Here is a 144,179-nt window from a genome sequence, read left to right on the forward strand (position 1 = left end):
TCTCATTAACATAGTAAACTGGTACCCTGTGATCAGGGTAAGAGAGTGGTAGAAATGTAGAAATGCTAGAAAGGATTGCAGACTTCAGGGAGAGTAATTGTTACCCTGCTTTCCTGTATAAAACATGTGTTAAGTTTATCAGAGATTTTAAAATTTCAAAATTTCAAAAAATCCAATGAACTACTGGAGATTTACCACAGTCCAGACCATATATCAGAAATTATGAATGCAGAATGTGCAGTAACCTGAAAGTAAGAGCTGAATCAGATGAAACCTTGAATCTTTTTATATTAGTTATGTTCAAATCACTTTTTTAATTGTGGGCTCAGATGCCTTTTGAGAGTTGCTAAAAACTCAATGGAATTTTGTTGAGAGACAAGAACAGAAAAATACTCTGGGGAAAGGTTAGTGTGAAAGCCTCTGCAGAATGAAGAGAACAGAAGAGGTATTATCTCCTAGGGGTGAATAACAGGTAATAACCTCTCTCTTATACCACACATGATATACTATCCTATTTCCAAAAGCTCTTCAATCATACTCTCCTGCCCAGGAACTCTTGCCTATTAAGACCTACATTTTCTTTCTGTTCACTTACACCACCACTGGGAGACTAAGACCTTTGTTTAGCTTTCATGTACAGGGAGCAGGAAAAAGCCTGTATTATTCCTGGTGTAGAGATATCTCTCTGTAATAGCTGGTGTATATATCCTTCACCCTGCTTTCTTCCTGCTGCCTGTGAACCAAGGACCACAGGCTCAGCTCTGACACTGCACAGACCCAGGACCTCAAACTACAGAGGAAGATCTCTGAGCAAGTTCATAGAAGGATAGGAAATCAAGAAATTATGCTGATGATAGATTTCAAGATGAAATCATTAGATATGTCAAGATGTCTATGTCATAGATATGTCAAGATGAAATCATTGTCAAATCAGGGAGCTAAGAAGGAGATTCCTCCATGGGAATGTAGAATATCTATGGGGAAAAAACTCTCTGAATCTGTCTGGGGTTGGGTTTTTGGGTCATCACATCAAAGCATCAACCTGTGCTGATGAGCTGGTTAAAAATTACATCTCAGCAACAGGGAAGAGCTAACTTACAGCCACTACACAGGTCATCAGTTTCCCATTTGGCTGGGGTTCTCTGGGCAGCAAAGACTCTTCAGGTGTTGTGTCAGAGGAAGCGAGTACATGAGGGATTAGCCTGACAGATTGCTAAATCCTAGACATCTTTTATACATTAATCAATAATATTTGCTTAATATTTGTAAGTTCTGTATATTCTGCTTTCAGATATTCTTTACACACAGCTAAGTCTGAACAAAGTGACCAGAAGAGAAGATCTATCACTAGAAAGCTTTCTTGTGACCTGTCACTTCTACTGCACTTGTGAAAAAAACCCAGTCATAATTCAGCTTTATGACTACCCCTGAAACACTGATGTATATTTGGAATTGAATGGAAGACAACAAATGCTTCATACCACCTATGACTTGTATCTGTGAGCACGTTTGGAGAGAAAGTGAGGATCATTATAGCCAGTGGAAGCTTCAAGGAGAACTGGAATTAAGCATAAAGTATCATCAGAATTTGATCAAGAGGATAGGTAGTTAATCACACTTCTATTCTTTTGAAGAGTGCAAAATTTTTCCCTTCTTTCCCTTTCTTTCACTACTTCATGAGACATTTTCACTTTTCAAATTCAAGACTGAATAGAGGATGGTCAGAAGTATTGAGACAAAGTGGAAAGCTATCATACTGGTTCAGCAAACAAAAAAAATGCTCTGTCTCTTATCAAAAGGCTTTAAATTTTTAGCAGCATTCCTTTTTTTTTTTTTTTGGTGGTATTTTGGGCTTATTTCAAGAAAAGTAGGCATTTGAAACAGTGCCTGCATTAACTTTTTTATCTATAGCATATTGAACAGCTCAAAAGAAAAGCAGCTTAAATATTTGAAAAAGCTAATTATTAGAAATGTAAACCAGCTCAGGAAAAATTCCATTGTGATTAATGATACATAAATATTTACACATGCCATCACTCCAATAGTAACATTCTACCTATTGAAATTGTCCTGCAGCTGGTGATGAGTGCTGGTTTCTACACAACACAGAATATCTAAGGTCTCACTGAGGAAAAGCAATATAGTATTTGAGCACCTTTTACAGAGAAGAGGCTCATATATTCTCTATAACTGCATAACTAATTTCTAAATAAATAATAAAAAAAATTATTTAGAGTTCTAGATTCAATACCTGACCTTTTCTTAAAAAAATTATGATTGTCACTTTTTCCTTTTGAGGAACTTAGCATGGTATGCTCTTTTTCCTTTAAACATTTTTGAAGTTGTTCAATTTCAAATATATCCTCCTAGAAAAGTCTGCTATTGTACTGTATATGCTAAAGAACTAACAAAGCTGCTTGAAAAGCACTTTACATGTTCAAACTGCTATGTAAACATTCACTACTGAAATTATTTTTAGACATTAGACCTGGAGGGAGCACTCTAGATTTTTCTTTTTCAGTAACTCTATTCTTTAATTAGGTGCCATTTTAGCCTACTTAGAAAAGTTGTCTCTGTTTGAGAATGGTCTCCACAGTTTTTAGAATCGAACCAAATGAATATAAAAAATTATCTGTTTAAAGGCAGCCTTGCTTCATGGATATAACATTTTCCTTCAACAATCTCCTTCCTTTAAGAGGCATTTGCCAAGGATATTAAGGAATAGATTCGCAACTGGAAGGCAGGATGTGCTTGTTTAGATATTTTATTTTTCTCTGCCCTCAGTGGCACTTGACCTAAGAACAATGAAATGTTTAGTTTTATAAACAGATGAAATGCTATAATTTGTGCTGTATACCTTTCAAAGTTTTTTTATGTTTTTGTAAGTGTAATGATACATCTTTCACTTGATACAATAATTCCTTTGTTGACCTAAAGGCATCTTCTGATGGTAGATAGTAATTGAGAAAAAAAACAAAGGCATTTTGTAAATGCAGGCTGGGATACAACACAACAGCTGATGGCAGCTCACAGGTCCCTCAGTATTCACTGTGGACATTGCTTTGCAGTGTTGTGCCAGGATTTCATTCAGGAAGAAAAAACTAACCTGAGCTCTGCATACTCACACCTTCCCGTACTTCAGGAGTTACCAGAGGAATTATCACCAAGGGAGGCCTCTCTTGTGGGCACCTTTGTATACTGAGAAGTCAGGAACAAAAATATTCATCTGAGGTAAATGAAATTTATGCTTTTGGCTCATCCAAGTCACGATTAGAAACAAAACCATCAGAAAAATATTAATTCCAGAACTAGAGTTTGAACCATCCTTCTGAACTTTGAAAGGCTTTTCTGGCAGTTATTAACAGGCACAGTTTTGAGATGATTGCAGTTTATGACCACTGTCAGCAGTCTGTGGTTACTACAGAACAAAAGATCCTGCTTCTTTTGTGGAAGTACAGAAATGCCAATTCAGTGTCTGGTTCCAGCTAATCACAGGAAACTTTCATCCAGAGTATTCCATTTTTCTTGAAATTGGAACAGTGATGATCTTAAGCTCAGATCCTTTAAAGGAAAATTGATGTATTCCTTAGAATGTAGTTACAACCATAAAACCCAAACATAATGTCAGTAGAACAACTGGCATCCTTCTCTGCCAATATATAGTGTCTGAAAATTACTACAACCAGACACCCTTGTACAACCAAGCAGTCATCAAACAGCTTCTTAAATCAAACAAAAATAAATTAATGAAAACTTTCTTCTAAATCTCCCCTGACAAAGAAAATATAGCGTTTAATAAGAACTTTACAGTCCTGTTATTACTCTGGCTCATTTTAGCAGGCTCTTTCACTTATATAAAAAATTGCCATCTAGTGATGAGGATCCCATTAATTAAATCTTCTCTGGGTTCTTTTTGCTATTTTCTTTTTACCCCATAAATATCATCCAACCACCTCTGAGAATTTGTCCCCAACACTTTGGCTGACAAATCAGGAAAATTCTTTCAGCAATATCCTCTTTTCCCCCAACAGATCTAATATTTAATTGATTTTGACTTTTCCATGCATTGAATTTCTTGTTCACAATTTACAGACCATCTACCACAGTTCAGGTATAATTTAAACACACACTGAGTAATGTGGAATCATGCCCAAGTATATGAATTAAGCATGTGTGCTGGGGCCTTTGATTGCTTCTGTAGTCTGCTCACACAGTCTCCAGATTGGCACAAACTCATCCTGGCTGCTATCTTTAGACTGACTTTACAAGCTTTCTGCTTCTGTTCCAGTGTGAATGGCTACAAGAGCAATAACATCTTCCCTCTTAAGAAAGGATAACTCCCTGTAATCACATTGCCATTCTTACTGCTTTCTCATAAAAGTGCCAAAAATGGTGGTGGTGGGTTTTATGTTTGTTTTCATTTGGTTTGGTTTCCTTTTTTATGAACTCAAGATGATTGAAAATTACAGGACTTTAAAATGAAAATATATCTTCTAACCTGCATAAGCTAGAGCTGCAGTTACCAGCACCAATTTTTGTGACAAATGCTCTGAGGTGAAGAGCATTATTTTTAGAAACCAGGTCAGTGGATAATTATGGTATAGGAAAAGTCAGTCTCATCCTTGTTAACCTCTGTTCCGGTTTAGGTTGCAGTAGGATTAATTGTCTTCATAGTAGCTAATATGAGGCCATGTTTTGGATTTACAGTGAAAACAGGTCTGATAATATGGAGAAGGTTTTATTCTTGCTGAGCAGGGCTCACAGAGAGCCAAAGCCTTTTCTGCTTTCTACTGCCCCACTAGTGAGGTGTTGGGGGGTTCATGACCACATGCACATGACCCACTGACCACGGGGATATTCCAAATGGTAGGACATAAGTAAATACAGCTGGAAGAAGAGGCAATATCCAGAGTGATGGCATTTGCCTTCCCAATTCACCACAACACATAATGGAGCCCTGCTGTCCTGGAGATGGATAAAGCTCTGCCTGCCAATGAACTCAATGGGCTTTTAGAGGGATGGTCCATAGACTGTACATATCTGTGTGAATATCTACTAAGGTCAGGAAAGGTCATACAAGACCCAGATGGGATGGAATAAGGATTAGAAACCATCTCCTGGTTTTGGCTGAGACAGAGTACATTTACTTCTTAGTAACAGGTACAGTGATGTGGTTTGCATTAAGTATGAGAACAGTGTTATTAGCACACTGATGTTTTGGCTGTTGCTGTTTAAGTCAAGGGCTTTCAAATGTCTCATGCTCTGACAGTGAAGAGCTGCACAAAACACTTGGGAGAGAGCATATGAAAAACAGCTTACCTGAACTGACCAAAGGGGTGTACCAAAATATAGAATGTCATGCTCATTACATAAACAGGGGGAGTTGCACAAAAAGGGGCTGATCAATTCTTGGGAACAGTCTGGGTGGGCAGTGAGCAATCGTATTGAGCATCTCTTGTTTCTCTTGTGTTCTGTTACACTCTTCCTCTCCTTATCATTACTATTATTATTATTATTACAATTGTTTTATTAGTAGTATAATTGTATTATTAGTAAGTATTAATATTTTTTGTATTAGTAATGAAATTATTCTTATCTCAACCCAAGAGGTTTACCTTTTCTTTCTGATTTGCCTCCACACAAACAGTGGGGAGTGTGTGTGTTGTGAGGGAGACAAATGAGTATCTGTGTGGTACTTATTTACCAGCTGGGGTCAAACCACAACAGCTTACCTCAGATGTTCTCCTATAGCTGATTGCAAAACCTTTAAAACACTAACAGAAGTTCAACACTTCAATAAGGAAAAAAAAAAAGAAAAAATGCAATGTCATAAGGAAAGAAGAGTGAGTTTTTTGGCTTGAAGTAATTTTATAATTTAGTGTTTTACTTTGTGATAAGTAATTCTCTGACCTCTTACAGCAGCACCATTTCTTACAGCCCTATAGATTTTAATTCTACTGGGAAACTAAGATAATGAGCAGCATTTAGGAGGAGCCTTACAGACCTGAGAATTAGGAGGAGCCTTACAGACCTGAGAAATGGGGGTTATTCAGGAAGGTGTCCCCTACTCTGTTTCAAGCAAAGCACAGCTCAGGACAGGCAGCTACTGTGTGCCAAAATAAGGTGTGTGTGTCTTCTTAAATATTCACCAGAGAGGTCATAAATACAAAAGCTCTCCATAAGCATTATGCAACACCCTCTCAACACACCTGATGACATCTATTTGCATTCAAAAGAGAGGTTAAAGGTGAGAATCACACCATCAGCTTCCATCTGCATAAGCAGTCAAAGGAAGGGACAGAGACTTCTGCTTAAAGATATCAAACCCACAGGTACTTTTACTGTAGGTCCAAATTATCTTTTTAAGCTTAAACTGTACTCTCCTGTTGGTATTTTGACAGATATGGATGTAATTAAATCAAGAATATCTGTTAATTCTGAAGCTAGGTAAGACAGGCTCTTATGGAAAAAAAAAAAAAAAGAGATTATGGTTGCCAGTCTCACTCACCTCCTTTCCCCATTTGCTCTACTACACAGACTTCTTCAAAGCAAGCAGAACATATCTGGTGTCCCTGTTGAATGAAAGGGTCTCTGTGTACAAGTGGAGAAAGCAGATGGTTTATTTCATTTGTGAAAACCCCTTTTCACTCTCAGCTGGAAATGCTGAAAAGTGGGAAAAAAATGTCAGTTTTGCTTTTGGTACAAAAAAATCTCATTGCTCTTGGCAGTGACCTCAGCTTGGAAGAGAAGGTGTTAGCCTTGCATCACTTCACAGCAATGGCTGATGAGGAGTGGCATTAACCTAACTTTAATAGAAGCTCGTTTTAGCTCTCTCAGCCAGAAAAGAGTCAAAGTGACATGACACATATGAATGGTACAACAATGCAGAGATTGCATTAAAGGAAAAAAAAAAAAAAAAAGGAAGAAAAAGAAAAACGTTAGACCTTTGTGAGGGCTCAGGTCAGAATATATATAGATGGAATACTAACTGCAATACTGGAAGTTGTTTGCCAGCAGTTCTATTGAAACTGATGTATCTTGAGACCTTGCCATTGTAGTTTAGAGACACCACCTTAGATAGATAAGTAATTAAAAATCACAGCTTACTGCAATACAATAAAATAATAAGCAACATCATGTCTTGGCTAGGAATTATTTTAACAGAACATTACCAGAATATCTGTCTAGGCAAAAGAAAAGGGAGGTGCTTGAGAGCATTAGCTTTTTTTTAAAAGTGTGAAGGAAAATTTTTTCTTACTGCAGTAGACAGAGTACACTGGAGATAGAGAGGCTCTTGTTTGATATTTAATAAGACAAAGTTTTTATTTCATTACATTAAAGATTGGTGATAGCACAGATGATATACTGACTCTGTTAATGCTCTTAACTCATAAATCACAGCTGTTTCAGCTTTTGCTAAGTCCTCTTTTAATCCTCTTTCTTCCTTTCACAACTTTGAAAAACATTGCATGTAGTCTTACCATTTATATTAGTATAGTCTTTACATGAGATTTCTTTCCTGGGCAAGAACTCGCTCTCCTTTATTTCTACAAATAATTACAGGCTCATTACTGCCATTGCCCTCTCCTCTGCTTCCATTGCCTTCCCTGAAACCAGCCATTTGTTGAATTTCATTAGCATTAATACATACAGGACAAAGCTTAAGAGTTTCTGTTACCTCGATTAGGACTAACACATTACACTTTGTACGAGGTCAGAGGGGGTGAGTTTCTTTAGCAGAATTTTTTTATTAATAAAATGAATTTGATAATTCACCAGAAGAAGCTGCTGCTGAAAAGCTATTCTCTGTGTGTTGCATAGGCAACAATCACCAGGAAAAGGAAGTGTGGAGGTGTAGTGTTTTTGCTTTTTTGGAGCAAAACACTGATTTGGAAGTGCTAAATATGTACTGCTTGTATTGGTTTTTAGTAGCAGATGTCAACACCAGCAGTGAAAGAATTAAGGCAGACCTGGTAAGCTCTTAGTGTTAAGACTGACCTGTAAATGGGCTTTTGCAAGCAGCACTGGGCAAATATGAGAGGACAGTAAATTACCTGGACGTGCTTTTAATTTTTTCTGGACTTATTCTTGGTATTGACCTGCCATTAATTCTCACTGCAAGAAACCTCTTGAAATATGAAGACTCACAACAGGTGACTTGAACACTCGGATTCAATTTTTTAAAATAATTCCTATATCTCCTTCAGCCGTGAATAGTATTTCAAAAAAGACATGCCTTAACTAAGAGATCACAAAAAGTTTTCCTTATCTCTTATTGTCATAGAGAAAGTCATAGATGGAAAAAAATTTCACTGATGCTAGAAACCCACTAGGTCATTGTATTCTGTCAGGCCAAATAAACAATCTCAGTGACCTTTTGAGTAATGAGCAATGGTAAAATAGTACAATTTCTGCAAAACTATTTTCAAAGAACTATCAGTATATAACATCTTCCAGAGATAGCATGTGTGTTCGTCATCCTTACACAATAGGAAGAATGGCCAACTTCAAATTATAATTTTGTTTGTTCAGTGTTACAGAATTTCCAGACCACAAAGAGCATGGTTAGCAGATATATATCCATTTAGTGATCTCTGCAAACAGAAATTTGCATATCTGAAATAGTAGGACTGTGTTTATCACAGACTCTGTCATTATAAAGACTTCATTGCCAAAGTCAGGTTTTGAGGCAGATTGTATAAACTCAGCAACAATGAAAAGGTCACATAAAATATCTTAGTCTGGGCTAATATTTTAGTCATGTCTAACTGAACTAAAATTAGTGCGAAGTCCAGTGAGTTCTAAGCCATAGTAAATAGAAAGAAGGTTGGCATGAAACTCATGGAAATTAATTGTCTTGCATGTGCAACTCTGTATTAAGCTAGCTCCTGAAAAGCTGAAGGACAGCTCCTGTTTGTACAATATTGGACAGTGGTCCATTAGGGGGGATAACAGTGGCTTTGTTGGAAACCAATTTTCCATATATTTACTTTCCTGTCACTGAGTTCAAAAGGGTTTGTTCTGGCATGGAAAGCTTCCAGAGCAGAAGCAAACTAAAACCACTGTTTGCCAGTTTAACTACTGCTTGCCTTAGCTTGTGAATATAATTCCCATAAAAGACATGTGATAATGACTATACAGCCTATAGTATCTTGTGAGAAAAAATTGAGAAGATAGAGGGATAACTCAGCTGTGTTCACAAGGGTTTATTGTACCTCAGAGTTTTCTTTTTCTTTTCACAATACTGGCCTTGCTATAAATGCTCTCTAACAAAACCTATTGCTTTTCCATTAAAAAACCTGGAAGCTAAAGAGCTTTCTCAGCTTTCTGGTGGCGCTTGATGAATCTGGAGAGTCATTTCCATCAGCACGTCCTGCTTTCTGACTAAAACCAAAACATAGTCCTTGGTTTAATTTGAGTCTCTCTTTCCAAGCTGAAGCCTTCTGTAAGCTAGTGGAGTTTCTATGTGTATTGGGAGCAAGCATTAAGGAGTGCTTGGCAAAATCCTGCAGCTTTTCCTTATCCTATACAACTTAATGGGGCATTAATGACTGCTTCTCATTTATGGCAATATGGCTGCTTGAACAACAACACTTTGAAATGAGATTCCCTGGAGAGTACAATAGGCAAAATTCTTAGTCAATTTTAGATGTTACTCCTGTCACTGTGGGGTGTTCTTCCTTTAGATGAGGACAAGAAATCAAGCTGCAGTTATCTACACTGTGGTTCAAAGCTTTAACTACAACAGGCATATCCGAGAGCCTTTTCATTTTCGGTCTTAATGTTCTTGAGAATCATCTCTTTAGTGATATTTGTGAACATATTGTAAAGTTTAACAATCCAGGCTCTGTTGAAAACTTGCCACTGTGCTGTTCCTCTCAGATAATAAGATTTATGCTAAAAGATTTATGATTTTATCTCATCTAAAATAAAAAGCATATTGTGCTTCACACTGCATATTCTATCTCTCTCTCTCTCCTTTGATATTCTTGGTAAGTTGTGACTGCTCCTACCTTAGAAAACTTTGGGATTTGTAAATGCAAACAAGTTCATTTTTCTGGTTCACCGCAATCAAATTCATACCACAGCTTCCAAACTGACATGTATTTTGGCAATCCAGGAAGGAGAAATTTGCAATTAATAGATTGTACATCTGTGCTTTAGCAATGTAATTTGATCTCCAGGGAACTTCAGAAAAAGTCAATAGTCACTGTTACTACAGATACCTAGGGGTCTGTGAGGCAGAAGTTAATCTCAAAAACAGAGTTTACGAGAATCCTGCCCCACCCTGGTGATGACTTGTTCTAGAAGTTTGTTTTGTTTTCCACTGGTAGCTGACTACTCTAAAACTGGTATACTTCCCGTCTAACTCACCTCATATTTGGAGACTATGAAGTATTCCAAAACCCAGAGACATGCATCATTCATTAAACCAATACAGGAAATACTTGAATCATGTTTATAGAGTCAATATATGAAAACAAAAAAATTTCAAAGACTATAAAATAAATAGAAGGTTTAACCAGCAGAGAGAAGCAGCAAAATCAAAATGTAATTCCACTTGCAGCGGAGTGCACCAAAATAAAACAGGGGAAAGAAATATTTTAAGTAATCTGAACTGTTATTCAGCTGAACATCATTCATAGTTTCCCATGAGTTGTGGAGTTCTCTTTAATTTATCATAGCCAGGGTGTATGACACAAAAATTTAGAGGAAATGTACTTAAAGAGATGTCATTTTATTACTGTTACAAATGGAACATAATTTGGAAGTTTTTGCATTTATAAATATTTCATGGACTTTGATGGTGTGTTAGAATGAGAACAGGACAAAGCCTTAGGGTCACAGATAATCCCAAGGTCATCACTTTGTATTCTTCAACCCAAGGAGATACTTCTTTCAGAAAGCCATAGAGAAAGTTGCTCTATAAGCCTGGCTTTCTGATGGGTACTGCTGTCAAAGAAACAGCAGAATTTTTATCTTCTGATTGCTTTCAATTGCAGTTGAAATCTGTGTTTCTTGCCCAGCCTCAGCTCATGTCACTCTTTTTCTTTTTTTTTTTTTTTTTTTTTTGAGACCAATCCACTCTTTCTCCTTTTATGAGCATGTGGCAGAGAGGAGAGTGCACAGGCATTCTGTATCCCTACTCTCACTCTATGGCCTGACCTGACCTTTAAAAAAAAAGGTCCATAAATTATGATATTTGCAAAATACACACCACCCTCACCCATGAATGAATATAACCCATATTTAACTGAAGGGTGCTGAGTGAGAAGCCCTTCTAGGGTGAATCCTAAACAAACCTTCTGTATGAACTGTGCAGCAGCCTTTCAAAGGTTCTTTTTCTAAAGGACTTTCCAACAAATTATGCACTTCAGACAGATGCTGTTGTGCTCTTAATATCTGCTATATTTTCCCTGTTTTTACTAGGGAAAACATTTTTACTAGATCCTAAAATATTTTAAACTTACAAAGCAGAAGATACAAGTTTTTCCTTTTTTTCTCCCCGACCTTTAAGAAAAGTAGTGAATTCTCATTCTGTTTAATTTCCTATCACATGGAAAAAGCCTAGTTTGTAATTACTGTGCAGAAATTACTAGCCTATTGCAGAGAACACTTCTGGACTTTTGATATTTATTATTTTTTATCAGCAATTAATAATTCTCAGTGTGGCAAGATTAATGTATGTAGAGAAAGAGAAATGCAAGCTTTCACCTCACTCAGACACAGAGACACCCCACCAGAACTTTACTAGTTGTCAGCTGTACCACCCCTAATTGGATTCAAGGGTTGAAGATATCACTTCATAAAAAAATTGAAGTGTGGAGAAAAGAGAGAGAGGTTACATGATTTCCTCTCTTACAAGACTTGGATTCTATACTGTCATCAAGCAGAAATTTCTTTCCATTTACACACTGATGATTATTATAGGTTTAGCTGTCTTTAAGTTATGGTTTTTTTTCAAAGGACTCAAATTATTGCCATCACAGAAGCTGAATCAGTTATAATGGCACAAACCAGCTTGATAATAATGTGTGTGTGCATGCACATAACATTTGTGTAAGCACACCAGCACCCATACTTGCACACAATGCAGGTATCACTGTATTTGATCCCTTAGGGAATAATAATTGATTGCAGTATTACAGTCTGCACACAAAGTCTGATCCTATTTTTCTCAGAACTTTTGTCACTCAAAGGAAATTTTAGTTTCCAGTACATCCAGTCCAAACCCAGCACTAAAGAACTTAATTTTAATTTTCTAAATCAGAATTTGTTTTGCTGATTAGACTACCTTTTTACTCAGAAGGTACCACCTGTGGTGCCCAGCAGTCTTCTCTAGGCTGCTAGGAATCAATTTTTTTCATAGACATTAGTTATTCATAGAATCCTAGCAATTTTCCATATCTTTAATATCTAAGAAATTGAATTAGCTAGTGATTTTAATGGAACTGTAGTTGATTGCAGCATCTGCCCTACTGTTATCACTCTTAAGACCAGAAGCTAAGCTTGTTTTTCACTCTGTCTTGATCAGTGCTAGAAATAATATTCTTGCACACTGGCACGCTTTCAGAAGGACTGAATAAAGTCTGGCAATTACTTCATTGCTGAAGTAGCAGGCTCTACATCACAGTTACTGGTGGTTTGTACAGAAGATGACCAAAACTTTCCACTGTATTCACACATCAGTAGCTTCCAGCCTTGCCTTATTTTACATTGTTTAGATTTTGAACCAGAGCTAACACCAAATAATATAAGTGGTGACCAGAAATGATGCATCATATCCTTATTTCTACAGCAATTTCAAGTGCAATCATATATTGTAACAATTTATGAGTAAAGATTAGGTTAAATGCTGAGAAGTGAAATGGTATCACTTTTGAAATTATTAAAAATGTTTATGTAACTGAAAGTGATCTCTTGATGTGCAATATTTTATTTACAAATTTATCCTGTCAAGCAAAGTAGCTTCAACAGGAAAAATCTCATTTCTCCATTTCTTAAGCCTGAACTTAATAAAGGCATTAGAGACTAGATTATCTATGTATTTAAAAAAATATAGGCAAAGTAAAATTGACTAACAAAATTTAGCAATGGTTAACCACTATTAAAACTGGTTAACAATTTCCATTATTCCATCATGTCTTATTGGCCTTGTGAGGAGTAAATACTGTGAGGAGTAAATACAGGGCCTGGTCTGAATCTTCACCCAAGTCATTATTCTTCCAGCTTCTTTCAACTACTAGTGTCTCTCTGGATGCTAACTGAGAATAAAAAAAAATAAGGAAATATTTTTTTAGTGCTCTTCTGCTGATTATAGTCAACCTTTCTAATTAAAACACAAGACAAAGTCAGATTATATTATGCCTCTCCAGGTGTTTTTCAGATTTGCTTGATTTTGTCATGTAAAGAAAATGACATGTGCTTCTTGCATCTCTTCATGATCTAAAAAATTTTAATATGGAACAGTTCAAAGTTGGCAAAAGTTCAAGAAGCCTTTCCGTGAGATGGTCTTGTAAAAGACGAGCAGTGGTAGCTCAAGAATAGACACTCAAAATGATGGAAATAGTGATGTAACCCATCCAGAAGAGCAGTTAGGGACTGCAACTATTTGGCTTAGGATTCAGCAACCTTTTCTGTGCATTCAAAGACACTTGAATCAATAAATTAAAAGAGACTTTTTGCATTAAAAAAAAAAAAAAAGAATTTATACTTATTTGTACATCAGCTTTCCAGTCTTTACGTCATCAGTAGCTGTATCAAATGCTGGAATGTATCTGTCCTAATAAACCTAATAACCTTTGCCTATTCACTCTGTATGCCTCTCCAGAGTCAGAGCATGTGACTATGGACAACTCACTGCATGATTTGGATTGCTCAGCCTTGCACATGGGAGTCCATGAGGACTATTGACTGACCTGAATCTTAACCATGCAGACATTTTATGTGTGCATGGTTAAGATTTATGTGTGAAATGATCTGTCATGGATACAGTGTGGCATAGTTACTGAAAGTTACCAAGTTGCACGTGAACCCATGGTTAAGGCAAGGCATGTGGACCAAAAAAACCCACAGATTCAGTTCTTAAAAATTGATGATAACTGCCACTAGATATTATAAAAGACTACAATTTAGAGAAAATATACTCTAGTGCTTATTACCAAGTAGAAAGAGCATCCATAGATAGGTGGACTATACTACCTACATTTCGTATCATAAAACATGCTGATACCATAATCTCCTGGTAGCTTTTCTTCTTTCAGCACTCAAATCCAGGCCACCCAACATTTCAGCATGAAATTGCCTGATTGTGACACAATAACAACCACTGGCAGCAGAAAAATAGTTGCTCTTAAAGGATTTACAGATTTCGCAGAGTGCTATCTGGGCTGCCACCCCTGTCCACAACACTGATTCATGAGTTCATCTCTGGTAAGACAGCAACAGAATTACTTTGACACAGAGAAGTGATAACGTCTTAGGGGAGAAGAGGGTCAGACTGTCACTTGGTGAATATCATAAAACATAAAACTCAAATGTTATAACACTGTAAAAACCCATTAGGTACCTCAGAAAAAAAAGGTCTTGCTGCTCAGATTCTGTCAGGCAGCAATTTTTACTTTGATTACCCAAAGTCACTTCATCTGTCTCTCAGCATTACATCATCTATAACTTCGCTCTCTTTCTCAAAAGGTTATTGAATGAAGTGTCAATCTTCCTCCAGTGTAACCTTAAAAAAATCGGAACTTTGTCCCCTTATTTTACATCCCAAATTCCACTAGATTTTTTTTCTAGGAAAAAAACTGTTACAAAAGCACTCAGACAAGTATCTTAGTCTGTTTTCAGAATAATGATACTGACCTTTGCATAGATCAGTGATATGTTCTTGTGCTAAGAAAAGTATTTTCCTGTCATGTTACTATCTCAAAGAAAGGCAGACAATGAAAAAAAATTCAAGGAGAATAATAGTAATAATAATAATAATAATAATAGTAAAAAAAAACCAAATCAGGTGGTTTCTTCCATAGCAGGGTTAAAGCTGGAAAAAGATCTTTCAAGTACATGTAAAAGTGATCATCTTTCCAAAAGTAGGCATAGACTTCATCTTGGCAACTTCACTTCTCAGTACTGATCTAATGACCACTAATAGTCTGGTATTTAATAACAACACCAAGTACTTTGAGGCTTTTTTTCCCTTCCATATTTAAATTCCTGTTCAGGCAGTAGCTGGTTATGAACAACAGTAGTTACAGCGTTCTTATTTCCATATCAGAGGCAGAGAAACAGATATGCAGAGAAAGTGGTGTGTCCAAGGCCAGAGATGGACTAAGTAGCAATACTGGTATTAGTGATTTTAATATATAAACCACTTCAAAAGATTGAAGAGTGAGAAGGCTTAAATGTGTGTCATTTAAGAAACAAAGACATTTTTATCTCCTTAAAGATGTTTGTGCATAAATTGCCTTGAGGATTAAAAGGTGCTTAAGTATAAAAGCCCATTTAAAACCTAAGCTCCTAAAATGTTTTATGAATATAGACATGATAGGTCACCCTGAGAATACAGAACTGGACTTTGATTTGATAACAGAGTTAGGTTCTAGAGAGAGAGAGATTGCTTTAAAAATGGAAAAACCAAAAACCACACCAACAAAACCACATATAGCCTCAGTGACTTTGTGACGCTTTATCTGGATGTGCTGCCAATAGTCTTGGGAAAGGGCCTAGGAAAAGTTCTTTTCTAACTGATGGTCTTGTGGAGATGCCAGTGGGAGTGATGGAGGAGTCATAAGTAGTGGAAGCAAAGAAAAAAGGAAAATTGTTCAGTTCAGAGATGGAAGTCACCACTGATGACATCAGGGAAGACCAGCTGCACAAGAATGCTGATGGTTGGGAGAAGGCTATTCCTTACTGGGATTGCTCCAGAAAGAAGGTTTTGGATTTCCACCAGACTGAAGTTGAGGTCATGATGCCTGAATTAATTTTATGTTTCTCTATATGGCAAAGTACTTAGGTTCACTTAGCATAACTGACATTGCTATTACCACCCCCGATCAATACCTGGGAGCTCAGGGATTCCTTAGCAGCCGGGAAAGTTTCAAATCATTGAGATCAGTTTCAAACAACTTCATATATAAAAGGAATTTGCTGAAACCAAGTTCAGAAATAGATGGACACTGTTTAAAATCATAGAAGGAGCTTGCATTCTACAATTTATTTGAAAGAGTTGATCAAAAGCATAAAGAGAAATGTTAATATTTTGTCCATTACAGGAAAGCCTACACCCACAGAATCTATACGTGTCCGGAAAGTTTATGTTTTGAACTTGCCTAGTTAGACTTTCCTCTTTCTAATGCTGCACTCAGACACACCTCTTTGTCTGTGGCTGCCTATTAACTCCCCTAGTCAGGGCAGTCTCATCCTTTTTTAAATAGCAGTGCTTGCAGATAAAACTCTCAGTAGAAGTTCCCTAGCTATAATAACTAACTAAAGAGTCCATTGCTTCTGCATTCTTGAATTAATAAAGGGAAGAGAGTACCAACTGAAAATTTACTCCTATTCTTTTTTTCTAAAAAAAATCATCTTTTTTTCATTATAATATTAAAACATGCTGAAACAAATCCAGGTTCTGAAGGATATGAACTGTATAATGGATATACTTGTTTCTAAGAGTTTGAAGAATGTCTTTCCTCAGTAAACAAATAAATTGCTTGTATGTACCCAAAGCACAGATAAACAGGAGAAATACCCACACTTCAGCAGCTTCTAGTAAGCTATTTAAATTGATTTTAGAGGAACATAACTACCCTTCAGGTGTTCTGAAGGGGCACATTTTGGATAGCTAAACTGATGAAATTTTAGAAGGATTTAAATTAATTCTTGTTGTTATTACCTCTTTGCACAGTCTGTTTCAAGGAGAAAAGAAGCCTTTCAAGTTGTTGAAAAATTACTTTCATTTTAAACTGTCATACATTTCTTCCAAAAGACAGTGTCAAATTCATCTACGTGTGAAGAATTAGGGAGGCTATGTCAGCTTCCAGCTGTCATTTTTTGATAGAAATGCTTTTTCCTAAGTGAGCCCATAAACTGTCCAGATATGTGCTTGTGTGTATGTGGTGTCAGGAAAACAATCAGCACTTCTGAAACCTTCTGAAAGAAAACTGGGTTTGATTTTTTTCAGATAACCTAGAAGTATTTAGTCATCCTTTGTCACTCCTCCTAGGGCTATTCATCATACAAAATGATTTTGTAGGTTGGTCTGCAGCTAGAACAGGCCTCACATATTTATTGGAATGAACTTATGGCAGGCAGATCCTCATCACCTCAGAGAGGTACTTAGCTGCTTGACTAACCATTAAGAAGTCAACATGGTCCAGTGGAGAGTGTAAATGACTGAATGTCAGGAAACCTTTTCACTGGCTTTGTTACCGATTCACAGAGAATTTTGGCATCAGTGTACAGAAATAAGTTTTTATTAGGTAAAATAAGAAATCAACTAAATATGTTCTATCTGCTTGGTGTGACTTGCTTATTTCTGAATGATACAATGGGAAATTGAGTCAGGATGTCCCATTTCAACCCATGGTTTTGCATAAAATTCTACTTTAAATTCCTTTCTAAAATAAATTTTATAGTAATTTTTCTTGCTTATGTGTCTGAGGTCTTTCTAGCTCTGCTCCATTTTTAGTGTATAAATATGTATATGCAGTAAAATCATCAGAGTTCTTCACTAGATTTTGAGATTCCAGTAAGGAATTAGAGATACACAGAGGTATGTTTTAATATTTTTCATGGTCTTAATTACTGAATCATAACATTCTTGGCTTTTTGTAAAATGAAGAAGAGTGAAACCCATGTCCTCAGCCTTAATATTTGCTGGGTTTTCTCTCTATTACACAGTCATTTATCATTTTAAATAGTCTGTATTTTTTTGGCTTTGAGATGTTTGTCTGATTATTCTCCTCTGTACCTGTTCTAGACTCACTCCAACTAAAGCAAACGGTAGCAAACTGAAAGTGTAAGTTGATAGATGGCCCAGGAATGACAAAATTATTGGAATTAGAGAATGACTTCCTAGTGAGCTTTCCCCCACACAGTGGATTTCCTTTTGACACGAGAACCAAGAGTATGAAAAGCATATGTATACCAGAAAAGAATGTATTTAAAATAAAGCTTCTGTTAAGGTGAGATACAGGAAAAACAGGTGAATCCTCTGAAAAATGTCTGCTTCAATTAGGGCAGGCAAAATAGTGAAACATTCTGGGCAGAAAAATGTGTCTGAACCACAGCAAATTTTTCAGTATATGTTCCGAATCAGTCAAGAATATTTGGTTTTTTTGGTTTTTATTCTGAAGCAAAGGAGGTCAGTCACCCTCATATTTTTACAATAGAATACTTTTTAGTCCTACAAGCAAAGCATTTATAGCCAGTACTATCTGCTTGGTAGTTTCCTTTAGCTAAAGCTGAAGCTAAAGCAAAACCCCAATTAAGTATGTTTTGCAGTGTCCATACTACTTCAAATTAGTTACTATTATTAACTATTATCAGGTAGTTTAAAAAGAAAAGAATTGCTACTAGCTATTGCTCTTTGAATAACCTTTAGCTGCATTCTGAGAGACAAAAGTGTATTTTTGGAGGTGTGTTAATGGAATTGACAAATGTGATCAAAAAAGGACTATTCATGTGACAAAAATATGAACAAAAAGCCTGTTCATTTGCAAAAGAAACTAAATATTAAGTAATCAATGTCAGGAATGATTCCCATGCTCTGCTGGTGAGGAGGTGTGCAAGAAGCTGTGAAGGAGCACAGCCAGGACACCTGATCTGAACTGGACAGAGAGAAGTTCCATGCCATAAAAAGCCACTCTCAGTACAGAAGCTTGTTCTCCAGGAGCAACTGTACTGTGTATCACTTGCTTTTCTTGGGTTTTATGACTCCTTCCTTTTTAGTATTATTTTTGTTATTACTATTATTATTGTTATTAAAGAGACTTTTAAGACAACCAAGACCATAATTTTGTTGCTGCTCTTAATTTCACTTTACAATAATTATTAAGCTGTTTGTATCTCGACCTATGAGGTTTCCTTTGCTTTCCAGTTCTTGTCCCATCCATCTGGCAGAAGGGGGAAGAAACTGAGCAGCTCTGTGGTATTTTGTTGCCAGCTGAGGTTAAACCACAACAAACCCAAACACCTTCTAGCAGTGACACACAGATACACAGAGAATGAATTCAAGCAAATCAGCAGGAAATATCATAACTGCTCTATTTGCAGTGACCCTTCATTTTATAAACTTCCAAAATGTTAGTTCAGTTTGTGTAGGAAGTTTTTATTATTCATAAGGGGTGTTCTGTTAGACACTAGCTACTGCCATAAGACTGGCAAAAAAGTTTGGTCATTAATTTCAATCTAGAGTCATCAATCCCTTAATGAAGTCAGTAAATGTCACTGGCATTTTTAATGATGGAATTTTTAATGACTGCTGCACATCACATCACAGATTTAAGCTGTTAACAAGTGGATATTTTTCCTATGCTGGACAACTTGTGTAAAATCAGAGTTTTCAGTCAGCCTGTTCTGTAGAAGGAAGGTTCATTTACATAAATTGAAAAATTTCAGATTTTGAAAAAAAAATTATGTAGACACTTGTGCACATTTAGCATGACATTGCAGTTTTCATTCTTTGTAACTCAAATATTTACTATTAAAATTTTAACTTAGATTTTTTTCCCAGGTTTCATTTTTGCATTCCTGAATTTCTGAAGAGTTTGTCAACATCCTTCCTTTGATATTCCCTTCTGCTAATCTTTTGTTGTTCTTTTTCACCCAAGGACACCTACAAAGCCCTTCTGGTTAAGCACAGAATGCTTTTTCCCAGAATTACTTTTTTAAATTAAATTTTATTTTGCATCATTGCATTCATCTAAAATTAATGACAGGACTATTAATGTCTCTTTATACTCCTCTGGCTGGAGACAATTCATGTATTACCAAGCATTCCTGGCAAGAGCTTCTGCAGCTGCAGCCCAGTACAAATTCACAGTGACTTTTTCTGCATTCCCAGAATGGAATAAAGCTCCTTTTGTTTTCCTGTGATGTAAAAATGCTCCACAAGTTTTAACATGAGAGAGAATTATGCAAAGACTTTAAGAATCTGAACTACATCACAGGTCTCACTACTGAGCTGCTGGAGGAATCTGATCATATCATAGCCCCATGCAAAAAAATTTTACTGATGTACCAAAAATTATTTGACTCTAGGAATGTTGATAAGCTTAATTAATGTGCTATGAATTTCTGACATTTTAAGTGCTATACAAGAATTATAAATTGTTTACAAAAGACTCAGAGCAAGACTGTAATTTAAAAAAAAATTCTGAAATTTGATTCTGCAGAATTTAGAATAAATTATGGTAAAGTGTGAATTTTAAAACTCAATTTTCCTAAAATATTTTCATCATAGATAATATTTAAAAAGTATGAGGTGGCCATGAAGATTCATGGAACCAATCAAGGAGATAATTTTAACTACTTTAACATAAAGTATCAAAAAAATATTATATGTTTTGTCATGAGCCCATGGAAATGTTTTGTAGTTAGACTTCTATCTCACTTCCTCTCTGATGGGATTCAAATGTATGAACCAAATTCCCTTCAACTCAATGAACCATTAGAGATGTAGATTACCTACAGATTGCTCAGAGCCAAATTTAATATTTTAAAATGATAATAATAATAATAATAATAATAATAATAATAATAATAATAATAATTGTGGTGGTGGTGGTGGTGGAGGTGGTGGTGGTGGTGGTGGTGGTGGTTGTGGTTGTAGTTGTTATTGTTGCTATTATTGAAATGTCTAATGTAATAGCTATAGTGAGGATCTGCTAGCATCAGAGAGGAATTTTTGTATGAGAAGTACCAGCATAAAAAACTGTTCCATATTTGTCATGCTTTTTACTTCCCTATTTTGGCTTTCTTTGCTTTGTGGTTTTGTCTGGGGTTTTTTTTTTGTTTGGTTTTCTCTTTTATTTCAAATGACAAGTAACATATTTCTTGCCTATAACTCAAAATACTTTTCTCTTATTTCCCACCATCCTGTGCCACCTGATACGGAAACCCCAAACCATGGGACCTTCTGTTGTGACCAGCAGAATGTCTCCCTCCCTTCCTTTCCATGTTGGGGTATATTATACATCAACATGTAAAGGAGGTGCATGGATTCAGAATGTTGTTTCCTTCCTCAGATTTTGGTTTAGGTTTTCCTGATAGAGGATCTCATGTTCCCTTTTCTACATACAGAGCTGGTATTGATAAATGTAGATACTTCAAAATTGAGGAAAATCCTCTACTACACCACTCCACAGTATTGAATATTTCAGATTATTTCCTCAGGGGGCTACAGTGATATGTTAAAATTTATATTTCTTTCCATCCTAAAAGGGTAAGTAGTCTGGTTAGCATAAAATATACATTGGCATGAACTGTTAGGGAGACAGACAAAAGATCAATTTGATCAATAAAAGGGTTAGAACACTTCAGGCGATGCATTTCCTTCTATTTGCCCTCTGTGAAACTGTGATATCTATAGAATCTCAGAGACTCACAACTTTAATTTTTATTTCTGATGCTGAAAACCTTTATCTATTTTCATAAAGGACATATTTCAGGAAGCGAATTGCAACAATCAGTTCAGATATATCCTGTATCTGCTACTGCTCAGTAGATTTTCTGAGGGTAGAATTCACATGTGCAAACCAATTTGGCTGCCATTCAGATAATTAGCAGATAAAGGTTAGTGAATAAATGTGAGAAGATGTCCTCAGACAAAAGAGTCTGCAATAACTAACTGACATAACAGACAAAGGAATCATTCTTCTGGGTAAAGAGAATTTTAGAATTCATTCATATCTACCTGGTCTTTCAGTTGTTAATTTTTAGCAGTTGAAGTCTGAGTTTAATAAACCTGTACGGAAGAAACATTGTGTGTCTTTCACTCACATATTTTAGTAGTTAAAAAAAGACCTCAGTCATCATCTTGTCATTATCTTATATAAACAGGAAATTATAACTAACTTTAAATTTATCCATGATTCTGATTTTTTTTCTGGCTCAATATGTCAGAGGCAGCTTAATCTACAGAACAGAAAAAAAAAAACCAACCTAAAAAACCCAGAAATTTCAAAGTTCTGATTCAGAATTTCTCCAAGGTGAATTTTCTTACCTCAACAGCTTTTGAAAAATTTGCTTGAAAATGTCATAAATATGGACTTTTAATGCATGATTTAAAGCTCTGGCCTTTATCTTTAAACTGTAATTTACAGGTACAGATGTAAGGCAACAGGGAAATTTGGTCAGCTGGTGCTGAGAAGACATCATAGAGGCGTTGTAGAAGAGGCCACAACCTTAGGGCTTTTGTTTGCATTTAATCATTAATTCAGTATCGACTTTTCATTAGAAAAATGAGAGTCTGTCAACAAATGGGTGAAAAACACCTTCAAGATAGTGCTTGCATTGTACAGTTTGAACCAAGTGTTACCTATAATTAGGCTTACAAGGGAGTGATTCGCAATAGAGATTCTTCTCCTCTGGTTTGGACAAGACCCATTTTTAAATGGTCAGAGTCCCCTTTCAAACTTCAAATCAGAAACAAACCTCTGTGCCCCAAAATGCTAACCCTGAGCCCTTGTCACAGTTTCCAGATTCAGAGAAGAATATGCGTACCTTGCATGAATATTACATGTTGAGCAGATGAATTAGAGCTTTTAACAATGACTTGGATATGCATTGTAAATATAACCTCTTATGGACAGAGTTATTCGGTCATCAGGATTCCAGAGAGGAGGTGATGATGATAAAAGAACAATTTAGAGTACTGATAGAGCAGTTCACTGCACAGTTCTCTGAAAGCCAACGCCGATCACGCAAAAGATTCGTTGTACACAGTTCACCACATCCACCAGGAAATAAATGCTGCTTCAATCTGACAATCATCCCTTACACTCACTAGACAAATCAGTCAGCTGGAAAGTGTGACATGAACAAGGGATAAAGTGAGTACTACATTACATGGAAAAGGATGAAGTTGTATTATTGTAGTATTGAACACTTTGAATACAAATGTAAGAAACAAGAACTTGTTAACACTTAGTGTATGTAACAGACATTTCCCTCTGCTAGTATTCAGTCCACTTACTCAAAATGCTGAAATGATGGTGGAGAAAATGCATGTGTGAGAAGAATCAGGGGCTCTGCATTCCAGAATGGCTTCTGGCAGAAAAGTTTCTTGCTAATATGAACTTTCTTGTATTGATAGAACTGAGATTTTCTACACTCATTCTTCATGCACAGACTAAAATTCTGGTTTGTCATAGAATCCCAGAAAGGCTTGGGTTGGAAGGGACCTTAAGATTATCAAGTTCCATGGGCAGAGATGCCACTTGCTGTATTAGGTTGCTCAGATCCCCACCCAACTTTTCTGAACAACCTGTGTTAGTGTTTTGCCACTCCCTGAAGTAAAGGACTTTTTTCCTGCCATCTAATCTAAACCTCTCCTCTTTTTAAAACTATTCTCCCTCGATCTATCAGTGTCTGGCCATATAAAAAGTTGCTCTCCTTTTTAATAAACTCCCTTCATGCTGAACTTCATGAGGCTCTTTTGGGCCGAAACCTCAAGTTTGTCCAGGCCCCTCTGTGTCAGATTTGAAGCTACTTGATTTGTTTAACTGTCAGAGAACAACTTTTTTAGTACTTGTTCACATTTGTGGTTACAAAAGATTATTTGCACATGCACATTCTATATTCTGGTTTACTTGTAGGCTCCATACAGAAATGAAATATAAAGTTGAAATATGGGTTCTTTAAAAACTAGCAGCACTATATGTGTGCTGAGAGACTAGAGATACTAGGGTATTGGAGGTTCTAGGTTATGTCGGAACTAGGGTACCTACAATAGATCAGGTATTTTTTAAGATTTTAACAGAATCTATCCCAGATGAGGGAGACAAAAGGGAATTTGTAATTGGCATCAATAATCTGTCTTTTTTCAGCATTTAGTCTTTAGTAAATTATGATGAATAGCTCAATTGGCTGCCTAAAATTATATTAGTAGAAGTAATGTGACAAGAGACCGCTAACAATGCTAATTAATTGTCCCTAAGATTAAGTGAATTGTTGCATAGATTAAAAGTGAAAAGACCACCACCTGAGGCAAGCATCACTCTGAACCAATGACTGTGGTTCATTTAAGTGATGAAAGCAGCCATAAAAAAGTCAAATTTGTGTGCAGTAATTTAAGTTAAAGACTTTAAGGCTTGATACCACGTATTCAATGGCTTTGGTGTTTGAACCTGTGCTGGAAGTTTTCAGGGACAAAGGATACCCATATTCCTGTTCATTTGGATACAGAATGGATTATTTTGATGCTGTTATCTATAGGAGACACAAACAGGTATTGATTTTCAGTAACCCTCCCCTAAGCTGGCCCCTTGCAGGGTAAGGATGCAAGAGGTCAATGTGCAGACACAAATGAGAACAGTCAACTTACACATCTGTCCACAGCACTCCTGCTTGCAGGCAAGTGCCTGCCAATGTTCTGTAGTCACAGAGGACCTTGAGAAAGGTTGAACCTCTTGCAGTCAGATTTTCCCCCACTCTGAAAATGAAGTGACAAATGTATACATGGCTAAGTCCATGTTCAGGAAGAACAATGGCAAACCATAATGACTACTCACAGCTAACACTATGTCCAAGCCTTCACAGCAGTGTGGAACACAGTAACATTCCAAAGCAGGAATATGGCCTGAGCAGAAGTGAGTGTGTTTTTCCAGTAAAAGGAAATTACATCAAAATCTGTTCCTTTAAGTACTGCTCCTAGCCTACTGACACAATCCATTTGTCTAGGTCTTTCTTTCTTTAGGTTTCAGATGTTACTCTTAATCCAATCACTGAGTCAGGAAAAGAAGCACCAGATTATTCTGATGATGAAGATAGTGAAAGAAAAGAAAAGATGAAAAATTAGGTAATTAAAATGTGGAATTGGTCAGCATATTAAAATGCTGTCCCCTACATAGAATTTTTATATCTTTTCAAGGGTAAACTGATATTCCTTTGAGAAATTAATGTTATTATACAAATTCTCAGATAAACTGAGAATATTGCTCAATCCATCTACAACAGCTGCCTTTTATTTTAATTTCACCTATGACATGGCAGCCTTATAAAATTAGAGGCCCTAAGAAACAGTCCCAGAGACAGAAGAAGACACTTAATCCCAATATGATGAAATTATTTCAGTAGTTTTTTTAAGGTCTGACTCATATTTGTGAAATCAGTACAAATTCATAGATTTAAAAAGTTTTAGGAAAGTAGTAATCGGTCCTCGTTAAACAAAACATCATTGCAGTACAGTACAACAGATATGAAAGAATAAGATTACTATACAGAAATGTAAAATTTACAGCAATTTTTGTAAGGATAAATAAAATGGTGCATGACTTATGCTATCCTAACATGTCACTTCCTAAGCACAGAAAGCAGAATTTCTAAAGAAAAAAACTACAAAACATCATGATTGATTTTATCTTCCCAGTGCTGAGAAATATAAAAAAATAAAAGTCTTCAGAAGCTATGCCATTTTTGAAAAAGGAACAAAAAATGTGCACTGATATGCCTTTCCACATATAACCCAATCAAACTCAATTTTGTGCAGTTAATGCTCTCTTCCTTTTCAATGTAAAGATAAGGAAGAACTGGGATGGCAACCGGAGACAGAAAGTAGTGGGAAGGTGCTAAAACAGAAAAAATATAGGAGAGAGAAGAAAGGCACACTTCACACAGAAATAGATCAATCAGAAGCAGTAAACACTTAAAAGTAAGGTAAAGATACTCTGGATGAAATTCTGATTTCAAAGAAAAAACAAAAACTTCTTGGATTTTCAGTTGAAAATGGGGTCAGTAATTTGTAGCTGGGAGCTTATTAAATTAATTAATTCAAAGTATTTAAAGTTTATTATCTCATCCAGAGAACTACAATCTGTAGTATGAGCCAAGTACCCTCAGTTATCTTAAAACAAATGCACTAAGTATTAGAGAGAAAAAGTATAAAATAAAAGAGAAATTTTTAGCTTCACAGTGGAATTAATAGAAGGCACTGAAGTCATCTGAGGCTGTGGGCAACATGGCTACAGAGAGAATAATGGCTTTTTGCATTTAAATTTTACTTCATTTGATTTCTGTGCTCTAAATGTAATCCTTAGCTGAGCTTATAGTAGAGGTCCAATATTTATCCAAGGATTTTGGCACTTATGAAAAGAAACTTTCACTTGTGTGGACTTATTTTATGGACTGAGCAGAAAGATTTATATTGGTGAGAAAGTGATTTCTGCTGGGATATGACACATAATGCATCATAAATGTATTCATTGCTATAGAATTGAAAGGATCTCCTGAATAAATTTCTGGGTCATCCTGTTACTTTTACAGGCTTTGAAATAGGCTTAATGTAACTAAACAACGCCTGAAAGATATTTGTCAAACCTGTCTTTTAAAATCTCTTCAAGGTGTAGGTTGCAGTATTTTGATATGTTACAACAATAGTATAACAGCATGTGTCAGAAATGCTTTCTCTCAATTCCCATCTAAATTGCACTTTTTATAAATTGAATCAACTTCCACTTGTTAAATCCCAGTGTGAAAACAATTGATTTCTGTTCTCTTTGTTACAAAGCCTTTAACATGCATTTGAGAATGCATGTTAGAATGCATATGATTTGAAGCATAGACCAGCTCCCATTGAAGAATAAAGTGAATAGGATACTTAAAAATGAATAACCAGGAAATGAAAAACGCCCTCAGAGTTGTGAATTACTTGGAGCAGGTGCTCTGACACTGGAAATGGAGACCAGAGGAAGACTTGGTCTCCTCCAGAGCAGCACAGCCTGATGCCTTTCACATTCTCATGGGCTAGAGGTAGCTGCTTTCTGGAAGTCAAGCCTGCTCTAAAATAAATTCGTTTTGTGGACTAAAAAAGAGTCCTAATCTTAATTTATTGTCCTAAATAGTCTGTTTTAATTTATAGTTGAGATATTTGCAGATGATCCTTCAAGAAAAAATAATGACTTGTATTGAGAAATAATAGCAAGCACACTTGACATTTTCAGTCATCAAAGTGGGAATCACGTAAAAGTTGTATCTGCACATATTCCTTCAGTTCCAAATGGTTTCCAAAGGATCAATTGAAACCTTATTCTTCTCAAATCAATAAAACTTATGTTGCAATTAGTTTTAACCTTCCTAGAATCAGAAATAAGCAAGATCTGTCCACAATGAGTAGACAGTCATGCACAAATTAAATAACCTTGAAATGCATGGAATGTGTAATCTGCAGAAGGGGTTCCAGGAGAATATTATATTACATTAAAAAGATAAATAGCTATTTAGGAAATTCTGAAATGGCCGCATTTTGTAAAGTTGCTCTGCAGAGGGATATAGGAGTTCTACTAAAAATCACAGCATCTTATATAATCACTCCTGTTGATATACATGCCTGAATTAGGAAAAAAAAAAAATTCTGGGTGTTTGAATGTTGGGCTTAAGTTGTCTCTGTATAAAGATAGAATTGCAATGCATATCATTTACCAATTATTTTAATTGCATATTTATCTGATTTGTTTAAACCCATCACTTACCCAGAAATCTTGCAGTAAAGATAATCTTTCTTCTATCTCTACAAAGCTAATTAGGACACAATCTCACTGCACTTTAAAAGTACCTTCATTATCTCAAGTCAATTAGTGGTTGATTTATCAATTACTTTTGTCACTGATGGTTCCAGAAACATTCTGCATTGCAATGTGGCTCAATTTAGTTACATCAGATTCTGTTAGTACATGTTTTAAGGCACTCAGTGTCTCTGGTGGTTAATAACAATAAATGTATATGCAGGTTAAAATTAAGAAGTATAAACTAACGCTTTCAGACCTTAAAATGGCAAGGCAGAGGAGTATAAAGAAGCAAATGTTCTGATACTAATATAGTTGTGTTTCAGCTCTCACTTTGCACTTTGATGTTTTTCACTCTTCTGTTACTCAACAGTGGTATTGATAGGTATAAAACACCTAAGGGAAGTCCATAACTAAAAACCAAGATTTTTGAAAAAAAAGTGCTGTATCATGGTGCTAAATTAGAACAAACACTAAAAGGAAAACACCTTTGTGGCATGTAAAATTTATTTACATTACATATTCCTCTAATTAAAGAAAAATTGTGCTTAGTAAATTTCAGGCAGTCTGACTATTCATGAGAACATTACTTTTTATTTCAATTTTGGGGGGCTTTTTCTTCTTTTGGTTTGGTTGTGTTTCTGTTTATTCTTTTTTTTTCTTTTTCTTCTCTGAAAAATGACCTCTGCAACATACAAAACTGAATTAGCTCACTTAATTTCAGAAGAAGCCAGTAAGGTCCCTTTAGAATGCTCGAACCTGGCATTGTTCTATCTGTCCTTTCTGCAGAGAATATTTTATCAGATTTTCAAAGCGAGCTACAGTGGAAGAGCAATGTTTTTGAGCCAGTATTTGTGTGTGTTGTTTTAGCCTTAGAGATTAATGCTATCAAGCTTCAGGTGACTCTTCTCAATGGTTTTACACCTGGAGTTTAAGAAGTTGCAGAAGCATTTCAGAGGCTCAGCTCAGAAGTGGCTCAGCCCACAGGTTTTAAATTATTTTCTTAATATTTTATGCATGGGCTCCAAGAAAAATTCACATTTGCAGCAATTCTTCATGAGGGAACTTTGCCTTAATTTCTTTTTGTTTGGATGGATGGTGTTTGTGCTGGAATACGCTATTTAGACTTCACAGCTAAAGCCCAGGTGTGAATGCTAATGACAATATTAATTCATCTTCTGTTATCAAGATGTCCTGACATAGGCCTGGTTGTTGAGATGTAAGAGGCAAATTTGACACCAACACTACTCTGATCTTATAGGAAGTCAGATGATTCCTCATCCCTTCATCCCCAGCTCAGCACTTCCATATGGTTCTTTTAGAAGCTAATCTGTTTTCTTGTGAAGAACTGAGTCCTCTATGTGGCTTTTAATCATAAAAAAAATTAAGTCAGTTAGGAGGGGAAAAAAAATGGGGAAAGCAGAGGCAAGAAATCCATCTTGCTGTCCACAGCCTTCTGTTGTTAATATGTTTCCATAAACTGATTAATCATAAATTATTAATGTCAGCCTCGCTGAGATAGAATGTATCTCCTTTATTGAAATCTGTCTCCCAGGCATTCTGCCAGTGGTTTTGACTGATAAGGCAACAGTGCCTCTATTTGCATAATCATGCTGGTACCTGGCTGCATAGCTAACTTACTGTACTGCTGACACAATGTCATATGATATATTTGTCCCTGGCATAATCTTGATGGACCACAAATAGTACTTCTAGATGAGAAAATTATAAATAAGTCAGAGTGTTAAGATATAATTTTGTTGTTGTTGATGTTTTTAATGCATAGTTTTCATGCTATGCCTCCTAGAAGAGATGGAGTTTATTTTAGTGTGCATGAAAGAGTTGCAGAAGGTGTCATGCTTAGAAAGTAGTCAGAGAAAATAGAAAACACAGAAAATCTGACTTATCCAGTTTTATCATATTAGGATATTACTGCTTTGAACTTATTTTTTAAAGTGTTGTCACAGATGCAAGCAGTATAGTAACTATATTTGAATTCTTACCAGTGCTGAATCATTATTACTTGACTTCTGTCTGAAGAGAGTTACTTCATTTGCCTATGTCTGCACACAAATGAAGATGTTCTGACAGTAGCCACTGAAGATAGATCCTTTCTATTGCTCATGTAGACAGGCTGTATTACAGCAGAAAGAAAGTCTTAAAAATGAAAAAGTACAGCCAGTCAGAACTAAGTAATATTTTTGGCCAGAAAGTGAGATTTTAATGAAAATCTTAAGAAATCTATTAGGTAGCAGAAATAGTGACAAAAAAACCTTGAAAATGTTAAGAATTATTGAGAATCGGTGTATTTTTTGGCATCAGCATTTTGAGTTTTTTATCTCTGGTAGTGCCTTTTCTCCAGAAGGATCATCACTAGCAGTGACATATGAAATACCGTGGATCAATAGCCCCTGTCCCCAAGTCTTTTGGAGAGTTTTAAAGATCACATTTAATTGAGTAGTCTAAATATTCTAGAAAAGTAGAGAGAAGGGGTACAAGATTTGAAATTCTTTTGCTACTGCTTCAAAACATTTTCAAAAGCAGTTCTCAGAAATTCTAACATGAAATGGAATCAAGAAAGAAACAGTCTGCACCATTTCTGTGTCTTTCCAGGCTATTATTTTTTACTGGGAAGACAGGATATTTGGGAATCATTTATAAATAAGTAAATTATGGCTTCAAAAAGACAGAGTTGCTAATGGGTATTAGCCTTTCCGTGGAAGATTAAAAGCAGTTTAATACACACACACAGAAAGAATTGTACATATGTTATTTACTCTTGTAAATTAATTTAATTTAGGAACATGCAACACATCTAAAGAAACATGCTGGGCTGCTATAAATTACATCAACATTTTAATGCTGCGACTGTTAAAGATTACATAGAGAAGCCATATTTTTCCCCTAGTAACTATTTAAATGCATATTAGTTCTTTCTGTCTTTTATGTTAGCAATAATGAGGCAGGAATGCAGCTACTGAAAGGCTGAAGGGGAAAACAAGTAAGGCTTACTACATACCTTAATTGATTTTTCTTCAGGCTTTGCACTTTAAATATGTATGCATAAATCTATTTATGCACTCCACTTTTTATATATCGTGCACATATCTATATGAAAAATTTGTTGTTTATAAAATTTTATTTACATATACCCTATTATTTTAATCTCAGGTGCTCAGAAAGTACAAGCTGCTAATGGAGGTGCTCATATTCTTGGGCCTCTAAGGCCACTCATATGTGAAATACTTTCAATGTGTAGCCATCAAGTTACATTCTTTTTCTTTCTGAGACTTTACTTTTAATATACAGGAAGGGTGACTGAAATTTGGAATGTGGCATCATTTGGGCTGAAGATTTTAGCAGATCAAATACAAATAGGTAGAGAATGAAATGTTTTTCTTATGCTCCATACAAAAGATATCTAGAAAGACTTTTTGTGTGTCAATTTGCCACTAAAAGGCTAAGTAGGCAAAATTGTACTTTGTGGGAGCTTGTTTGGTTTTCTACAGAGACCTCTACCAAAATCTCAGTTAAGAGTCATGATTCACATCTCTGTCTACTAGAAAGTGCTCTGACATTGGGTTATTTTCTGCAAGGGTTTTGAAAACTTAAAAAACCATTATCAATTTGTGACACTTAGTGTTCATTATGGTAAGGGAAAAGGGTAAAATAGAAAATAATTTGAAATAATTTAAGAGTGTAAGAACACCTTCAGTGAAATTGATAGGCTTAAATATTAGATTTTAATAAATTACATTTCTGTAAGAGATTATCATGATTTCCATTTTTGCAGCAATGCACAGGGAAATGTTGACTTCTCCTCTGCATTTCCAGAAGTGCTTTCAGTTATTCAGGCTGGATAACTTTTCACCTAATTCAGCCCTAATCCAGCTGAATCTAAAACCTACCTAAGAAACCAGGACCTGTCCAATACCTAACCCCAAAGAACCTGTATGAAAGATGCACAGTTTGAACATAGTCAATACATGCTGTCAGAACTAATAGACAGGAAACATTCCAGTTCTGCATGGTGGCCACAGCAGTACCTCCTTAACCAACTATAAAACACGCTCAGGAAATGGGGACCCTTTGGACTGAGTGTCTTTTTGGGCCTGAAGAAACACACTCCATAACTTCAGCACTTCAAAAATGTGTCTTCACCACTACCCTGGAACTATGTGCTCAGAGTATTGTTTGACCTTCTGTTTAAGCAGATCCTTGCACAGCTCTGATGGAGTGATACACAAGACCAGAAACAATGTGAATTTTAGTACACATTCATCTGGTTTTAAAGGTCACTGATTACTTATGTGTTGTTTCACATAGCTGTTCTACGATCATGTATGTCATGTAATAGAAAATAAAACTTCAAATCCACTTTTCTTTGACTGTGTTTTACTGCAAAGCACTGTTACTTTACGTTATGCTGAACAGCACCTTTTCAGAAATTTATGACATCAGTTCACATGAAGTAAATGACTATTTTACTTTTTGTTTAAAAATAGTTTTATTACCAACAGTTTCAATTTGTAAATGATGACACTTTAGGATATCACATAAGTGATAAAAAATATTAAAGAATATCTTTAATATAAATAATATAAAAATACTTTAGGATATCACATAAGTGATAAAATCTATTAAATAGACATTCCTGATACTCAATTCTCAGTTTACTGAAACATTGAGACAATGCCATATATTCTATGTGAACATGTTTTGAGTCAGAGTTAAAACTGAAGGTTAGGGCCCTTAAGGAATGCTTCCTAGAAAGAACTTTATCCCTCTAAAACATTTATTCTTATCAGAGCTTACAAAATAACAATAGAAATGGTATAGAGATTGAAAATTTTCCTCTAGGACATCTGGGTAAAAGTGATGGGAAATGAGATGTCATTTATTTCCCAGTTCAAATGCAGAGGTAAGATAGCAGGGTGATAGTGTCATCAGAGAATGGACCACAAAATTACTAGTTGAGAGATTACATGTTACAGAGTTTTTGTTTATTCTACTTGACAGTCTTGTTACAGATGCACTTCAAAAATAGATTCACATGTTGCTATTTTCTCTACTTGTAGCAATGTCTCATCAGCAGACTTAGCCAGCAGGTAGGAGGTAATAAGAACCATTTAAAGAAATAGAATAGGTCATTGTGCTTGACATCGCTGCTGTTTAAATGAAATTCTCAGAAAAGTGCACTAAGGCACTAATAGGTTGTATTTTCTATTGCAGTTGGCCAGAGAAGGCTAAAGCTAAAACCTAGAAATGAGAAAGCTTGAGTACTATCACAGCTCTTCAGTGGAGCATGACTCCAAGCAAATCATGATCATTTCTGGTGTGTACTTCAGCTTCAATAGCTGTTAAAAATAAGATTTCAAGTCTGTTTAAACATAATCTGAATAATGATCAGACCGTTAGAGAAACTAAAAATAAGAAAGGCTTGTTTGTTTATTAGTCCATCCCAAAAAACTTCAGAAAACAACTTGTCTTTAAACAACAAGATGAAGCAAACAAGAGATCTTAGAGTCAAAAGTGTTGACTTTCAGCAAACAAACTATTTAAGCGAGAGAAAAATGTTAATTGTAAAAAGAATCTTGATAAAAGAGTCTCAAATTTTATTTGAAAACAGAAAGATTATGAGCTAAAGCATGCATTCCTCAGGAACAGATCAAAACTAATGGCCATCCTACCTAAAAAATAGATGCTGCAGATGTTACAAGATACTTTGGAAAATAAAATTGTTGAGCAGGGTAATTTAGTAATATTTGCACTTAAGGAATAAAACCAGACACTTATTCATTGTTCCTTTAATATAAGAAAGCACCATTTATCAGTAATACTTTTGAAATAGCAGAGGATATTAAAATAGAGAAAAATATGCTCTGCATATCTATTCTGTAGATCTTCATAATGGACTATTGATAATGGTTAAAACAGATATAGATATAAAGGAGAAAATATTAGTCTAAAAGGAATTACCAAAAATCTACATTTAAAAATAGTAAATAATTTTACCCCTTGCTTTTTATCACTGAGTTCCTTGAAGTTTCTCATTGCAAATCAGGTACTACCTGTGATATATACAAATGTAGAATCATAGAAAAGTGTGGGTTGGGAAGGACCTTAAAGGCCAGTTAGTTCCACAGGCAGGGATGTCACCCACTAGATCAGGTCCCAGGGCCCCATCCAACCTGACCTTGAACATAACCATGGATGTGGACAGTCACTTCTCTGGGCAAAAGCTCAGTGCCTCATCACCTCCTGAATAAAGAATTTCTTCTCCATATCTAATCCAAATTTCTCCTCTTTTAGTTTTAGAATCCTTCCCCTTGTCCTACCACTGTCTGTCCATGTTAAAAGTCACTCCCCTCTTTTTCATAAGTGCCCTTTTAGGACTGAAATGCTGCAGTGAGGATTTCTCATCTCCATGCTGAATAACTCCAGCTCCCTTGGCCAGTCTTAATAGGAAAATGCTCTGTCCTCCTGGTCATTTTTGTGGCCCAAATATTTGAAGGATCAGGAAAGAAAAATGGTTAAAAGATTTGCTCTTCCCTATTGGATTTGGGCTTTGATAAAAGAAATAGTGGAAAAACTGAGGACATAGGTAGTTTAATAGTAGTTTAAGGGTTGTACTTAAATAAGTAGTTAAAGGTCATTGAAGTATGAGGGCTGATGTGAAATCTATAAAAGTTGCTCAATAGGATAAAAAACGCAACAAACTTAGATGCCATCAAAACTTCATGGAGGATTTTAAACTAATAAAAAGCACTTTCATAAACATGAAGTGTTCACTTTAATCACTATAAATGTTGTGTTTGAGAAATAACATTGTCATAGTTTGAAATCTATGGTATCTCTTTAAAAGGATTCCAATGCACATAATTAGTCCACTTTTCAGCCTATTTTTTAAAACATTTTTTTCAGAAAACAAAACAAAAGAAAAAATATCCAAATAAGCTGTACAAAAATGTAACATAAAAAAGCAGACGCCTATTTGTACCATAATTAGTCTGAATCTCACTTTTAATGGGTACACTGAACCACATCACATAATCTACTGATTACAAAATGACCCTCAATGTACTTGTTCCATTTTAGAAGGCTATTTTCAAAGTCATAGTGAAAAGAGATGGGTTGCATTTACATATGATAAAAAAAGGCATGGGCAGGGTGCATGCTGAGTCTAGACTCACAGAATGCATAAGAATGAGATAGAATAATACAAACATTTAAATGTTCTTCGTGTTCTCCTTTGTGTGCTTTGACTACGGTCAACCAGATATTTAGGCATTGAAATCCCATTATGAGATGAGAATTCAGAGCTCCAGCCATAAATTTCTTTAAACAAAAGAGTAAGATATGACCAGGCTTGATGGCTGTGAGAAACTTTTTGGAGTTACATTCAAATTTTACAAGTCATGCTGCCACTCCAGGAAGGGCAACATTAGAGTCAGATGGCAACAAGATAAGTGTGCAGTAGCAAATCATCTATCACAGCATCCAAATCATCAAGTTATGTACTTGACTGTCATGTTAGAGAAAAAAGGACAGGGCTTTACACTGATGAATGTATTCCTTCAAACCACAGGTTACCTGTTATCTCTATCACTCCTATGAATCAAAATTCATGGAATAAAATCCCAAATGAAATTTACTTTGGTTAAAAATTTTGTTCTTGTTGATGTTTCCTCTTATACCTAAGGAAGATTTTCCAATATCTTTGGATTCTGCTTTTCCTGTGAGTTCTTACACATTTTGCTAACTAAAGTGACAGCTGCATTAAACTGAGAAGGAATAGTACGTTTCAAATAAATATTTTATTTAAAACAATGCCTGAATTAAAAATTAAAACCCACTGTTAATATGGTCCTATTTGTAGCAGGATTACTTTCATGACAGAAGAGCTGATATTTAATTTTTGTTTTCCTTTAACACTGATTGCATAGGTCTTTATGGTATTGATATTTTCCTAATGTGGCAGTGATGAGGGAAAGCCCTCAGACTCGAAGAGGTTTCTCCCAGTCTTTAGTAAAACAAGGATATGGTAGAACTATTAAACAGTTATTTCATCTTTGAAGCTAAAAAAATGTGACCAAAAGAAAGAAACAGAAGTAAAAAGGGAAGTTGTGTCTGTACTTATATTTTTTATTCTGCTAAATTGGGTTTGTTGGTACAGCAGAGTTCATTTTTTCTATTAAATATCAATATTTGTATAAACAACAGATGAGGGCACAGCCCTGCTTTCATAATTAACTTTTGCATGGGAAAATCTCCCCTAGAAGCTAATATGCTACAGGATGGACAGTAATCTATTTTGATCACGAGTTTCTCTCCAAATGAAGAGTCTTTTTCTTAAGATATTTAAAGGAGCTGATTTGAAACATCTTGCAACTCACATAAGAGAAATATCAGGACTGCTCTTACTGCCTGATAAGTAAGATAGTAATATGTACAGTGCCCAGAAAGCTCCAAATGTCCAGGAATGTATTTTCCCCAGTCATTATTTTAAGAAAGCTCTTTTCCAGTTTATTACCTACAGGAAAACAATGACAACTAATCATGGTAAGCTGCAGGTTTGACCAACCAAACAAAGACGATAACCAGCAGGTTTGACTAAAAATAAATCACACAAATAGCACATTTTTTACATACTCCCTTATCCCTGCTTAGGCTGCAATGGCAAATTGTTATCCATGTACACCTAATAATAAAGTAAAGACTTCTGCTGTGATTGTGTAAATCTCTCCTTTCCCAGTTTGGCAACCTTTCAGTAAACAACAGGAAGCTGTATATACAATTATGCATATATATGTGCATATGTAAGAAAGTTCTGCCTTTAAATTATGGTGAGCCTTTTCTTCACACTTACATTCATGTAGCACATTGCAGATGTGTTGTTAGAAAACAGCACACTGGAAGAAATATACATCTGCAGTGAAAAATATTTTCTGTCACTTTCAGTGATAAAAATCACTGAAATTTTACTTTCTTCTAAAATTTTCACTTCAAATTACCAGATAAGTTAGATTACACACTAATTTTCTACATTCTTTTATGCTGAGAAAGAACAGAGACAACTGTCTACCTAATGTCACTCAAAATTGAAACCCTGAAGTTTCTTTCAATATTATTGCATTATATTGATATTACTGTAATCATTTGTACTGTTTGTGTTATTCCAAAGATTTTTGCTTTATATTTTTGTGAAGGAAAGAATAATTCAGAAGTTTTCCAGTACTGAAGGGGTCTACAAGAAAGCTGGAGAGAGACTTTTCATGAGGGCATGCAGAGATGGGAAAAGGGGGAATGGCTTTAAACTGAAAGAGGGCAGGTTTTTATCAGGGATTAGAAATAAATCCCTTACTGTGAGGGTGGTGAGGCACTGGCAGAGATTGCCCAAAGAAGCTGTGGATGGCCCATGCCTGGAATTGTTGAATGCCAGGTTGTGGTATTGAACTTTGAGCCAGCTGGTCTAGTGATGGCATCCTGCCCATGGCAGGGGGGTTGGAATTAGGTAATGCTTAAGATGACCTCCAAATCAGGCCAATCTATGAGTCTATGTTTTGAGGACATAAAATATGCTATTCTCCCATCAATTCTATATGAGTGCCTTTTGAAATGTTTTCTGAGATAGGGTAATTAGGCAGAAGTAACATACTGAAGAGGTATAAAATGAATTATCAAGAACTTTTAATATAAAAATAATATAGGGAAAACACTAAAAAATATGTATAAAACCCCATCAGATCATGATAGAGCATATGACAAGAAGAGCAGAGATAGCTGGATACTCTGATAAAAACTGAGTACCCAATACACAGAAAGGTGGATTGGATAATCCATAGAATATTTTTTTTCACAAACATAACGTAGTGATGGGAAGAATTCCAGGACTAGCAGTGCCCAATGCTATATACACTGGCCACAGTGACATGAGATGGGGTTAGATAGGTTGTGTTGTCCTGTGTGCTGACAGCTGAAGACAACACCTTTTGGTTGCACTGCTGCTTCAGCCATGCTGTGTGTGCAGTTGGTGACATGCTATTTTAGCAACCCAGGATTAATGTTTGCTTGGAATGGCTTCAGTTTTGTTCCTTTTAAAAGTTCTCTGTCACTTTATGGTGTTAATAAGACTATTTTTGTACCTGCCCTCTCACTGTGCTCTCCTTCTCTGTCTTTCAACACCTAACATCCTCTATAATTTATTGAACCTGATGTACTTCTGATGTGGCACACACCAATTTCTAAAAAATTCCTTTACCTCAAAAGAGTTTCAGTTTGATCTACTTACTAATATTAGGCACAGCACTTCCTTGGAGAAAAGTACCTTTTTGTTAAAAAATGCTGTTTGTTAAAGGTGAAATTTGGGGGTTTTGTCTATTGTTCTCAGAGCTGTTGCAGAACATCTAGACTTCTAAAAACATCTTTATGGGTTCTCACTTGGTGCAATAAAATTGTGTTTGAAGAATATTTTGGGAAAATCTGTTTCTATCTTGGACTCTTTTCCATTATTACTACTGAGATTTATATACTGCTGGGGAAGGACCCTTTCAACTACAGAGGCACTACTTGTCCTTAGCTTACCTCAGAAGTAAACTTGTAATTTTATACTATCTATTTTCTCCTGACATTTTCAAGAGAGATTTCTTATTTCTAATGGTTTGTATGTTTGACAAGAAACTAAAAGTGTCTTTATTAGTGACAAATAACAATTCTATTGAAATAGCTCCTGCATACATCACATTGAGGATGAAAAGTTTTCATGCATACATTCTATCTGAACTTCATCTGAAATAGCAAAAAAGAAAAAACAAGTTAAAACCTTGTAAAGCACTGATATCATTAATAAACTGGGTGAAAACCAGATTTACTAGGTTATATTTATACTTACAACAAACAAATGGAAAATAAGAATTATCATACTGAAAATGGATTTTCAGAACATAAAAATAATTTTCAGAATGATTTGTTGTTATTAACCCAGAGGAAGCAAGTATTACTGAAGGGGATATAAGGATCCAGCAGAGAAGAACTTGGGAACTACTTTTCTATTGATGTTAAAATTAAAGTTAAGTGAGGAACAGCCTGTGACTTTATTTTCTTTAAGCTTACTTCCTAGGTACTTTTAAGTATGGATAGGGAACAACTGAAGGAAAATTCATACTATGGAATGGCTAGGTGGCCATCTGATTTTTAAATATGTTTTTATTCTGCATTTTAAAGCCTGCTTGCATTCTGAAGACTGAGAATATGGTGTTGGAAAGAGAAGAGCAAGAAGGGTATTCAGAAGTCTACTCTTCTAAAGATCCTCTTTGCTTAGATTCCATTTTTATTTCAACTCAGTCTTTGTTAAGGTACTCTTTCTAAACCTTTCTTAGTCCCTGCTCTATTTAATGGTTCGGGGTTTGAAAGATAGAATGGGGATCTATTCTGATAACTTTAAAGATGTTTTAGAAACAGATCTTTCACACAAATTTGACACAGTTACTATGTAAAGATATTTAATATATAAAAGAACTGTTCCTCTATAATATTCCTTGCCTATAAGAAAGCATCAAATCATATGTTCCTCCAATATGTAAATCAAAAATGCTGAATTTCTGCTTTTACCAGCTCTAGTGGAATGAACAAAGGAGAGGGAGTTAAGGAACCCCATCCAAACATTTTTAAATGTGATGTATAGAGTGCAAATTCTCTAGGTAGAAAAACATATATATATATATATATATATATATATATATATAAAACAAACAAATCAGGTACAAAATACATATTTAAACAACTTTGAATTGGATTTTCTGTATAGCAGCTGAGAAACTGATCTGAGGCAGAAGGCAGCAGCTGCTTGTGAGCTAGCTGTTTCATTTTCCTTTTTTTAAATGTTGTGGTGTTTACATTATTTAGCTTTTTTAATCTTATACTGCCCATTTCATCTGATCAATACAAAATCTACATCTGAGATGCATGCTGATTAGAAAAGTAATCAGAGTGAAGAGACATTGTAATGAATGGTCTGCTCCAGGGATTCTTAGCATTGTAAATGAAGAATTTACTTTGCCTTTTCAACTATGCAGTGCTCCTATATTGGCTTTCATTTAAAACAGAACAGTCTAACCAAACTTTGGCTCCCTTTTATTACCACTATTCTTCATTTTCTCCTTATTTGCTTTTTGCTGTCATGCACACATTAAAATATTCCTTTTTTTTTGCAGATCAGCAATCAGTGTCTCATGGACCATAGCCAGAGAAACACAGCTCTAGGTGTAGTAACCAGAGACAATATCTGGCTGATACTTACAAGAGAACCACAAAAGCAGTTCTGTAATCTCCATTAGCACAAGAAAATCAGGAAGGCTCTTAAAAAATATCAGTATTCTAAAGTGTTAAATTTCTTTTGAGGATACAGGTGTATTCCTCTACTAATTTTTAAATATTTCTCTAAAGAATTTTCTTGCATTCTAAATATTTTACTGTCGCACACCTAGTAAACAGTTAAACCCTAAAAATTCAGCCTGGACGTAACCTGTAAATTTCAAAATGAAGAGACAAGACAGTAAGAGCGAAGCAATTCCTTCTTAGCTGTTTAATAATACTTCAGTATAAGGAAGTGTATCAAGAAGCCCAGCAATTCTGGACAATCTACAGCAAATGGAAGAGCAGATGAGAATGGAAAATGGTATCTCGGCCACAATACACAGGCTTTGAAGGGAGTCACTAGGAGTATCATTACATCAGCAAATTTTGAGCTCTGTCTTATTTACTATGCACATTCAGGACTATAATGTAAGATTTACAAGCTAGGTGCAGACACAAAAAAGAAACACAGCACACTACAGAGAAATCTGCAAAAAAAAAGGAGTCTCATTTGGTGAGGGGAAATTTTTATACTCAATGTAAGATATTTGGTTTTTATGTTCAAAAAATACTTCATATAAATTATCATATAACAGCCTTTCATCAGACAAGGAAATAGCCAGAAATTTTCCATCCCAAGAAAACTGTTTTACATTTGCTGGTGTCCTTATTCTAGAAGAAGAAAAGGCTTGTTCACTGACGCTTTTTGTGAGAACATAGTGAATGAAAGCTGAACAGAAGCTGCTTTTTACACAGAGACACACTTAAATATTTCACAAAAAAACCCCTGAAAATGTAGATTTGTTTACTTCTATTAGCCCATCTAATCCTTAATTATCCTCATGCTACACTTTTATTAAAATGACAAAACTAGCTTCTCTTTTTATAACCATTTCTGGACTGATTTGTTAGCAATTATCTTTCAGTTCTGTACCATTTATATGACTGACAAATGCAGAAACCTTAGGCAAAAACTGAATTTTCCCTCCAGTAGTCAAATTCCTTTTTGCTCCTCACTGGTTCACAGAGGAGAAACTTTTGTTACTTATTGCAGGATGGGTTCTGCACAACTTGCTGGAAACAAAAACCCACAGTGCACCATATACACAGCCCACAGTCTGTTATAGTCTCATATATTAATACGTTCCACCTTTCAAATCATGGGGTAAGTGAAAAGCTTTTCACATTTTCTTTATTCATTATCTAAGTGTGGTCATAAATTTTTTTTTTGGTAATTTGATTCTTAAAAGGATGTTTCTCCTCTCTACATGGTAGATTTAGAGCAACAGGAACATGAATTTGATTAAGGATTTTTAAATATTCTTACAAAGATAATAAAAATAATCACTGAAATCTTCACATCCATGCTTAAAAGGGGAGAAGGGTCATGACCTGTTCTGAAGCCAAAAATTCTGGACTAGAGAAAGCAGTTTTTAAAAAAATTTTTGAAACAGCTTAAACTGTTGAAGAAAGAACATGCTGAAATTAAAAAAATAGATGTCATTCTACCTGAAGCCTCTTAAGCCGTAAGTTCTCATTAAGTAATTGTTTTTAAACACACTGAAGAGCTTTAACAAAAAAAGTTTAGCTGTAGAGATCTAAGTTTTCCCAGTGTGAGTGGTAGAAACCTAGAGGAAGTACTTATTCACCTGGAAAGGAACGGTTGACAGCACTGTAGGAAAAACAAAAGCCCAAAGGAAACCAGAAGTTATCCTGATCTTTAAATAGCCTTTACTGTGAATATACTGAGATCATTAAGTTTCCCCCAAAATATTTGAAAAAAAATCATGAAGAGATGCTTTTTTCAAGGAAAATGTTCTTAGGGAAATAAGATGATCTCCCTCTCAACAAGTTTAGCCTTGTCTGTGCTCAGCACATTAAAGCTTTTATGAACTTGTTAAAGATGCAGTGAACCATCTGGGGTTCTCATTTTGGATGTATTTTAAAAAACTCCATATAAAAGATTACATGTCTATCTTGTATTTTTAAGCCATTTAACTTAGAGTGAGATGCTCTACCAGTAGATAAACCCTTAAAAGCCCAGAAAAATCACCATTTTAGCTCAGAATTAAATTGATGGGACTTATGGTTTTCTTGATTTCTTCTTCAGGGACAACAATTTACTGAATATTTCTTAATGGAAGCTTTATTGTACATATTATTTTATAATCCAGATAAAATCAGAATAATTTTAGATTTTTTTTCAATAGATGGCATAGAACACAGAGTAATGTCTTCTAATATTTTATAGTGTGGATTTCAGGAATCAAAAATTCCCATCCAAAGATTCTTTTTTTTTTTCATTCACTTATGAACCTAGACAACTCTACTTTTTGGGCAGGTAACATTGCTTAAGATTTACAGGAGTTCTGACTAATATTCCTGATATCTCTATATGAGAAGAAACACAGACCTTAGCAGAGCTCATCTGTTAATGACTATCTTTTATGTAATGCTTGTTCTGACCTTTGATTTTATGGTAATAAACATATTATGTCTGTACTGCTTGCATTGTTTTAATATTCAAGTTGTAAAGTGAGTGAAATGAAACTAGCTGATACAAGCCTGAAAAATAAGAGTAATGATAATTAAAAAAAGACATACCTAGTATTTTTTAATAAGTTTTTGTACATTTGTGATTTCCTTGTTCTCAAGACACACCAAAAGCTCAAGCAGCTAATAGCATGTCACAAGCTAATCTCCCACTGAAATGGCAAACTTAAATGTCCAAATTGGACAAACACTGAAATATTGAATTTTGTACAGCAGTGATGGGCTCAAAAGAGGAAGAGAAAATAAAAAATTCTATTCCTACTTTTTAACAAAGATGGATCCCTTGACAAATGCATTGCAATCCTATGCTTCAGAGAATCACAGCAAGAGCAGGAGCTGAATTCAGATCTGCCTTTCACAAACATGTGGGCTTTTAGTGATGGTTAAAGAGCAAATCTTAATAAGCTGTGTTAACATCAAAAAGAGGTAACTGAGCTACCCTCAGTCTGTCCAGCAGAAGGCAGAAAACACATCTCCCAAATGACCATTGCTGACTATTCTTTAGCATCCTCAGTTTTTGTGTCTTCCCCCATCCCTCAATGGTCATAGATCTCCTGCCTTTGCCCAAAAAGCCTTAACTATGTTGTGTATTCTTGTAAGTCCAATCTTTGATCACATGCTTTCATTTTGATTAAGATATAAAATAAATAACAATAAAACTATGTACTTTACCTCTTGAAAGTATCTTTCACACATCAGCTAATCAAAATCAGAGATCATTTCACTTTCAGAGTTCATTCTGTAAGTGCCAGAATATTAGCACTGATGTCTGGGTGGAGTGTCAGGTGTTTATCTATATACCACATACCTAAGTTTCCTTGAAAGTTGCTATAACATGCACTTTTATTTCCAAATTTTCCTCTCCTTAAATAGTATTGTTCAAAGACTGTCAATTTAAATGGTAAAGGTAGAGTTGCATTTCAGAAATAGAAGAACACATTCTTTTCAGATAGTATGGACTGACATGAATTTTAGAGATTTTGTATCTATACTTTCTGAAAGTCAATCAGTTAATAATCAATTTAATGCAAAATGTGTCTTTTTTTTTTTAATCCATTCATTTAAAAGATGAGTTAATGAGTAATTTAGCAGACCAAGGAATTTCTTCATATAGAAAAAAAAAATATATGTTGTTCACACTCCAAAGATCCTTTTCAACAAACACATGCAATAAGATTATTCAAAACATATCAAATTTTTAAACCTTTTTTTTCATGTAAAGCATTTCAGAGCTATGTATTGGAAATGCAGGTTTAATTAAGATTCAGAATAGGAGGTGAAATTTGAAATGTGACTGCATGTTAGTATTTTAGTTTGGGGATGAAATGTGTTTTTGAAGTGAATCTCCAACCAACTCCATTTAATAGGATCATAGAATGTGTTGGGTTAGGAGGGACCTTTAAAATCATCTGTTTCTAGCCCCCCTGTCCTGGGCAGAGATGTCATTCATTAGATCAGATTGCTCAGAGCCCCATCAAGCCTGGCCTTGAATACTTCCATCCACAATCTCTCCGGGCAATATTTACCATGCTCCAATTCACATTGTGTAGAAATCTTGGACTGCTTGAACAGAATTTCATTCAGGGAAAAAAGTGAACTGAAAAATGCTCTCTCGGAGCATATGAATGGTGTTCCAGCTGCTAACAAGCATTCAGGGTCCTATGTTCCTCTCACAGCAACATGAATACCACATTTTCTGGTATCTGAGGAACACACATGATGCTGTAGTTGTACAGTCTAATAAAAACAGATATTAAAGTCTATTGCATCCTAGTAATTGCAAAAGGACTCCAGATACCACTGCAAAGCCTTTTCTCTGACTGAAAACTTTCGCAGTTCTCTCTCATTCCTATGGACCATTTGTTACTTGAAAAGAGTCCTGAAAATGAGTATTCATCCTAGAATTTATGAGATTAAAGTGTCCAGAAATAATATGGTCACATTTAACCTGGTTGGGTTTGAGGTACTATGAATATCTGCAAATTTCCTGCATTCTTTCCAGGATGCTTTGACCTGTACACTTAGTATTTCCCCTCCTATTGTATGTCACTGAACAGTTGTCTGGGCAAAAATATGAGATAAATATTAGGAAGAGATGCTCAACCCTAGATGATGTCTAATACTTTCTGAACAATCTAGACAGATGACAGAATTTCAACTGCATCAGGTTTTTTGATGGACTAGTTGCAATCCAGAGGTGGTACAAATATCTCAGTTGGATGAGAAGAGCTACAAGATACTTCAGTGATGAATGAGGACAGACCCACAGTATGACAAAAGAAGGATGGCTGAAATAGCTGTAATCTTGGGAATGCACTGCAGAAAAGACACAGAAAACACCTGCAAAGGAGACACAGGAAGCTGCTTGGCACCATTTGTGTGCTCTATACCAACAGAGGGCATCACTGGGGACATGAATGAATTGACCAGAAAAGATGTATGTTTGTTTGGAGTGGAGCACAAAAGTCATTCTGCCTGGGTTTCTTACACCAGGTTAAAGCAGTTTAACCCCGTCCTGCTCTCAGCTGGTATAGAGTTAATTTTCTTCCTACCAGATGGTACAGGGCCATGTTTTGGATTTAGTATGACAATAATGTTGATAAAACATTGATGTTTTAGGTGTTGCTAAGTTGTGCTTACCCTAAATCGAGGATGTTTCAGCTTCCCATGCTCTGTCAGTGAGGAGGTACTCGAGAAACTTGGCAGGAGCATGGCCAGGAGAGCAGTCTCAAACTAGCTGGGGATACTCCATAGCACAGAATGTCATGCTCAGTACGCAAACTGGAGGTAGCTGTTTTCCCTGGGTTTAATGTCTCTCTCTCTGTCTCTCCTGTCCATCATTCTTTTTATTATTATTATCATCATCATCATTATGATAACCATTATTAGCATTATCTTTATTATCTGTATTAGTATCTTTATTCTCTTAATTTCAACTAATAAACTGTTCTTATCTCAATCCACACATTTTGATTTTCTCAGGCAAGATTGAGGAGGGGGGAAAGTAAGGGAGTGACTGTGTGGCACTTAGCTGTTGCCTGAGGTTAAGTCACAACAAATCTGCACATTTGGGCACTGAAAGACTGAACTGACCCACTATAGACAGAGAGATACTGTTTTAAAAAATGCAGTACCTATAATTATAGATTAATCCTTGACTTGAAAACAAGGAGATTTACAGTCAAAGGAAAGCAATTTGGGATTCAAAAGTACTTTCTGCTCAAAACAGATACACTGTAAAAGAGAAATTTGAAAGAGAAATCAATGGCTTTGTGGACATCTATCATGAAAATAACTTTAAAGAACAAACTGAAAAAGATGCATTCTCTTGCCTGAAGGCAAGATTAATTATGCCTGTGTAATTTCTTCTTAATAATTGTCTGAACTCTTCTTAAAAGTCTTCAATGATTGACTCCATAAATGGTGGCTCCACAGCCTCATCAGAAAAATTCTCTTCAGTATCTTAGTAGTTCAATTTGTGGGAATTATTCAAGTTTTCTCTTTAAACCAGGTCTCTTTCATTATAATTCAAGCCACTTCCCTCCTGCCCTTACCTCCATCAGCCATGTTTTATACCTTTAGAAAATATTTCCTCTTTCAATCTTTCCATGGAGACCATATTGTCTAGTTCTGTAATTAGTTTACATTATTTCTAATGTAATTTTTGTCATCTTTACAATCAGTCTAGAAACTTCTAAATTGAAGACTCACGACAAAGTATTTCAATTTAGGGACTTGCTAGTACGTTGTATAGAAAAGTTGCCTTCTTTATGTGACTATTTCCCTACTCATTACTGAAATTTTAGAGCTTATAAATGAGATGAAAGCAAAAAAATACATTTATCTGGACCAAGGAGCATGGGAATAATAAGTTAAGCAGTACTGGTTATCTCCTCCTAAACAATTCAAAACTTTTGATTTTGCTTCATTTGAGGAGTATGGGTAAATATTTTGCATTTTATTTGACATATTAGTTTTGGATTCCATGGTATGACACAGGCTTACATTCTTGCTTATTTGCTTCCTAGTATTGGCCTAGGAACCCAAAGTCTCTTACTACTTTGTGAATGCCATGTGCTCATCCCCTTCCAGATGCCATCAGCACCCAAGCATGTAATCAAGTCTTACTCTGTGTGTGCAAATCAAAGTCTGTATTGTTAGGAGTAAAATTTGCTGTTTATTCCCTTACCTATTATTCCACACACAATGACTGCTTATTTTGTATGTAGTTATACATAACATTGCTTTCTTATTTCACATAGGTGATTAGCATCAAAATTTAAACCCAAGCTATAATAGTAACTTTGTTATATCTTTCCTTTTTCATATTAGACATAATAAATGTAGATTCTTACAGTAAAACAAGTGCTATTTAATCTTTGGATTCCATGAACAAGCTAGATTTAGGATGAGATCATTCATACTGATATAGGGAAACTAAAAGCACAAAGGACATTGGTTGACAATACACAGACAGAAAAGAGACAAAAGCTTTACCAGCAGAAAATCTGTATTTTGAAAGAAAGTAGTATTATGTTTATGGCATGAAAACAGAATGGAAGGTTTAAGAACAGATGAAAGCTGCCAAAAATGTTTTAGATGATTTCCATGGAAATGGGAGAGGCTAACACAAAAAGCTGCTCTACAAACACTGAAGTCCAGGAACAGAGCTGCATCCTGGAGGCATAATGAAGAGGATGGATAAAGGACTTAAATCACATGAATCTTCAGACCCCCTGCAAAGGCCTTAATTAAATTACCCTTATTTTCTTGAGATCATCCCAGTATACAGGGCTTGCCTGGAAGAAACTGGACCACTACCAATCTGAAATAAAGGCCAAAGAAGCATGTAGGAAAACTTACCAATTCTGTCAAGCATTAGGCATCACTTTGTTATAACATTGCACCATTAGAACATTACTTTAGCTCTCCTCTGTAATGTATAATTGTATTTTAAACCTCGAGGTTCCTGTGGGCTCGGAGTTATAATATTTTTAGCCAAGATGCCAATGCTGTGAGAATACTCTGTGTAAAATAACTGCCCATCATTCTATCATGTAATAAATACTGAAAGTACAGCAATGTTCTACAGCTATCAATGAGATTTTTCCATGTAATTACTGAAGAGTTCTGACATTGCTCTGGCAGAGAGACAGGCTACTCCCAAACCAAGCTGGACACGTGTGCAATGGGAATCACTGAAATGAGTGAAAGCTTTGCCTGTTGCAATGTGCCTGGCCGTGCTTTCTCTTGAATATGCCACTGACACTTGTCTTATGTAGCTTTGGTGATGTTTTCTACTCCTAATAATAGACAGTGAAGTTAAGAATCCAAGAAATTTATTCTGGGCAGAAAATAACTATTGAATTGGTTCCAGTAATTTCATTATATTTTCCACCATACATCTGTTACAAGGCAAAAATCTTGTGACAAACACAGAGAGGCAGATTTTCACCTAGCAAGAATGCTGCTTAGTGACAGTATTGAATACTTCAGTTTTAAATTACTTGCAATTTTGCTACTTCTGAGATATAGGATAAAATTTTAAATCTTAATTCCAATTAATTTAGGTTTAAATTTTAAAATGAATAATGTTTAAAAAATAAAACTTATTTTATAAAAACATGAAATATTCACCTGAGTTATTTCAGGAAATGAGAGAATAATGCTGCCCATCCCACTAGCTCTTTATTTTTTACAAATGTTTGCTGATTGTTGGAAAAATTTGCTTACCACTTTATTAATAACCCTCCACTGCAGTAAAAAGACTAGTTTTGTATTTTTGAATATGTCCCTGACTTTGGTCAGAAATTCTGTAGGTCAAAATTAGCCAATCTTATTGATGTTCACCTTAGTCCTATTTTGCTGACTCAGTATTTTACACCAGACATATGGAATTTTCTGATCTAGAAATTTAGTAATTAACCTCTCCAGATAAGTCCATTATTACAGAATATCAAAGCCATACTGAAATTGTTCCAATTTAGTAGTGTGATTATAAATATTCCTTATGAACACCAGAAACATTACTGTGATATGTGTCCGATGTTTGGGATTTCAAAGTTTCAAATAATTTAGTCAGTCTCAGCCAAGGCCAAGAATAATTTCTCAAGGTTTGAGTAAGTCAGAATTTCTCAGAAGCAATGGTCTTTAAACAAATATTCAACCAGAAACTCTTGGCTGTTCTGTGTTCTGTCATATATAGATGAGAGGCAGCTAATAGTATTTTTCTGTAATATCACATCAAAAATCCACAGCACTGTTGAGAGGTAACTGGATGTAGACATTCAGGATTCAGCTGAGCTGATCTAGTTTAAGCAATAATTTCACTGTGAAGGGGGTGGATCAGATTAGACTGCCTTCCAACCAATTTCTCTGTGATTTTATTACCAACTAAACCACTGATGTGCCCTTGCTTGTTTATAATGTAATGCCAGCTACGGAAACCTAGTCTGGTTTCCTTCCTGTCACGCAGCCAGCACCCTGTTTCACTGCAGAAATTGGATAGCATATTTGTATTTTTTCATTTTTAAGACCTTGTATTTTTAGGCCATGGATGTTGTGCTCTGTAATCTCTCAGTAGGGTGATCTCAGATTCTGAATCTTTTATATGAATAAAAATTCCCCCAATTTTCATGCCCTAAATGCCCTTCCTGGATAACTTATAAGCACATAATACAGTAACACCTTGATTTTTGCCAAACCACTTTACTATCACTAATGTTTGTTATGAAGTCAATGAATAATAGCACTATCAAGAATTAAGAATTATGACCAAACCCCTCAACTTGTCATGGAAAAGCAAGGCTTGCATTGCCATGCAGTCTTGCATTTTTCATAAATTGCATGTATTTTATTTTTTTACCAAAAAGTCTCAATTTCTACCAGAGTAAGAAATGGAACACAACAGAAAACTAAGTGAATCGTACTTTCCCACAACTCCTTTCTTGTGAAAGGGTCCCATTGACTATTTCATTATGCACCAGACAATCCTGACTTTCAGTATTTCTGTATTTTCCTAAATTCTTTCGGGAGAGATATCTCTGCATTTGCAGAGCAGATAAAAAATATTTTTTTCTAGAAAAATTCAACTGTTGACAGCCAAGCGCACAAAGACTGTTGGGGGTTTTATCTATTTTTTAAAATCAGTATTTATTATGTTGGAGTGTAGAAGCAGCAAGTTCGTTGTTCTTCCTAACTATAAATTAAATTAGGCCCTGTTGGTGAGGGAAACTATAGGTCATAAATGATACATTAAGATCTTTTCACTTGGCACTGAATCAGTGCACTTGAAGGAAGATAGGAAGGTCTCTAAGTGTGAAGAGTCTGGACTTCTTACAGAGAAAATTCCTCTTAATTTCCCTATTGAGTTCTGGCCAGTATCTAAAGCCTCCACAAAGCAAAAATCTACATTAACTTTTGAGTGAGTACATGGAAGTGCAAGAGCTCACTCATGTAGGACTACAGGATAGCAACCAGGTTAATATCTAAGTAGCTATGCTTCCAAACACTTCTGTATACCAGAGTATTGTTAGTAATTACTAAAATTTTACAGTAAAAATAACAATAAATATGAGACTTGCAACTCATTTTTTAAAGCTGAAATAACTGCTATTTGTTTTAAGAGCTAATCACTACAGCAGTTACCGATTTTCTGAACTAAATAAATATTTGTGTTCTCAAAATAAGAAATTTTGAAAAGCATTTGATTAAGTCATCCATATTTTTATTGTACATGCACATTGTAAAATTGCTTGGGGAAATTGCTACAAAGAAGTTTTTGGTGCTGAAAAAAATAGTCATCTTTTGGCCTTCAAGAAATACTGCTGCTCTTCACTACCTAATTTGGGAACCACTAGCCTTTCAAAACAAATAGGAAAACCTGTTCCATATGTGTTTTAACTTTTAGAACCTTCCAGTCCTAAAAATAATTTTGCAGCAATTAATCTACATTGTTTTCTATCAGATGACTCAAGGCTTGTGAGTGATAAGTGCCAAAATAAAATCAGAGAGTAAATCTGACTCCCAGGTATGCTCCTGCTATCACAGAGAACCATCATGGAGCCACTCTTGGTGGAGCCTTAGGAAAGGAGTCACTCCTTGTCTCAGCAGCTGCATTTCTGCAGCAATGGATCTGGGTCTGTGTAGGAGAAGGTCAAGATGTGTTTATTGTATTGTGACCTTTGAGATGAGCTTACCCTGATCCCTAAGCCACTCAGGTGCCTTATCTTCAAACAGAAGGTATACAGAGACAGAGATGAAAAAAACAGAACTGAAAGAGCCATCTGAAGTAGCTTCTGTCAAATGTTAGCAAAAAAAAAAAAAAAAAAAATCTACAACTGCAGCAACAGATCAGTATTTGTGAACAGAAGCCAGTTTTCTGTTTTAAAACCTACAGTGTATATGAATTGCACATAGTCAAGAACTTTTTTTCTTCCCTTACTAATATGAAGGTATTGAAGGTTTCTGTACTAGAAATCTAAGAATAGTATTCAGGGAACAGCACTAGGCACAGAATAACATGACACATTAACATTTTTTTTCTTTTTTCAACAGTAAACATTTGTCAGATAGCAGAAAAGGGTAAGAAAATATAGTCAGTTTGCTCAGGGAAAAAGAAACTAAGGTGTTTGCTAGTCTTCTCACTTCCATGTTTTCTACTGCAAATATATACATTTTTGTAAGTCTTGTGAACTTGCTTTCTGCAAATTCTGAAATATCTGCAGGTTGGTATGTAAATGAGGCAGATGACCTTTTCAGAAGCAAAAATGTCTACATAAAAAATCCTGTTTATTCTTGCCTTTATTTTAAGTATAAAAGTCATCAAGATAATAAGCAAGTCTGTTCTTCATGTAAGAATAAAATATTCTTCATGAAAAGAATGGAATTTAGGGGGGAAAAAACCAACAAACATCATGGCAATATGTGAGGTTTAGAAGAAGAAAAAGATGAAACCATTTTGGAAGTAACAGATATTGTTTGACTATTAAAAAAGGGGAATGTTAGCAATTATATTGTTTGATAAATAAAAAAACAAAATAAAGTGGAGATTTTTTTAAATTATTTTATGATATTTGCTTCCTCCTTGTGTTTGTTTGGAGCTTTAAATATAAAGATAGTAGCAATAAAAACTCCCTTTTTACTCATTTCCATCCTGGATAGTATAAACTCCCAGCAGCATATTTTACTGTCTCATTCCCATTCTGAAGAGTCTTAGTCTAAGCACTTGTGCTTTGCATAGAAGCTGACCTCATCTTTGACCATCTTTACTGATGTTTTCTGAATCCTTTCTGGTTTTCTCTGAGACTGAGTAAACAATACTGCACATCATATCCAAATTGTGGGCCCACTAAGGATTCACAGTGTCTTAATGGCATTGTTTGCATTTATCATATTTCATAATATTTTTCACATGTGATTTGCTTACTGACCACTACGGATCACCAAATGAACCTTTTCCCAGCATGATATGTTGCAGTTCCTAGATTTCACTCTGTGCTGAAAACAATTACCTTTTCCTTTGTTTTTATTATTCCATCTCTGTTTACCATTTAGTATTAAACCTGTGAATTCCACCAACAATTTTAGACCTTAGCCACTCAGTCTTGTTTGGCCATCCTGAAGTTCTTGTAGGGAATTATATTGTGAATATAGGTTAAGCTAGTATCTCCATACAGCACGGATATTGCTTTTCAAGCAGGAAATTCTGCCTATTCTACCCAATTTTCAATGTAACTGACTGTAACTCTTACATAATTATTACGGACATTTTCCTATCTATTTTCCTCTCTATCTATTCCTATTGTGTAACACTGCACAATCCTGACATGAAAAATACAATATAAGCAACCTGAATTAGGCTGGGGTGTCCACTGGTGATAGAAAGTGCTATGACCAGGTGAGAGAAGTCTTGTTTTAACCAGGGACTTTTTTTTTACAAAGAGGGAGAAGAAGGGAAAGTTTGTTAGCTAAGAGGTCAGTTTTACTCTCCTGTATGTATTTTCCTAACAAAGACTATTTCAGATAATCATATCGGTGAAAAAAAAGCAGAATCTACACACTTAAGAGAGTCTCCTAATTTCCTACTCAAACGCAGCCAATTTAGGAATAGAGTACATCAAAGAAAAATAAATTACATTGGAGAAGAAAAACATAATTTCCCAGCTAAAATTGTAACATAATTTTCAAATGTAAATGCCAAGGGAATGTGAAGGCACGTGCTACATTGTTGTTTAAGCTTGCTATTTTGTCTATCTTTTAAAATGCTTCCTTTACAATATACCTTCTCTGCGATGTCCTGCAAGGAATGTGTGTTAGTAACTTCCTGAATCTGCCCTAGAGAAAAAAAGATCTGCTACATCTGTATTGGTTTAATGTTAACTATTACACTTCTGTTGGCTAAATGTAGAAGTTTTATTTGTGAATTCTGTTCATTATTACCATAATTAACACTGCTATCAAATAGTTAATCCTAGCTATCAAAAGCACCATTCTAGTGCAATCCCCAAATACCATCAATGTCTGTGTATTCAGATCACAAAGACAACTATGGCAAAGAACTCCACTGCAGGTATGTCTTCTGCTTTAATTTGTGTTGGGTTCAGTATTCTCCCACTTGTTAATACATGTCAAAGTTGCTAATGTAGGAACAACCAGTCAAGGCAAGGATAATGAATTTGCTGAAGTCAGAGGTGAGACAGAGGTGATTGCTGAGTCAGAGGTCTTTGAGTGACAGCGTTTTATGCTATTATACCACTGAAGGAAATTTAAATGAGAAAACCATGTTTCCTATATTACAGAATTTCCTGAAACATTCTACCTGAATGAAATGAAGCTATAGTCATTAAAGATATTAGGACGCACTAGCTGATTTCTGAGGCAGTTCAAAGAAGCTCTTTCTGAAGAAACTTCCGCTTGAGATAAGGTTCTGCATTCCCAATACTTTCAAGATAGATACCTTAAAGCATGGAAGCAAAATCCATGTTTCATCTATAGTATTTGAAAATTAGGCTTCAGATACTAAATGTTATGAGGAAAAAAAAAAAAACAACAAAGAAAATGCATGCAGTAAACTGCAACTATGCTCATATTTTATATCTCTGAACTAAGAGTCTAAGGACTTAGGGAAGTTAATTTTTTATACAAAATGGTGATTGAATGAACTGCAACAGGCAATGTTAAGTTGGGATGAGATAAGATGCTGGTGTGATCTCTTCTGGCTCTGTGTACAGTTTATAAAACACAGAAAAATGTAGAATTTCAGGGTAGCATAACTGTGATGGGCACCCTGCAGCAATACAGAGAAAACTATTTCCATGTTTTCTGCCCTCATATACACTCAAAGGAAGTGAAATTTCTTTCATGTTGGAGTTTTGAGGGTGGGTCTTCCCTGCTGACAGACCAGAACAAGGCCTGAAACAAGTACTTGCACAAGCAGCATCTTTACAACCTGAAAAGGCCAAGATAGCTCTGTTCAGTGATCAGCAGTGAAACCCATTTGACGCCCTAGATATTTTAATGCAACTACAAACTGCAGTGGAATAGAAGATGAGGAACAAAATGCACGAATTTAAAAAGCTCCTACATATTTTGGACATCTGGAGAATGAAGCATATATCCTTCAGCACGAGATAAAACTATCTGATGCAATTATAATTTCAGCATTATTGTACTGTGGCAAACTTGACAACTGGAAGTCAACGATAACAAGAAGCCTAATGAAGCATCTGCAAAATGGTCTCAGAATTACTGATGTTATCACAGAAGTAGTGACAAAATGTGAAAGAACACTGGAAAAATATATGCTGCTTCCAAACTTAGGAGATGATAACTTAGAATGAGCTGGCAGAGCCTTATGCTGATATGTGAATCAGTCCTCCAAGAAGTAAGGAAGAGGGCAGCTGGAAGACAGAAGGAAAAGCCTGAGAGAACCTTATGTTGTGTTCCAGCACGGTTATGTGGACTGGCTGGTAGAACTTGCATCTACTCACACTGAAAGACAACAGAACACATAAGACAAACCAGTACTCTGTAATATATGGGAGGATTCATGACCAAGATACTGTGTATGTTACAGTCATCTCAAATTTATTTCATAGATATGGCCAAACTTGGGAGAATTTAAAGCAATAGACAAAGCAAAATGGATAAAAGCAGCCAGCTTGCTTCAGAGAAGGGCATTTTCAAAATTTGGTCTTTTCAAAATTGTAGTTGTTACAATGTAGAATGAAGCTGGCAAATGATTGAAGAATTATATCACTGTATGTGCAATATGCAAGAGTCCAGTGATCTCATAGGCAAACTTACCTTGTCTGTGAAAGAGTTCATGTTATAGATCTGGCATCAAAAGTGAATATTCAGTATCTTGTTCAAAAATAGTAGTTTAAAACCATGATCAACCTTTCTGACATAGGCACTGTCATTGTGCATTTATGCTAAGCACATATACACCATGTGGTTGTGTTGCAAGATAATGAGAAACACCAATGTTTAATTTATGTCTTATTTGCATATAATATCCAGGATTTAATCCACCAGTTATTCTAGTTACCATGTGTAGGAGCTTCTGAATGCATGCAGATTTTACAGGTAAATTAAAAATCAAGTTGAGTATCTTTGTTCTTTTCTTCAATTAAATAAGCTTCTGATTCCCCTTTTTTGTGTTTAGATTGTCACACATCCTTTATGAAAAAAAGGGGATATCATATATCTTAACAATTTAGAAGGAAGTTTTAAAGTTGAGAGCACTTTAATATGCAGCTTGAAAACTGGTCTCATTTTTGAGATAGATTGATACCATTAACAGCTATGGAGGAGTCCATTTTTATTTAAATAAAACTGAATTGCTTTTTTAGGTGAACTTTTTCACCCTCAATGTGACTATATATTGTATGCACTAATGCAATTTCTGGAAATGTGTCCAAGTACAGGCTTTGTATCAGTAACTTGAAATACAAAATTGTGAGTAGGGAACCTAAAATGTTAAGACTTTGTTCAAATCTGTAACACAAATTCCAAGATGAATAAAATATTTCTGGGCAAAATATATCCAATATGAGAATGGAATTAGCTGCTATCTTTAAGAGTCACCAGTATTTTCGGCCATAAAAATCCATATAATAATGGATGGCATAAACTAGTAACAGTAACAGGCTAACCGGAGCTCGAACAAATGAATTGAACATTGAATAGAACTAAGAGGAGAAGAAAATATTTCCTGTCTGACATATTTAAAATAAAGGGTAATGAAAGGAAGTAAAATTTTCCATTTTAGAATAAGTTAGAGGTATAATTTTCTGGCATTCAAACCATAAAAAATGAAATACACAATTAGAAAAAGTCTAAATAAATGAAAATGAAAATTACTGAGTCACTGGGATTTGAAGGTCAATTAAACTATCCTGTGATAACTTAAGCAGTCAAGGATATTTTACAAAATTTAACAATATTTTACAAAATACTTTCAGAAGTACTTACAAGGATATCAATATTATTACGTGTAACTCATTGAGATGGATGATAACTGAAATAAGAATCTGGAAAGTAAGGTTAGAGCAGAAAGCGAGTAGCAGAACAAGTGGTAACACTCGTCTGGGTGAAAGTCTTCACCAGTTGGGTCTTACTGTCTTTTGGTTTTAAGAAGTACAGTATATCCACACCTCCTCAGGTTCTCAACCTACACTTAATTTAGGAGTTAATATGCCTCTATACAGGAAAATAAATAGCAGAGTGAAAGGCAAAAGTGGACTCTAACACAACAAATTACTACTGGGTAGGCATTACATGTTTTAACACAGAGTACAGAAAACATAGTGATTTATCTCTCCCTTCATCTGCTTCTACTGCAAAGAAAATTACAAGTAATTGTTGTCATCATATATTTAAACAGTGTATTTATTAGCAGTGTCTGTTTGTGTATAACTTTCTCATCCACTTATCTGGACTCAGAATAAACAGGGGAGTTTCTTGCAGAGTCCCCCCTGCTATCTGCCCTTAGAGACCAAGGATGTGAAGCAAAGAATTCAGCTTTTTCAAGAGTAGAATGGTCTAGTCTCTGCATCAGCTATTTTGTGAGCTGTAAAGCAATGCAAATCTACTGGTATCTGGCAAAAATATTTGTTCGTGATCTCTTTATTTTTGCTTCATGTGGGTATTTTTTGCTTGGTTGGGGCTTTTTGTTTGTTTTGGTTTTGGAGGGGGATTGCTTTGTGGTTTGTTGTTTGTTTTCAACAAGGACCTAACATTTCTTTAAAAAGACTTTAAAAACTTGCTATCAATTATCAAACATTGCTATCTTCCCTTTCTTTTTTCTCACTTAGTCCCATTTATTTTTCTTCAGATGTATATGAAAGCCTTTTAATGGGTCTTTAAATAAGTACCTGATGTTATACACAGATTTGCATCAAAAGACAATGCTGAAATTACTTAGAAAAAAGTTAATGAAGCAATCTGGCTATAAAGCATCTGGAGAAGAGGCAGTAGATAAATATATGGTATCATCAGGAAAAGCAACACATAAACAAACCCCTCACAGCTGAATTGTTGAAGTATAGCGACAGAATAATGCATTAGTTTTATATTTTGCATTGCAATGACTGAAACACAAAACACTACCTGCCTGGATGACTAAAATGATACCACCACTGTTAACTCAAAGACTTCTTAATTAGAAGTCTTGGGAATCTGCATTTTTACTGCTGTTAGAATTTTTTTTTTTTAAAGTAGGAATTTGAAAATCTCTTACCTTGTTTTCTCTGACTATGGAAGAACCAAATGCAATTAGATACACAGGTACAGAGAAAAAGGGGAAAGAATTCGAAGCTCTCAAGTCAGTTCTCTACCACTAGAGGCAACTGATTGATGTCTGGAAATTTTCTCTTACTTTCAAGCTTTTGATTATTCCTTGACATTTTTAAATCTGTTTCTACTTTCATTTATAGTGTTGAACTTTGTGATGGAATCTTATATCCATCCTAAATCCTGCATGCTGTGAGTGAATAGAAGGACTGAAATGGCATGGGGTTGCAATTATCTTGCTGAAGAAAGAACCAAAGAACCACTCCATAGAAAACATACAAGTAGGTCCCCTGATCATTCTGAGCCTTACTGCAGAGCGATTCTGCCATCTCTCTTTGCAAAACTCTGTCTAGCCTTAAGGAAAGTTCATGTCCAGAATCGTAGAATATCCTGAGTTGGAAAGGACCCACAAGGACCATGAAGTCCAGCTCTTGGCCCTGCACAGGACACCCCAAGAGTCACACCACATGCCCGAGGGCATTTTCCAAATGCTTCTTGAACTCTGTCAGGCTTGGTGCTGTGAGCACTTCCCTGGGGAGCCTTTTTCAATGCCCAGCCATCCTCTGGGTGAGGAAGGTTTTTCTAATATCCAACACAAACCTCCCCTGACACAGCTTCAGGCCATTTCCTTGGGTCCTGTCACTGGGCACCAGAGAGAGGAGATCAGTGTCTGCCCCTCCTCTTCCCCTCAGGAGGAAGTTGTAACTGCAGTGAGGTCTCACCTCAGTCTCCTCTCCTCCAGGCTGAACAGACCAAGTGACCTCAGCAGCTCTTCACACAGCTTCCCCTCAAGGCCCTTCACCATCCTCATGGCCCTCCTTGGATGTTAAAACCTTCATATCCTTCTTATATTGTGGTGCCCAAAACTGCACCCAGAACTCGAGGGAAGGACGCTCCTGCACAGTAGCGAGGAGCCATCAGTGTCAACCAGTCAGAAATCTCTTTCCACAACAAGAGTGGAGATTTGTTGAGTGTTCAACAAATAAGAATTTTTTGAGGCAAAGGGCTTCAGACAGTCAAAAGTCAATGTTGATGAAAAGAACTTATGGACAGTGAGGTGGTAAGAGTTTATAGTGTAGCACTATAAATCCTGTACAAACAAATGTTAAAAAAAAAAAAAAAAAATCTAAAGAACTATTTCCATATTTTTCCCCATTTCAAATATTTGATATCCAAAATTCCATTAAAAATACATGCTTCATGAAAAAAACCCATGCTGTTCTCTGCATTGAGTTATGATGCAGTTTATGATAGAACTTCTTATTTCTAAGTATTTATCTAACATAGAAGAAAATAAAGATTACAGCAACTGAGCAATTCTGAAGCAATTATGATGTAATAAGTGACAAAGTACATACAGGTGTAAAGACAATATTTTTTAGTGGTCATGAATGTTTTGTAAAGTTATGGAATATGCCAAAAAATTGCATAATCACCTGAAAAATCTATTTACTGCCATAAATTGCTCATACAACATCTACTTATATCTCACAATTATTCTTTAGGTGAATGAGCGTTAAGGATTTTTTGGTAATTTTACATGAGCAGTTAGTGCAATCTATGTTCTGTTGTGAGAAATGGGGGGTAATTTGAAGCCCTGAGGTTTTCAGTACACAATTATTGTAGTTTGATTGCACTTATAGTTTTACTCCACAAGGATGGAAGGTCAAGAGTTATATTATGTAAATCACCATTCAAAGAATTGATGAAGTTTAAAAGTAGAGATTTTAAAATTATATGTGTTAAGAACTACTCAACAATAAAATTTAATTTATAGATAACATTGAATATATTCACACAATGAAGCAAAATGACAGCTTGATCCCAAATTCCTAAGCTGGACGCATGAATTGCAAAATGTATAACATATTTAATATAACAGTATTTCATTGTTTGTTGAAATTATACAATCAGATTTTAAAATGTATATATAGCATATATAGCTGTCTGTAATGCCTCTTGTTAAATGGAAGAAATTTATTCTGAGCAGTATTTCCTCTTTTTGCAACACCACAATACCGGGAGCCACTATGCTTCTTGCATTTTCCATTCCCTAACCAGCTTTTTCCTCACCTTGTTTTCGTGCAAAACATTTTTCTTCCTTAACCTTGCACTTGTTCTTATTAAATTCCATTCTGCTTTTTCCAGTCATTTTCCCAATTCCATTAGTGTACTTTTGATTCTAATCCGGTGAAAGAGTCTTAGAGATCTTAATAGTTTAATACCATTCCCATCTGTAGCAAATAGAGGTCATCCTTCCTCTCTATTCCATCATATAGACCATCAGTGGAATTAGAGAAGAGAACTCAGTTCACAGATATCTGCAAAACTTAACAGAGACACCCTGCTCTTTTGATACCTTCTCTCCAGTCCTGTATTATGACAAGCTTTTCAAGAACTACAATGACGAAGAGCTGTTAAATAATTGTATCACTGTGTTGACACTGTGCCTAAGATTTACAGATGACATCTTTATTATCTCGATTGGAAATCTGGACTCCCTTATTGATTTTTATCACAAATTCAATAATAACCATTCTCTATCAAACTGTCACTGCAACACTCGTGCACCAGCATCATTTCCCTGCAGCTGATGTTGCTGTGTAACCAGCAGTGTAACCTGCACGTGTGGTAAATGGAAAACTAAAGGCCAGCACATATACAGGCTCCTCAGAAGCCTTTATATACAGCAGATCACTCATAGTGCTCCCCTTAGCAATAAAGAATATTTATATACATCAGAATTACTCACATAGAAAAGAATTTCAGAAAAAGGTGTGAAACACCATGTGAAGAAATGTTTAAGTAGAAGATGACACCTCCACCCACCACCAAATGTACATCTATTGTCACAGCCCATCCTCTCCCAGAAGCTATACAAAATATCATCAAATAACTACAAGTTGTAATACAAGAAATTTGTTGCTATTCAAACAGCCCTGAAGCCTCACTAAATTGATTCTGAAAAGAAACTCCTTGTGCTCAAAGCACACTAAATGAATATAGGTTTTCCTCGAATAAAGAACAGAAAATGTACAAACCTCTACAGTACTACAATAAATATTCTCAACTGCAGAACAATTAGCACCCTAAAAATCCTAGAGCTGCACATTTCATCCAGTGAAAAATACTCTTGCTGCAAATGTGGAAATGAGCACCTTTTTCATACAAGAACAGTAATTACCACAGAAAATATATATAGGACCACATGCTTTTAATGAAGGAACACATCCTATGAAATACACATTCCACCATATTTTTTGTCTGGAACCAAAAGAAGAACCTGGTGAACTACTGAGAAAGAAGATTCTGTAAAATAAAACAACTTATTTATTTCTGTGGGGGTTTTTTCATACTTACAAGAAATTGGAGTTTGGTAAATCAGTCTTCTTGTCCTCTTCAGACCTTCTTATTTTGCATAATATATATTGCTGTCTACTTTCCTTTGCAAAATTTCATTAATAAGTCCCTACTTTTCTCCCCACACACTTACTGGCTCTTACCCACCAAACATTTTTTTTTTCCAGAGACTTACTCTGAAATATAGTCAAAACTTTTTAAAGTTTGTGTTTAGAAATCTATTTCTATTTCTTCTGTTTCAGGTCTAAGAAATGTATGTTTGCTGAAAAGGTTGTCTAATTATTCTAATTATATAAATTGGTCTTAAAAGAGATATTAACTTCATTTACAGACACAGAATCAGTTAGGTTGGAAAAGACCTCTGAAATTGAGTCCAGCCTATGACTGAGCACCATCCTGTCAACTGGGCTATGGCACTGAGTGCCACAGTTGTTTTCTAAAACACGTCCTGGGATGGCCACACCACCTCCTTAGCCAGCCCATTCCAATGTTTAATCAGTCATTCTGTGGAGAAATTCCTGTGAAATAGTGAGTAGGCCCCAGCTTTGGGACTTTCTTTCTAGTCTAAGATATTTGATACAGATGAAGTGAAGAGGGGTTGAGAGCATTCAGGATATGTTAGAAAGTGTTTAGGATCTCATGGGATGTTTTCTACAATTCCTTGTGTGTTTTTCTGTACTAGGCACATTTACCACTGCATCTCAACAACTAAAGGAATGATTAGGTAGTGTTTTGCAATAGCATTCCCTAGAGCTCTATCGTATGAGGTGAAAGGCAAATTGCACTGAAAACTGTCAAGGGCCTGAGAAGAGTGACTGAACCTATTCAGCTACACTGTAGAGGGAAATGCAGCTCCTGCACTCAGAATTTGAGTGGTACATGGAAAAAAATACAGCTTTACTGAAACAGTTACTACAGAAGAAAACTCATTTGAGTTTAGGGCTGAAAAAAATTTGCTTGACACCAATGGAGTAAGTCTAGAGATGAAGACAAATTGAGCAGAGATGACAATGAGGATCAATGACTTTGTAAATGTCTGCTTTTTACTCTGCTGGAGAGAGAGCTGTCAGCCACCTCTCAGATTCTATCAGCTGAAGAGATGTAGCTATTTCTGGAAATAAGCCATACGTACATTTCTCTCCCTGATAAAATTCCTTACCTACAACTTTTTTTATTCTTTCAACCAAGTATTTAATTCTCTTTTCTTTGTTCTCAAAGGATGTTAGTGGCCTGTGCAAGGAAGATTACCTCAGATATGAGTGATAACCTACATTTCCCCAATTACACTTGAAAGTCCCCTTTCTGAAGCTTTAATTTAAGATCTGCATCTTCTGGGGCACAGGTACTGCATTTAGTCCTACCTAATTCTCAAATATTCAGTAGCTGTAAGTATGCAGCAGGTGGATGTCAGCAATACTATGAGTAGTCTTCAGACTACTCAGATTCAGATTCAATTTGTTTCACACAAACAGACCCTTGCTTTCTTTGTATCTTTGTATTTTTTTTTATAAATCAGCCTTCTGGATTCCCTGTCCTGGCAATCTCTCTGACAGAGGACTGTGTATTATGGGAATCTGGTGGAAAAACAAAAATGGTACTGCATCTTTGGACTGAGCTTTTAACCTTTGTTCCATAATATTCTTCTCCAGTACAACATGAGAATCTTAATGCAAAATCTGCACACATGACTTCTTACGCTTTTAAAAACTAAGCTTTTGAAACATGCTGATGCCCATCTGAAGAGTGTTTGTGTCCTAGCTGAATGGAATATAGTCTTGTTCTAGCCTTAAGAAGAGATGCTGCATCTGGACTTTCACCTCTGCTGCCTTTTCAAACAATTCCACCTTCTTTCTGTTATTATTTCAAGGTTTTCTTGACAAGTGAGTACAGAAATGAAGAGATAAAGCCTGCCTGACTCAATTTGTCTCAGGCCCATAGCCTACAGTCACATTGAAGAGATTAATGCACTACAGCAAATCACCTCCTGGGCATCCAAATCCAACCTGGGGGCATCTTTTCAATTTTTATCTTTTTTTTTTTTTTTTTAATGAGCATGAGAAAATGAAAATATATAGTCAAGGATTTTCTCCCTCGCTCATCTCAAATTACATCCATGCTTTGATTTTCAAGGTAATAAGAGGTGCAAAAGAGCGAGTTTGCTAGAAATGGTGTCACTACAGGTATTCATTATGAAACATGCTTCTCAAAGATGAACAGAGGGTTTTTTAATCAACATTTTAATAGTATATCTCTGTTCTGAATAACATTGTGTTCGGCTTCTAAGAATAATCTGCATGGACTTTTGTGTCATTGACACTAGGGAAGGCTATGGTGCATTAAATTCATCATGTGAGACATATGTTAAATCTTTAGATTGTTTGCTGTTGGGCTTCCAAAAATAGTTATTATAATTTTGCACAATAACAAGACATTGCTCAGAAGTCAAAATCACAGGTTGGAAAAATCACCTTGTTAATATATTCAACAGCATATTGAGAATGATAAATGCCAAACAATTTGTTTCAAAATTCAAGCACAGGTTCACTTTCTCAGGCTATAAAATTTATTCATGTGAGTTTCCAGTGAACTTTTTCCTACAAGCTTCTGGTTTCATGTTACACATATATTTCAGAAGCCACTTTGAATGCTGCCCCATGTAACCTAAGAAAGGCAATCCTCTAACTTGAAAAAACACTGACTCAGATATTTTCCTATCAAGTGACTAAAGAAGATATGGTAGTATGATTCAAACCAAGGTTTTTAAATTAGAAGGTGGAGGTGCCATTGAAAGTGCCGCATTGTAGCATTTGTCTTGAGTTTCTAAGGCATCTTTCCTGAAGGATGTCATGTGCTGCCCTCCTGCTCCATACCCTTATGTTTATGTTATCATTTGCAAACCCAAGAAGTTTCACAGCTAAGTCACCCGTACGCAGCAGATGGCGCACTGCTGAATCAGAGAGAAAAGAATATTATGTTTCTCTGAAACTCACAAGACATTAAGTTGCTGTAATAGATGAATTCTCCCCCCTTGGCCCCACACATGCATTAAAATCCAATTTCACTGACTATCTCATCAATGCATACAAACAGTTGTAAGTCAAAGCATCCATTAGAAGACAAGGGCTTCTCCCTGAAGCTCAGGGATGGCTTCAAGGGAAATAAAGACAGCCCTTGAAAGAGTCAAAACTACATAAAATAACATAAGCCTCTTGGAGGCAAATTTAAGCTCAAGTAACCCTTTGGGGACAGAATGGTTTCAAGGATAGTATGAAACAGCTTTACAGCAGCAGAATAAACTGAAGAGCAAATTGTAAAGTGGCAAGGTCCCACTGACAGAAAAGTAAAGGATAATCCCTTCAAGCTGTGTGAAAGAAGAAGCAGATGGCTGCATACCGAAGGTTAGTAATGTGGCTCAAAGTGCTTTTTAGTGTCTTCACTCCAGCTTCACTACTGCTTTCAGAAGAACCACCTTCTCCTCGCCCTTTCTGTAAATCTCTGATATGTATGCTCCCTTCTACAAGGAGAGGCTGTGGCAGAGGGAAAAGCAAGGGAATGGGGTTGCCTGAGGGCATGGCAGCACATTTAGCAACATGCTTGTCAGAGCACGTGGCTGTGCAGAGAAGTAACAAACTCCCAAGAGGAACATGCAAAGGCACTAGGCTAGATGCCACTCCAGAAGAATCTGAAAAGCACATCAGGGAAGCATAAAACCACAGGGATGTAGCATGCTCAGTGCAGTTCCTTCTCCTCCAGCTCTCCAGTCTAGTCCCAATCCTGCAGAGAAGTCCTTGTCACTAGAAACAAGAATGAAAGACATGTCATACTCTGGAATAAATGCTGGAAGCTCTTTCTGTCCAGATATCTACCAAGATGTAGTCTGCAGAGGGTTGTAACATTTCCCGCCTCTACTGCTGCAGATTTCAGTTGGTGACACAAGGATTTGTAGAGGATTTATACTGGCAGCACTACACTATGCAGACCTTACACAGGAGTGGCTCATCCTTTTCTGATTTTCTCAGAAGTCCAGGCAGCATCCAGGCTCAGGAACTGCAACAGAATACGAGAAACTCAACTTCAAAACCCTACATTTTTCATTATTAGTACACATAGATTATTTATCTTTACACTCTTTTGTTTCTGTTTTTTAAAAAGAAGCTCAGGTTTCCACCCTACTGATAACCTCGAGGTATACAGTGCATCCCTTGTAGAGGTAATCCTCTAGCAGGATCTTCAGAAACAGAAAAATTAGAGCTGTTTCTTACTATTTCTGGGCTTCTGGTCTGTCTTCATTATTAGACTGTGGTCAGTCAGCATTGCCTTGCCTTTGGTAGGTGTGCTTAGGTATACACGTCGAGAGTAGTTAGGACTTGGCAGCTGCAGAGGCTGACATAGATTTCATGGTACAGATGTACCTCAGGCATCTCTGAAAATGCTGCAAAAGGGGCTAGATGATGTGAGGTTTAATTTTATTGCAGAATAATTCTTCTGTGTATTTACTGTGTATTAATTACAGAATCTAAACACTTCATTGTACTAAGAGATAAGCCTGGTTGATATTTAACTGATAGTTTCTGGACTGTATTTCTTAATCCCTAACGTAGTTGAATTTCATAAGCAACCCCTCCTAAATTAACAAAATAGAATTTGTTTTATTTTTAAGCTATAAATATCACTTGGGGGCTCAGCTTTAGATTTCTTGGACATCCTAAGCACTATTCAACTGTTTCTCTAGCTGAGCAGTCAGATGGACTAAACAGGCTGACCTGAATTTCACCCAGGGTGCACAGCAAAACAATCAACGAGTACCAAACAGGAGATTTCAGAACATCTGGTGCTCTTAACTGCCAATAAGGGAATTTCAGCAAGAGGAAATGGAGCAGAGGCATCAGGCTTATAACTTTCCCCCATTTCCCATCCTCTTCTGAGATCTGTTTAGATTCTCAGGCTTTACAATGTGATTGCTGGATTGCAAGTCTTGTAATTGGCAGTAGGGAAATAAAAAATAGCTATTATAAGTCACCCTTAAACAACTATGACCTGTGACAAATTCCCCATGGTCTTTTTTTACTGTCAATTTTACAGACACAATACACTGGAACTTTTAAAAGGTGTTCTTCTCAATAAAAGCATTTTGTTTCTTAAATTGATGCACATAAAAGGTTGGTTGAGAGCACTAATCATGGTTTAGTATCATGTTGGCCTGAGGAATCATGTGTAGCATATCAAAGTACTGATCTTTGTTAAAATAAGAATCAAAACAGGGAAGCTGCTGAATAAATTTGCTAAAGTTATAAATTTCATAAAGTTTAGGACAAAAAAAAACCCTGACTCAATTATCTAGTTATGATTTGTAGAAGATACAGTTCCATGTATTCACTTCCTGTTGAATGTTTCAAATACAAAATCAGTCCTTGAATAAGTCTTGCTTCAGGCAGACAGTGGAAAAGACTGACACTTAAGAATGACTAACAATGAAAAGCCTAAGAGGAGGTTGGATGAGATACCTACTAGGATTTTCATGTAGTCTAAATTAATAGTTAGATCTAACTTTATCATATTCAGCTCTCTAGCTAGCTATTGATTAAGGACAATAAAATATTCAAGTGCTGCCTGGAAATTTGCTGTCAATAGTATGTGAGAAATTTGGTTTCTAAAGGGGAAGGAAAAAAGTAGAAAACTGCTGATTTTGCAGACAATGAACAATTCTGTTGTCAGAAAATCTAAAGAACATCTTTAGTGCTTGGCTAAACCTTAACTAAACATACTTGTCAATCTGAATTACAATGTTTCACTTTGGAAACCTGACAAATTCATGCCTTCTAGGCTTTTGGTGAGGGAGTGTTATCAGTTGGAGCTCTTAACATTCCTCAGCAATAATTGAGCTGTTTTCAGTTCTGAAAAGCAGTGCATGACATGGTTACCTGTGGCCAAATGGAACTAAAGCTGAGCACTTCAAGCATCCCTACCACTTCTGACATATCTTGGTCGTGTTACAGATGCCAGGATAAAAACCCTAGCAGAGAATTATCTTGCCCAAGACCCCTGAAGTCCAGGACCATCCATTCCCTGTGTGATAATCCATGAAGAACCTCAGTGATAACCCTACAAATTATAACATGCACACACTAAAACTGAAATGACAGGAAAACAAGTTATTTATCCTCCAAAATAAACAGAGAAAAGAAGTTTTGCCTTCCTGCTGCATTTCTTTATTAGAAGAAGAGACTTAGTATAATTATAAGAGTTGAGGAATTTATTTTGATTGCCAGTTGGAGCTGGTTTTTTAACTATGCACACAAATGTTTTTAATGCTGTAAACTTTTATGGAAAAATTGGAAAAGCTAAGCAGCTTTCCAATGTGTGCTCTTGCACTGTAATTAATTGTGGTGTGATAAAGTAAAGAATTTTCTTAAGCAAAACTCAGTGTATTTTGATGAGATGGAAAAATATATTTATCCAAAACATGTAAGTAGGTAGATGAAATCAAAGGCTTTGTTTCTGCTCATGCAAACTCACTGGGCCAGAATTCCTTATTTCTGAATCATGCATCTTTCAGCAGACTAAAGTAAAGCAAGAAAGACACTCGGGGACAATTTGACAACATAATTCGGATCTGCAGCTTGTTCTAGTAGCTATGCCTTTTTGCTATGCAGATTACTTTCTTCAGACAATCAATTAAAGAGAAACTCACAAAAATAAAATAATTACATTTTTCTAAAATTATGTTTTTGGTAAAATATTAACAACAAAATAGAAGAAAAGCAGTATATTTTTATGTGCATTTGGTTTCTGTTATAAATAAATAAAGACAAAAAGAGTATTGGAGGAGCTGTACAGGTTGTATAGAAAAGAACCCAAAACAAAAACAAAACTCTGATTGAGCCAAGAGGGGTTTGTTTTGTTTTGCTTTTTTTTTTCCAATTCTTTTGTTGCATGAAGGTGCTCCAAAAAAAATCACTCAAATATAAATGAATAAGAAAAGCATTACTTTAATCTCTCTACTGATCCAAGAGACAGTTGTCATTATACACCCTTATAAAATAGAGAAAACAGAATTCAGACTATCCACAAAGCCTTACAGAAGTTTCAAGGTTTAGAAGGAAAAAAAAAAAGTAGTCTCTGGGAAATATTTGAATACCTATGGTCGATTCTGTACAATATCAGAACTTACTTATTCACCCTCTGCCTCAAGCTATGTTTCAGTAGGGGAACATAGTATGAAATGTAAAAGGAACACTGGAGAGCTTGCAGTTGATGAAAGAGACTGTATTAAATACACCATAGCATCACGATGAGCAGTTATGTCTCTAGAGATTCATTATTAGTCTGAAAGTCAGAAATTCTATAGCAAATGGAGATGCAGTTTTCTGTTAAATGAAAAATAAAAAGGATTGTGTGTGCAGAACACAGACTCAGAAGAGCAATAAAAAGAAAAGCAAAAGAGTATTTTTTCCCATCTATGTTAGTTTAGAGGTATATAACAAACCACATGAAGCAAACTGAATAATTGTCGTCTTTAAGCAGTCACATAGTAATAAAATTAATTTTAATTGAGAATAAAATGTAAGATTAGGAAAAAAAATCTGAAAAATTAGATAAATTATACATACATGTTTTGGTTCAGCTTTCTAAATTACTTCTTTAGTACTGTCAACAGATTTTTGGAAGTAGTCTGTGAACCATTTCCTTTTGAAAAAACTCATAAGTTTCAAGAGACAGAATTGTGGGTATGGTCATACACAAAATTTGGAAAAAAAATCAGAAACTCTAAATCTCTCAGCTAACCTTCAGGTCTGAAAAAAAATACTAAACAAATAATCAGGTACATCACTTAAACATGGCCAGTGTCAAAAGTCATCATTGTTTCATCTGGAACAGCACCCTACAAATTCTCTGGAGTCTTATAATATGCTGAGCACTCATTGAAATTTGTCCAAGGTCAGGGAATAAGTAATACCTTTCCTGGATGGATTCACTTGTGTCTCTGGACGTGTTGAATTTCCAGTCTTTATCTTATAAAAGGCACTTTTCATTTACCTAGCTGCCTACTTCCCTGCAGTGCACAGGGATTTAATTATATTTGAGACTTCTATCCCTCTGGTCAATGTCAAATTTGGTTGAAAAGAGGTTATTAATCAGGAAGAGCAGACACACACAGTGTGATTGCAGAAGCCTAATTTCCTTAGGAAATCAGCTAAAAAGTAAGAGAAAAAGATTTCTCAAGGACAAGTCCCATCTGATTTTTGACATTTATAAGACATTTTTCTAAGTTAAACGAAGAAACATGGCTAGGTGAAATAAGGTATTTGCAGCTCCCTAGAAATCCAGATTGAAGTTGCAGTTGGTAACTCAGGAAAGCATTTCAAGTGGAATCCATTACAATTTCGTCCCTAGTCAAGGTCTTATATACTATAAGTGCATTTACACTAAAGAAAAGAAGGTTGCAAATGTAATCCCTTTGGTCACTTTGGGTCATTTGTCCCAGCTGTGTCTCCTCCCAGACTCCCATGCACCCCAACTCCCTGGCCAGCGTGGCAGCATGGAAAGCAGAAAAAGCCTTGGCTCTGTGTGAGCCGTGCTCAGCAATAACATAAACATCTCTCTATTATCAACCCAGTGCTCAGCACAAATCCAAAAAACAGCCCCATTCCAGTCACTGTGAGGGAAATTAACTCTACCCCAACCAAAACCAGTACATCTAAAAAGCCATTTTAAGTTAGGAGTGGTGTTGTCACAGAGAAAAGGTAAATTTAGTTCATGGATTTATCAAGTTTAAGATGCCTGACCACAGTAAGCAGTTCAATTTTGTTAGACATTTAAAACAAAATAGTCTAAATGAGGTTGAGTAGTTAAGCAAAACTAGGTTGCAGAGACATCCAGCCCAATGATTTTCCATTATCCATCAAAATTAACCTGAATGGATGGGCCAAGGCAAGATTGTTCTGAGCCCATAAAATCCACTTAGTAGACTCCCTGATTAAATAGTCTTGATATCTGTCCTCAATGTTACATATTGCCTTTTACTTAAAAGGAGCAAGATAATATGAAAGGTTCCAGAAAATGTGTTACCAAATCTTTTTAACCTCAACTTTTTCTACTCAAACTCCAATCACTGAAAGAGCTGAACAAACTAATTTAGGCATTATTTATTGTATTTCTCAATAAAAATCAAAATCACTCCTAATCAAAGGACGGAAATCTATTTTCTTGCTAAAGTCAAGCCAAAGGTGGCATGACAAAGCTCTCCAGTAATAAGTAAATCAGTATTTTCTTTCAGTTCAAGTTACAAAGCTAATTTCATTCAACAGAAATTTTCAGACAATAAAGATATTTAGCACAATTTGTTAACTGGAAGTAGACCAAAAAACCTCCTACTCTTTTCTAATTCTGAGTGTTCTTATTCTGAGTGGAGAATTTAATTTTGCAACTTGCAACTTGGAAGTATTGCTATTTCCTCTAGAAAAGATTCATGAAATGCTCAAAATAGGGATTTGTATCTTAATTTAGTGTCCAATTTGGAGAAATAATCCATCACTGACAGCCAGGCAGACAAGTGGTGCTACAGTATTTTATTCTGGTTTTCCCTGTGATATGCAAAGACTTATAGTAAATATGTACTTTTCCCTTTTGCAACATGATCCTAACAGTTTTAAATACTGTTTTTCCCTTTAAAAAAAAACCTTCTAAACACGCGAATAGAAACTGTATAGATATTGTTCTACCTGACTCATTGAGATGTCTGTCACCTTCTGTAAAGTAATGCAGAGAATGCAGAGAAAAATGCAGTACAGCAAAGTTTCCAGGTTAAAAGTTTAAATATGTCATGTGTGCTGGATTTAAGCAGTAGAAGTCTGAGTAGATCAAAACCCATGGCAGAGATTTTTTTTCTTCTCTATCCTGACATCTTTATTAAGAGTCCAATTGTTTTAAAGTACAAGTGTAATGCAAGTTGCATCCACTTCAGAGAAATACTATTCTTTTACAATGTAGCAATTTATATCAGAGAATCTAACTAGAGAATAGCATAATAAAAGCAGTGCATTTTTTCTGTCTTGAAATTCATCATTATATACAGAGACTGGAATCCCTTTGTTTCCAGGGACTGTTGATATTTCAACATGATCCGTTATTAAGGTCTTCCTTTTTAGGAGTTAGAGGTGTAAATTCTTTGATACTTGAAACAGCAGCCTTTAGAGATGTTCAGGTAATTTTTAATTGGTCTGGACAGGTAATTTTTGTTCGCATAGAGAGCTAAGCCAGTGACTGGAGCCCATACACTCATCCTTTGGGAAGCACATTCCTTGCTTATAGACAGAGCACAACTGACCCACTTTATCAGCAAGGGGATACACAACTGCTTGTTCCAGCTCATTTCCTGACAGGTGTTTTTCCTCAAAGACAAAGCCATCATCTTGGCAAACAGACTAAAACCAGGGAAGAAGAAAAAACAGGCAAAGAAGGATTTTTTTTTTTCCATTGAAACAATTTCAACAAAACTATAATTATTGCTAAACATTAAAACATTTGGGGTCCAGTTGCTATGCAACTGTGAGGAATTTACAGTACACAGGCTCTGAACAAAATCTGTGGGAGAAAAGCCAACTGACTTCATCAAAGCAATGACTTTTCCACCTTTGATTATATTCCATTACAGTCTATTTTTCTTTATAATTTTAAAATTCTTGCATCAATTTATCAGCCTGCAATACTCAAACAGCCCTACAAGTTTGACAGAGCACATATTACTTTCTTAACTGTGAATCTGTGCTTGTGGTGAGCAAACACCATCACACACGCCACTACCTTGACAGATAAGCTCAATTTCAGCTATTGCAGCTCCTCTTCTTCTGACTCCACATTCTCAAAAATCACCCTATGTTACATACACAGTGACTTAATTTGCTAATAATATTTTGTTTTCTGTCTTAGTTTAGTGATGAAAAAATCAAAAGCTCCGATTTACTGGTTCTCAGTAAAATAAGTGATCAGAACAGATTATCTACATGTCCCATAGCAAAGACTGGATGTATTTCTCAAAAGCAAGGAAAACATTTACCTGCTCTCAGATGGCATGGTTTCTGTGGCAAAACATATTTCTATCTACATTTCTATAAAACAAAGCCACCCAGCACTCAATGTGAAAGAGCTTCCTACAAAGCCAAATAACTGACCTCAAAAAAGTTGATTCACTGCCTTGGTCTTACCCCACTCCTCTCTTTATGCCCCCTTTATGAGACCCCTTAATAAGGTCCCTACTGGCAGCCTGGGCTGCCTGCTCCACTTGGCTGATGGCTGATAATGCCCAGCTCCATGCCAAAAAGCTCTGCATAGGCTGAGAAAAATACTCCCAGGTTCCAAGAAGGGTTTGGGCTTGATTTGGAATCATGATTCTTAAAAGGACACTGCTGACTACAGACACAGATGTAATACAGTGTAAAAGTATCTCCAGCACAGAAACAGCTGCGAGCCTGGCTCCTGAAAGCCCATCTGGAATTATCAGAAGTTTACTCCATTATAGTAGAATCCTACAGCACACTAAAGGGCAGGAGACTACCACATACTAAGTAACAAAAACACCTTTGTAATTGCCTAGTCTCTCACACATGCATCTATCAGATGTGAAGTTAAAAATAAAATAGAAGCACATCACGGTTGCCAAGCTGCTATCATTAAATGAGGTGGAAAAAGTAATTTCACAATAGAAAGGATCAGTACTGATGTGAAGCTGGATTTTTTTAAACCTTAACTTTTAATGACTATATGCCTCTACTTCTGATAGAAATCCTCACCTAGATGAATAAGAAAAAGAAAATGTATTAAAAGAAAAAAAAAGAGAATAGAAGAGCCAAACAAAAAATGTAATCATGATCTCAGGTATTTCTAATTTATTTAATTTTTTGAGTGTGTTTGGATATTTTTCCCTCTACAATATCTAAGTATCTCTTTTAAAATTAAAATTAATGCATGCACTCAAAAAACATAAAATCTGACATCAGTAAATTTCTTCCAACAGGAAATTTCTCTTTGCTAGAAATGCATGACTGTCCTCTGGATATAACATGTATTAGAATTTGATTTTAAATTCAAGGAATACTAAATGTGTGAAAAAACAATAAAAAAATTAACATAGAATTATGGGCCCTCAAGAGCTTCAGGATTACATGTCAATCATGACTTTTATATAGATAATTCTTTGAAAAAAGAAGATCTTTTTAGCAGTTATTGAAGAATATCAACAATTAGAATTCATTTCATGATTCAAAAATGTCAGCCAAAGTTAGAAACATTCAGATGATGTTTCTCTTCGCTACTTTGGGTCACTTTGAGATTCTTAAGAATTTGCCTGATCTCTTAAGCCTTGAGTACCTATAAATGCAGTTAGGGAAACAATCTAAAAAATCTTTAGGATTTATAGTCTATGCGACAGAAAAAAAATTGCATATGGAGTATGAACTAATAGCTACTCCACAGTTTGTCATGTCATGGAGTATAAATAATTTTCAATTATTCTTGGGTTCAACAAATTAATTTAATTCCTATCCTACTCAGATCTTCTCTATTACGACGTTTCTATGACTATCATATCAGAAAGAACTAATTTAAAAAAAAAAATTCCTATTTGTTGTCATCCAGCAGGAGTATTTTAGCAGACTGGCCAAGTCTCAAGAGAACATGAGGACAAATTACAACTTTCCTACTCTGATTTAGCAACTAAGGGGTCAAGACTGAGTTACAGTGAAGGGACATAAGACAATAGTTGTTTTACATGCATTTAATAGTCTTATGTTTGGAGAGTGTAGCAAGGGATTTCATATACAAAAAGCTTTTGGTGGCAATAGAATTCAATCCAAAAAATGAAAATAGCTGCTAATTACAGTATGCAGTAGACCAGAACAGCACTAAAAGTGTACAGTACAGGTCAATATGTGTTTAGAATACAAACCGTGTATTTGAAGAGGTAAGGCAACATCATTCTTTATAATCTGCAATTGCCAGGCAACAATATTCTTTGTTTCAAAATACACAAATTCGGTGAAATTCGATGAATTTGCCTCCTTTTTCTGTTTGTAAATTCTTTGTAGCATACACTTGTCTAAAAATTAGCTTAAAGAATGCTTCCTTCTCACTTTACAAAATTCAAAATTTGCATTCCAATCAATTTTTTCAAATTGTTTTTGAAGAGGCAAAAGATGGAGGAGGAAGCCTCATGAAAATAAACTGGCATGTTAATTTGATGGCTGAAGCCATTTGCTCAGGATTGGCCAGTTTTGGTGTGGAGAAAACCTGTAACTTTTTTTAAGCTATTTTTACACTTCCACAAGCGCTAAAAAAAAGCCAAACAAAAAATCCACCACAAAACTGAAACCAAACCATGCACAAAAGAAACACCAAACAATCAACAGAAATTACAAACAAAACCCCAAACCCAACACAATCTCCCTCCATTAAGAAAAAAAAAAAATTAAATTAAATTAATGGTTCCTGTCAAAATCTAGGGTACAGTGGAAGTAGAAGCCATATGTACCAAAGTCTTCTTCTTTCAGGTCAGCTTTTTTCAGCTGGATCCCAATAGGTTCCCAATTCCCTTTTTATTTTGCTTACACAGGCCAGGCAGATACCCCAAAAAGAAAGTTCTCCTTTTAACTGCATGACATTTGAGGTATCAGGCCTTTCTCTACATATGAATCTGTCTCTCCTGTCTTCCTTAAGTTTCTTTAACACTAAAAAGCATCCTGTTTCTTAAAAACTTACTGCCATTTCAGTATCACAGCAGTAGCTTCCAGTATGTATTCCCTCCTCCCAGCACACACTGAGCTGCACTTACCAACCCTCTGTACAGCTCTGGTGGGCTACAGTGAGGTTGTAAAAATCTACCCAAGATCACTATCCCTGCATTACCAAAGGTAAATGCCCAGTATATACATTTCAGTTTACTGCATTTCTTTAAAAGTCTCAAGCAGTAAGCAGGCTCTTTAAAACACCCTAAAAAGAAGAGAGCAAAGTGTTTCTATTTATTAGAAGAAATTTCCTCTGACCTTACACAGTCCTTTCAACAAAAACACATTACACATAGTGTGCTGCCTAAGTCAAAGTGCTCTTTTCTTGCAATTTATCTGCTGGGTTTTTACCAACCATAAATTGTCACTTTGTCACTCTGCTGACTGACAGCCCGTTGCACACTGAGCTGCAATATCCAGGGGTTTTAAACTGACAGTATATTACTGTCTAGCATCAGCAAGTCCCAACTGATTTAAGTTGTAAATTAAATGCCCTGATGGTTGTAATACAGTGATATATTACTAGACTCAATGCAGGTTTTTCTTTGCAGTGGAAATGTGGAAAATACAAGTCCCCAGAGTCCCACCCAGAGTGTGCATATTCCATAATTTTCAAACAAGTTAGTGTGAAACCTGGTCAACAGAGGCTCTCAGGGAAATAAAGTTATGGAGCCAGAGGATATCAGCTATGAAAAGCAGATGTTGAAAATGCTCCTGGGTTGACAATTCTCCTGTTTTTAAATACTGAGACAAAAGTTCTCATGAATTAGCTACTAACAATCCTCAAATAAATTCTATCTGGAAGAGCAGCTGCAACAGAAAACATGGCAGAAAAGCACACAGAGGTTCTTTTTCATTTAAAGCAGCTGTTCAGTATTTAGGGGTCAAAAAACCCAAAGGATTATTTCCTAGTCCTTAAGAATTATCAAAAATCCCTGCGTAGTGCTTCATTTTTGGTTTTACTGTTAAAGAGTAATATGAGAACTTAATTTTCATCATTTCATTTTCTATTACTGAATTCTCATATTTAAGAATCAAAATCAATGTTTTGAACCTTGGACTTAGCAGAAGGCTGGCTTCTTTCTTTCTGTTTGTTTATAGAACATATTTGTTTTGGGGCTCTGCATTTGGTATTATCCTTTAAAGCACAAAAAGGTAATACACATAACAAGAATTTATTTATCAACTTTCTCTGAAAGCTTAAATACATCCAGTTGAAGACTTTTCCAAACTTCTCACGGCTAACACTTTCTTTGCCATCCTAAAATTCCAGTATTATCACTTTAGCTTGTAAAAGATTCACAGTACAGTGCTTCACAGTATTTCTCAAAACAATTTCCCAATTTAGCTTTTTTTTATCATACTGAGAGTAGTGGGGGTACACTTGCTTAATGAAGATCAAAAGCCTACTTTTAGATGGGCGCAAAACCGAAATCTAGTATGAGGCTGAAATAAAGCATGATATTTGAAAAAACTTAATACACAAAAAATCTTAGCAGCTTTCACTACAAAAAGTTTATTAATATATATTTTTGAATGCGAATCTGATTCATTAAGAGGGAAAAAAGTCTACAAACAGCCAAAAATTAATTGCTCTGGACTGCTGTGGCTGGCCAGGTAAATTACTTAAGAAAGTGAGGTCATGTAAACACTTACTATTATTATTATGTATTTCCTCAAGAAGATAAATAGGAGCATTTTTTCTTAGTTGTATGTTAGTTCATGCAAAGCTTGTTTCAGTTTCTGTAAATACTAAAAAAATCACTTCCAGCAGATACTGGTATTATTCACAAGCCAAAGCTTTTGGTCAAATGTTAAAACCATTGAGAAATCTGTGTGGGATCACTATTTAGTAGTTATGCCACCTGCCAACCCCAGTACATTATAAGGGGGGCAAAAAAACAGGGCTCCTTCTGAGCCAGATTCCTGGGTGACAAATTTCACTGCACCCTTGAATAACCTGGGTCTCAAAATCATGACAGCGTAAGAATTATGGAAGGGGCAAGGTGGAAGCTGAAAATGCTGCAGCACTCATTATTTCTAAAGGTTTGAATTACCATAATTTCTGTTTCCATGGTGATTTTAATACTGATGTAATTTTTGGAAGATCTCTGAAGCTCATCTATAGGTAATGAAATCTGTTTCAGCTTTCATCCCCTAGGCACCTGAAGTTATGTTTTCATTCTGTGGGTATAAATTTCTTGGACATTAATAAAGACAGCAGTTGCTTCTAAAAAGTGACAGAAGCTTATTAATAAATACTGGGCTTACAACGTTGACTGTAATAAAGGAGACTTCCCTAAAATTAAATCATGCATGAAAACTAACAGACCATTTTTGCAGAAATCATTCCAAGTGTGGAATTATAGACAAGGATCACTCATAAAACAAGCACACTCACATAGAACCCAGTATCCTGAGTTAGGCTATACATTGTTGCCCTTGTATTATTTATTTTTTACAAAACCAAAGTTTGTATAACACAATGGGGGAAGAGGGGAAATAAAAGCAGTTCTAGCTTTAGTTGCTATTAATTTTGGACCAATATGGTATAATGACAGCTAACAGTGTATGGATTTATTTTCCCTTAATTAATGGAAGCATCATGTTAGCACAGTACCGTGAATGCTTGAGTAGAAAAGATGATGTGTCAATTAGCACCTCATCAATATTTAATCTCCTGTTTGGATTTATTTCTTTTCCCCTTATTTTCTTTATTTTTTTCCATAAGGCTTTGCATTCAAAATAATCTCATCTGAAATGAGTCTGATTTCATAAGACCCAAAAGTTCTAGCTGCTGACATTTTGACTTCTGCAGCAGATGCAATCCATTTTTCATTACAGCTTAAAATTTAGATTAGTAAACCACTGCAAATAGACTAATGTCTTGTACTTATTTTCCAAGAACTGGAATGAGAGAACATTTTCATAATTAAAAGACATCAAATATTGAAATAATGAAACCATTTTCCCGGGATACTATACATGCATATTATTAATTTACAGAGCAAAGAGGGGGTTACGATAAGCAAGGAAAGAGAACAGACGTTTTTAATTTATCTTCCATTTCAGTTATTCAAGTTTGTATACCATTGGTATCACACAAACTATTCCTACTTGTCCCATGGAGGGGTCTAAGGAGATAAAGATAGATAGATAGACAGACAGACAGACAGAAAGGGCAGTTAGCTACATAGGCAAATAATAAGGATGAAACGAAAGTTATATCTCATTGAAGTATGTAAATTTTACACTGTAAAATGACTAATTAGGATCAAATCAACAAGATGAAAAGATCTTACTTGGAAAGCCAGTACTGCACAGAGAAGCTAATAAAATCCCTCATGGTTGTGTGCATAAAAAGCATGTTTTGACTTCTCTGGGGAAAAAAAATCCAAACCCACACTAATTATTCCTTCTTAAAAATAATATGTGGTATAAATAGTAACAGCATTTGTGAATGAACATGATCCTTGCAGAAAGGCATGGAAAGGCATGAATCAGGGTTTTGGATAAAGCTCCATTCCCTTTAAATGGACTGGGGTCTCTCCTGGGACATGCATGAACCCACTGCTCTGTCAGCTGTGAAGACTAGAAAACACCATGAGCAATTACAGTAAAAAAAGAATCTTTAGGAGTCAGCTGTGTCTTTTTCACTATAGTTCATTTCTTGGTCAGTGTGTCTGAGGAAAATAGACTTTATGGGCTAAGTAACAAGGCCTGAGGAAAGATGTTCAAACCTACATACTTTAAAATAGACAAAGTTTGTCTATTGAGAAAACTTGTTCTTGTGAAACACAATGCACTTTGTGTCAAGTGAATTTAGGAAAGGTTAATGGAATTCGCTCAATTTTTACAGACATCATACAAAATCACAGCTCTTAAAAGCACTGCAAATTGCTGTCTTCCAAAAAGACTTCGGGAAATATTAATTTCTGCATACACAGTGATGATTGACAGAACCTTGTCAGATGAAATCATCTCAAAAAGGTAAACTTTACTACCTTTATTTGGAATCCGTCCCTGACAGGCTCTTGGTATTTTTGCCTGCTTCCCTGACCATTCTTCAGCACCTTTTTCATCAGTGGCTAGTAGTAAAATCATGATTATGTTTTACAACTGCAGTCAATTGTTTGGCCATTCTTCACTCACCTGGACGGAACATTGGCCTTTCCTTTTTTTTCCAAAATTGAGTAAATTACCTAAAGTTAATGATGTAGCTTATTTCTGAGGTTCAAAATTCTAAATATCATTTCATAAAAATAAAAAAATAAAGAACAAACCGGAAAACCCCAACAATTTTCTGGCATTATCTGGTTACTTATAAATGGATTGTGTATTTCTTGTTATGACAAAAAATATTTCATTGTTAATACAGCATACTACCTTGCAAATGTTAAACTACCCCAGTGGAGGTATCTCCTACTGTCACCCTCACGCATGCAAGCAGCTTATGCAAGAGGCTGTCTGAATTCAGGCAATTTTTTTTTCTTTCTAAAAGAGACCACCTCTGATAATAAAAAAAATAAATAAACCTAGGTCTAAATAAGTTCTCAATTAATGCCTGCAAACAGTCATAATCTGTTATCCTCTAAAGGAATAAATAATCAAACTATGTACTCATATGGCTTTGTTGCAGATGCCAGCTGGCTGCAGGAAGCATTTTTATCCAATCAGCAGAAACAGGCTTTTGCAAAGAGTAATGTTATAATCTGTCATATAATCTGATATATGTTGTATGCAGGCATTAGAACCTATCAACATTCTCTGGTCTTTGTCTGAAACACTGCATCCTCTCCTAAAGTAATTGCTGTAGTACCATTAAATCCCATTTTTTATCCAAGGTAAATACATCCTTATTTCATAGCTTTTGTCTGCAAGTCCAGACCTGGTTTGTTGCTGTTGGGTTTTTAAATTTTTATGGCAGCAAAGTTATGCTTGCATGATAATTTTGATAGTATTTTAATCAATTAATAGATATTATTTTTTCTTAATAAATTGTTTGCTAAATCACTGTTATATAAGGCAAAAAAATGATATGTGGATTACAAGACATTTTTCATGACACAATCATTCATTTTCAGGCAGCAATGTGCATAAATGAGAGACCTGGATGGCCTACTTGTTTTGTCACCTAGACTATACTCTTCTGTCATTGATTCTGTTCACCATATTCTTTAATGTTCTTCCACTGCGCTGTCAATTTATTCAGAGGATGGAGTTACCAGCAATGCTGTCTCTATATCAACATTCATCTTGCTGTATTTTTTTGATATTCAAAATAAAATTATTTTCCTTATTTCACCTTGTGCTGTTATTTACAGATCTGTGCAATATCAATCCCCTCATATACATCCAGTTATTTATCCTGAGATACACTAACAAAATTATATTTACTTAGAAGTCTGGCTATATCACTGGCTGTTCTATATACTGTACAATGAGTGTGGTGATGTTTGTGTGTTTCACTCTAAAAATTAAATCTCAAAACTTGTGGGAGAAAACGTTATAGCTAAGTATAACCTAGCACAGTGATAACTACAGGGAGACACTAGAAGTTTATGAGATGTGAACCACAATAACAGGTTGTTATTGTTGTTCACATCTGAAAGGTTATCAAAATTTTTAAATTATATAGGTCATTTGTAGAAATAAGGGGATTAATTTAAGATAGGAAACATTTGAATATCAGGAGAAATTCTCTTAGGATAGGCTTCCTGTTGGCATAGAACTTTTTTTCCAGAAGCAGATGATGTCCTGTTGCTTGAAGTGTTTTTTTCTGGGCACCAGAACATGTTATACACGAATCCTCCTGACAGTGAGATGAATTTACATTTAAAGATATAATTATCTCTTAACTTCCATAATTCTCTGAAAATGTGTGTGTCTACATGAAAAATAATGTGTCTTTTAGTCCTTGCTCAGTAAGAGATGCAGTGCACCACACCTCTGTATTAGTGTCTCCATTCAACCAAGCGTAACCTGACTACATACCAAGAGTCATCATTGTAAATCCCAATTCACACATAATCTTGCCTGTTGTCCCAGAAAATCCTACAGGAACTGTTCAGGATTGCAACTGAGTGTTCATCATTATTGCTATGACTATGCAATAACAGTTTTTCTCTATAATTTCCCATGCTGTACATGCAGCTCTCTGCAAAAAGGATGATGTTTCAACCACTGGAGAAATGACAGCTCTCTCACTGACTGAATATTAAGGATAAAAGCACTTCATGCTGCCTTGGTACTGATGACCTCACTTCACATGGAAAGTAATGTATCCCGTTGTGTGAGAATTTATTTATTCAGTTCTTATAAAACATGTCAGAAAGTAAATAGCAGACAGTGAGCTTCATTTGAGAAACTGGCCTTTTCCTTCCTTAACCTCCATTTCTTCAAGTACTTGCACAATATCAAAAAACTTTTTAAGAAACTAAGAAACGTTGCAATCTACATTATGTAAGTCATATCACCCAACCAGTAACAGCATATAAACTATTATTGAAAAATACTTTGCATAACATGCAGACACAGCCTCTAGGGAGCAGAATGATCAACACAGATGAGTGCTCAGTTTAGAGAAATAGCTGGGGAGCTGAGCTTGGTTATCCTTATGGGTTCCTTCCAACTTGAGATATCTTATGATTTAATACACAGAGATTACTAAGATATATTCATATTTTCTCCTAAAGAACTGAGTAACTCTGAGTACAGGCTTAAACTATCTTTGATTACAACCGGATCAGATTTGGGTCCATAATCCTTACCTAAGGCTGCTAGATAGCAAAGTGTTTACATAAGTAATTTTCTCTATCTTACATAAAGTGATTCAGAAAATAGACAATATCACATTAAAATTGCAGGAGAAGCATTACTCAATGAGTCATCGTATATTTTCAGAGACTAAAAAGAGGAAAAAAAATCCTCCAAATTTGAATACCTCAAAATAAACAGAGAAGAAACGGATAATTAAAAGCAAACAGTAATTTAAGAGCAGTGCCTTCCAATAAAGAGTGTGAAACTTCCTTGGTTTAATAAGATACAGGACACTAAAATGGAAGAGAGCAACACTACTTCTCAGACTAATAGAATGATTTGGATTGGAAGGGACTTTAAAGATCAGCTTGTTTCAATTACCCTGCCATGGAGAGGGAGACCTTATACTACATCAGGTTGCTCACAGCCTCATCCAGACTGGCCTTGAAGAAATGGAGCATCTGTAGCTTGTCTGGGCAACATCTGCCAATGCCTCACCATCTAATTCTCAGGTTTCCTGTACATTAAGTTCACTATAATTTTTTAAATACTGCAATCACTATGTTTTAATAGTAAAGGCATGTATAATGTACAGTGCTAAACAGGCACTGTTTATGAGTTGTGACTCAAACTCAAGAGTGATGGCCTAAGTTACAAAAGATAAAAACAAGGGAAAATTATACTGTGATGATAGGAAAAATCACAGGTGAGTGAAAACCAAAATTCTCACACCACAGACATCATTCCTCTTCCTTCCTTACTTAGAAGGTCATTCCAAAGCCTCAAATACATTACGGAACTCAAAAACTAAGTATCAAACATGGAATTAATAGGGCACAAAAGTCCATAAATCCCTGGTGTAAATGCAATAAAACCACACAAGCACCTCTTGACAATGAGTCCACCAAGGTCATGACATGTGAATACAGATACAGTATTCTCAAGCCACCTGAAGTGGACTCATGCCAGCTCCATAAATTTATACTATAATGCAGAAAACAATAAGTTTTGCTCTGTTTTGGGAACTGGAGTTCTTTCATGTGCCTCAAATAATTTTTTTCTATGCTTATATCAGTATCGATCAGAAACAATAAAGTCACCACATGTAAATAATTGACTAACTAAAACAGTCCTGAAGTTCTATCCATTACATTTGTAAGACTAAAGTGAGATTATGACTGCAGGTTTTGAATTGGCACTTATTGCAGGAATGTCAAATATTGGATTGACTGCTTGTGCTGTGGAATCTTATGGGAAACTTCACACTAGCCTCACTGGGAGCAGGATCACTTCTACTGGGTTATACTGTAAAACTTGCCCACAGCATGAAGTTGTTATCGTGTTCACGTAATTGATTCCCCCCTAGGGTTTCTGTTTAATGAAAGGAAAATAAAGAATTATGAGTATACATGGTTAATACATTTTTCCTTGCATGTTTCCTCTTCAGAGTGCTACAGCAATGGATCAAACTGCACTCTGACATCACATGCTTTAGGTTTTACCATTGTGCTCCATTTGTACCTGTAAGAATATTTCATGCTTTTCAGCTTTGTTTCTAAATGTAGAAACATTATAATGCAGTAAAATCTGACATCTGACTTAGTAATATACAAATTTTCTGGGGTATGAAAATCAGATACAGATATAAGTACAAATTCAGAATGGGAGCTGAAGAATGTCTGCTTCTATAACACTACTGAGGAGTTATGTACTGTCTTTTAGATAAGTTTATTTTTCATGAGGTAACAATTATTAAAATAATGAATGAAAATAATTTCACTTTATTATAATTAAGAACTTCAAATATTTATTTTGCTGCAGATAAAAAATACCTTTTAGGAATTGAGAAGGTAGGTCAGATGCAAAAATGCTATTTATCTACCAATGTTGCAGACAACCCTAAGTGTATCTACAACTTAGCAGTGGTGCTCTTTGTATCTCCTGGGGGAAAAAAAGTATCCAAAACATTGAGAAAAAAGATAAGCACAAGAAAACAAGAAAGGAAGAAAGCAAACAAGAAAGAAATAGTATCTTAATTATCAACTCATTTGAAGTAACGTTAGTCATGGCTAAGGTATTACAAATCTGATTATTAGTTAAAAAAGGTGCAAGTGAAAATATGTCTAAAGTATTGAACCAAATGCTTACTGTCACCAACCTTTTTAGAGTTTATGGTAGTTTTCATTTCTCACAACAGCACGATTCTCTTGAGCAAGGGTTGTGTCTGTAGGAATTCTGTATGTGGCCTCACAAAAACACCCCTATTATTATATCCATAATTCTGCAATTGTCTTCCTTAGTAAACCTTATCCTGTGTCTGAGAGCACACTCAGCTCTTAAATTGAAAAACAGACAATAAATACTAGAACTTGTTACAAGTCTATGAAAGTATCTCCCTAAACTATGTTTGGTTGTTGCAGTCTCTGAAATTATATAGCTTTCCCTGCAGAATCCTGTCTATCAACAGAGGCTATTTCCACACCGCATTTTGTCAATGCTGACTTTAACTGGAGTTTCATTGCCACAATGTACTTTGAGAAACTGTATTCTAGTGCACATTTACAGCTTACTCAGGCTAGCAATGCTACTTATCATACATCTAAATATGCTGTATTTACAGTGTGAACAAAATGAGTGTACTATGCCTAGTTCAATGATCATAATCTAGAGCACTATGAATAATATATCATATTATATGTAGGCAGAGGATAAGCACACCAATTAATATATCATATTATATGTAGGCAGAGGATAAGCACACCAATATGTAGGCTGTGTGAACTGTTCTTTCAGGTTTTAATGGTCACAAAACAGCAAGTTGATGTCGCCATCAGAACATTTGTAGAGTAGACCTGGAGTAAGTTGGTACAAGTCAATATGGGCTCTGAATCAGGGGGACAAGGGCAGTTGTACTACAAACATCCTTCAAACTGCAATATGGAAAAATAAAGCAGTGCAGATAAGGGCTAACCTGCCTTGAATCCTCTCTGCCACTGAACATCCCTAAATCAGTGCGGAATGTTATTTCTCACTGTTTTTTAATATAGAATTCTTGCATCTTCAGTTTTAAAAGCAAATGCAAAATATGCAATTATTTTATGAGTCATAGCTATGATGCCTTAAGTATTTGCATCAGAATGATGCTACTGTTTTTTTCACTTTTTTTCTTACATACCTCTGGGTTAGATTTTTACACAGTCTTAACATTAACATCATGGCTTTTGTAATTTTTTTCTTTATGCTTTACTATGCATCTCTAAAATACATTCTTCATTCCATATCAACAAAGTTATTTGAAAAGTCCAAAACCTTAGTTATACTTTTCTATTTAGTTAAAAATTGAGAAAAATAAAAATAATTTTGTGATGTCTTTACCAAAATTAGTTTTGTAGGACCCCTTTTTCCTTCTCCAAATCCAATGTGGATTCAGTGACTGCTTGACAAAGAAGGTTCTTCCTAACACTTGGCAAGACTTTGCTACTTGAATTTATTTGTCATTGGGAAATTCAAATTCTTCTACTGCCAGGCAATTCCTGGTAATATTTGTATTAAAACTATAGAGCCCTTCAGTTATGCCCAATGCACTCTCACCAAAGCCCAGAGAAAATGTAATCAGATCACAGTAAAATTTACTATGATTTCTATCCCTAACTAATCCAGAGATAATTGACAGTTTCTGGCATGGTCACTGGCAAGATATTAAAGAGAGAATTTTGTTCACCACAATTTACAACACTTCCTCCTCTTCCCCTGGTGGTATCAGGAGAGCAGGAGCAAAAACCAGTGAAATGCCTCAGAGCAACCTAAGGCTTTTTTTGCATTATAGATCTGTTTCTTTTCACTGATGTCAAAATAAAACCAGCACTAATTTTACAATCAAAGCTTAATTTGTGCAACATCAGTAGCAACTATAAAATGTATTTTGGTAGATACTAATGTGGGATAAGCATTTTGAATATTCATTCATTTTTGGTTTGGCTGTTTCACTCAACTAATCATCGTCTCTAACCCACCTGAAAGAGACCCACCAACATCTTAGAAACATGAATGACAAATAGGGAATTGGAGATCTGCCAAGCTGACATCTGAGAGACTGCTGAGCTGAGGGACTACTGTTGACAAGAGGACAGATACAGCAGATTTCTTGGAGAGACAGCAAGACTTCCACTATTAAGTATCAATAAATAACATACTAAGGAGGAGAATATCTGTCAGCAGCTGCTCTTCTGACTATGTTTCTCAGTCTCTCTCTGTGTCTTTTCTGTCCCCTAGACTATACGATCCTGTTGACCTCTTCAACTGGGAAGAACTGAAACTATTTACTGACCCTGCCTTGCCATGTGTTTTTCTTTCCATCAAAAAGGCACTTTATGCATACAGAAAAGACTCAAGAATATGGGAAATTTCAAATACTATAAACTGCTCACATAATATGTGTTCTTTGGAGGGATTTATACTATATTTCTGAAACTTTAAACGCTAGCTAATATTGTCTCAACCAAAACAAAACAAATGTTCTCATGTATGAATAAAATCCCATGGATTTTCCTTTATCTTTACATAAGGAAATTTTTTTCTTCTCCCCTCATCCTACCTATATTTTGAGCAAGTGATCTGCTTTTAAACTGTCTCCATCAAGCTTCAACTTACCCAGGTATTATTAATCAGAAAAAGTGCAAGACAATCAAATTACATCCAGCATGGTCCTGCTGTCAAAAAATCAACTGTCTGTGATTGATTAATAGAAGATTGCATCTGATTTTGTGCTGCAAGTTCTTCCCTCAAAAAATTTAAAGTTGTTTAACATGTTTCTGTCAGCAAGCCTTCTCAGCTGACAATCTTTATGGAACAGCCATCTGTTTTTAGGGATTATAAATACTTTATCAAAATATTTTTGACATGTTTCTCCTGAAAGATGATATCTTCTTTTCAATAGATTAATGTCTTAGGGGTAACTGCAATACCTAAGTAGGCAGTCAGAAGATAAAGTTTGAGATTTATCTAATTTGCCAACAAATGACATAGCCCATAGCCTCAGTCCATTTCTTATTTTCATAAGGGATATGAAAATATTATCAACACTTCTAGAGATGCTGCTGTTTGGTTAACACACTTTAGGGTCATGTTAAATCAAAACTAAGCAGAATTTATAATGGTTGATTGGAGGCTGCATCTTCCCTCTTAACCCTCCTTCTGATTTACCACATATCTCTCTATTTCTTGTCTTGAGATTTTTCTCTCATTTCAAGAATAATTAGAATTCAGGTATTTTAGGCCTCCATCTTAGAGATGTGATAGTAGTTCAGATTCTATGAAGACTTTGGCTTGGCTTTCCTGTAGTTCTCCAAACAAATAAAACAATTACTATCTCTTATTTTTCTACAGTGACCAGAAGCATTAGCTAAATCAGGACCCATTTTGCCTAACACAAAATAAACAAAATTATTGACTATAGGTTTTATATACTCAAAGTGAAGGCAAAACATGTAAATGAGCAAGTACCAACAGGGACAAAGAAAAGTGGACAAAGAAGAACAATGATTTTGCTTTAAACAATTCTATAGGCAGATTTAATTTGTTAGCAGAAGGGGAGAAGGAGTATCAGGATGCCATCCACCCACAGTCAGGTGGATATTTTTTGTGGGAAAAATTTTGAAGGTGACAACATATTTTTTAAAGCAAGTCTTATGTTAACTGTCCTGAAAGTTAACTTGCTTCCAGCTACTTTGTACCACAGTGACTTCAATTCTGTTATTCAGTATAATATATATATATATAAAGACATGCATATATTTTAGAGAAAAAACCTTTTCAATTGTGACTAGAAGGCATATAAAAAGAGTGCTATTAAAGACTGGAGACTTACTCCATCTTTCAGAAATATAGTTTCAACCGACTAATTTCTAATTGATCACTACTTCTTAATCTGTTTGATTTTCTTTTTATCTTTTCCTCTCAAACTTTTCAATATGGAATACTGGAGCCTTTCACTCTGCTTGCCCCTTACATGTATTTATTGTTTTATGCATCACAAAGAATATGTTTTGTATATAACAATAAAATGGTATCTGAAACTGAGACTATTTCTTTTTCCTATTATTACCACTTCGTAAATACTATAGTAGTCTTTTAGAGAGACTGTATTATGATCACACATACTTATTGAAAGAATAAAAACTCCCTTCCATAGCCTCCCTGACTTTGGTAACTTTTGTCCTTTGTTAATGGATATGTTCCAATCCTGTGAGTAAGAGTAAAGCTTAGTGCATACAGAAGTATTTCTAAAACTAAGAACTTTAAGTCAAGATTTTTAAAAGAATGTGAGCATCTCAGAGGACTAAATTTATTGCTATGTAAACGGCATTTATGGCCTCCCAGGAACCTTGAAGCCATGTAGGATTTCAGTAGTTTTGGACCTACAGCTGATGGGTAAAAATCCAAACTCTCTCTGGTTAACCTTCAGAAGCACCAAGGCTTGCTTTTTATTAATCTTTATTCTAAGCTTAAGATGAGGTGCTGGGGTTCTGGGGAAAGGAAGGAGAAAGCCCTTGCATCTCTTTGCAGAGATCAATATTATAGTATGTTGAAAACAACCGTACAATGGATACAGCTCTTCTGACCAAAAAAAAAAAAAAAAAAAAAAAAAAAAAAAAAAAAAAAAAAAAAGTATAAAGAACAAAAGTATCTAATATTTCCTCTTTAAACTGTAATAAAAATACCAATGAGAAGTAATGATTGAAACAGGGTTTGGAAATGTATTCCATTTCTGAAAGGAAAGCTCACATTATAAAACTCTAAGTATAATTTTGGTTTCATGAATCTATTAGCTTGAATGAGGCCATGATTTCACCTCTTTTTTTTAGTGCCTGAATATGACCACATTCTGCCAAAGAACAAATCCTTCTGTTTAATTCTGTCTGAACTGCAGGACAGCACTGAGAGGTGAGAAAGTGTCACACCACGTGCCATGGGTCTGACCTGTGTTTGTTCTCCATGACCTGGGAGCGTGCAGTGCTGTGAGAGCACCGTCTCCGCCTGGATTTCTGTAACGGCGTAGAAGCGCTGCTGAGCTTTTGGTTTCGTTAAGTTAGGCATGGCTTATGAGATTCAGTTTCTGACTGAACACCGTTTTCTTTATCTCATAAGCAGTGTTACAGAGACAGATATTTGCCAGTGCTTATTGTCTGTACCCAGGTTTGAATTCAGTGTATCTCTGGATTGTCTGTGTAAATATTGCTGAAGCTGAGACTGTATCTTGATCACACATTGCTTTCTAAACTTTTGAGCTTACAGCCAAACAATGTTAGCGCATTGTTTAGAGCCTTCCAAATATCTGTGATTTAATCTAGCAAAAATAAAACTTTCTTTGGACAGACTTGCACATGTAGAAAATAGCAAAGAAGGACATTTTAAGTTGCCATATTTTTCATGCAGTCTTAGCATATGAACTGAATAAGTAGTTTGGCAGCAGTACAAGGCAAAGTTTACTGCTTTAGCCATGGGGGAAGAGGGCCAGAGGCAAATTTGTCCCTCTTTTGTTTCAATCCCAGTGATGTCTGACTCTAGCTCTAGAAAAACAGGAGTAACTAGAAGGGGGAAATGGCATAACCTTGGAAACAATTGGAAAGGTTACTGCATAAATTTGTCATATTTGAGCTCTGGTTACTCAATGCATTTCATGGAGCTCTATTACATCATTCATAAGAGAACTTGCAAATTTGTGAAACAAATATGTTTGAAACAACAATATGTACAACTTATTTGGAACTGTAGCTATACTCTCTGCCTAAGTCTAGTTTCAAAACCAGTCAAATTCAAGCAAGCTTGCAAGTTGCCTGGTCACAGGCAGCTGAAAAAAGGCAATGGAGACCAGAGAGTTAAAGGTATTTAATTTTCTTCAATGTAGCTGAAATAAGATAAATTAGACTTAGATACTCAGAGTTTAAGCTAACTATTGATATTTGTATTAAAAGCAATATTTAAATAAAAGAGTTTGAGTAGAATTTTGGCTGTAGAACCCCTTTTCACAGCAAATCAGAAACCTAGTAACTGGTAAAGGGCTTATTATTTCTGAACTCAACTTCAATTCATTGTTTTGCTGACCTCATATTTATACTGTGATATTCAGGCATTATCTCAATGTTGAACTTTTAACAAAATATTTCTGATTCTATCTGTGCTAAAAACAATTGTAACTATACAAGAATAATAAAGACAATTAAAAAACCCAAAATATACTAACGTGCAGTGCTATTGAACTGAAGTTCACAGGAGATGATAAATTTTTTAAGTCTAAGTAGTGAATGTGAATTGAAAGAAGAGGGAAATGCTGTATGTAGTGTGGTAACAGCAGCATTCATAAAAAAGGCAAGGCAATTGCACTCTTCTATGCAATACTGAGTAGGTCTCACCTGAAACATTACAGTAATCTTTGGCCTTTCCATTTCAAAAGCTTTATTAATGAAATGGAGTAATTATTTTAAAGGGATAAACAGAATTTAAAATTTGATAAATCTAATCCATGAAGTGTAGATAGGAACAATGCTCGTGCAAGCAAGAAAAAGGAAAGATGAGCCGACAGAAAATTAGTGTCCAGAGCCCTCAACAAAGCATAAATTATCATAGGAGGAAGATAAATATTAGCATGAGTGAAACATGACAGAATAGAAACCAGAGAAGTTAGTACCTGCACCATGGAAATGGAGATTTATATGACAGAACTAAAAGGGAGTGCATTATCCAGCCCTGTTAGGGATTGCATTTCATCTTTTTGCTTTACTGTACTGGAATTAGGCAGAGCCAGATTTGATAGAGGAGGGGGTTTCGAGGGCCTAACAAATCCCTGTCTGCTCTGACATACAGTAGCCTGTGGTGGAGTCTCAAACAGGACCTAAATACTCAAACAGTTGATGTTTTGAGAAAATCTAAAATAACAGAATTGTTTGTGACATTTTACTGAAAGAAACACAGGGACAAAAATAAATTTTGCCACCACTACTGATGGAAGCAAAGAAGAAAAATCTTTGGAGGTTTATAAAACTCTCATCTAATCCTAATGGTTAAAATGGATCTCTGAGGATTAGATTAAGTTCTATGTTTTTTCTTAGCATTAAATTCAGGAGACTAAAGAACAATACAACACACTGAAATCCGAAAATGCAACATTTAAGTGGTCAAAATAGTTAATGCAAAGATTGAGTTAAATCTATCCTGATAAAATTAAAATGTTATTCGGATAATTATTTAGATTACAGCAATTGTAAACCAGGCTACCTCTGTTAATTCTAAGTGTTCCTATAGGGAAATGTGACTCAGAAAAACAATCCTTGTAAATGCACAAAAGCCAAATTAAGAATTCATGAGACGCACCTAAAACATGTATGGTTAGTACAATTTAATTTTCTAAAGCAAATTCATTTTAAAAACTGCTAAACTGTAAAAGCAGTCAATTATTTTAGCTTAAGAATCAGAAAGAAATTAGTAATAGGTAAGAAACTTTACAAAACAATATAAAGTGCTGATGATTTAGCCTAATCTATAATACAATTACAGTATTCCATAAGATTAAGAAAAAACATCTATATTACTGTAGGTGACAGGCTGTGAAAAATATTACCAATATAATTTTTCATATTAATATTTATGTATTTTCTCAACAATCAGTGATTATATATTGCTAATGACTGACTCAAGTCTTCAACTAAGTCTTCTGCTGATGTGAACAAAAATAAACATATGTGTAAAAAATTTTTTTATTGAGCTAGCAAAGAATAGGCTGAGGAGATTGTGCTGCATTTCCAGCTAGATTTCACAGAACTGCAAGGAACAGGTTAACATATCACTGATTCTATGAAAAAAGTAAACTTTTATATACCAGTTGGCCAACCTGAGGTTTGAAACAAATGATTACAATGAAGCTGTTAGCAGTCAAATAACTAAATAATATATATTCAGGCAGTTTCATCAAAAGAGCAAACTGAAGATGAAAGGATACCAGGTATGGGACTAAGGCTATTAGTGAGAAAATTTTTACTATCTTTATTAAAGCAAATTCATTCTTATGTAGAATGGCAAGAAAAAAAGGAAGCAATTCACCAGTCAAATACTGCAGTAGTTTTGGATGTTTAAGGTTTATCATGAACAATGTACAGGAAGGAGGCAATACATCTTTAGTGAAACATAAAAGCAGTAAAACAGGGTAGTAATTATGCACAATAGTCACTTTTTTTCAAAGTGAGTAGGAACAGAAAATGGATGTTGAACAATTGTTTAATGTAGTAGGAGAGAAAGGAAAAATTGCAGTAAGTTTGCTGTTGTGACTTTCTTCTTCAATTCCAATGCATATTTTTTCTCACATTTATAATTGCCATCTAGGATCAGAAGCGGTTGAATAAAATATATTTTTATCCAATAATAAGTAAGATTATTACAACCATTCAATGTGAAAATGCAATCTGGAACAAAGGTCAGGTGAACATTCCAGGGTAACCTACAGAGCATGGACAGTAACACAGAGACTGTATGGATTGCTCTGAATTCATCAGCCTCATTGCATGGATATGATTCCCAGTCAGAAATATTGATTTCTGTTTTTTTTTTCTCTGATTTTTCCATTACCTCCATGTGATGTGGTTTGCCATCTCAAAATTTATACGGCGACTGTTTCACAGTCTTACAGTGTGCATACTTTTCTATCAAAGATCAAAACCTTATTTTATTCACTCGCCCTCCAATGCTCCACTCCAGCATTCCCCGCCTCTATACATCACACTTTTAGATCATTAAAAAATTCCATAACGTTTGTTTATATATAATCATTGCTTGCTGCTGAACTAAACTGACTTTTCTAGGCTGGCAGTAGTGCATTCTCCTATTCTCTCCCTTTTTCTCTTTTGAAACAGGATCATTTAATGATAACAAAAGAAAACTGCTGAAGCCATGGATATGTGTACTTGCATTAATTATTTTACTTCCTTATCTCCAAATATCTCAAAAGCCTTTCAAATGTTTCATTGCTTCAGCAGCATGAAACTAACTGGTTATTCTAACACAGTTCTTACATACAGGTGCATCTACGTGAGGGTGTCTGTGTATACACAGACATGCACTTAGATACATGAAAGTATTCAAAATGAAGTCTTGCATTTTAAATTAAAAAAAAAAGAAATAGACTTTAGAAAGCATATTTCTGTCATAGTCATTTCACTGAAAATATATTTTGGTTAAACCTATACAGAGAACTGTTTAAAAGAAGCTCAAAGGTGTTAAATATAAATTAGGGGCAAAGTGCAACCACAGAAGTCATATTACCGTATTCTGAAAATTCTGCCAACCACAGAGAGAACAGCTCTCATTTCCAAGAATATTTCTCAAGAGAGCTAAGTTCACTGAAGTCACGTACAGTGGCATTGCTGTCTTCAAAGGAATCAAAGAATGGCTTGAACTTCCAGGACAAAGTAACCTAAAGATAGCACCTGCCACTATTGCCTGCAGATATGGCAGAGTTGGTGTTACTCAGAGTGCATAGCAGTTTTTCTTTATCTGATAGGCTTGAATACATATTAAGAATTATATGGTGCCTTCTTTTCCACTGTAATTAATGTGTCATCTTGCAAAAAATATGGCAAGAATGAATATTTCTATCTTACCCCAATTTTCAAAGTCTAAACTAAACAGAACTAGAGTAAGGTAAATTAGAAGTTTACAATATTTGAAAAATGTAGTACAGATTACACCTTGCCACTTTGGTCTCTATTGAATCTTACTTTTTCTCATGTGCCTTATGTTCTAGTTTGATAGCTCAATAAAGTGCACCAAGATTTAAGAAAAAGGCAGCCGAGGAGAAGAAGGAAATTACAAGTAGTTTTACTAAAAAAAAAGAAGTAAAAAGAAGGAAAAAAGATGATTTTGGGGGTTTTGGGGAAGAAGAATTATAATTGTTGGAAACGGGAGACTGGAAGGCTACTTACATTCTTTAGCATCACACTCAAACTTTTTATTATTTTTAATAGACACCACTTCATTCATCATAAGTTTTCATAAGAAAGAGACAGTCTTCTGTTAGAAGATTTCCCTTCTGCAATTTACAGTATTTTTCTTCTTTTTCTTACATTTTCCCTCCCTTTACTCTTTGTGTTATCACATTTTCTTCTAGAGGTCTGTGCTTATATCTGGTAAAATTTAAACAAAATATCATAATTCAGGCTTCTTTTTCCTTTATTTGTTTGTGTAAGAAAATATTCAATTTTCAGTGGTCTGTTCTTGCCAAATGGATTAAGATTATGGAAACAGAGAAGAAGTATAATAGGAGTGGTCATCAAGAGCATTTCTCTCCAACTTCAACATTTGCTTTCACTGACAGATGGCAAATTGTGGCAGCAAGACTAAAGTTTTTACTCCAGACATTCACCTTCATGTAGAGTGTGAGTGGAGACAACTCATAATGAGACATTTGAAAAGATAGGGTGAACTCAGTGTTCAATACACATGAATAATTATAGGAAAAATCACAAAGACCAAATACAAGCTTTATCTCTAGTTTTCCTTTAGATTGTGAGCACAGTTAAACAAACATTCATCTCCACCTCAAAACTAGCATTGGTACAAGACCCAGTTATATTTTGAGTAGTGATTTGTAGTTTCCTGGCCCCTTGGAAAGAACATGGTATGAATATAGTATCTAATGACCTTGAACATTTGCTTTCCTGTGCTTGGAAATCCTGGTTTTGCTGTAAGTGTCATTAAGCTGCACAGCACAGCTATACAAGTCCTACTGGGAAAAAAAGCTTGGAGGAAAGGAATAAAAGGAAGCATTTTTCATACAGAGATCTCCTTTTTATTATTTTTTATTATATGAATTGTAGAAGAAAAGCACACAGCATTTTTGCCTCTTTAAACTACATGTTCAATGGAAAATTTAGAAAATGACTCGGGTTCCCAACATCATCTTAACCCTACACACTTAAAAAATGCTAAAATAACCCACAAGAAAACAGACACTAAAGAAGAGTATGTTCCACTGTGCTCTCTTTGAGATGACCTTCTGGGTCATTTTGTCAAAAGGACTTTTGGAATGACTATACTCAGCACTAGCTCCTTTAAGAATATACTGCATTATTTATTCTCATGAGAGAAAAATGCAGCTATTGTAAAGTGAAGGATGGTAAATCAACTCATGTTGCTTCTCATGCTCTCAAAGAAATATGAAAAAGTATTGAGAAAATAAACATATTTTGTGTCTTTAAACATACACACACAAAACATGACTTTCAAAAGATATTTGTACAGTACTTTTCCCTTTCTTGTTTACCCTCTCAAAAACCAGGTTGTTACCATATCAATGCTGTGTCTGTCAAATCTGCACCAGATTTTTCACTCCCACTCACAGAGGTTGTGATCAAACTATCCTCTTGGTTATTGAATTTCTCTGTGCAAGATCCCTACCCCGGTGGTCTGTGAGTTCCTAGATGCAAAATATGTATCTACACATATACACCTCCCTTGTGTAAAGATTCTTATTGATTATTAAGCTCTCAGTAGTTGCCAAAAGACCCAGAGAAATTCAATAGGCTATTCTGTTGTCCCAAATACATGCAAATAATGATAATCAGTTATCCCTTTAAAAGCTTCCAGTCTACTTTAAAATGAAAACCAGAATAAGAAAGGTTAATGATGTAAGACACATAGTAGGACATCTATGAATGGAACATGTTCTGAAAGTGGTCCCTGACCCTGTTTTTAGTAAATCTTAGAGATACAGGTTATGCAGAGTACTGTTGGTACAGTTTATACTTACAGATGATTGCCTCATCAACTCTGTCACATGTCAGACACATAATGATGATATCTACTATTTGGTTTTCATCCAAATAGTAGATTTATTGAATACAGATTCAACTGTATTAAATCTCTAGGCATCACATTTTCTCAAGTCACTATTCCAAAAAATGGCTGTCATGAGTATGGAAATACTTTCCTAGATACCTACAGTATTCATCAAGTCCCCATCAGCTGGAGCTTCTAGCTGTCCACAAATCAGCACCTGGTAAGTCTTTCCTTTGAGGTCTTACAGAAAAAAACCCCATCAGCTAATTACATGTTTATGAAAACACACAGTATTGTCTGAGTTTTTTCGAGTAGAAAATGAAAGGAATAGTAGCAACAAGAGAATCAAGTTAAAACACTTAATTTAAAGCTTAATTTAAAGCACTGCTCAACACATGATCAGATCTATTGTTGCTGTCACACTTCTCACTTTGTATTTTTTCTGCTGCAAAAAAACCTGCTGCTATGAGTTGAAAAATCCAGACCTTTCTGTGATTCTGCCTTTTACTGCTAAGATGCAATCTCAATAATTTTATGTTCTGGATTACTTCCTTTAAATCTTTAATATATTGAGATTACTAAAGGAATAATCCAAACTACTTCCTCAGTAGTGGTGTACCTCTTCCTCCATTAAAAACAAAGAAATAATCTCATTAGTAAAAGCAGAAGGAAAAATGAAACTCTTGCTTTGGAATGTTGCAGAAGAGAGTGAATGGACACAGCTGAGTGCCAGACTATGACACTCTCTCTGGCCTGCCCCAGCACAGCAAGCAAGGTATGAGCATAACACTGCAGTTATAGCATTTTATTAAAAAAAAAAAAAAATAGAAATTGCACATATGAATAACCCCTTATAGATTAAAAAGTTGGAAATGAAAAGTTACATCTAGAACTTTGCACTGTAGCAGTTTTCCATGGTGCCTTTTGTTGTTGAGTTATGTCTCTGACAGTATCCACTCACAACACTTTCTTGGCTTTTAGTTACCAGGTGATAATGGGTATAAATCAGAAGCTGAGAAAATTATTGGGCTAAAATTGTATCACTGGGGAGATAATTCTACTGGTCAAACAAACAGTAGATGAGTTGCTGTGCTGTCAGCAAAAATAGAAGAGATAAATGTTGGGAGTCTTTGATCTCTGTGATTTCATCCAGAGGACCAATTTTTTTCTGTGCAGTTTCTCTCCTTAACCTCCCTAATTATGACTCAATATGGAAATTCAGCTGAGATCATATCAGTCTTATTTTGGTGACTTAAGATTCGACTGAAATATGTGGGTAGATGACAGTAGCTGATACGAGTAAGACTTTTTTTTCTTTCTAGTGTTGTCTGTCCTAGTTTTCACATCTTTCTTTTTCAATATAAGGAATAGACACATTTCAAAAGAGGAAGTTCCTGCTCCAGCAACTATGACTGAATGCAGAGGCTTTATATATGGTAGATCTATGGGGCCTTAGCTCTAGCAAGAAACATGGTGCTAAACCAAGTCATGTATACTGATACACATAGGAGCTCTTAGTGATAATTTTAGTGTCATATTTAGCATTGTTTATATTAATGAGAAAAACACAAGAGACATCACGACAATTAATGGCAAACATTCTGTGTCTTAGAAATGGAAATAGCAACAGTTCTGTGCAGATGAAACACAAGGCCAAGCCAATGCAAGAACTAAAGATAGAAAATAAACTAATTCCCCAATATAGAATGCAGTTAGATTAAAGAAGGCTTTGCTGGGCAAAAAAGTCCAGATGGAATCCTTCACAGAGCCTGCCAGATTGGGGTTTCCCAGCATCCTTTATAAAATGAAAAAAGCAACATACACAACTTGATTTCTGCTAAATGGAAAGTCAGAAATAAATGGTTACAGTTGTCTGGAAATCTCTTCTATGTGTGAAGTTGATTAAATTTGTTCTATAAATGCATGTTTTGACCTACTTAATGTAGAGGGAAAAAAGAAAGGAAAAAAGGAAACATAATAATGGGAGCATTTAACCTGAGCCATTGTATTTGCCATGAGAGGTACCAGCTGCAATGTGTAATACCAACTGCCTGCTACAGAAACTTTGAGACAACAGACTTCCTGAAAAAGCCTAAAAATATTAAATAAGGTGTAATTACCAGGGCTGCATAGGTACTTGTGCTCTGGAAGACTCAGTCATTAAAAGTTGCCTAAACTACATGGCAGTGAAGAAAAGGTTCCACCTTTGTTCCATCTTTGTTATTTTCAATATAAGCACAGACAGAAAACAATTTAGAGGTTCTACCCCCTTGTTTTCCAACACTAATTTATTTTTAACAGTGGGATTATGTTCACAGGTTTTTTATGTCCAAAGAAGCTACTGTGCTATTTAAAAGCAATAACCTACAGATGCATTTGAAAACTGTTGAAGTTCTGTTCTTTCACAGCACCCAAACTTTACAGATTTGAGGAATACAGACTGACTATAAACAGAGGCTTAGACATGGAAGTTCCTTGTACAAAAGAACTACTTGGGAGATTGGAGATAAAACTCAGGACAGGAGATTAAAAAGGAGATGATCTTTGTTAACAAATTCAACTACTAAGACATGTTAAAGCAGTCTGGAATTTCTGAAAAAAAAAAAAATAAATGCCAACAGGATTTTTATATTTTCTAAAATTACTATCAGTAGTTTTATTATTTTAGTGCAGACTTTTTAATATATTGATGATACTCCCCCTCTTTATACAGGTTGATAAATTTCTTGATAGTGTAAGCCTATATCCAAATGCCACAATATATATTAATTTTATTCACCTATTTGAATTGTTATAAAAAATCATAGTTAAAACGGCATACCTAGTAAAAAGTACTATTTCAAATTGTCATGCAGAGAGTTTTGCTTCTGTCTCGAATAAATTCTAAGCAATTTAAAATGCTTAAATTTTCTTTTTTTTTTTTTTTGTTTTGATACATCAGTCACACAAAGATGTTTTTTTCATAAAAATTGTTTCCTAAAGCCTTTTAGGTCTTTTTCTATTAACAACCTACCTGCTCTAATTGTTGTTGCAATGACAGGAGAAAGAAAGATGTTTTCAGTTTCATTTTTGCTTTGCTTGGTAAAAAATGTTGGTACACTTATATAAGGGAGAATAACAAACCTGTAAGAATACTTTGGACTTATTCCTGATACTTATAAATTCCAGGTCTGGGAAAAGCAACTGCAGTAATATTAAAAAAAAATAAGCTACAGAGTACCACTATTTATCCAGCCAGAGAGTTTTCATCTTTATTGTAACACTATTGAAAAAAAAAAAAAAAAAAGCAAATCACATGCACCTGAAAATAAGTGTAAGCCAGGTGGGTATCTTCATTATGTCCTTTATTTATATCACTTTGGCAAGCCTGTAAATTACATTATCTAATTACTTATGTGAGATGGCAACTAGAGACATTAATATATCTGGGGTTGTGCAAGAACAATTGTCACAATTCCAGTTTGTATGCAGAAAATCTGAAACAGAGCCAGTGTTTCACTATAAGCCAGAAGCATTTGGCTCTTCATTTAAACAATCTTTCTTTTAAAGGACAAAAATGGACCTGATTCCACTATTGAGCTTCACAGTGCTGCTTCACCAAAAACTGCATAGGAATGGAAATGGCTGCATTTTGATAACCTGTAAGCTTTGTGATTTACAGGTGAAGTGTCTCTGTGTGCCCTGCTTCTTGGCCAAGGTTTCATAGCAGCCTGTTCCAGTGTTTTATTGTGTGCAGGGAAGTCTTTTTTTACTTTCATAAAATACATTATAAAATATTTAGCACTATATTATGAAAGCATTGTCATAAATAGTTAAAACTGCAGTTCAGTTGTCAAGATAACTGAATAAACCATATTTCGTGATGTATCATCCTGCAGTGATAAAGCACCATTTTTATTCTGTTCCATTCGTTTATTCACTAATGTGGCAAAACTGAAAATTTCTCAAGAGTCCACACTTTGAATTAAAGACCCTAATTTATATACTGAAAGAAAGAATCAATTATGTCTCTATTCTGCCAGTGTAACTTACAGTTAAACTTCCAATAAACTTACTAAGACAGAAGATCTGGTTCTTCAAGACATATTTCAGTAGATTATTTTATTTTAAAACCAGCAAAACTCAGCTGGTTCCAGATGTTGAGAAGACACTTCTATTTGATGGGTGGCTGTAAATGCACTGTTTACTTCTTTGTTATAATTTATAAATGTGTAACGAAGGAGACTGACAATATATAAACAGGAAACAATAGAAAAATTCAGAGCCAAGGGAAAAGACAAATGTAGAACATTTGAAAATTCCACTGAATCAAAGTCCTTACTTAGTAATGTTGTGCACTGAAAATAAATGAAGTTGAAATAGTTGAAAATAATGTGAAGGCAATGCACTAATTTTGAATGTTGCTAGAGGAGCATTGAACTTTATATAAAGGCAAAAAAATCGCCTTTATCAGAACTTCCCCAAAAAGAAACTAAGCTAACCACTATCTTCACTCTGATTTCAAACTGACTTCAGTAACACTTGTAGACAGAAAGAAGCACAATTATAGCCAGTATTTTCCATGCTATGTCCTTTCCAGAGTTCTGTGTTAAAGCCAGGGCTGTCTATCTGCATCTTAAATAAGATATAGCCTGTCATTTTTTAAAATATGTGAGAACTCTCACAATACATATTATTCTACAGCATCTGTTGTGAAATGCTCAGAAGAGGGAAAGAAATGCCTAAATACATATTTCTACAGCTAAGAACTAACAAAATTCAAAATGCCTCTGGGGATGGTTTTGAAAGGCTAAGACATAAAGTCAACATGTATCTGGTACAATTTGAGAAATTCTGCAACATGCATCACTCTCTTTCCATTGGTCCAATTCTTCTCATAGGAGGAATTAGAGCTTCTTCTGAAACCTGTAAGTCAAGGAAACTCTTTGTCTTCAGGTGTAATTTCAATCCCAGCTCTGATATCACTATGGAGCCAGGCAATATACCAGCCTCACTGAATAACAGGTATTCAATCAGTGCTTATGAGGTTTAAAATAGTCAGCCAGGATTAAATATGTAAGCTGCTGCCTATATAATTCACTGATACAAAAGTTAGGAACTGCAGACAAGCCAACACACTAACAGGGACTCATTTACATGAACTACTAGAATGAATAACAGGTATCTGAATGACTGCACTGCTTAACAAGCTTCATCAGAAATTAATGTCATGGGGCAGGTAAACAAAACAGGTGACAGACACATGACTTTAATGGTCCCATGGAGATCAGCTTTTCCAATCCCCTGTCTGATTCTGAATCATATTTGAATGCATTTGGATACAGAATCATGAGGACTTTTAAGTATAAAATGTCCAAGTACAGTATTACAGAAATATATCTGAAGAAGGAAAGGAAGAAGTAATTCATGTTTCATTTTAATTAACTGCTCAGAGATGTTAAACCAGCCAGTACAGCACCCTGTAAGCCGGCAAAAATATTCTCAATAAACCAACAAACTTTGTTAAAAAGTGAACATTCTAGGATTGCACATAGATCACAATGAACAAATGAAATTAACAGGTCCAATTTCAGTATTACTAGACTCACAAATCATGTTCTCTTCCTCTCTCTCAGATGTTTTTAAATAACATATTGATGCTTAAAAGAGAAGACAATGGAGAATCTGTATTCTCTTTACAGCTCCCTTTCTATTTGTGAGGCTGAAGATGTCAAGTTCATATCAGCTTTTATCAATGCATTAAAAAGAAGGGAGGAAAATTCAATCTTATATTCATCTGACTTCATACTGATTCTGGGTTTGGGTCTGATAGGAATTTCTTTCCAACAGAATGCTTGTATGTGAGAAAAAGGGATTTCACCATATTTAGGATTTTTCATGCTTTATTTAAGTTTTAGTTATGATTCACTTGTGATATAATTTCTGGATATACAGAGGCCATGCCCAGAGCAGAAAAAAATCTTATTTATAATATGACTGTGAATTAGAATTAGAATTAGAATTAGAATTAGAAGCTTGTTCACTTGAATTCAAGGGTCTTCCAAACTCTGATCAGAATTTCCTGGTAAAATCTCTGCCCTAACACATAAATATAAGCCAACATCCTTCTTCTTGAGGTGGTAGTAGTTTCCTACAACTTCTCTACCAACACTATCTCAAAAATATGTTTAGGTGTCCAAAACCAGGAGGTTTAGGTCTCTCTGAATCTTTGAAATAGGTTTTGATTTAGGTATTAGAGAATGCACCACTCTATAAAATATTTTTTAGGCTCCTTATCATCCACAGAAATGTGATTTATGGCTCTTATAACTGGTTATTAGCTGGATCTAACTGTCATAATTATATCCTTCTCTAAATTATAGCAAGAAAAGATTTTCTCCAGGCCATGAATTGTCTTGGAATAGAAGCCAATCAGGTGATATAGAAATCTGAATAAACTTAAAAGAAGAGACACGGAATAAAAATGAATTTGTAAATTCAAACATGAAACTAGATAATAGTATTTATAAACCTAAAAATTTTAAAGCTCACAGACTAATTTAAAAGCATTTTGGTGATACTGCCAAATGAGGAGTGCATTAACAGGTTCTTTTGATTATCACAGTGTTTGCTTCTGAAAATTAGAGCACAGCCATTTATCAGAGGGTGTCTCAAGGCTATAATCAGTTAAATATATTCAAGGACTGAGGTAATTTAGTATGCTGAATGTCAATCAAAGCATGGCAAAACATGAAGCAATGTGCTAAAGCAAATGTGAAATATAGATATGCTAAGGTGGCACAATGGAGGAATAAGTGAGAGTCATGTTCCTGGCGTGTTACAGTACTTTGAATAGTCAGGAATGTGTGCATTCAGAGGATGTGCCTGCAAGCTTTCAAAATGCAGCTGTTTATGGACTGAATGGTAACTCAGAGCAAACAGCTCTGTCCTTCTGTGATGACAGAGATCAGATCACCCTTTAGGCAGTAGTTGAAAGCAGTATGTAGCAGGAGGAGGACATGACACTTCCACTGTGTGTTTCTGAATTTCGCATCACATCAGCAGAGACCCTGAAATAGGAACTCTGTTTCATGGCAAACCCATCTTCTAAGAAAGTACTTCAAATACTTCCATGGAACTGAAAATAGGCAAGAGCCACAATAATACAATTATACTAGAGGTAGAGAGGCAAAGAAAAAACAAGCTGACTCCTTAGTGCTCCACAAGGACAGACCTTGCCAAAATCAATCATATGTGTCCAAGAGCCCTGTTATTTCTCTCAAAGAGAAAAACTGTGTGTCCTCATAAGCTAAAGGTTTCTATTTCCCTTTAGATGGTTTTCCAGATTTACTGATATTAAGCCTAGGACAGCTGACTGATAAAGGACTGTTCAATTCAGAGGTATTGAAAAATTAGTATTACTAAATTATGCTATGCTTTGGATTACAATTACAGGAGATGCCTTTTTTGACTAGGCATGTAAAAGAGCACATTTTTTTGTTAAGAGAACCTCTTTTTTTGAACACAAGTTAATAAACTTGAGTCTTTTGGCTCGGTTTACTTGTATTTAGAAGATGCTGTACCTGCAGAAAGTTTAGATGGACACAAGGGACACTGAGCAAAACTGACCTGAGGGCTACTAAATACTCAAAAATCTCTTCAAGTATGTCTTGAGGTAAAAATACTTGGAGACAAGTCAGAAGAATATTATTAAAATATGTTATTAATATGTAATAATATATTATTATTATTTAATAATATATTATTATATATCCTTATTTATATAAGGATATATATCCTTTTTTTTGTCATACTATTGAGTATCTGCTTAAGGCTGTGTATGACATTATTGGAGCAGACCAAACCGACTGAACCACTACAGCCATTATTATATTCTTATCTGATTCATGACAGAAAAGACTGGAGATGCCTACTATCCATAATTTTCGTTATAACAAACCAAATTTAAGGAAGAATTTATTTATATAATGCATCTTTCATATACTAAATTGATGACAGATGAAGAAACCAAAAAGCAAGGCAGCCAGACTTTTACATAACTACGCTTATGGCTAGTATAATTTTACTTGATGGCCAGCTGGAAGTGTAATCCCTCTGTCTATTAATATATCCTATTATATTTAAACGGAAATAATCCATCAGAAAATGTTAGGGCATCTTTTATGAGTAGCAGCTTTATCAGACTTCCAAGAAAGTACAGTTAGGGAAGATGTGCTAAAGGTGAAACTTCTACCTAACCATTAGCATGACTATAGGGTATCATTTTAATTTTTTTATTTCCTATGTCTAAATAAGAAAGATACATATTTATGTGACTTTCATTTTTGGAAAGATACATATTTATGATTTTCCATCAAATATTTGCCGTTGTGAAGGCTAGGCAAAAAAAAAAAAAAAATTATATAAAGGTACGTAAATTCACGGTATAAATTGATCACTGTGAGACAACAAGGAATGCTTTTGCCTGTATGTGACAAGCAGAATTAGCTAAGTAAGCAGTAACAAATCGTTTGAAAAAGTAAGAGTTGGTCAATAATGGAAGTAAAGGTAGTTCATATAAACTAACGTAAGGAAGGGTATATAAAGTAACAGTAAGCTTGCATCCTTGCACATAACTCTAACTAAATAATCTCTCAATAAAATAGTGCTTATTCATCTCAATAAAATAGTTCTTATTCATCCCTCAGGAAGATATCTAAATTAGACTTTTTTACATAGGTTTTCCATGTATCCTTCCAGGCCTGAATTACAATGAAACTATAAATCACAAATTTTTGCTGAATGAAAACCCAAAAGCAATTATACATATTGCATGGTTCTTTGCTTTTTAACTGTCACTTTCTTCCTCACTTTCTGTCTCAATATATAACCACAGGGAGAAAAGAATCACTGGAAAAAAAAAAGATTTTTTTGTCTTTTTTTTAATTGCTGCAGTATATTGTGAACATTATCAATCCACAATTTACAGTATTTGAACTGAAATTACCTGAAACTGAACAACCTTCAGTTAATAAAAATTAAAGAATATCAACTACCCAGTGAAAATCTGAAAATGCACATTAATAGAGTTAAATGTGTACAATTTCACTTCTATATTTTATTACAAGCATCAGTTTATTACTCCTACAAGTTCTTCCACCAAGACAAACACTGTATTGAACTAGATACGCTTCACATACCACAGTGCCTTTGTCTCAGAGAATTAAGATTAGAAAGACAAAGATTAGAAGAAAATTTGCATTATTGATTGTGGTGAGAATGAGATAAGAAAGATTGTTCACTAAATGGAATTACATTTCAAGACATACAAAATTTCTATAGCTGATACATGAACTGAAGGTAGAGTTCCTAATTTAGAACAGCTAATTAAACATAAACCCTATCAACCCCAAACTGTAGCAACTGAAATGTAACATGTCCTTTGGTTAATCTTTTCACAGCTTTCTCCTCAGTCACCAAAGCTGCTACCCACCTATTACTGCTGTGCAAAAAGTCACTATGGAAAACAGTGCAAATTTTTCTCAGCAGTATTTTTCTGATCACTTTCATTTGGCTACAATAAGGGCATTTGTGTATGAATAAACAGCTTTAGTTCTCTAAAGTCATTGGCCGTATTTTTATCAAAAAAATTCCATTAGTTTATGTCTAGAGCAGAAGCAGTAGCATGTAGCATTAGTGACCTAATAAATAACAGAAATAATATTATTTATGATATGATGAATATACAAACTCTATTTATTTATATGATTACTAACTACAGCAAATAAAAATAGCAGTAGTAAGTTCTATTTGTTGTCAGGTTCCAAAGAGGATAGAGGGCTATAACTTTCAAATTATTCATTGAAAATACATTGTTATATCAGTAACTGATGTCTACTGAGTAATTCCTAACTCACAGCAGCATGTTGTTTCAGTTCCAATAGATCAGCAACAAATTACACAGGTATACTTCCGAATTTTCTTTGGTGTATCTGTAAGAGATTACATAGTTATGGCATACAATGGAACAGGGAAAAAGAATATACACTTGTTTATAGTACCTAAAGGACATGGATTCATATTCCTCCACAAACTCTGATTCCCCCTTAAGTGCACATGGACAATGGCTGTTTTTTTATTGACAAGAAGCAAAGGTATTAATACATATGATCCTCTGAAAGACTATTACCTCCAAAAGAAATATGGAGCCAGTTTTTAGACGATTTCGCCACAATTATTGCTCTTATGTTGTCATGAATAAATACAGAATCATCAAGCATAAATTTTAGCATTGTTTTGCACTTGTAAAGGCTAAAGAGTGTTTGGCTGGGTGGTATTTGAATAGAAAATGTCACAAGAACACGTAATTGCTCTGTGAGGCAGTAACAGTAATCCAGTAATATAAAAGAGAGTTTATATTGATCATGTATTTTTGAAACATAGGAAATACACAGGAAAAACTGATTCAGAGACTAAATTTAAAACATGTTCTCATTCAGAATCTACTGGGGTTATGCTTAAATGTTGTTGGAGTGTTGACTTTTACTTTTCAGGCAAAATGTAGTTTGAACTATGATGTTCAAGTTGCTTAACTAATTGCACCAGAATTTTCTAAAATTATTGCAACATAAATTTCTTCTTAATGAGGCATTTTACTCTATTTCGTAGCAGAAAAGTTTTCCCCGCTTGTGATTTCTATGATGCAAGAAGTTACACATCTGTAACAGCAGAACTTTGTGGTCTGTCTGTTGAAATAGATAACTGCAGAATCAGGACAATAGTTTGCAAAATCTTTGGAATATTAGGAGTTAAAAGGTGCTCTCATAAATGAAAGTCATTATTATTTACCCTCAGTGAACTGAGGTGTATGACCGGAGTTGCAGGGAAGCTTCTGTATGTTTTACTTTTTCAAGATGTCTCAGTTGAAGTTCAGTAGGTGGAGGTACTTATCACAGAGCCATAGATTAACAAGAGTTGGAACATATCTGAGAATGTCGTTAAACTTCAGTTGCAAGTGGAAGTGTCTTACAAAGTCTTTCTCAGAGATCAAAACAGGAAAAACACTTAGAAATACACAGTGTGAGCAAAGACTGATGGCCTCTAAGAAAGTAAAGGCAAGCTTCACCATCTGGTTAGGTCTCTTTGAAGACAAGACTACCATAGGAGACAAAAAATGGAATTCAATGGACATCACATGTTCAGATTTCCAGAAAGGGTTTGACAAAAGTCCAGCTCATGTGTTGCTCTTTTTTGCTGCAAAGTGGCTCAAAAGCACATGGGCTAGCTGCCTGTTAGCGGTGTCTTACTGTTCAAAGCGCAGTGGAGAATGGAGGAGGAACGAGCTGAGCTCTGGGGGCATCTGGGCATACTAACTGCTGTGAAATGTCATTCATTGATGTTTCACAGAGTAACATCAATTGTATTTAACCCCATCTCTGCTGATTTCTAGTGCAAAGGCCAAATCTCCTTCTGGAGCACTGATTTCTTCTGAAATTCTCATTTTGAACTGCATGGCTTTTTTGCCTTATGTGTCTTAAGCGTTGTCAACCATTGACTCTAAGATCTACTAAAAATGTTGGGTTTGCCATAATGGAGCTTATGTACAGAAGGTGCTGCTTCACAGCAATGTTCAGAGGTTTGTGCATATCAGCAAAATAATCAGAATAAGAAGATACTGTTGAACTGGGGGCTCATCCAAAATACAATGAAGTCAATGGAAAAGTTCATATGGATTTTAATAGGTCATGAGAGTGCTGTGACCTTCAAGCTTCTGTTGTCTTGTAGCAGGAACAAAGCTAAATGTAGCCAATTTTATAGATGAAAGGCCCTGTGTCTCCAAGGACATCACATCTTTTATGTTTATTTGTTCAATTAAGTCCCAGGTTCTATTGGTAGCAGAGCAGATGTGTCACTGTGAAGGAATCATTGCACCAATACTTCAACTTGCTTTTCCTCCAACATGACTTCAAAGAGGAAGAAGCAATACTCAACTGTCTCACAAAAACCAGTCCACACATGCTGCTCATCCAGAACCTGGTGCCTACATGGCCGCTGCTCTACTGAACTACTATTAACTACTATTAACTACTACTAACTACTACAGCAAGAATGCTGTGATCCATTATGGAATAAATGAAACTGTTGCATCGTGTCGCGAGCATCCATTTATGGCATTTTTACCGTACTGAAGCAGGCAGCTGCTTATGCAAAAGGCTTTGGAGAGGTGATCTTTGGAGATCATTTTCATGATACCGTTTTGTAAGCTATTAATAGATCTATGAACCTAATTCTTTTAGCTCATTTAGATTTTCCCAACACAAATTGTATCAAATGCATTCATTTAGTCTGTGACAAATGGAATTCCTACTGACATCAATATATATATAGAAGAGTGCTGTGGATTTGGGCCTAATTTCTGAACATAAAATTCTTTCTGATGAGGCAGTTCCTTATCTTCTCTGAATATGCTATTTAACTACAGTCATTATTATAAGATAATCAAATTAATAACTTCATAAAACCTTTTGTAAAGGATAATAAAAAATCTTATTTAAAACCTAGAAAGGATTAAAATCTTTGTTCAGGGCCTAAAAGGTTTCTCAGAGCCTGGAAATCAATAATAATTTATATCAGTCAAATGATATAAGCCATATTTGACAGAGTAAAAAGCCTTATGAGCAATTTAGATGAAATATGATTTTTCTTGCTTTATATGCCCCCTTTTTCAGCATTCATTTTATTGCATTATCCATTCTTATCCAGGTGGTCCCCAGAAATATTTGTCATCATTAAAAATTTGTACATCTTTTAAAATTCATGTTCCAAGACACTGAAATAGTTCTAAGAGCTTTTGTACCTTTTTCATTACTGTTAAAAAAAAAAAAACACCAAAAAACCCCTCAAAAACTATAAACCATTATTCATGTGAATAAATAATGCATACAATTTACCAAATAAAATTTGAAACACTTTTAAGGGTTCAGTACCTTCAGAGTTTCCATGCTATCTCCACTTTTGTCCGCAATTACAGATACAGAAGCACATCTTGATTCTAAGCATGAAACCAGTAGCTGTCTTAAAATTCTTGCTTATGTGACTTAAATTTGCACCTATGTGACCTTTTTGCTCTGCAACATCTATTCTTTCTATCACTGTTTTGTGCAGTGGCCAAGAAGTGTAAGAAAGTATAGACTGGGATTGCAAACACTAGAGACTAAACAAGATTTTTTTTTTTAATATTAACATATTTCTCATAACCTTATGGAAGTTTTGCATGGGAACAAACAAGAGAAAAAAAATCTTGATGCTCTATACTCTGTAAGCACCACGCATTTGGATCATTTTGAGCAACTTCTAACACATCCTGACTCACAGCACAAACTAGTGGAGCTAGTTTTACCATTTGATCGTTTGGACCTGAATTTTTTTAAATGACTGTTGAAATGAACAGCACTGAAAAACTTGCATTAATTAGGTTTACTGTTTTTCTAAGTTAATAATAATATTTATTTCCAAGAATTATTGCAGTAAAACACCCATGCCATCATGAAAATCTTGTAATTAAAACATAAAAAATGTGCTATGTAAACGTGTGCATCTTGTATCTTGAATTCTGAACAAAATAAGTTATCATAAAATAAAGTTCAGCACCTGTTTTTCAAAGACATCAGGAATAGCTAAACATGTGCTTGCAGGCTGTGTCTTCACAATAGTCACTTCTCCAAAATTCACACACGACAGTGGGATTGAGTGGGTCACTGGTTCCTAGTTTCTTTTTAGCACAGCTGAACTACTTTTAGTACCCAACAATCTTAAGTGAGACTGTGCTGGGCCATAAGAAAATGCTTTGTTATGTCCTTTTTCAAAACTGAATTCAGATTTTAATCTTCCTAAATATTCACAGAAATGTAATTCCTCAAATCTGAGCCATTAAAAAAAGTTTATAATAATTTAAAAAGGAAAGATCGACCTAGTTTTAGAGATTTTCGCAGAAAACTACACTGAAAGTGTACAGATTTGTTAAATTACTATTGCAATCAGAAGTCATACTAAAGGGTGGCAGGTCTCACCAGAATTATTCTTAGTAACCTAACATCTGCCTTGGTCACATACATGGTGGTAATTGTTTAACTGCCTATTTCAAGCTGGTTTGGTGTTTTTTTCAATTGTTATATAAATGGGCATTTGTAAGCTCAGTGGATTTATCATCTCTGAGCTAAATATAGATTAACTTAGTTTGTGACCGAACAGGATTTTGCAAAAACCTGCATACAGAGGTAATTACCCTCTTCCTGATGACTTAAATGAATGTTTCTTCTTATGAATATACATATGCTATTATTGAGTCTATGTAAAAGCAGTGGCTGGTTATATGAATAGAGCTTTCTTCCTTTAGGAAGGAAAGATACTGAACACACTTAAAGAAGAAAATAAAACCTTGCCATACAAGGCAGGTTGTTACATTTTTCATGACTTAAAATATGTCTAGGAAAATTTCATCAAATATATTTCCAATGGGGGTTTTTTTGTGGATTTGTTTGGTAAGATAATGAAACCTCAGAAGTCAATGTAAACCTGTAAGGTGATTGTGTATTGGAGACACAATTATTGCAAATGCTGAAAAGAAAGAAGAAAAGATTCAATATATATTTTAAAGTACTTGTCATTTGGCAGAATACTCTTTGCTAAATCCAAACTTCTGGTCATTACATAATTAACATTAAAAAGCTAGTACTTTCTCATCTAATTTTCTGCATATATTAAATTCTGTCAGCTACAAATATATTCTAGGTTTTAAATGAGAGAAATGTTTAAAAAGGTCTGATAATTAATAATACTGACTAGAGAGAAAACCTTGAAATTATTATGATCTCACACTCTTTTACCACTTCAGCCGTCATGATTCTAGCTTGAAATTCTTCTGAAATTACGCCGTTTGTAGTTTGAACTATTTTATATAGTACACACATTCTTTCTTTTACCAGTTACACAATGATATGAAAACCAAGTCAAAGAATCTTCTTTTTCTTCTTCTCTACTGATGGCAATGGTACAACAGAGCCATACATGTGAGGAAGCAACCACTTTATACTATAATGCACTGCAGTGATTTTCTTGCTTGGTTTGATAGTACTTTTCCCACTTGCCATTGCAAGATTTTTTTCTTAGCAACTTTTTCAGCAAGTCTTGCGCTGCTCTGCTCCTTATTGTGTATCAAGCTGTGCCACATTTGAAATGTATTGCATTATCTTTGGATGGCACCGGATTTTTCACTTTTATTTTAACTCCAGTATTGTAACTGAGGGTAGAAGTGTTTCCATTTACAGCTTCATAGTCCTCTGAGACTTGAGAGAGGTTTGTTACCTCCTTTTAGAGGTTCCTACTTAGCAGACAAACCTCACCCAAACAGAAACACTTCAGAATCCAACAGCAATTACTCAAGTGGCAAAGTAGTCCTGGTGTACATCCAATAACAGATTAAGAAGATGAGGTACCTCTTTGTTACTATTTAAGGGACAAACATTCAGGAGCATCATCAGTGAACAGCAATCAGATAACATTAAACTAATGTTAGAGCAGAGAATTACAATTGATTAAATGGTGACACCCAGATACTCAAAGATATTTAGATGAGTAATTGCCATTGAAATCTACCACAGACTGATTTTCAAATCTTTGGTTCAGTTTATCCTCTCTATCAATTACCTAACAGCAAAATAATGAGACTAAATGAAATTTTTGTAAATCACAGGAAGATCTGATGTGAGATAAACATAGAATGTAAGACTGAGGAACCTCCCTTGTTTAATTCAAAAGACAGCGTGCTGGCAAGGCACCTCCTAATCAACTCCCTAAAGTCTGAAGTGCTCCAGCTAGATCATTTATGACCTCTTATATATTTCATCATGAGTTTTTGAACTGTATGAGTCATCAGACATACTGTCTTGTATTTGATTGTGCCAAATGATGAATTTTTGTCTGTGTTTTTTTTTTTTTTTGAAAACTGAGACAAATATTTAACTCAAGACAACTCCATTAACCTCAAGAGTGCTCATTCCAGGGACATGAGTTGCCTTCTTATCAGAAAACCGGGTCTAAAGAAAATGATATGCAAAGGTAATATCTGAAACAGAAGAGCCTTTGTATTAAAAAGTGACCTTTCCCCCCACTTTTTTCTTTTATTTTTGGGTGATTCAAAGGTTTCTACTGCCAAAATCTAGTCATCACAGAAGCTAACTTTGAATCAGCCATACATCTCATTTGGAACTCATTTGCATAAGTTCATTCAGAAGAGTGATTTCCTAAGGTGTCACAATTATGTTGTCTAGAATTCTGCTGAATGTATTTGGAACTTAGTAATTAAAATTGAGACTGAAAAACTTCTCACAGTTCTTAACTGGAGAAAGTTAATGTTGATTGAGATTAGTCTTACTCTAGAAATCAATTCTTTTAATCTGTTCTTTCAATTACATTGTTAAGAGCTCCCTGAAAAATGCCCCACCCTAACTATCTTTAAAAGCTCATGTAAATAATACTACTAATGCTTAGTATTAGTAGTTTTATTTTAAAAGCAAAGGTGAATAAAAGATGGTCCTTTGAAAAAGAGTATCTGCAGATCACAATGAGGTTTTTGACCTTAATTTTCATGTACCCTCATTGAGAAAAACCCAAATAAAACTCTTTTTTTAAAAAATGAGGATAAATGTTCAAAGTTTCACTAATATAGTCAGCCTTTACTGAATATGAAATTAATGAGGCATATGACATTAGCTTTTTTTTAGAAGGAATTAAAAACCAGCAAAACAACTGATTCCTAAGAGGATTGTCAATGGAAGGTGTTTTTCTGACATCAGGTGAGGCCTTCCACAATGCTTTGTGACGGAAATAGGAAAGACCACGTGGCACTATCCCCTACCCATCCCTTGTTCTCAGAACTGAAGCAGTGCAATTTTGACTAGAAAAGTGATTATGAACAAAAAATTAGCTTAAAGCATGGTACAAAACAATTCCAAACCATTCAATGTTGTTTGATTTCCTTGGATTAAGAATGAAAAAGATACTTATAACAAGCTCCATGTGTAGCCTCAGCGGCACTGTCTTGTCAGCCTCTCTTTGTGCAACAAACTGCCTGCAGTGAAGGGCATTTTCACCCTCCAGTGGGGCTTTACACAAGGAAACCAAGAGGGTGCTTCAAGCCAGCAGGCCGATTTGCATTTTCTCTCTCAGAACTTGGTACTGGCTCTGCAGCTCATGGCCAATGCCAGTGAACAGTTTTACTGACCACAGAGCTCTCCTGAATACTGAAGCTGGGCCATCTGCAGCTGCTTGTCAATGCCACTGGTTTCTTCACTACATATTCCTGATTTCTGGCATTGGCTCTTCCTTCATACTCTGGCATCGCCAGACCAACATCACCCTGTGTGCAGAGGAAATCAGTTGTCAGAATATTAGTAACCAATTAGTACTAACTTTGACAAAGGATTGTTTGGAAAATCAAATAGACTTCTTACCTCAAAAGATAAAGCAAGCCTAGAATGCTCCAGTTTTCACAGTGTTAGTTACAATAATAGTGTATTTGTAGTATTTTTTCATTCTGATGCCATTGTCACCTGTAACTTTCTTTTTTCCTCTCTATTTCCTTTTCTTACTTAAAGTGTCTTTGAAATAATTGCATTTATAAATTCTGTTTGACACATGAAAAGAAGAAGGACAGGAAATAGAGTTGACATCCTTCTTAATAGAAATCAAAATGAGATTTATTGCTTCAAATATTCAATCTATTTCCTCAGGCATTGTTATAAATGCACCTGCATTACCAGCTGCATGTCATCAGAGATCACGAGCAATTTGTCCTACAATAAAACTGGAAAAGTACAATCACTGTTAAATAGCACCTGTGGAAATCAAGGTGACACTAGTAATTTTGGAGAAGGTCATTCTATTATCAGTGCATATTAGGTAATGGAATGTAACTGGGAATACATGTATAAACAGCTTCTAAATCAGCCAAGAGTTTCTGATTATACGATAAATGGAGAGCACAACTTGTATAGTACAAAACTGTTCAGGTGTTTCCTCATAAAAAAGAATAGGAGAAGGAATAATTAGTGAGGAATCTAGTAAATTGGACCAAGCATTCACAAATATTTAAAAGAATTGACCAAAATATTGACAAAAAGCATAAATCACGCTTAGACTGCAACAAGCAGCTCAGATAGTGTTCTAAGGATTCAAAACTGACAGATTGCTATGCTAAGGAACTAGATTCCTCACATTCTTTCACATATAAATATAAACATAAATATATATATATATATATAACTTTACTTCCTATATATAAAACTGTAAGCCTGCGTATGCCAAGCTAAATGAAGAAAAAAATATTTTCATACATTTTCCAGAATTAAAAAGGAAAACAAAAAAAGGTGTGTTAATTGCTGTTTAAGCACCAATTGCTGATAAAGATCAGGTAGGCCAGAGATGACCACATGACCTTGAAGCAGACACTGTTTTTATTACATGAGAATGCTTTTCCTCTTTATAAAGAATGTAACTGGAGAGTACCAATATTCCAATTCCAGATCTTTTGATCCTCGGAATGTGTTCATTGCACTTTTGAAGGAAATCTTAACGGCTTCAGTAAATCAAATTCTTGAAGACAGCCCATGAAAAATCAAAAAGAATGAGTGTGTGTTGGGGTGTGTGTGTGCATGCATGTATGTAGCTGTGTGGCTGTGCCCTCTTCTTGAACAAAAACTTGGAGGCATTTCTAAAACCAGAGTATTTGAACCAAGATGAAAAGAAAAAACAAAGGTAATAGTTTCTATCTGTAGGGATTATGTTTCTAAAGTCATATAGACTTAAAATTCAAGGTTATAAACAATTTTTTAAAAATAGAATGCACTGCTCTTATTAAGATGTACTTATTTATACCATACAATACCTTTACTGCACAAAGAACTGTATGCACATTAAGCTTGGAGAACATGTACATTTTTTTGTAAATTGGTCTTCAGAGGATACAAAGCCTTTGTTTTATAAGGTAAACATTGCTAATTAAAACCATTTAAAGGAATGACTCTATGAAAGATTGTTATTAAGAATATAAGAATTGTCTTATTCCTTCCAAACCAAGGATGTGATTTGGGGAGTAGGGCTGGAGAGAAGAACTTTGAGCCTTAGTTCTCAATGAGATTTATGTTAAAAAAACCCTTTAATAACATATTTGTAAAACATTAATGAAATAAAAGCATAAATCTTGAAACAGACTTCCAGATATGAAATAACATTAATTTTGAAAGACTATTCCATTCATTCTAATGTGCATGTGGTCATGTATTATGCACAATACCAACCCCTGTCAGATAAATCAGCACCTCGGGTGGATGGCAGCTATGTAAGCACACAGCAATGAGGGTCAGTATGTGCTGAACACCAGCAATTCCTTACCTTTTCTCAGAGATCCAGAGGAAATGTTTTAAGGATTAACAGTTATGAAACATCTCCAAATACTTTGCACTGAAAGTCAGCATGATTTCTTTTCAGGAACTTACACGTAGCTCTTGGTATAGGCACTCAGACATAGCTCTCTGTTCCTGTGCTTGTAGACCTGCACAACTCAGCCATGGCTCAGGCCAGAGCATGCCGTTATTTTTTTCTTGATATTTTTTGAGACTAATGGATGTTTGTTTTCATCTCCTTTATGCTACCTGAAATTTAACAGCTATGAAAAAAGTAGAACGGTGTGACTTGTTTCAACATAACAGCTCGGGCTTCTTAAGATACTTAGGTGTCTAGAAGAAAGCTATATATTTTATGTTCACTATTTTGTAAACCTTTCAAGAGACAAACACGCTCCTCTGGTGATGCTTTTAATGTATTAATCTTTTAGGTTAGAAGTGCACTGTAAAATATCATATTCAGTATTTTTTCTAAGCAAAACATCTGAAAACATGTAAAGATAAGCCATACTTATCTTTAAAGATAATACATACTGCAGATATTTATTTATTGCAACTAAATTAACTTTTAATAGATTTAATAACCACTATTTAATGAAAAATATCCTAGCACTGGAAAAGATTTTTTTTTCAGAGCTGTGATGTATTATTCAGTCTATAGGATGATTACCAGCACCCAAACCATGCCTCCAGTTTCTCCTTTTATACATGATTTTTCTTTACTATCACACACCATTTCAGGACCTGAGTTTCAGCATCAAACATTTCTCGATGGATCACATCCCAGAGAACATCATCTCCCTCCCTTCTCCTCTCCTAAATATTCACTCTTTAGCTTCTGCTGCAAATTGATTTCTCTCATGTCTGTATGATCCATGGACCATGCCAAATTTTTCTGAGGCTTTAAAGCTGGATTTAAGGGCATAGAATTAAAGTCAAGTGCAGGCTAAGAAAAATGAACATATAAACTGGAAATTCTAAATGACTGATGAGCTAGTGTCAAATGCTTTTGTCTTTTCAAACATTATTTTTACATTAAAATCTCTATCATGCATAAACATGCTCTTACTTTCCTTTTTCGTTACATGATCATTTATAAATAGAAGAGGTTACTAACAGGAAAACATCCAAGCATTTGCTTTCTCATAATTGGTTTTGATCTCTACAAATCTTGGAAGAAATTACATGCTTGCTTCTGTTCTTCTATGAAAAAAATTCTTTTTGACTTGAAAATCTTGGTATGGAAGCAGAAATGAGCTAATGAGAAATGTGAAATTATATACACTCAATCCATAAGCCATCATGAATAAAACAGAGTAAGGTGCAATATAATAAAACCAGGAAATAGCACTCAAGGGACCCTGTTTCCCACTCAGCACACAGAACTGTTTCTGAAATCAAATATGTTATGATGTAGTAAAGCTTCTTGTTTCTTCCTGCTTTTAAATGTTTTCAGTGGAAATAATGCAAAATTGTCACCACTAAGCTATTAATGGAGAAAAGTTGTGTCAAATACCACTAGAAAATAAATGAGGGAATATTTGCCTTTTAAAATCAGCATTTAGGTATCATTGTGTCATATATTTCTAGTATCTATTTATGGATTGTCACAGAATAAAAGACCACCAAAATTTTGAAATGTTTTGTTAAGTCAGAAATATTATCTTGTGTTCAGTGCTGTGAGGGTTTTTTGACACTGATTCCTTCTTCCTTCGTCAGAAGACCTTAAAATGCATTATTTCAAGTGATGTAGAAGTGCTCAGCATTTATTCAAAATCAGGTTCAGTAAGAAATGAGAGTGAAATAAATTAAGAAAAGTCTGTGCCTAATATGAATTTATATAGACCCAGAAAATTCAGTGAAGTTGGATTATCTTGTTAAAAATGCATGAAAAATATCTAATGTCATTTTTATAGTGTAATGATGCCAGAATTTAAAGACTAAGAATGTTTTGACTTTCAGACCAAAAAATTGCAACACAACATACAGTTTACCACAAATATAATATGCAGCTTTTGGAGCATCCTCTATTTCAAATTTATACTAATACATTACTCAAAAATATATTGCAATTGGAAACACTGTAAAATAAGTAATCTCTAGTAATATGGAAGAACAGGAAAATAATCTGCTTCAGAGCAATTAAGGCACCTTGTAGTATCACCTGACCTATTTTCTATTTTCTATATGATGCATTTTACTGCATGATGATTACAACTGGTGAAAAAAAAATCAGAGCAGTCCCAAATGCCTGCATTTGAAACTGAAGTCAAGAATGCAGATTAACATTGGAAATGTGTTCCTATTTTCATAATGTTTTTGACTAGAGTCTTCAATCAAAATGTTACAAAATTGTAGGGAATTAAAAGTACTGTTATAAATCTCAAATGTGAATGTCAACCTCCCTTTAAATGACAGGTTCCTAACCCATCTCCGCCCCTTTCACAAGCTTTTCACAACCTTCTTCACCTTCATGTTTGTGACTAATTAATACTGTCATCTTTCTACCACCTTCCACAAGATGCAGTCAATGTCAGCAACTAACCTTATGCTCTGTTGCTGCTTATAGATTAATTTACTTAGCCATCTGTCTGTTTTCTCTGCTCTAAGTATTTCCACATTGTGTGATATCTTAATAGGCAAAAGCAATTCAATCTAAAATATTGTTTTAAACTACGAAAGATACAATGATTTGTCTGGAAATTGTAGCTGGCTTCATGCAAACATCAATGGAATCATGATGATGATCTCTCACTCCAGATAGAAGAGACTAATCAGCTTTTTATTAGCCTTATTTATACTTCCATTCTCATTTTCTTTACTTTATTATTTCTATTATATTTTAATTTTTTTTTCAGTCATTTCCTGTCTTTCTCCTGCTTCCACACAGCCTGACATACTACAGGAGAATTCTAGTTATAGGATATTAAGGAATACTCACGTTGTCTTATAAAAAACCAAAACCACACAATGTAATTTAGGTATGGGTGGCTAGAAAAAGAGCAAGCATTGTCAGTCACTTCAGGACAAGATTGTGTAGTACAGTCACTTAAACAAAGCTCTGTCAGATGAAGTTCTCGGCTATCTGATTTGAATGAGCATGAATTTCAGACAGACACTGCAAAGAAGATGACAATGGAAGTATGTAATATGTATCATTAATAGTAATAAGCACTCCCAGGAAGGCATGTATCTAGGGAAAAAACAAAAAAAAACCCAAACAAAACAAAACAAAACAAAACAAACAAAACCAAAAAATCCCCAACCAAACAAAAAAAGAAACCTCTGAAACCACCAGAAAAACTCTAAATTCCTGTCACAACTGGATCTCAGAGACACACAGTTATATGAAACTGCCTGTGAAACCAGTAAATTTATTCTACATTGTCTTGCTCCCATTTTTCAATTGCAACTCAGTCTCCTTCCTGTTGTGCTATGCATTTTGTGAGACTAACAAACTGTGTTGATAATAAAGAAATTAAAAAAAAAAAAAAATCTGGGCTTAAACTAAGTACTAAAAAAGTAACTGTCACTGTTCACATCCAAAAGTGAATACCTTTGAGAATTTCTTTAGATGGACTCAGTAAATCTGACAATAGATTTTAGAAATGCAGTAGAAGAAAACAAATGCCTACAATCATATTAATTTCTGTGAAATGAGAAAAATCCAGACTCCACACAGGATCAGCTGCTACCATTCCTAGCTTCTTGCTAAATAATGCCTGTGATGGATAATGAGAGAGGAAGGATTGAAGTGCAACACTAGAAGAGAGGAGCACAATATCAAGGAGATACATCATTATCCCACTTGGAAAAGAGAGAAAAACTGTTTCTGATTTTGTATAACAGAGATTAATCAGAGAAATAATTGTATTGGAATATAAAAACAGATGTTAATTATGTGGAAGTCAAGATTTCTAGTTTCAAGAGGTATGAAAGCTTTATTTCTCACGTTTTTGTTTTGAAAGCATTTCATAAATGTTCCCTTGGGAATCAGGACTGGAGAAGTCAGAGAAGGGAAGAGTTGTGCTGTAGGAAATGTGTCCCCTGGGGTGCTTGGACATTTCTGTCCTCTATTGACTGCCTGCATGGTTCACTTTGGTGCACAGTTATTTCACTTTTATCAGTGGAAGGCAATTAAGCCTATGAAACCACAAATATTTTATAGTAAACACATTGTTTCTAGGTCCTTCTAGTTTAAATGCCTTTATTCTGCCATCTTACTATTGTACTGTAGAATAAGAAAATTGTGGAAGAAAACACTGATCATTTAAAAATGTGATAAATAAAATACAAGCTATTTATTTTAGGGTTTTTTTTTTTCTATTTATTTAGAATTGAACCATGAAAATGTAAGTTGAAGGCAACATTTTTGTAACACTATGGCATATTTTTCTTGTGTCTTCATTTCAAATATATAATGTTACAAATTCTGAAGGCCAAGGGAAAGATAAGATTGACTCTTCTGGAGTTCATCCATTTCCCAGCTTCAAACCAACTCTGGAGCCTTTTCAGTAATTACTGCTCAATAACAGAATCCAGTCTTTCATTCAGCAAAACCTACTTAGGAAAGTTCAATGGGTTTCCTTTTTAAAGTGTCAAATGGATCATGACAGTGGGAGCATTAGAACTGAGAATGAGTTGAATTCTGAATCCATCTTTCCCTTTGCCTGTATTTTTTCCTTTCAATCTTTGTTGCAAATTCAATGGATGCAAATGAAATTCATCACTGTAGGAAAAGAAAGAAAGCATTTTTTCTGCAAGCCTTTTAAAATTACTTAATGCTATGAATTTCATCCTTTTCTGTTCATTTCCAGGCAACTGTGTATGTTGTTAACATTTAAGATGTCCACTCTGAACTCCCTTAAAACAGTTTCAGTGGCAGAAAACAGCATTCTTCAAATAAAATGTCTTGACCCGCTCATAAATACACTTCATCTTGAAAGTGTAATTATGGGAGAACAAAGCTTAAATTAATTGCATTTTTGTTATTCTTGGTGCCCTTTATCAGAATCTTAGTTTGATTTTAATGACATTCAGTAGGTGATTCATTACCAAAGTTTTCTGTTTGCCACTTGCCTCCTTTTTTAAGTACTTCCTTCTGAGCTTGTATATCATATATTTTTTTAATCAGATAAAACATACATAACATCAGCTATTGCCTAAGTTTTACTTATTTCACCTTCCCACTTCTGTGTCTGGAACAAGCACTCATCAGTCCTTTCCTGAGAACTTTGATGACACAACATAGTCAAGGTTTGTGTGAATTCATGCAGCCCATATCCTTTGTCTCAAGTGCAAGCAAACAGAAAGAGTGTCACTTTATGATTCCACAGAGATGAGTGGTAAAGAAAATGGCTTCTACAACCAGATCAAATTCATTTATGCTTCAAGATTTCTTTTAAAATATACTTAACAAAAATATATAATTAATTCTGTATGAAAATCCAAATCCTTCTTGACTGTAGTATTTCAGTCCTTTCACTGGTTTTGCTATACTTTTTTTGTTGTTTTAGAATTAAAAATATGTAAGTATTTCCCCACCCTAAGAATGACACAATTAAATAAAAATAGCAAATCTAACTACAGACAAAACTGCATAATTAAGCTGTTAAATGTATTTTTAGTATTATAGACCATTTCAGTTCTCCTGGACATTTAAATGGAAAATTGATTGTGGTTAGTTGAAACTCTTAAAAACAAGATACACTTGGATTTATTTTCCATGAAAAAACCCCAAACAGCCAGTTATCAACTATGATGAAAAAATTGCTAGCCGTAAGCATAAAACATTACTCTTAGCCATCTGGTTTGTGCAGCAGGCTAATAATTGGTGTTTCCTAGAAAAACACTAGGGCTGCCTAGATTTTATGAATTTCTACAGTGTAAGTCCTACTTGTGTTTTCAACTGCCATTTTAAGTGATGGGGGAAATTACTGAGAGAATATAAATTAACCTTTATTTTTTGAGAACCTTCTGTATTTAAAAATTGAAGATATTTTGAAGTATCCAGCATTCCTACCATTTATGGTTTTCTTCCAAACAAGCATGTCTCCTAATACAGATAATAAACACAAGAGCATTGAACATAATGTGAATTCTCAGGCAGGAGAACCTACATAGTTTTTCATACTCATGACACACCTAAAAATTTAGCATTTGTCTAGGTATTCTGCTTGAAGAAGTTTTTTCATAAATTTTCTTATGCTGCTACATTTACTCAGATTGAAGAAATGAGAATTGTGTGTTTTTATTCTAGGTCTCTCTTTATAAAGATGTTCAGTAGATTCCAGTAAATGGAAAGGGTCTACTATAAAAATAGAATTCTTTTATGCAGCCAGTGATTCTTTCATCAAGACTTATGTTTAAGATATATATACACCATAGTAGTCCCAGAGGTCAAATGCAGGTAAAGAAGAAAAACAGAATAGAAATAGAAAGTAGCAGAATGAAAAGTCCTTTGAGGAGTACTGATCTTGGTGAAAAACTAACAAAAACCAGGTTAGAATAATGTATCAGGCAGGGACATTAGGAAGAAAAATCTCTCCATTAATTAGGAAATCAGCTGTCTTAATTAGTCATCCTGCAAAACACTGATTGTGAACCTAGCTTTCAGTTTTTAGTAACACTGGATGATTACCTTACTAATGTAGATATGAGAGATTTACTACATACATGAGAAACTGTAATTGAGAATTGACAGCTTGGGTGTTATTAGTAATATTAAGTAAATACAATATACATTCTATATTAGCATTAAATATACCTTTTTATTATAAAAGGATATATGACTGTCATGCACTTGAACATCAATTCTATAACAAATACTTCTGAATTTTTATTTCATTTTCATCATATTGAAATTAGTAAGCTGTATTTTCAAGGTCATCAGTATTTGGACACGTGCCAAGCCAACAGGAAGAAGATCACATAAATAATGGCTATTTCTTTCCATGCAAATAACAAAATGGTCATCAGAAATCACTATGTGAATACATTTTATAGATGAGAGAAAGTACTTAGTGACTTCTGCTAAGAATAAACCTGTGGTCTGTGATTATTTCTTTCAGGTTTGCTCAGCTTCGGAAGTTTTCTTGAAGCCTAAAAGTTATCTTTCTTATACATGGTTCAATAGTCTTTTTATTTTTTTCAATAGAAGAGGTGCATTTTCTATTTTGTGATAGGGACTGAATACATAAGCGTTTATGATTTCCTATTTTTAAATGAACACTAAAAATGAAAACACCTTCTGTTGTAACATAAAGGAAAAAAAAAAATCCATACTTCGATTTTTCCTCTAACTCAATGTGTGTTAGCAGAAATGTAATTTCACCACTTGGTACCTCAGTTTACAGTGAGTAGAAAAAGACAATGATTTCCTCAAATGGTTGTTTAGAGGCCTAATTAATTTAGCTCTTTGTATCATTCTGAGATCCTCAGAGGAAAGCAATTAGAGTGTGCATATGAAAAGTATTACTATCTAATTAATTCGTTATTGAAAAATGACATGATTATCTGACATATTCTGAATATAATTGCACCCATTACTATTTTTAAGGCTCCCTTTCAACTTGCATGGAATTTCACACCTGAGAAAGAAAAATGTTCTCCTAATTGAATCCCCAGTTCTATGAATAATTCATCAGAATGACTTTGTGCACAATGCATTTTACTAGGCTTCATTTTTCCTGTGTGCACTTTCAGCCGACAAAGAGGCGGCCTTGTCTCTGAACTGGAGAGACATGGATCTATCTGATGGGAGCACCATTGGTGAATTAAGAATTGGCTGGATGGTCACACTCCAGTTTGGGCTCAATGTCCAAGTGGAGATCAGTGATAAGCGGAGCTCCTCACAGGTCAGTATTGGCACCGTGACAAACCTTTGCTGGTGACGTGGTGGGACTGAGTTCTGAGGGAATTGACATCTCAGTGTCTTCTGCTACATCACAGAAATCTATTCCTTTCCTTACTGCAAATGACTTTCTACTTCATTACTTTTTTTTGTTTGTTGAACTCTGAGGTTCTGCCAATATTAGAAAATTAGGCAGATAATTTTTTATATTTAACAAATGGTTTTTACTATGGAAGAAACCATAAAAACCTCTTACAGCTAAAGAGGTATTATCTGTGATCCACACAGTATAATAAGACATTTTCTTTTACAAAGTCCTTATGAAAATCATCCTGAAGTAAGACTTGAAGAGCATTTTGTGTGACTGCATCTCAGGTGTGGTAGACATGTTCAGGCAATAGCTCGTTTAGAAGTTCACTGCTCCTCTGGTCCCAATCAATACTACGAGTATTGAGGTCAAAAAGTTATCCCAAAATAACAGAAAAAAGTGAAGTTTTTTCCCCCATCATAGGTCACTATATAAAGGAAGGCATTGCTGTAACTATGCAGATGCTTGCCATTTCTGTCCCTTGATGGCACACAGGAAAATAACAGCATTGAGACATGCTGAAAGGCAGGTCTCTGAGTTAAACAGCAGGAGCAAAATCTGGTGCCTGCATAACCTCCTTCAGTGCCTGTGAACTGTGATGAATATAGACTGAGGTTTTTAAAAATATCAGTAAGTCTCGCATCATTATACAACGTGAGATTTTGTGAGGATATGGTTCTAGTCTAAAGCACTGTTAGAGACAATAGAAGTACTAAGACAAAGTAGGGCGGGGTCAAGCAGAATTTTACCTGCTTTTTAAATGATAATGTAAAATGTAAGAACAACTATTCTTTAATCATGTTTCCATATCATTTCAAAATATGTGTACAGAAATACTGGAGAAATACAAATTAAAAAATTAATAGGAACAGATTAAGCAACTGCTTTCAGATAAAGTACTTCTAGAAATATCAATAGTGCTGTATTTTCTTTTATAGAAATCACCTATGAGAGTAAAAAGGCAGGTTGATCAGGAGAATTGGTGGGAACTAATGGAGTCTCCTTTCTACTAAATTTCTGGCAGCACTTCTAATTAGCACAACAGCTGATTAGGAACAGGTACCAGCTATAGCTCATCTCTGAATAAAGTCTGCATGTTCTTAAATATCATTGCCACTAAATGCCACAGAGGAGTTATCTGGCTAACAAAACATTACATATGAGATTTCCCAGAAGAGAAAGATTCACCTTCTTGCTATAATAAACAGTAACAAAAATAACTGAATGGCATATATTTATTCACCCTGACCTTTAATTTTGCCTGTGTTAACACTTTCCTTATAACAGAAAAAAAAAATTACATAAAACTGAGTATTAACATGAAGATTTTGCACTTCCATGAGAATCCTCTTGAAGAATAAGGTCCCAAATGCCAACTTCTACAGATGTTTATTAATTCCATTTTTATTTAAAGTCTCGAGTAGAACCCTGACCAAACTTAATTTCAGGCAAGATTCAGATACAATCTGGACAAGGCCAGCTTTGTGGGTTTTTTTTTGTTTGGTTTTTTTTGGTTCTTTTTTGGTGGTTTTTTTTGTGTGTTTTTTTTTTTTTTTTTTACAGCAAATAAAAGATGAAGAAATTCAGGTTCATGTCTATAATTCTGGCTGTTACTGAAACTTGAGTCCCATTATTGACTATTATATAAATTGTGGGAATTTGTTCAGGATCACTGTAAAATTTATGAGGTACAAAATTTAAAATGAAAACAAATCTACTGGAAAAATGATGACTAATATAACACCTTCAGATTTTTATCAGGTTACAGACTGGGCTAATGAGGATTTGTTGCCCTTGAAGAACAAGAAGAATGTGTGCCTTTTCTGATAAGACACACAATTTCTTTAATATCTCAGGAAGTTACTCTGACCTACAGATTTTCCTCATGTTGCCCAGATAGGATTTTACAGTACTAATCTCCTAGTATAATAGTGAAGACAGAAATATTCTACTTAAGCAATTAAAATGTATTATTATGTTTTTAAGCAACCCTCTACCTATGTAATCAATTTACACTGTAGAAATATCTTTGAAGGCATATGCCTTAAAAGAACCTGTTAGAAATGGAACTAAAAAGGAGCTGTTTAACATCAGCTACAGGTGTATTGCTGCTCTAAAGTATCCACATATAAATATTTCAATGTAAATAAGAAGTTACTTTAGTGATTAATATATGTGTCATAACTTTTTATCTCACTATAGAATGTCACACTGATCTACCTCCTCTGACATTATTTCTAGTTTTACTACTTCCTCTGCATTAAGGCTATAGCATTACTTCAAATTACTTTCCTAACCACATTTGGTACCTCATAAATTCAGAAGACAGTTAATATAGAGAAGTTTTACAAAGCATAAGCTCAAGTGTCTTTGATAATGAAATTATTTCTTTCTAAGTTCTTGCCCATACAGCAGTCTGAGAAAAGTGTGGGAAAAAAAAATTTCAAAAAACCAAGAAGCAATACAGCAATCCCAGCAATCCTACCATCTTCAAATATAGAAATACTTTACTGAATCATACTTTTTTTTCTATTTTTTTTTGTTTTGTTTTGGTTTGGTTTTTTTGGTGTTTTGTTTTTTTTTTTTTGGTTGGTTGGGGTTTTTTTGTGTGTGTGTGTGTTTGTGTTTGTCTCTGTGTGTGTGATTTGGGCTACTTTAATATGTAAAGATGTTTTGCCTTCTATATGTATAAGGGAAGAGATCCACTAAGTTGTGGAAGTCTGGGTATGAGGAATGAAGTTCTGGGGGTTTGTCCTACTTTCTCCCATGTAAATCAATGACCAACTGAGCTGCATTTGGGCCATGGGCTACCTTGGATTTATATCCTGAGACCTCTCAGCCACTTCATTATCCCTGTTCTTCACTGAGTGTGCCTAAAAGGAATTCTCTTCTGTTAATGTTCACTTCTTTGAAATACAATTTGCCACACACACCATTTTTAAAGCACTGAAGCACATTCTACTCATAGTACTTGAAATTTTGCACAGAATAATCCTGTAACATAAATAAGGAACTGACATAGTTGCTTTGGTGTGCAATTGTTTGATTCTGTCATATTTTTTTAAACTTCATAAGTACAATACAGTTTCCTAAGCAAATTGCTATAGTTAATATCAAATATATAAAATGAAAAGCAAGTCACAGAAGTTCAAAATTTTTCTGCAATGTTTAAAACATCTCTTCATTAATGTGTGGAATGCAAAAGAATAGACTTTGCTTCTGTTGGCATATGCAAAGCGAATATATGGAAGCTCATTAGTTTGCAATCTGAATTTGATACTACTTTCAGCTCAGAATTAATTTGTCTTAGCTAGAGAACAGACAGCATTCTGATAAAATAGAACTAATGCAAAAAAAAGCAGAACATAGCAAGCAAACTGACTTACATTTGGAACAAAATACAAAAAGCAAAGCTGCTAATTGCAATCTGACCAAAAGATATTTCATGATTCATTACCAAGCATTATTTTAATTTCAATCAATAAAGCTATATTGCTAAACTCAGTAGTACAAAATTACTAAATTAAAATGATTCAGTTTAAATTGTAATAATTCTAGTTTCACAAAATAATGTTACTGGAAATTTCATTTCAGCAGACTAGAATCATATAAGTAATATTCAAATATTTGTACTTCAAGCAAGAATGAGTCTCTGCCATGAGACACCTACATTGTTAAACATGATAGAACAGACTAATTTTCTTGAAAATATCAGGTCATACATAAGTGTTGGAATAGGTATTTATTTTGGACTGTGTACTGTAAAGTACCTCCCCTTAAATTAGGATTGGATTTTGTCCACAGAGCAAGCAGAGTTTAAACCTGAGCTGTAAGCAAATTCTAATGTTACAGTGAACATTTTGAAAAGCAAAACTCATCATGCTTCCTGTAAAAGTACCTAGGACAAAGTAACTCAAAAGTATTTGGCAAAGTATGTACAGCAAATAACAATTAAGTGAGCAGAGGAGCAGCTACTAATCTACCCTTCTTTTCAGCGAAGGATGGAAATTGAATCTACAGTAACAGCCATTCACTCTGAAACCATATCAAATGATAGAACTCGATTTGAACTCTAAAAAAAACACTCAAAGATTAATTTGTTTAAAACCTGGGAAAATGTACTGGTATAGAAAATTAATACGGAACTATTAACTTTAAAGATATAGCTGAATGTCCCTGAATTTGATTAGCTTTGATCATAAATATTAATTAAAATCTGAAGTGATGACACATGAGTCTGCAAGAAGGGAATCTAACGTCTACAAGACAATTCTTGTTCAAGAAAACTCAAAATGGATAATTTCAATGATATGAGTAGCAAACAATGATCAGTTTCAAAGGACATAACATACTGATAGAAGCTTACATTATAACTTCATATTGTGAACAAGAATTCACAGTATGTGAAATTATAAGGTAAAATGTGAAATTAAATGGACAAATGGACAAATACAGAAAGGGAATATTGGAGAGCAACCTGTAATGTCAAGCTATGCCATTTCCATTCAGAGCTGATGAAATTTACAGCAAGACTTGTAAATCCAAAGTTAAAGGAAATAAATTGAAATGCTACAGCTTAATATGCTATGGTGGATACCTCCATGAATTATACTATTTCAGATAAAGATGATGGGAAACTTACTACTTTTGACTGATATGCAGTGAAACACAGTCTGTAACAATACCACTTTTTTCAAATGAGTGAAATAGATATGCAAAAATCTTAAAGTGATATGTGCAGCAAAATGTAGAGAAGCTTTGGAGGACACATGGAAGATGTTGTAATAGTCACCTTGAGAATGCTACTTAATTTTACATACCATATTGCACTGATCATATTGTGTGGAGAATTAAAACAGAAGATTTCTGAAATAAATTAAATGCTTGTTTTATAGTCAGAGAAAAGCAAATTAATAAAACATAGCCTAGAGTAGCAGTTAGCAATTTTCTTTTTGAAAACAGTGGTTACCTGATGCTCTCAAAACTCCAATTCCACATTAAACCTGAAGGCAAAGTAGGCTTCATTAAAGACCGAACACAAGAATAACCTGAGTTTACAGCTGCTCAGCTCCAAACATGTTGAATCTCAATTGCATTCTTCCAGATTCATAGAAGAAACTCCTCAGCTGGAAAGTTAGGATGAAAATTGGAATAGCTTGAACCCTTACAGTTTATGCCTTTGGAGCTGTCTTGGGGGCTAACTAGTGCTTATTTACATCATATACACAGTGTCATGGCATCATTTCCAAATGTACTCCACAATGCACAGGTTTAAAGGAATTATGAATGCTAGAAGAGCTCTTGCACTGGTTGGTTAGCACTACTTGTTACAAGAGTACCAGGATACGGGTAGGTTCAACAAAAGAACCAGTGACACATTTTAAATTGAAGACTGAGTTAACATGAGATTATCTTAAGATTTGAAACCTGAGCATTTCAGATGAAATCTCAGGTCCATTAAAATCAGTATAGAAAGTCTGCTATAGCATAAGGGGGACTAAGTAATCTGTTGCTTAAACATTTCCTTATTTATTGTTATTAATCAATAAATAGCAGAGGTACCTGTTTTCATGCTCCTTTATTTAAACCCATGTCAAAACCACATAGCTTTGCCCTTTCAACACTCTCTACTCCCTGAAATTCTTATCACATAAACAGCAGCTTGCTTTCCAGAAGAATGTGTCTAAAGATGAAAGAAACTATCCAAAGATGTTTTTATGGTTCACCTATCAGCTGTTTAAAAGCAAAAGATACTTTTTGTTGTATATTGCAAAATTGCTCTACACTCTATGTATACCTATATGTGAAGAACTGTGATGATCACTAGTGGAAAACAAGCAATCCTGCACATCAATCCCAACAGTATGCCAGGATGTGTGTTTCATGGATTAGGTATTTCAGGTTTTATCTGCAGTATATTTGCCAACATTTTTCTTAAGAAACAGGACAAAATTTCCTCTTCAGCTAAAGTTACTACTATTTCCTGGGTAATAACAGCAGTGAAGATGTTGGCTGTCACTTTGAGACAAAAGCTAGTTTTCCATCACTTTGTAAGATCTGGTTTTTATTCCTTGTCTTGACATGTTTTAATAAAGCCCTTCAATAAAACAAATTTTTTGTGTTGCAGTACCAGTAGATTTTACCTGTTTACCTGTTAGAAGAGATTTTAAAACAGAGTGAAAGCCCTCTTTGATTTGTGGAGATGATACCTACCACAAAATTGGATAAAATAGTGAAAAGGATAGGCAAAAGAGAGCAAGAAAACCTTTCTCAAAAGTTTTTACTATTTATATCCCACAAAACCTTACATAAGGCTATAAGCTAGGGCTTGAGGAAGACTAGATATATCAATAAAATGCATGAATACATCACCTCTCATGATCTCCCAGGAACCCACTTGTCAGTTATTAAAAATTATTTCACTAGAAGAATGAGTCACTTGTTTTACCATGCTCAGGAATCAGTAGCAAACTAATAAACAAACAAACAGAAAAGAATCCCAAAGCCCCAGTTAAGACAAAACCTGCTCCAGAAAACTTTTGTGACAGCTAAAATCATAGAATGGCTTGGCTTGGAATGGATCTTAATGACCATCTAGCTCCAGCCCACAACATGGTTCCAAAATTTTAGAAAGGTTACATCTAGTTTCAGCAAAATTTAGTTAAGCCAGCTGTAGTCACTTCTGAAAATGTCAGAAACCTTCACTAACATTCTGTCTTAGGAAACAATGATTAATCTCAAGATTTTAAAAAATCCACGGTATTCAGTTTTAAATAAAAAGCAGTTAGCTAGCAATGGCATGCTTTCCATGGTTTGAAGTCTGAGGCATTATACTGATATCTTTATCCATATTTAAGCTTCTAATGAATAGAATTTATTTCACAGAGAAAAGCCAGCAGCAGCAATTCTCATTCACATTAGCCAGATATACTTAAACTCAAAAGATCAAGAAATTAATTTTTTTTCCTTTCATTTAAGTGACTGACTTAAAAAAAATGCTTGATTTGAACTACAGAACGTAAATTAATTTATTTTTTCCAGGGTCAAAGGGCAAATTTCTGTGAGAATTTAAAACAGTTACCAAGCCTTCCAGTTCTTAGCCCTCTGGACCTAAACAAAATCAATACTAAACTGTTTCCCAAGAAGCCTGAAGTTTAATGAACTTTCCCATTCATGGGATATAAAATAAATTAGTTTTTCCTTTTGGAGTCCCAGATCAGCCAGAGAACTGCATTTTTTAACATAACTGTAAGAGGTTTGTAAGTCACCACACTATCCTTTTTCTTTTTAGTTATTTTACACATTCAAATTTCTCTTAGTAAAGAACATTGACAAATTAAGTTTACACGTCTTAAAGGAGGAGTTCAAGAAAAATAGTAAATAGCCTCTTAATTTAATTGCTAAACACTAGGTTTACTATATATACTTGAATTCTCATCTATCATACCAATGTACCAGTCAGAAGGAGGATCATGAGGATCCTGAAGGATCTGGAGGGGAAACCATAAGAGAAGTGTCTGATGTCACTTGTTCTGTTCAGCCTGGAGAAGAGGCGACTGAGGGGAGACCTCACTGCAGTTACAGCTTCCTCCTGAGGGGAAGAGGAGGGGCAGGCACTGATCTCTGCTGTCCAGTAACTCTGTGGTGACCAGTGACAGGAGCCAAGGGAGCAGCATGAAGCTGAGTCAGGGGAGGTTTAGGCTGGGTATCAGGAAAATGTTCTTCACACAGAGAGGTTTGGGCACTGGAACAGGCTTCCCAGAAAGTGGGCACAGCACCAAGCCGAGTTCACCAAGTGTTTGGACAATGCTCTCAGGCACATGGTGGGACTACTGGGGCATCCTGTGCATGGCCAGGAGCTGGACTTGATGATTCTCTTAGGTCCCCTCCAGCTCAGAATACTCTATGACACAGGCATACTAGGTGACTAACCCTGTTCCCCCACACCATATATTTTATTAGCATAGCCAAATCCTAAAGCTTACTTTTTCACCTTTTTGGTTGAAAAATTTGAAGATGGGAATGAATATAAGCCCAGGAACAAAACCAAAGTAGGTAAAAGAAAATGCTTTTTATTACCTTTTACCACAACCTCTGTTTGCTTTACCATATAGTAGAAATTATAGATGGCAGCCAATACTGTTCAGTAGAAAGAATGAGGACTGTTTAGTTAAAAACATCTTCTGTTTCTCTATTTTTTATGCTTCAGCCAAGAGCTGAAATGAATTTAGTTTACAGATCTAAGCAAAGAAAGACAAAAAGCCAAACTTGTATTTCTCTCCTCCTTTCCCTTTGACTTTCTTTTTTTTTTTCATGTTTCATCCACTAGTAAGCCAAGGGTAACAAAAAAAAGTCATAAATTCAACATATTATTGGAAACACCAAGATATCAGCAAGAGACTAAGAGGAAAAACTCTTTTTTATTGTTTATTAGTGCATGAGACCAAAAAATAGGCTTTAGATTGAAGGAAAAGACGTGTTTGTCAGAAACCTTGATTTGCAATAATTTATCAAGTTTCACAGAGCTATTCCTCTATATACTACTTTTCTCACTCTTTAAATATAGTAACACAAAGGAATTTTTGTTTATTGTTTCTTCTGCACTGGTCACCTGAAAGTTATTCAGAGCTGTGATTGTGCAAAGCTGTCCTCAGGCTATATCAAGTGTCTTTGCAGGAGCTGGACAAGTGTACATCCCAACCTGTCCTATTTGTTTAGGTTCAGTGCACTATTTGGATGCTTTCTTTGCTGATTGAACATGAAGTATTCGGTGTTCAGTCAATAATTCAAGAAAAGATTTATATACATTTATCTCTCTGCAGTCCCATACCTGAGTCCTTCCAAGTTAAGATCATATTTAAATACTGTCCCAATGCAAGACTAAATTCTCTTTACAATTGCATTATTTTTCACATGCTATCAACCAACACATCCACAATGAGGAATGATCTGAAATTTGAGCGACCTGCAAATGATGCCCTCAAAGCACACTCAAGCAACATTAGCTTAGGAAACAGTGTTCCACACATGGGATGTTAAGTACATAGTGCTCATTTTGAAAACGCATGTTTGACAGCAGCCAATATAAAAAGTTGCAATGCAGGCTGCAGGTTTCATAGCTCTCATGTTGGTATCAATCACAGCAATAAGAGAAAGAGGATAGAGGCACGATTCAAAGTCATTCAGTCACGCTCTGTGATTAGTAGACTGAAATGCATCTGATTCGTCTCTCTCCTACCACATAATGAATAGAACCAAACAGGATTTTTCTGATTAAACTGAGCTTTTGTCACAAAACACTCATTTGCCAAACAGAAGCATTTTGCAAAAACAGATTGGTTTTGATGAATTACTGAGTAAATGCAGAAAGGCTGCAAACAACAAACTGCCTGATTTTCTGTCTGCTCACCTTTGGGGATGCCAGAATCCAAGGACATTCTGGAAAAGTAAACACTTCAAGCATATGTCTTTGAAAACAAATGTGGTTTTAGTAATTGTAAAGACATAGATTAAGAAAAAACCAAAATCCAAAAAAAAATCTTCCTAAACATAAACAATAAGTGAAACATAAGACAAACCAGCTATATCACACAGGATGATTATCAGAGTTCTGTGTGCAATTAAAATTACTTCCACTGAATTTAGACCAGTCAGGAATGTGCTAGAAGTACCAAATATGTACTTTGTGGTAAGTCCTCCAAGACCTCTCTGGCAGTTAACCAAGCTTCTCTTTATGTGACCAGACAGCGTCAAGTTCACATGCAGTGCTCATTTAAGAAACTTGCACATATGAAATATTCCAGCTCCCCTTACAAGTGACATCACTCCAAATAGCCCTGCAGGGTTCTAGGTACACAAGACTAAATGTTTACAGGGCCTGAATGTTTTGTGCAAGGAGCATCTGTTCCAACACAAGCCAAGATACAACTGCCATAATGCAAAAATGTTAATTCTGCATTGATACTATTTGTCATAGGAAACTTTGAGGAAAAACTTTGATATCAATTAATTTTTTATTTTGACTTTGCTTAGTGTGGGAGAACTGTCAAGACTGTAGCAAGTAGTGACAGCAGATAATTGCTACACAGATATTTGCTTCTAGTAAAATACATGTCACTAAGAAGTACTCAGAGTATAATAATCTTCCAATCCATCATATGTTTTCTGGGAAATGCACTTTAAATTTTACATGCCTCCTGACCAAAAGTAGAAAGTTTCTTGCTGAGAAGACACCATGGTTTGCATCTACCTAGTGACAGATGAGCCCCCCCCAGCAATCAGACAGTGGCTTGCCTTGCATGGCAAATCCACATACTCACACCTTGCACAATCTCCTATCCACAGTGAGCAGTCTGAAAGGAAGCATGGAGGCAGGCCCAGCTGCTATACAGAAAAATACTGTAGAAAAGCTCTAAATTTGTTCATTCACAATCTAAAATCACAGCTCCAAGGATGGAGTATTTCTTTGACAGCGTTGCTTCCACTGACACAGCTTAGAGATGATCAAAGTTAAAACCAGATGAGAAAAAATAGAAAATGATCAGTCTGCCCAAACTAACCAGTTCAATTGAGAAATTGAGCTAAATACTTAAAAGATGAGAAAGGCAATTAGCTTATGCAAAGCACTTCCTTTCAGTGCTAGATTTTCTGTTATTATACATTTTTTATTTGCCAAGTTATCTAAAATGTATCAACTGCCAAATTCACCATTTCCCAAAACATATCATATAAACTGATATCCTAGTTAACAGACCATTTAATTTTGATTCCTCTTTTCCTACCTATTACTCCCTTTGTTGCACTGAAAATATCCTTATTAAAGTATGCATCCTAAAATGTGGTGCATCTATCTATTTAGAATCATCTACTGCTCACCTGTCTATAATTTCACCTTTAATTATATTTCTTTACACCTCTTACCACTTTTATAGCTTATTTATGAAATAACTTTGCCACAGCAATTATGAACTTCTATTGATAAAAATATCTTCGAGAAAAACTTGCAACTCTATTTTTCTTCCAAGAAGTATTCAAGAGAACTATATCTTCTATGCATAATTCACATAAAGGATTAATGCTAGTTTACACTGCTTCTCATTATTCTTCATAGAATCTCTCCCTGTGAGTGAATATTGATATTATCTCCCCAAGTTTTTACTTTTCCCTTTATTCTATCAAATAGTAGGGAAAAGTAGAAGGGCAAAGCACATTATCTTACATATAGTGAATCTATATATTGGTTGCAAAGCCCACACAATGTGCTGAGTTTGGCCAGAATTAACCCAGGAGAGAGAAAGACTGCTTTCTGTGCCAGAATCCTGTGGAAAAGTCATTGACACATAGTCACTTTGTAGAGAAACTCTCTGTGTTGCCGTGCCAGGCACTTCATATTTAGTTTTAATGCTTTATTTCTGAAGCACAAAATGTGATTTCACTCAGCAGGAACAGTTCTGTATCAAGTTAATTATTATAGTGTTATCCACCCTAAATAATCCAAAGAATTCCAAAATACGTGTGATAGAAAGTCAGATTAAATATGGTCTCTTAATGAAAAAGAGACGTGTTATGATTAAATGTGTTATAGCTTATTTAACAGTTTCAAAATGTCAACAAAACACCAGCTACTGCAGGAACCCAGTGAGTGATTTTCACAAATACTTGGTGGAATTTCATTGCATCTTAACAATAACTGACTGTCATACTCTAAGGTCACCCCTTAAGACATCAGCAGGGCAGATGAAAAACTATCTAAAACCCTAGTAAGCAACGTGAGCATGCAGAGAGAACCAATTTTAATTCTTTCAAAGCCCTGAGGCACTTAAGAGTCCATACTACATGTAGACATTTAATATTTAATAATCAATTTAACCATTCCTCTAAAAGGATTTTCTTTATGGGTCCCAGGAGCTATTTGCATAAGGACTACCAGACCTTTCAGGTGAAGTGTTTGTAGACCTGGAAATGGGACAGATATAGGTGTGATTCCTGTGACTTAACCACCCACAGAACTTTCACAGGTAGTTTTTTTCATCAAAATTTATTCTGAGATACACTTTTAAGGATGACATTAGATAGATTAGATAAGACTGGATACTAGGGAAAATTTCTTCACTGACAGGGCAATCAAAACATTGGAACAGGCTGGCCAGAGAAGTGGTTTACCATCACTGGAGGTATTTGAAAGTCGCGTATCTTTGGTATCTAGGCATCTAGGGACATGGTTTAGTGGTGAAGTTGGTAGTGTGGTTAGGCTAGTGAATGGACTCGGTGATTTTCAACCTTAGTGATTCTAAAGATACTATGACCTATTTTTAACATCACTAATGATTATGTAACATACTGACATGAAAGTACATCCTCCGCAAAGTTTTCCTGAAACTTTCCAGCCATAGTTATTTAAGTCTCCAAGAACATAAAAGCAGTCTGGAGGAAAAAACATTCAGAGTCCATTTATAACTGTTTCAGTCAGAACACGTATGCACTTGTGGGACAAATCCTTGAAACAGAGGCATATTTCAAAAAAAGGTAGTAGGCTTCTGGTTTCACCCACATTTCTGTTAAGATTTTCCATTAAAACCCCAACTGAGGGGATAGAATTCTGGGTTGGGAAAAATAGCTCCAACTACAATATTTTCTTACTATGGCTACTACAATCAGGCAAGACTAGGCAGTTACACTAAAATTATATTCAACATTTGCTTCTTGCCCAAAGTGGTTCTTACACCATATTCAATACCCTGTTCTAACTGCCTCTGCAAATTTTTAGAGAGGCCTCCTAAAGTTTGGGCATTTTTTGTTGCAGCTTTTTTTTTTTCCACTTAGTTTTGTAAAAAACTTAGTAAAACTTAAAAAGAATTGCCAAGTCGCCTCCGCCAATAAATGAGCAATACTAAAAGAACTTCTTATGTGTGAACATATAAGCCTACTTTTCTTGACACTTTGTGCTCTTGTAATTTAGATTCATATGAAAGGGCAAGACATTGGTAGGTGATAACATTGCTGTTTGCGATGCCTAACAAAATTTGATGATTATAAAGCAGTTGTGGATCCTCTCATTATTTTGCTTTTCTGCTTTTTAAATTTTTCACTGCTTGCTTTGCAAATATCCAGTCTCTCACATCAGGTTCTGTCTTGGTAAATATCCCACTTCAGTTTCCTACTAAGTGAAATTGCTTTGATTGATAATGCTTCCCTAGCAAAATGCTGTAATTAAATAGGTTTCCTTAAGAATTTTTGTCTTCTTCTACACCCTTTGACTTTTATTTTATTTCAGTCAATTGGTCTGCAAATAATAGGAGCTAATGCTTATGTCTAACTTATTTTACTTCTTAATGGCCAAATACTTCCAGATAATGCACAGAAACTGATGCATCATACAAGGGACACCTCATTAGGGTAGCAAAGGTTCTCATAAGCATTGAAAAAATAATTACTGTATTTTGGTGAGATTGTTTCAGAAAATCAAAACAGTAGGCTAAAACTAATAGATTTGTTTCAGCCAAAATTCAGCAATTGAATCCGCCTCTGATTCAACAGGAAATTTTGTGAGCTTTTTGTGTATACTGATAAAAAAGAAGCTTTTTCAAGTATAAGGAATCCATAGCTGATGGTATAGTGGATTAACTCTTTCCCTAATGTTACAGCTTCTATTCCAGCCTATATTTGAATATGAAACATCCAGAGTTAAAGCTAGAAACCTGGTGCTCTAGATAAAAGTTATAATGAGATCCTAGCCTTGTGTATTAAGCAAATGAGGCAAGGTATGATGAATTCTCAACAGAGGATACACACACATGGAGGCTCCCTAACTATGGGGCAGATTAATGCAATTTCCCAGCCCACTGAAATGGAATATTACACTAAATATTTGCATGAAGCAGCATATGTAATAATGATATTAAATACTGTTGAATTCATAGTTAATAGTTGTGCAAAGACTTCTATTTTATATAGAAGTTTATATTGTATAGTGATAGCAATATACGTTGAGGGTCTACCACACTGGCTATCAAATGGGCATATGGTCAAGGAAACACAAATCATTGATTTACTTGGCACAAATGCTATTATTTATTTTATTTATAGGATTCCAAATAATAGTTTGGGGGATTGGGGACAGATGGGTGTCCTTAAATGTTAAGAGTACATATAATTCTTTGGGTGCAGAACTGAAGCGTAAGTGTCCAATTCATGGAGCTAAGAAATTATTAAAAAGGCCAAATGACAATCTACAAAAAAACACAGAAGGGCACGACTTAGAAAACTTCAGAAGGTCCAAATACCTATCTTAATGTCACCTTCAAATATTTCCAAAAGTTATTTAGATCTAAAAATCACATTCTTATTTCCTAAGTTGAGCAGGTATGAAATATTAGTGCTTTAGTATCTCTAGAAATGATTGAGAATGCTTATAATAAAAAATAACAAAACATTTGAATTGTCTTGTGTCAAAAAAGACCAACACTCAAAGAGACTCCAGGTAAATCAAACACGCATAAGGAGATTGTGTGTCTTTAAGAAGAGCCAGTATTATCTCACATACACTTCATGACCAAAAAATGAGTAATACTACTTCTAATCTTTCTGAATGGAAGGTTGACCTTGAAATAGGACTTGAAATCAGCAGTACTTTTTCTTCCAAGTATAAAAGACAGTGGGAAGTCATGTTCAGAAAAACTGAAATGCATCCAAAAAAATAACACTTCTTCAAGAAGCTGTCACAGAACTACTGCTTTTACAAAGGAAAGCTGGAAATCTTTAGATTTATACAAAGTAATATGGCTGTCACAGACTGTTACAAAGTTGTAAGTGCTTTCAAGTTTTCCAGGGATTGGAAGAATATGTAAGGACAGCTAAGTGTCCCCCAAAAGGTAGAAGCAGGTATCGAGGAATTAATTATAAATACAAAAAGAACGGATAAAACTGACGCCAGTAGTCTTCTTCTAGACAAGGACTACCTAATATAGCATAGTCTACATGCAGTTTTTCAGGAAATAATATTGATAAGACCCCAAGAATGCGTCCACTGCACTTGATCTAAATTGTTGGCTAGATTTTGCCAAAGGGAATTTGGACACACAGTGCATCACTCATGGTTAGCATGATTTCTGTATATTCTAAGCTAAAGTTATTTTGCAGGAATAAAAAAATGAGCATTTAATCTGTTTAAAAAAATTTTTATGTTTTTATTTGCTGTATATTTCAGAGAAGTCTATGTGACATAGAATTTAAACCTAAAAAATTTTACCTTGCAGAATTGTTAATAAATTTAAACGTTATTCATAACATTCTTGTGAACTGTTATGCCAGAACGAAGACTTGTTATAATTTAAAATAAGGGGAGGCAGCCCATTAAGATCCATCTTCCTAAATTTTCTAATATTTATGCTTTTTTTGAGCAACAGATGAAAGCTTTGATCATTGCTCCTTGGTTTGCCATTGAAAAATTTTAGAAGAGTGCTCTGTTACTAAACTATTAGGAACAGTAAAAATGACAGTACGTAAGCATTTACAGATACATAGTCCTTCTGACAAATACAAATATTTGACCTTTCCAATACACAGAAAATTATGTGATCAAAATATCAGAATCTGTACTTCAGTTAAACTACTGTTAGCAGTCAAATATTTCATCAAATTGCTCTTAAAAATTGAAGGCTGTTTGTGATTACAGTATTTTTCAAAATGTGACATTGTCATGAACAGGTAGAAGGTGCTTGCAAGTCCTACACCCCAAAATAACATAGAATGATGTACATGCTAAAGTGCTTTACAATTGCTCACATGAGCCAAATTTTTCAGAAGTTCATATTCATGTATTTTTATGAACAGAACAATAATGTTGATATAATGTTTCCGTAAGTCTATGGATGGAAAGTAAAATTTTAGATATACAGAGCTTCTGAAAATGTTGCAAGTAATTTCTAGGCTAGATCATGGCTATCAGCACTTCAATACCCTGTGGAATCACTGCAATCTGTGAAAAGCTTATCTAAATTGCCATATCTTCTGTGATGTCCCTTAGAAAAAAAAAGCATATCTCCACTGTACTTCTGCTCTACAGAATTACCTCCTCCGTTTTTGCAGATATTTACAATATGTGTTTCATATTTTCAGACTGACTTGCACTTCCACTGGGCTTTGAGTCGCTATTGCTGTGAGTTGAGTATATCTGTCTCTTATGCTTTAAAAGGTTTTTGTTGAGGATTTTACTCAGTCCTCCGAACACCTAAGCTCCCATGGAGGTCTCCTTGTGTACAACTGCATAAGAAATAAGTATGTTCTAGAATTTGAACCAAACCTCTGTAAGGCATCATTATTTCAAGCAATCATTTGGATCCAAACACCAAAACAACACACCAATGATAAATGCATTCATTTATAAACACTCAGTGCTCCTATATAAGATGAATTGTTACTCCTTCCACAACTCTAATGAATTACATTTATTACGTGTTTTCAGTTTAAGAAATGTCCTTTCTTTTTGTCACAGCAGACCTTTGATGCCTATGACTAAGCCATAGCAATGCACAAATTTGTTCTTTCTATTTTTGCTCATTATAACTCTCCTGAAACTGCTGATCCCAGAAAAATATCCATTGATTCATTGTACCATGGAAGGAAAGCAGAAATATATAAGAATACATTTTCAAATGAACAAATTGATGTCTGAACGTGATAAAGTAGTTTAATACAACATTCTACCATTTTAAACAGTACTAGTGAGAAATAAAAAAGGTGTACAAAATGCACCCAGAAAGGCTACACCATTGGTGTCATAATCCTCCGCAGCTTTTAACATGCTGCAAAAACATCTCAAACTTGGTACTGGGTGAACTGTGGAAGTGAGGAAAATAATGACGCAAAATATCAGTGTTATAGGTCTGGGATTATTTTCTAGAATTTTTTTTAATGATAGAAAAAGTGTTTTAAACCAACTTGGAGTGCTCAGTCATGTGCAATGGAAAAGCAGAATTATTATAAGGTGAGCATGAATGTAAGTGGTTGCAGTATAAACAGGAGGTTGAAAGAGCTGTCTGACATGGTCTCAAAGATTTCAAGTGGTAATTCTCTTGTGCTATCTATTTGTATGCAGATAACCACATGGATTTGCTGGGATACTAAAATATTTCTCAGCTGTACTGTTTTTTCTATAAGAATGGGGGTTCAAGTAACAGTTTAAAAGGCTGTGCAAATAGTTATAAAGATGTAATCCTTCTGATCCAGAAAAGAAGCAGAATACCTAGAGATTCCCAAAGGGATTGGCAATATGGCTTCTCTCTAGCAATTTTCTCCCTCTATCCCCTTCCTTCCTTCAGTCTTTTGATGATTTACACACTAGCAAAAATTCCCAGCAAAAAGAAATCATTTGAAGAACTGGTTTAGCAGCAACCTCTGTCCTCCACTCAGGTACGGGAAAGGTAATCAAGTTAGAGTGACAGATTTTGGTCATGGTATTAAAACTGAACTTCACCTTGAAAGATCTCCAGGACTTTAATAATCCTCTACACTAAGAAACTTTTTCTCTTCTCTGCATGTCTACTGATATAAACATGGTTTTACATTTTTAGAGGAAAAGCCAGCACAACCAAGAGAGCACAGGGAGAGATGCTGGAGCTGTGTAAGGCTCCCAGTGTGACAACAGCACAACTGAGCGAAGGCAGCAGGTCACAGCAGCAGGCACCTCTCCCCTGAGAACTTTAGGGGCACCCCTCACTGCCCTGACTCTCCAGAGAGGTGTGGTTCTTACCAGGAGCTCAAATCAGAGCCCTCACTGAGGGGTTACCAGACCCTGTGAAGTACACTGGCTATTGGCCACTGCTCTCGTTTCAGGTGGGCCCTGGTGGTACAGCCAGTCTGATTCTGTGAAAGTCAATGTGCAGCTCAAAGGGAGTATGTGAGTAATAAAATGGGCAGGTCTGCAATCTGAAAAGAATTTCTATTTTGCACTCATAGAGACTCTAGTATCAGCCTAGATCCTTTAAATTACAATTTACTTCTGGCAATAAATTCAGGCATTGAATTTCAAGATGCTTACAGCATCTTAACTACAATATTTTAGTACAAATTATATTGGCTTACTGCAGTATACACTCTCATTAATAATACTCTTGGTACATGTTGCAGCATAGACTACTTTTAAACAATCTTACTCTCATAATTTTATTAATTCTCCTTGTTTCTCCTTTCATCTTTTTTTTTTTGAACACTGAGTACTGTAAGACGTGTTTCTTCTTGTAACACCTAGAAAAACACAGTGCATACCTTTTTTTTCAACTCCAAACTCTGCATCTTTTTTGTCATACACACACAGTAAGTCTTTTTGATATATCTGGTAATAATACACTAGAAGCAGGTAAAAAGAATATGTGAAATAACAATAAAATTCATTTGTCCATAATTTATTGTCAAATTCACTGGACAAGGGGTAAAACAGGCTAGTTTTTAAGTAGTGATGCCTAGTATCAATTAATTCCTTTAAAAATAGCTTCATTTTTTGTTTAAGATCCCCAAAAATAGGATACTCACGTGCACTTTGTTAAAAAACTTAATTACTCCTCTAGAAAAATATTTGTTTCCTTAAAAAAAAAACAAAAAAAAACAACTGAGCTTGAGCTTTGGTTCCCCAGGCACCATATGAAAATACTCTTATGTTTCTCAAAATTTTAAAAATGCAATTAAGTATTAACATGCAGCCTACATAGAGCTCTAATACTGACTAATTCTTCATAGGCAGATTGAAAGTTTTCCACAATTAAAGAAATCCAAAAACAGATGAGCAGAAAAATCATGGCTAGGCAACAGCAAATTACATAGGCAGATATCATTCTGTCTCTTCAGTAAATACAATATTCACCTAAAGCCATTAGCACCAAAAAAATATTATGGCTTTTCTCCCTGGAGTCCCTCCCAGGTTTTAAGTTTACAAATTTCACCTCTAAAAATCTTCCTGTAGTTCGTGCATCAGTCCTCCTTGCTCAGTGTGGTGTACTGGTTTTTAATACAGAGATAACAGTCAATACATCAATGTTTAAATATTTACCTTCTGTCTATAATCAGTAGGTATAAGGTTTGAATCATGTGCTGCACTTCAGAGGAAAAATCTAACCCTTTAATAAAACTGCAGTTATTATACAATGAGTTTGTCAATCTACGTGGGATGTCCTGAATTTGACGCAAGCTGGAAGCAAACAATTCCTTCTGCAAGTGCTACTGACATGCTGGCCCACACTCGGTGCAGGAAAACGCAACAGAAGCAAGAAGTGAGGGACTCTCTGTGCCAGTTTCACAGCAAGGCAATGCCCCCCACATCTCTTCCATCCATTCTCCGACATCCTTTCCACTGGCAGTATGCAACAATTTGGAATGCAATGGGGATTCGGGATGTAGTCCAGTCTTTATGGTGAGAAACATTTGTTACAAAACAGACAAACCGTATTGAGCCTAAGCACGACACTTGTTTAATGCAAACATCCATAAAATACTCATTTAGTTGTATGCCTTACTATTAAAATAGAAACACAGTAGAAATATAAATGTGATTTAAAGTAGAGGAAAGATTTCCTAGAGTGTTTTCCTTTCAGATATAAGACTGAAGCACTTTTTTTTTTTTCCCTTCACATTCCTCAATCATTCTAGTTGTCACTCTGGACATTTTTCTACATTTCTGTAGAAAAAGGAAAATTGTCAAGTCTTTATTAAGCAAGAACCACAATACAGTAGTTACCAGAGCTTCACTGAATGTCTTGACTCAATATCAGACTCTGAAGGCTCCCATGTTAAGAGTTTAGCAGAAGGGTGAGTGATAAAAACAAGACCTTCACAGACATTGACTGCATTTTCTCAGATTTTTAGAAAATTTGCTGTTTAGAAGACACAATAATTTTTATCCTCCAAAATCCTGAAGGAGATGACACAAACCCACATTATCCACCTCTGAATTTCAGTCTGCAAGACTGTGGTTGCAAGTTCAGGAATGTTGTCTTCAGTTCCCCTCACTGGCACAGAAAGTGCTGGGAAGTAAATAGCTGAAGAATTATGTACCAGGAAAGTCCCAAGCTGGTTAAATCAAGGAACATACACACAACTATCAGCATTACAAACTACTGCAGTGATTTATGGAGTGAGGGGTCTAAACAATACTGAAATTATTAGAAGAAAATATTTGGTAGTTCCACCGTCATCAGGCAATACTCCCTAGAGACACCCACATCAGAAACTCCCATTCAGGCCGCTGTGGCCAAATCTTTCTTTTTCTTTATATAAGCACTTCAGGCGAGCACAAACTCTTGAGGAGGCACTGTGCAACACAAAAACAATGCTGTTCTCTTTGTTTTATCGGTAAATTTCAACAGAATTTCCACTGTCACCAGAGGTCATTCAGTTTTAAGGATCATATCAACTGATACATGCAAACAATCAACCAGCCATCTAGTCTGAAGAATGCACTGACATCAGCATCTTTGAGATTATTCAAGGGCTTCTTTTACACAAATACAAGTATACACAAAGACTCTGCAAGTATCTCCTCAAATTTCATCACATTATATTTCATCACATTATATACACATGTATAATCTCCAGCAAGCAAACAAGTCATAGGCACAGCTTTAGATATGTTAACAAGCATCAGAAGAATTACTTTGGTTTATCTTATTTTACAGTTTTGCATCAGTTATGTTCTTCCAGAGTTTTAACCATTTTCCTCCCCACACTCAGTAGAGGGCATTGTTCACTAGGTGTGGAAGAAATAAAGTTTATACTTGTGATTGAGGCTACTTCAAGATTTCTCTGTCCCATCTTAGGCACTGATTTTTTTTTTATTATCATATTTAATAGCAAGCACCTTTATGGGAAGTTTTTCCAAAAAAGTTTGATTATTTTTGATATGTATACTTACGACTTTCATACCTATTTGACAGACAAGAGGCATTATATGAGGGTAACTGCCCAAAACAACCACTAGTCAGTGATACAACACTAATACAAGTCCTTGCCCATATAAGCTCAAAATGTAAGGAATTGATAGTTGCCCTCTAAGACAAGACACCATCTGTGTAAGGTATACCTTATTAACACTGAGCTGTGAGAGCATTAATAGCAGCAAAATTATAATAATTCTTTCATAGTGTAAGCCAGAATGGAAAAGCTGCATTCTTCCACTGTCTGAACACTTTTGTTTAGCAAACCATCTTCAGTTCCCTCCAACACTCATTTTCACTGCACAGGAGCAGGAAAAGGTGCTGCCTGGTAAGACACAACTTTTTCAATGGACTATCCCACTGAGTCCTTTCTGCCTTTGTTCAATGTTTGGACTGCACTAGATGTTTTTAGTTCCTCAACAACCAGTGTGGTCTGCTTTTCTTCAGAAATTCCAAGCCTAAATCACACTTGTATATGCAGTACCCAGTTTCACAGCTTCACTGAATAGTTGCGTTCAAACAGGCTATATTGTTCTTCTGAAATTTTAAACCATCTTGTGAAATTTTGGCCAACACTGAGGGACCACCTTGTTAAAAACTGGATCTATGTAGAGCTTCCTGGGCAGAGATGAAAAGCAAAATTGACATTTAAACCCCCCTTTCCCTAGTGAAGTCCATTTCCAGAAGGAACAGAAAAGCATTTATTTCGCCATTTCTCTTTAAAAGGCATTTAGTA

The sequence above is a fragment of the Haemorhous mexicanus genome, chromosome 6 (genome assembly GCF_027477595.1).
Source record: "Haemorhous mexicanus isolate bHaeMex1 chromosome 6, bHaeMex1.pri, whole genome shotgun sequence".
NCBI lineage: Eukaryota > Metazoa > Chordata > Aves > Passeriformes > Fringillidae > Haemorhous > Haemorhous mexicanus.